Source organism: Prionailurus bengalensis, chromosome D3 (assembly GCF_016509475.1).
Source record: "Prionailurus bengalensis isolate Pbe53 chromosome D3, Fcat_Pben_1.1_paternal_pri, whole genome shotgun sequence".
Taxonomy (NCBI): Eukaryota; Metazoa; Chordata; class Mammalia; order Carnivora; family Felidae; genus Prionailurus; species Prionailurus bengalensis.
In genome coordinates this window covers 47,228,300-47,372,478 of record NC_057356.1, presented here as the reverse complement: position 1 = coordinate 47,372,478, position 144,179 = coordinate 47,228,300, and positions in this window count along the sequence as shown.

Below are 144,179 nucleotides of genomic sequence, written 5' to 3'. Positions count from 1 at the left end.
ACAAAGTCAGATGTTTCTGTCTGCCCATAAAATCATTCTCGAACAGCATCTTGCACGACATCTACACATAGTGTTCTTTCCAAGTGGAACAAGAGGTGGAAAGATGTGCACAGAGGGGAACTGGCTTGTTTGGGGTTCAAAACCACAAGCTTTGTACCCTGTTATCTTACCACCACCACCCCCCCAAATCAAGAAAATCATCATGTCCACTAGCTATTCTGTGTTCCTGCACACGTACCTCATATTGACATTGTCGGTAATTAGAGTTAGCTCAACATGGAAATTGTGTGTATATATCAAGGACTGAGCAGAATAGAATTTACTCTTTAGTACATAGGCACGGTAGGTCACCATCTCCATAAAACTCTGGTTTGCTTTGTGTGTAGATTTTAGAGATTTAATTCTTAATTGTGTTTCTTTACTTTGCCAGTTCCTACTCCTACTGTGAGGACCTTTTGCATGGAGTTTTCATAGACCATTTTTGTTATCGCATATTTACATACTCAGGAGTTGCTTGTTTAATGAGGCAATTGAAATAAATAGTGTAATCATGTGTTTATAAGACTTAATGATAGACCTTCGTATACAGAGACAAAATTATAACACCTAATCTCATTGTAAAAATTCGGCTTAAAATTTCAGGAGAGAAAAGAAAGGAATTTTCTCTCTTGAGTTTTGGTGTTTCCGATGTGCTCAGATTTACTCAGCAAATGGCTGAAAAGAATACAACTGGCTTTGAGGTTCAGTAAAAGGAAATTTCGAACAGCACAAAAGTGCATCAACGTTCGATTTTCAACTTGCTTTAAATTTCTATAGCTGAAAAAATGCCAGAACTTTTCTTGGATTTAAATTCACCACCACTTGAAAATTGTAAGGCGGGGCTATCAAAATCAAACAGTTTGGAGTGAATTTTCCTGTTATCCAAGTGTAATCATTGAGATGGGATAGCTCCTTATCTCCTCCTACTTCACAACTCTTTGGAATTGGGCTTTCTCTCAGGTGTATTAAACATTTCACATGGCCATATCAGCAATACCAGCAACAATAATAATAGGAACTACCCTTTGTGGCGTGCTTACACGTTCTGGCTGGCATTCAGACACAGTTCAGACTGACGTCTAGCGATGCCTGCACAGTGGATGAGGCTGTGTTTTACTGACGTGTGATTCTCAGACAGCCCCAGTGTTTACTTCTCATTACGGAATTGGTATTTAACATTCTCAGCACAGGAATGTCAAGTGAAGTCACATTGCTTCGGCGGCTGATTTCCCTCACCCGGTCCAAGGCCTTTGTCGGAGCTTATTGACTCTGAAGGGAATTCGCCCCGGTGGGGGCTTTTAGGGAGCGGAGGCAAGGGGCAGCAGCAGCCTGTGTGCAGGAAGGTGTGAGGATGTCACTGAAACCATGACCAGAGATGACAGCGTTCTGAGGCCGGTGTCCTGAGCTGGTGTCGGGTTATCTTTTAAACTGTCAATGGCTCCCAGAAATGCACTTGGCTAATTGCAGAACATCCCAATCTTTATGGAGGGTGCAGTATAATCCCCCTCGCTCCTCCTGAAGCAGCCATGTAGTTCGCATGATGGCTCTTCCTTTAAATCATGGTTGCATTATGTCAAATAGAATTTGTCAGCCATCAGCTTACTGAATGCAGTAATTGATCATTATTCCCCAAGAAAGGTTAAAAAAAAAAAGGCAACAATTAAAGAAGCCATGAGAGAATTTATTAAAGCAAGAAGGAGAGGAAATCTCCAAAACACTTTCATCAGGTTAACTGCAAGGAGACAAGGAGAAATATAGAAATGGTACTTTAGGTCCGTCATTGATTTGCTCAGAGGCAAAGCCCTGAAAAAAACAACGGATCAATGCAGGGAGGGATTGGTTCTGCTGGGTGCCCTGTCAATGTCCCTCTTCACATGGCAGCATATTAATTGCAGCAGCATTTGCTCTGAATGAATTTATGTTCATTCATTCATTCATTTGTTAATTCATTATTAAACGCCTTGCTCAATTATGGGGGCTCATATTACCTAACTACCTTTGCATTGGTTCAAGAAGTCCTGCCAATGCTGGGTTGCCTCAGAAGAAAGAAACAGAAAAAAAAAGACGCATTGAATTTTCTTATAGTTTTAGATCGGGGTGTAATATCAATAACTTTAATGGAACCAGAGTTTGTGCCCTGATAGGAACCCTGCTGCTCCTCAAATAAATGGCTTGGCTCCACCTCAGCATTTATCTGCCAGGGCTCGGCTTTATCAGGGCACCAACTCAGATTCCATTAATGTTATCTCTTAATTAGCTATGCGATTAACCTGTGTTACTCCTGCACGATAATGAGTCGAAGACAGAACCAGAGAAGTTCAGCTGCCTTATAATTCCCTCTCCAGAAGCCAAATCATTCTGGAAACCATTCCAGGGGAAAAAAACAAAAACAAAAACAAGTCTAAGTAGTTCTGATTTGTGTTTCTCCCGGATACAGGGGTGAGTTCTGCACTCTTTGGAGGGAAGAACAATTGGGATTTTAGTTAACATTTATGATGCTTGGTACCAGACACTGTTCTAGTGCTTTCTATTGATTATCTCATTTAATCTTTATAGCAGGTCTATAGGGTAGGTCCTTTTACCATCCCCACTTTACAGAGAAGGAAACTGAGATACAGCAAGGTCAAAAACTCCATCCCAAGGTCACATAGGTGGGAGATGACTGAACCCGGGACCAGGTGCAGGCAGCAGACAGGGTGCCTAGATGCCCAGTCATTTCTCCAGGGTCCTGAGTACAGAACCCAGTGGTAAAGGAGTCTTCAGATAAAGGCAAACAGCCCCTGCACCCACTTTGTGGCTGACTGTCCCAGCCGAGCCCTCAGGACATTTTCCTCCCACTGGGCACGTCTGTGGCAGGTGCATACCTCGGCTGTGCAGGGACAAAGAGCCCTCCTTGCTTAGATTTTCTGCCTGTAGAAATTTCTCTCCAGTAGATCTCAGGGGAGCCAGGGCTTGCACTGGTGGACTCGGATGGCCCTGAGCAAAATGTAAAGATGGAAAAATACCTTGGCTTGCCTGCTTCTCCCATCTTTATTCTGTGTCCTTTGTCCCCTCAAAGTCAGATCCCCTCCCCCACTGCCCTCTCCCTCCCCTTTCTGCCTCCTCCCATGCACATAGGCATGGCTCTCTTTTCTGCTGAAATTACCCAAATCATCAGAAATGTGCTGTCTGGACAAGCAAAATTGAAGAGATCATGACCTCATCGATGCTGCCACCAGTAAAGATGACCTGAGTGGCAAGATGCCCCCTCTTCGGCACCCCTCTTTCCCTGTGGTCTCCTCCCCTAGGCGCTCAGTGGGGGGTGGGTGGGCTGGGAGGCGAGGTGGACAGAGTTTTAGGATATAAACCTAATGTTGGTGGAGAGCACCCTGCATGAAGCCCCTAAGATGACATCACCACACTGCCCCCCATCCTGCCCTGGCCTCACCATAGAACCAGGCCACTCTCCTGGAAACAGGACACACTGGACATTGTGGACATTTGCTCTGGCTGGAGAAGAGGTACTGCTGTCTCCACTGCTCCTCCCACACGGCCCCTTCCCTGCATCTCCATGGTCTATGCCCTCCCATCCAGTGGAATACCCTTTTTCCAAAAAAGTTTTAGCTCTTGAATCCCATTATTAAACCATTCACCTGCTTTTCTCACCCCTAGAATGTCCCATCACCATCAGCCCTTCCAGAATCCTAGGGCTTCTTACTATTTGGTGTTGTCCCTATTGAAATCAGACCATGATATTATAGATCAATCAATCACATTACAGTGTGTCCATGAGAAGAAAGCAAACCCCACCCTGGGATGGGTGTCTGCACGTTCCACTTTATGAATCGATGTCAATCCATATGCAGTCCCTTATGATGCCAAAGTCAGAGGTATAAATGATCAATTCTTTTTACAAGTAGGTTTACTTTAAAGCGCATTGTTTATAGGTGATTGCTGTTGTGTTATTTCATATAAAATATAAAAATTAGAACTAACAATCTTTTGGAACCATGTTTAAAAACAATTACCTAAGGGATAGAAAGATCTTTTTGTTGTTGTTTTATTTAGGGAAACACCCACCAGTGTTGCCAGGAGTTTATCTAACCCTTGAATATCCCTCTGTTCCTTTCTCCCACTTTTGTTCCCAGACGGGGAAAACATGAGAACAGTTTCTGTTTTACAGTTTGTAGAGCTTGCAGCCTTCTAGGCAAATCTAGAAAACACAATTTGTCTGGGAATTAAAGTAGGAGGAAAAGATGAATGTGAAAAGAAGGAAGACAGGGAGGAGGAGGACAGCCACCTCCAACCCCACATAGAGAATATCAAACACAAAAAGGCACTTCAGCTCAAATTCTGATTCCATTTCAGCAAGGGGTGTGATAGAGAGGGACCATGGACTCATCTGACCACGTGGTCAGGACAGCCCAAATTCATTCCTATTCAGCTAATGGAGAATTTCGAATAAGGTAAATGTTGCCTGTCTGATATTTATATAGGGCATTAAAATCCACAAATCTCTCTCTCACTCTCTCTCTCTCTCTCTCTCTCGTGTGTGTGTGTGTGTGTGTGTGTGTGTGTGTGTGTGTGTGTTTTCCCAAAGACTCAAAGAACAGTTTATCATCTAAGGCTTGCTTCTTTTCAAAATAATGTTTGCCTAGGTGAATGCATTTTCTCTCCGAGAGCTCAAGTTTGTTTTCAAGGCAACATTAATGACTAATGGTGAGTCATCCAGTTTTGTGGCTTGGTACAGTAGTTTATATTTATATAATAGCTTAAAATTCAACTTTGAGCAATGTCCACAGCAGGGAAGAACAATTAGTAAATTCATTAATTGTGCTTTTGTGTACACTTTTATTCTCAAGGCTAATTATTTGTTTAAATTATTTTGCCTCTATCAAAAGTGTTGCCACATGAAAATATTTCAGCTTAGGTTTCTGGTGTGAAATATAAGGCTTGGGAAGTTCAGACATTCTTCGGAAAGGTAATCAGCTTGCATTTGCTAATGACTGGTACTCAACGTGGAGCCTTTAATTTAAGCACATAAGCAATTAGTTTGGGGAATGTAAGTGTACAAAGAATCATGATTCATGCCGCTGCATATCCTTTCTGTCTGCTGTGGACAATGGACATCTTCCACGTTTGACTTTCACATATAATCAAACTCAGGTGTACCATCAGTTAGAATCACGCAGTCTTATGCAAAGCACTGCTATAAAGGAATACATCAGTTGCCAAGTCAATGCGCCAGCGTACATAATAAAAGTGAGGTTTCACTCTTTTTTCGTGGAGAGGATGAAAATCTCCTTCTCCTCTCTTTTCTAAATTCTCCGTGTGTCTGGGCTGTAGCTGTAAGATGAACCAGCTGCCGCTGGAGCGGACGCTTTCCAGTTCCCAGTTCCAGGTGTGGGGCCGGAAAAGAGATTGATGACTTAGTGTAGGCACAGCCAGTTTCCTCCACCAGGTACAAGGGAGCGACAGCAGAACAGAAACAGCCAGCCCTCCCTTCTCCAGCATCTTCCCAGCCTGGCTCAGTCCTCAGGGAGATGCACAGTCCAGAATGCACAGAAGGAGAAGGATGATAAGGACTCACTCAGCACCTGCTGCGTCTTGGTGGTGGAGTAGGCATTTGACCAACAGATTTAATCATTGCAACCTCCAGAAGAGGTGGGCATCGTGAGTCCCATTTTTCAGAAGAGGAAATGGAGGCCACAATGTAGATTGGAACCCAGGAATGCGTGCCTGAGAACCCAATGGCCTTTCCATGATACCACGTTGTCTTCCTGGCATTTAATACAGTACCTGGCCATAGTGGATACTTCATTCATTCGTTCATTCATTCATTCATTCATTCAATGTTTGTTGAGGGCATACTATGTGCCTGAGGATGTAGCTGTAAACAAGTTAGATAAGGATTCTTGCCTTCAAGGATTTTAACGATAAGCAGACAAATGTATCTCATTCTAGTAATGAATATGTGTTCAGTGAGGTTTGGCCAAATGTAGGCCAGGCCTGTAGCAACGTATTGTAGACTTAACACCATCACATACCCTCATTTATGCACCTGCAGTGCCGGAAGTTTTCATTCCAAGTGAAAGCAAACAAAGAAACAAAAACCAAAAAACTGAGGACCTGGTTATCAAGCCTCCAAAGAGAAGCAAGACGACCATGAACCCCTCCCAAGCACCCCAGTTATATGGGAAGCCAGTTAATACATGGTGGTGGTGGTAGGGTATGGATTCATCCCCTCCTTCATGAGCTGGCAGGGCTCCAGGAGGAAGCTCTATCACTTGGGCAGAATGGGATCTAGAGTGTGCTTCTGTAGTTACTGTGGGAAGACAGAGCTTCCGGTAGCCAAGGAGACCATGGAAGGGATGCAGCCCACCCCAAACATCAGAGAGAACAGAGGTAGATTTCAAGCCGAAAGTATAGAGAAGGAGGACATGCCATAACTCCACATGGGCTGCTTTAGTTGTTAAATGTTTGTGTTCTGAGTCTGGTCACACTCCAAAACCAGCTCCACTAATCACCAGAAGTACAGATGGCAAGGACCCATGAGGTCACCTAACCGAGCCTGACCAGCTGACCATCCGTCTCCAACAGCACTTTCTAGGCCTTTCCCCCCCATCTAGTGTACATATCCCAGAGGACTGTGCTTTGCTCCGTCCTTCAAGAACCAATTCCAGAAGCCGCCCACAATACGTTTTAGACCAAACACGCAGCCAGGGTGGGGAGCTATTTTTAATTTTCCAAAGCACCACACAGAAGCCTGGTGTCAGGAAAAATCGCTGAGGACCCTCTCCTCCTCAGATGGCACCATCCCACCCTGAGGTCTTAGGTTGGTCAAGCATCTTAAGCACATGCATCTGGAGAGCGAGCTCCTTCTAAGCAAAGCTGCTGTCCAAGCAGCCTCACAGAAGGCTTATTTCTCAATCCAGTTTTCCTGATTACCACCCTTCCTGGGATTAGAGTGATCATTTATGTGCACAAAGAGTTAGCCACAGGATGTTTGTCACAGTGTTGTTTATGGTTAGGAAAAATTCACAACTAATCTCAATGTTCAGTAATAGAATATTGGTTAAATAAATCATGAATAAGCCATACAAATGTAGAGAATATTATGAAGCTATTAAAAATAATACACCGTAAGAGTACTAAGGACATACTGTTCATCACACTGTTAAGTGAAAAAGACAGATTACAAACAGTATGTAGAGTGCACTTTCGTTCTCTGTCTACTTTTCTAACACACCTGCATGAAGAACAGAATATTGACATAATTGTTTCTTAGTAAAGAACTGAACAGTACTATTTCCTTCCCAGCTACTTTTCCTACAATGACTTTGTGTTACTTTTGCAATTAGATACAGAAATGTTACTCGAAAGCAGTAAATTGTGCTTCCTTTTGACACGCATACTACATTTCCCACATTCATCATTAATAGAATCCCTGTAACAGGAAGAAAGGGAAAGACAATTTGCCCCTTTCCTCCTAGCTGACTGCTGGGTAGCTTGCTGCTCAGGCAGTTCATGTACTAAACGGACACCCAGAAGCTTGAAAGGGTGAATGTCCTTCCCACTGCAGAGATCATCAGGACTAAGGAGTTTCATGCTCATCTGAGGATACAAGAACACTCGCCCAGGTTTTCCCACTGTAGCATCACATGTTTATCCAGAAAGGATCTTATTTATTGAAGGCCTGTTGGTATCTTCTGCAACATACATCTTCCCTGTAAAGGGGAGACTGAGATCTAGAGGGGTCAAGTGTCTTATCCTTGCATATACAAGAAATGTTGGCCAAGCCAGGGTAGAACCCTGAGATGGACTCTAACTCCCTCAGTCTCCAATGTCCTGTCCCTCCCTTGGGTTGCCCACCAAACTCCTACTCGTACCTCATGGCCTAAGCATCACCTTCCTAGTGAATTCTCCCAAACTCCCTAAGCAGAGTTGGTCTTGCTTCTCTCTGTATCCCTTATACATAATCCAAATGGTGCATTAAAATTTTTTTAATGTTTTATTTATTTTTGAGAGAGAGAGAGAGAGAGAGAGAGAGAGAGAGAGAGAGAGGCAGAGAGGGAGGGAGACACAGAATCCAAAGCAGGTTCCAGGCTCTGAGCTGTCAGCACAGAGCTCAATGCAGGGTCTGAACCCATGAGCCATGAGATCATGACCTGAGCCGAAGTCGGACACTTAAGTGACTGAGCCACCCAGGCGCCCTTCAAATGATGCATTTTTGATATTATATTGCCATTATTTGACCTTGAGACTGGCTCTCTTACTGGACTGGAGGGCAGGGTTTATCTCTTTGCATTCCCAGTGGCTGGCATATTGCAATCATTTAATAATAATCACAAAGATTTAAAGGCATTACAAAGCTATAATCTGCCACTGTTTCTAAGAGTTAGGAGGCAAATGGAGACGTTGCACACTCCTGACCATGAGACAATGTGCTGCTGTCTCCTGGAGTTTCTAGAGAGCCTTGACTGGCCCCTGAGGGGAGGCAAGCCCAGGAATAAACTCTGGGCCCCTCGAGTTCGGGGAATGAGCTCAACACAGCTCATTATTCTCCCCATTCTTCCAATAGAGACAAGGAGAGGAGTCCCCCTGGTGACACTGGACTCTTTGCAGTTACTCAGGAGACTGGAGCAGGGAGCCTATGATATACTTGAACAAGTGACAGCAGCAGGGTGACCCAAGAGCCCAGGGGGTGGTGCCTGGGCAGGGACAATGGCACTGCTCAGCAGTGTGCAGGAGAGTCCTGAGGGCACGGCCGTTGGACTGAGCTTTCGGGGAGCTACCAGTGGGGAGGTGGTGACAGACAATTTAGATGAGGGATGACACTCATCAGGTGCCCCCCGACCCAGGGCTGGGAGCGCCACATCAGCAAGGGTGTCAGCAGTTTATCTGGGATCCACTTATCCCGTGGCAGACCAGCCCCATCTCACCACCTGTCAGGAGCAGGTGGGGCGGATGCTTGAGGAAGAGTGGGATGATGATTTTCTTTAGACAGGAGAGCAGACATACCTCCTTCCTTTTCCCCTCTGGGCCAGTCTCTTGAGTGGAGCCTCCCTCCCTCCCAGTCTCAGCTTGCGCACACCTCCTAGGGGAGATCATCCCTGAGCCCCTGTGACTGGCATGGCTTGTCCTTTAAAAAAAAAAAAAAAGATTTACTTATTTTGAGCGAGCAAACAGAGAGAGAGAGAGAGAGAGAGAGAGAGAGAGAGAGAGAGAGAAAGCACAAGCAGGGAGGGGCAGAGAGAAAGAGAGAGTATCCCAAGTAGGTTCTGCACTGTCAGCACAGAGCCCAATGCAGGGCTCGATCCTGCAGGCTGTGAGATCATGACCTGAGCTGAGATAAAGAGTCAGACACTTAACCGACTAAGCCATCCAGGTGCCCCTGACCTTCTTAAGACCCCTTCATTACCATATGTTCTGTAATGGTCTGTTTATTTGCCTGTTTTTCTTAGATTGTAAACACATATAGGCAGGTACCATATCCATATCTCCAATATCCACCGCAGTTCCTGGTACATAATCAGTGACCAATGAATACCAACAAGTGAACCAGTGGATGGATGGCAAAAGAACTTTGTAAGTTGAAAGCCACCATTATTATCATTATATGTTATTATTTGGAACATTATAGCACAGGGAGCAAGCACATGTTTTTTCTTTTTATTTCTCTCCATTCATATGCATATTACACGTACCCAACCGACCATAGGACCAAGAATTTAAGAATACTTTAATTAAATTAAACTCAAAAAACATTTACTGGGTACCTAATAACTGACAGCCACTTTTTAAAGTACTAGGATATGTCAATGAATGAAACAATGTGCACTCTGATAAAATATGTCAGTCTACTAATTTCTTTGAAAAAACCCACTATACAGCCAGGGCAATTATCTCACACTTTAAGTCACACTTTAAGTATTTAGAGTTAGACTCCTTAAAATTCTGTTTTGATTCAGACATTTGCAGGAGTAGAGTTCATCATGGAATCTTGAAAGGCAAACCAATTGGGAGACAATTTGTCCTTCACTATAGCAAAGACAGTGACTTTCTATAGATGACATTGATTGTCATGGTCCCCAGGAGGCATCTCTTTGCAAAACCACTGGACATACACTCTTGACTTTCAATGTTCTCCTCAGATGTGAGTATAAACAAATGGGTTCTCTTTTTTACCTGTATGTTTAACTTGTACCACATGAGGGTTGAGTTCTTTTTTTTTCCCTAACAATGGAAATACAGCTTCTGTGAACGTCATCTTCAGTTTATAATCCAGCTTTTTTTTTTAAATGTTTATTTATGTTTTGAGAGAGACAGACAGACAGACAGTGTGAGTAGGGGAATGGTAGAGAGAGAGGGAGACACAGAATCTGAAGCAGGCTCCAGGCTCTGAGCTGTAAGTACAGAGCCCAACATGGGGCTCAAACCCACAAACCATGAGATCATGACCTGAACTGAAGTCAGATGCTCAACCGACTGAGCCACCCAGGCGCTCCTGTCATCCAACTTTTAAAGAAAGAGACTGAATTTCATATTTTCCCCTCCCCTGGCTAAGATAAGGACACTCCCTGTCTGTTGGTTGCCTTTCCATCCAGAGGGTCCATCCACTGAGATCACTAAATCCCTTCCAGTGAGTCAGTTAGCTTTGGGTACAAATGAAAATTCCATTCTACTCTTGTTGAATAAAGATATAATCCAATTATTCGTGGTTTACCTGTGTGAAACTAGTCAAAAGGAAGGCAAGGCTGAGGATTATAGATGTTCTGCGATCATTTTTATCACTACCAGGGAAAATGATTGAAAGTACCTGTTCTGCTCTTAGCAGATGAGTAGCACCATCCTACCATGTAGAGTCAAGTCACCCTGAATTTGTTGCTAATGAGTGTCCAGACCTGGGGCAGGCCCATCCACCCTAGAAGAGTCAAAACAAGATGACACAGTGCCTGCTCTCAAAAAGGGAATCACACTTTTTGAGAAAAACCCAAATTAAATAGTTGAACAACTAAGGGATGCTAAAAGATGTGGGGAGGTAACTGTAAGTATTTGGAAAGAAAGGAAGAAGAGATGCCTGGGCTGAGGTAACTCCCAGCAGACCTCACATAGCAGATCGGACTGGAAGACAGACCTTGAAGATGGAGAGGTTTGGACTATAGTGAGCTTTGAAAGGAGGGTGAGCAAGAACATGGTCAGAAGAGATCTCTGATAGGGAGAGTGAGAACATCATTCAGGCTACCATGGATGGATCCTGTGCAAAAGGAATTGGAAATAAGTTCAGAAAAGAGAGTTTAAGTCAAACTGTGGATGCCACTAAATACTGGGCTGAGGAGTTTAGGTTTCATCCACTATGCAACACAAAGTCATTGTCAAGTCATGAATGGAGGAGTGGCTAGAGAAATATTCATTAGGCAGGAGCCTTCACAATGGGCTAGAAAAGAGAGTTGAGCTTTTTAAAACAATCAGTCAGAGAGAAAGAGCTGTTAATATTTGGTTGGAGTCACAGTATTGTGATTTGAAAAAGAAATTGATGCATTAAGAAAATTAAAAATTAGGATTGATTAAGGATATATATGACAGGGTAAAATAAAACATAATTCTAGAAGGGCAAACAATAATCTCCAAAAACACAGTACTTGCAACATTCATAGCATAACCTCAGTAAAATTTACCAAAGAGAAGAAAAAGAAAAAGAAACCCACACAAATCAATAATAAAATATAACAAATTAGGGGAGCCTGGGTGGCTCAGTTGGTTAAGCAACCGACTCCAGCTCAGGTCATGATCTCATGGCTCTGTGTTCAAGCCCCATATCGGGCTCTGTGCTGACAGCTCAGAGCCTGGAGCCTGCTTTATATTCTGTGTCTCCCTCTCTCTCTGCCCCTCTCCCTCTTGCTCTCTCTCTCTCTCTCTCTCTCTCTCCCTCTCAAAACTAAATAAACAATTAAAATTTTTTTTTTAAATAGAACAAATTAGAAAAATGGACAAAGAATATGAACAGGAACATTTCCACAGAAATCTAAAAGTCTATTGAACATATGAAGCCATATTTAGCCACACAAAGGTATGCAAATTAAAAAAAACAAGTTATTATTTTTGCCTGTTGATTTGGGTGAAGATAATGATAACTGTTCATTATAATACCTAGCATCTGAAGGGAATACAGTGTTTATTGGAAGATAAATGGTATATCCTTTCTGGACAGAGCAGTTTGGCAATATCAAAAATCTAACAAATGTATTTATTCACCTTGAGTCCAGCTTTTCTACTTATCATGAGTCATGTCTCATGTATATACATGTTTCAAAGCCTTACTCATAGGTGATATAATTGAAAATAATCTAAAGGTCCAATAAGAAGATGTTGGGTATAAAAAGTATGGAATATTGTATAGACATTAGAATCAGTGAAGAAAAATCTTTAATGCATGGGAAAATGTGCATAACATATTCTTAAATTAAAAAGGCAGATTATAATCAGCTTGCATAATATGTTCCTAACTTTTAAAAATCTGTATTTATAAACAATATGTAGACTTTGGATTCTAATTCAAACAAGCAAACTGTAAAAAGACATTTTTAAAACAGAGAAAACCAAACACAGTCTCAGATGAAATTGAGTATTTGTTGTTAATTTTTTCAGGAATGAAAATGTTTTAGTTATGTTTTTAAAAAGCTTTTGGTGTTGGAGATACATACAGAAGTGTTACAGGGTGAAATTATATGAAATATATGGGATTTGCTTTACAAACTCAAAAATAAAGACAATTAGATTTAAAAAATGACAAAATGCTCATAAGTATTGATTATATAGTTCTATTTTGAAAATTCCCATAATAAAAATTCTAACTAAAAAAGGAAGGAAGAACCATGCCACACTTTAAAAATAATGTATGTGTTGGGTGCCTGGGTGTCTCAGTCAGTTAAATGTCCAACTTAAGCTCAGGTCATGATCTCACAGTTCATGGGTTCGAGCCCCGCGTTGGGCTCTGTGCTGACAGCTTGGAGCCTGAAGCCTGCTTGGGATTCTGTGTCTCCCTCTCTCTCTCTGCTCTTCTCCCACTCATGCTCGGTCTCTTTCTGTCTCTCAAAAATAAATAAACATTAAAAAAATTTTTTTAAATAATGTATGTGTATGCAGATAAAAAGGTAGAAATAATACATGCTAAAAGAATTACAATTTACTGGTTAGATAAATAGCTGATTTTTAAAATACTTGGTTTTTTGATAAATATGTCTTTTGTATTTCTACCATGAATATATAATACTTTTAAAATCAAATAAGGAATTCTAAATTCTCTTTTTTTAAGCCTCATAATTTTGACTTTAAAGAAGTAAAGGAAATGATCACACCAATAGCTGCAATGGAGGAGATGAGAACCAGAGAGGGTTTGGGAAGGAAACACTCAAAAGAGGACTTAAACAAGTGGTGGTGATGGTGGATATCTGAACAGAGTCCTGAACTCAATGAGAAAAGGATGCTGCGATGAAGGAGTTAGGGAAGGCAGGGGCTCTAAGTTTAACCCTTAGAAGTATACAGATATTCTATATAACACCTTTGCAAGTCTACCTTGGGAACAGTGGTTTTGAAAACTGAAGTTGGTTTTTTTCTCTCATTCATTTATTCCACATGGTCCATGGTCCATACTGTTCTAGATGCTGGGAGCACAGTGGTGAAATAGAGACACTTGAATATGTCTTCGTGGACTTACAAATAAGCAGCAGAGAGAGATATTAGACCCCAAACTACACAGTAAATTGTAATAACTATTATAAAGGAGAAGTACAAGGTACTAGGAGAGCCTGTAACAGAAAGATTTGACTTAGTTCTCTGGCGTTTTGGGAAACTTTCCTAAGAAGTTTTGTTCCTGAAGGATAAACAGGAGTTTAGCGAAGAATGGGGCAGGAACATTCAGATCAAGGGACGAGTTCACCCAAAGGTCTTGATGCTGAAAAGAGAAACATGATCATTTGAGGGACAAAGAGAAAGTCAGTGTGTCAGGAGCAGAAAGTGGGGGAGAAAGGGGTATAAGATGAAACTGGAAAGGGACACCATGAAGAACATGCAGAGATTTCTGGGCTATGATGAGGATCGCTACTATGACTATATTTTATTCTAAGTGAATGGGGAGACCAGTAAAGGAGTTCATGTATGGGGATGGTCACTGCAGTGCCAAGCATCTGAAGAAAGGTCGTGCCAAAAGTATTGAGAAGCTTATTGATCAGTCAAGATGGAAGAAGTCGGTGCTTTGGACTGGAGTAGTGGCCATGGAGGCAGAAAGAAGTGGGCAGATTAAAAAATTTTTTAATTTCCTGAGGGAGAAGATGAACTGACAAAGGGGACTGAGAAGCAACCAGAGCAGCAGGAAGATGATCAGGGAAGCAGCATCAAGGAAAGCATGTTCTTCTGGAAGGAAGGAGTGGTCAAGGAGGTTGGTTGCTGGAGTGGTATACATGGGAATTAGCAAAATGCAAGTCACTGGTGACTTTGCAAGGGCAGTTGGGTCAAGAGGTGAGGTGGAGGTGAGATTGGATAGGTCAAGATGGACCTAGATGCTGAGATGATTATTGGAAAGCAAGAAGAAAAAGATGAAAGGGGGGAGTTTTTAAAGATGGAAGAAACTTGAACTTGTATATAGGAATAATCCTGGAAAGAAAATGGGTTGCAAACCAGGAGAAGTGGTGGTATAAGGGTTGTCAGAAGTAAGAGGAGATGGGATTCAGAGCTCAGTGGGAGACTGTCCTAGGCAGGAGGCATACTTCCCTTGACTTGACAGGGGGCAAAGAAGCGAGATGGATGGAATTCAGGAGGGGTTGTAGATCTACTGGCAAGAGCTTAAGGGAATTCCTCTCTTTTTCTATTTTAAGTTTTTTTTTAATGTTTATTTATTTTTGAAAGAAAGACAGACACAGAGAGAGAGAGAGCACGTGCGCATGAGTGGGGGAAGGGCAGAGAGAGAGGGAGGCACAGAATCTGAAGCAGGCTCCAGGCTCTGAGCTGTCAGCACAGAGCCCAACGTGGGGCTTGAAATCATGAATTGTGAAATTATGACCTGAGTCGAAGTCTGACGCTTAACCAACTGAGCCACCCAGGCGCCCCAAGGGAATTCCTTTCTGATTCCTTTATGTTTTCTCAGAAGTGTAGGGATAGTTGTGTTCGGTGTGTGTGGTCTTTGTGGAGTATGCATGTGCACGCATGTGTGCTCTAAAAGCAGAGTGAGAGGAAGGATGGTTGGAAGAGATGGTTTGAAATAATCATGGCCCACAGCAGGGAAGCAAATCAGCTAGAGAAATCTGAGTCAAAGTCAAGTTCAACTGAGTTCCAAATGTGAACGAATGACAAGGCGAGGGGAAGTCCACTTCTAAAGTCATGATAGAACAACAACCAGAGCTGCAGGTGGGCCAATAACATCACTGCTGGAGGCTGGACCAGCCAAATAGAAAGAATGGTGAGGAGGGCCGGGGCTTCTCCAAGGTATAGCATGCATGCTGGTCACTCTGAGTACTCACGTGCAGCAACTCATCTAACCCTAACCACAACCCTATGGGGTGGATACTCTTATTTCTCTGTGATAGCCGTGGAGACACAGGGTTATATACCTTGCCCAAGGTCAGACAGCTTGCAAGTAGAAGCAACAGAGGTCAAACCCCCTTTACTCTGCAGCACTCCAGGAGTCTCCAGGACTGCAAGAGGCCTGGGGGACACCGGATATTCATTTAATAATTGTACTATTAATTAATTTCAAATAAAATCAAGCTTCTTCCCAAACTCCCTATCCCTTTCCTGTTTTTTAAAGTGTATTTATTTATTTTGAGAGAGAGTGTGTTCACATGCATGCACACACAAGCAGAGGAGGGGCAGAGGGAGAGGGAGAGAGAGAATTCCAAGCAATCTCTGTGCTGCTAGTGCAGAGCCTGATCCAGGGCTCGATCCTACGAACCGTGAGATCATGACCTGAGCCGAAATCAGGAGTCGGAGGCTTAACCGACTGAGCCACACAGGTGCACCCCCCAACATTTCCTGTTTTATTTTTCTCCAGAGTACTTACCAATCTCCATCATACTCCTATCATTTGCTTATTTACTTTGCTTAGGATCTGACTTCCTCCAGTTCTTCAACCTTAGCCACTCGTGTCTGGCTTCCCTGCTCCTCTCTCAACATTTTTAATTCGTGGTGCCTATGTCCCTCCTAACAACCAAAGATGGAGCCATAAGCAGATCCAAGACCCATTACTATGAAATTATCTCTGGATGCACATTTTAATGTCATGAGGGTGTTAACTCCTTGCAAAAATGCAGCTATTCTCATGAAGCACTTGCATTTGGATCCCGTCGCTAACACTTACTGTTGGTATGACTGTCAACTATTTCATCTCTGAGCAGAGCTTCCCACCTGTAAAATGGGCGTAGTAATCCCTACTCATAACACTGTTGACAGTGTTAATGTAATTTTATACTGTGTCCCTGGTGCACGGATAGTACTTGATAAATAAATAACATTTTTCCAGCCCTTCCCTTACTCACTGTTTGGCCTGCTGTTACCAGCTCCCCAAATAATGTGACCAGGGACTCCTCGCTCATTTCTTTTTTACTGCCCCAGAACAAAGGGAACATAATCAAGAGTAGAAACATTATTTGATATCTGCTTCAAACGCAGGCTGTGTTTGATGTGTGATGCTGATGTGTGATACTCGATCTATTAGATATTAGTATTAGACTGCCGGCTTTGTGCTGTTTATATTGGTAACATGACCCTGACCAGATTCCCAGCTGTGAGCATTAAAATGTGGGCTTTCAGTCGTTGCTGTTTTTTTTTTTCCTCCTACTGCCAGGATGAGGTTGAATGAACATCCAATGTAACAGCCTTCAGCTGAGTGTGCTGAGCTTATAAAATTCAAAAATCAGGGTCTAGGGAAATTTTTGCACCTCGAGTTGCCTCCCCACCTCCAGACTACCTCAAGGCGCTCCTTGGATTCTGTTTCTTAGGTTGAATTCACCACCCTTACCCTGGACCCGCCCATCTGAAAACTCGCAGACCCTGCTTACTGATGAAGGAAAGAGGCCAGGCAGGAGAAGATTGGAGAGAGGATTTGTAGAGGACAAAGTGGGGCAGGTTAGGGCTCCCAGTAATGACAAGGATAGGAAGAAGAATGAGGAGGAGGCTGACTAGGAAAGGGTGGAATGAGGAGGGGGAAGAGGAGGAGAAAGAGAAAAGGGAGGAAAAAAAGAGGGATAAGCAGACCTAGTATGTACTGAGCATTTGATACATACCCTGAGGTTCTCAACCCACTCATTTCATTTTCTCAACAATCCTACAAAGTAGGTCTTTTCGTACCATAAATATAGGTCTCCGTCCTGCTACTCCTGTCCTTTCCCCCAAACAATTCTGGGCATCAAACAGGTTTTTCCACCCTGCAAAATAAAACGCAACCTCTGCAGCTTGCCATTCAAGGTTCTGCATAAACAGGTCCCCACAGGTGAGGGCACCACGCAGCACCAGCCGAACCCAGATTCCTCTGAGAGTAAAAGCAAGTGCCATTTTCAATTATGCTGGGGAACCAGATGAAAACCCAGACTGCCATGGGCTAACTGGGATGAACGGTCACTCCTTGTGTTCATCCTATGCTGCCCACTTGCTGAGCCACCACGTTCCCTGAAGCCGACCCTGCCGTGTCGTGTAGGTGGAAGACTAACTAGACCCCACCTGCCCCATTCCAACCTGGAAAACTCATTCTTCAACATCTGGTTCAGAAGCAACCGTCTCCGGGAAGGTCATGCCCTGTTTTCAAAGTCAGTTTGCAGAGCAGTTGGCGCCCCCTTGTTGAACCCATGGGTTCAAATCCCAGCTCCACCATCTGCATGCTCCATATGCTCGGGCGACTCACTCAAGTTCTCTATGTCTTGGCTCCCTTTTTTTGTAACGTTGAGATAACAGAACCTTCTTCACGCGGTGGCTTTGACGACTAAGTTCACATGAGCACGGGGTGCCGGTGGAAACGTGCTGCACAGTGATTGGGGACGTCAGATGCCAGCACCCACTCACACACCTGTGCGCACCTGAATCCCACCTGGAAGGCACATATTTTGCCCTTTGAGGACCAGTAGAAATTGTCAAGTGGAACATTAAATGCTAAAGAGTTCGCAGGTCATTTTGTCCAACATAACCCCCAGTTTTTATTATGGTGATTTTGACTTCATCTTAATCAATACAACATGTTAAAATTTCTCAGATCCCTCTAGGACTCAAGTAATTCTATAAGCTATCCCACGTAGGCTTCTTGCTGGCAGGAGTGTGGGATGTGGGTTGGTCTCAGAATGCCTTCTATAAATAAGCAGCATAGGCTTCTATCCATGTGATGCTATTTCAGAGTTCAGTAACATTTATTTTACCTAAGACCTGCCTTATTAAAGTGCTAATACTCCTGAGGTAAGTAACTGATCTTTTCTATCTTCAGTTATTTTTACCTTAGTGTGAATGCATTTCAAATCCTTTTTGAGCAAAGGCATGAGAGAGGATACCGGATATTCCTAAGGGTTGGAAGTAGGAACAGCAAAGGCTAGGAAGGAGCATGGAAAAGCGGGGGTTCCCATGTCAAAGATGAATTCTGTCCACATCCTGCTTGCACTCAGAGCAAAACATCCCTGCAGGGGGCATAATGCTAACCGCCCAGGCTAGGCTGAGTCTTCGCTGGAAGTGACCAGATAACCACCCCAGCCTCCCCGCCCACCCCCCCCAGACATGCATAGACACTCATTTCCAGTCATCTGCCTGTCTCAGGTCCAGGCTAACTGGGACTTTTGCTGCTGTTGTTGTAATTCTCTGGCTGTCATTTTGAGGCTTTCCCCCCACAGATTTTAATTGAATGTTCCAGAGGGGAGAGATTTCCAGCATTTAGTTTTGAACTTTTGCCTCACATTGTGACCAATTAAAATATGACTAACCACAGAACACACTTTTTCTTTTTCTTCAAGCATCACCCCCAACAGAGAGAATGGAGCTTGAACGCCATATTATTATTTTCCATGCTGTTTGACTTAAATCGGAGAAAAGTTTCTTGGTGGTGGTGGTGGTGTTTTTTTTTTTTTTGGTAAAGTTCTTTGAAAACTTTTCAACAACCTCATTTGGTCTTTTTCCCCCGTTCCATGTATATATGGGGAAGAATTCTCTAATGTCTGCTTTCTCTCCAATGCTTATGTCAAACTTCTTTATGAAATATAGAGCCATGATCCCCATTGCATGACTGAAAGCCAAGCCATGGTGGATGGTTTTAAAGATGATACTGATATACAGATAGAGGGTGCAAATCCATCTGACCCCAGCCCGGTCAGCAGCCCACCACGTCTATCCCCCTGTGGCCTCCTTTCCCTTTCCCCACATCTTTGGCACATCCCTCTGGTTCGCAGTCACCTCTCAGTGAAGTGTCTTCTACTGTGCAAAGAAAATAGAGCACGTCGTTGATGAAGAGCCCAGGGCTTCCCCATTCACATCTGAAGTGTATCCATGATAGCCCCCTTTCTTCCCAGAACCCTCATCTTCAGGAATTCCTTCGCCTCCTATGCAGCCAATTCCTTTCCTTCCTACCCACCTTTGGCGCCTTCCGTCTCGTGCATTTTTATTCTCCCTCTCTCCATCTCTCGAACTGAAAATGCATGCATGATTCCTCCCTCACTCTAACAAACCTCCCCGCCAACTCCTCCCCATCCCCCATGACCCCGTCTTTCTCTTCCAACACCAGACTGCTGGACAGAATAGTTCATGTTCTTTGCTACTACCTCCTCAACTTTGTTCACATATTGACCCACTGAAACTCGGATCCCACCATATGCGATTCTATTGACGGTGTGATAAAGATCCATGGGCTCAGACAAGTCAGGAAAGGACTTGGTAATTAGTACACTGCCCTTGGATTCAGGCAAAGACTTTGGTAATAGGGAAAATGTAGTAAATGAACACAAAAAGTGAAGCTTAAAACTCAGCTGCCCTCTTTTGCTGTTTCCTGAGCCAAACCTAGTCTGGAAGTGCCTAGACCCAGAGATGGCACTCAGGAGTGCCCCCTACTGGCAGGTGGGGGTATCAGGGTCCACACCGGTCCTTGACATTGACCCCATGGGAGACAACAAGAGCAGTGGACGAAGACCGGGGACATACTACTGCTTGCTTCTCTGGGCCTCAGATGCTCATGTGATTATTTACATGTGCAAAGAAGAAATGGAGGTCTCTACCCTTCTAGAGCTTCCCCCCATTCTTCCCGGTCCTATCCCCTTCACATGTGTTCTCCAGTCTGGCTCCTCTTTTTAGTCAAGAGGGCAAGACTAACGTTCCTCTGGACAACATCACCCGCACCATTTACTGCTGGCAATTGTCTGCTCTCCTCTGCTGGACAGGGTTCTTGACAAACCAGGACGTTAACCCCTTCCCTAGGTCTGAAGAGAAGCATCTTCTTTGTAAATCAAGAAGGTGGAAGGATACGACATGCTTATTTCTCTCTTTCCCAGCAACTCATGCCCTTTCTCCTTTGCCACATGGGCACATTCCTTAGGAAGTAACCTCAGAGGGCTACAGCTTCCAATTGAGGTCATGGCCTCTGTGCCAAGTGCCAACCAGTGTCTGCCAGTGCCCGTTCTGATGCGTCCTGGTGGGTGAGCTGAGGCCATCAATTTATCTTACGTGGACCATGAAACAGCCAACAGATGGCCAGTCATTAGACACATGGTCACTGCTGACCCAGCCAAGATTTGAACCCATGACCTCCAAGCAAAGGGTGTTCTGTTGCCATAATAATGCCTGAAGGATCTAGGTGCTTTCAAAATCCTTCCTTTTTAGATTAGCACTTTGTAGTTAGTCACTGAGGAAGGAGAAGACACGAAAGAAGAAATGAGTTGAACACCTGCTGTCCTTAAGGGAAAGAGGAAAACTGGGGAGGGGAAAGTTGGTCTTGCACGCCTCAGTGGGTAAAGCTGTTGCTTTTTAAAGCAGGGTGCCATTTGAAAAGTGGCTGCCTCTTACCATCACTCTGCAGTGCTATTTGAAACACCTGCCTTGGCCTTCGCTCTGCTTCGTTGGTTGTCTTCATTTGCTTGCTTAACAACTGGGGGTGTTTATTCCTTCGTAATAAAATCACTTTCTCGAACAGAATCGTGATAATGAAAGTTAATTCTCTTATCCCCCAAACTCTCAAGAGTTTCAGCCCACTGCTTCATTAATTCACTCTACCCAGCTCTGACGTGGAGAACAAATACGATTGTGTCCATTTTACAGATAAGGAAAGTGGGAGGTTCAAAGGCTTAATGCACTTTGTTTTCCACGTGTCAAGAAATAGTTTTTGCCATCGACAAACTCTGGGACCTAGGGAAAGCAATTTGTTCAAAGTGTCAATTTTTTCATCTGCAAATAGGAATGATGAAAAGTTTGTGAAATAAATGAAGTAACACATAGAGTCTAGTGCACAGTACTTGGCTATGCTGGGCACTGCACAACCCAACCAGTATTGTGCAGATCATATAAAATGTGATGTGAGTGATGCCCCCTAGAGTTGTACCATCAACAGCCAGGCCAACCACAGTGTGACACACAACACTTTCTCAATATTAGCCATCAGTGTTAGTCGGGAAGTTTTTCTTCTGGCAACAGCACAGTAGGTGGTTCAGAACAATGCTGTCTCTGGCCATATGAAACACATGGAAAGGAACATCAGTTTAAGGACATCAGGGAGTTACCAAGGCAGTGAGAGATCATGCTGCCAACATCCCAGAGAGGAAGGAAGCCCACTTAAGGTTGCCTTTCCCCTAGAACGGCGGTTCTCAAACTGTGGGCACTGAGGAGCCAGTGGCACGGCGAACTTCTTACAATGACAGATCATCAGTCTTCACCCCAGATCTGCTGAGTCTGAAACTCTGAGGTAAGACTCAGAAATCTTCTGTAACAAGCCCTCTCACTGACCCTGATGTATCATAAGGCCTGAGCCCAGCTGAGAGACCGAGAAGCAGGGCAGGGATTTCGGCAGTCTCAAGGACCTGGGGAGTTAGAACATGATTCTTAAGGTAAAGACCAAACTCCATATTTAACGTGGCTTTCAAGGCTCTGCATAACTGGGGACCCCTACCTACCCCTACCCTCTCTAACTTCATCTAAAATATCACTTTATTTCCTTCTCCTCAACTTGCTCTGGACTCTTAATTCCCTTGTACTTGCCATGTTCCTTCCTGTCACAGGGCCCTTGCATGTGCCCAGAACATTCTCTCTTTCCCCCTTCAGCTAGTTAATACCAATTCATTCCTCTGATTAAGTATTGCTTCCTCAGAGAAGCCTTTGATGATCTCTGCAATTAAATCAAATCCTTCTTATCAGTTTTATGGAAGGTGACCTTCTGTCCCTCTCTTTAGCAGCACTCAGAATAATCTAATTTTATATCTGATTTTTTATTATATGAGTCATGCTTATTTTTGCTGACTACTGTATATTCAGTGCATTTATAGCATAGATTATACTCAATAAATATTCACCAAATAAATTAATAAATAAATGACTGATCAGATAAAATATTGTTATTATTATTCCCAAAATGAGAAGATTGGATTTTCTGACACTCAAATAAGAAACATCCCAGAAGAATTCCATACCGGGGACTCTAAGTCAGCATTTCAGGTTACCAATTAACAATAAACTCTTTCCCCTTCCGATATTTGAAACCAGTTAAGAAGTAGACACAAGAGAGAGACTGATGGATATCAAAATATCAACTTAATTACTAATAAATCTGAACTGGAGAGCTATGTTCAACTAATGGCCACAATTGAGTTTCCTAATATATCCCCTTGGATTTGAACTTGTCCGTTCAAACTGCTGGCATCACCTATGCAGGGGCAGATCAAGACCCGTGAAGCTTACTGCATGGATTAACAGAGGTATTTACATCCAGAGGTCAAGCTGCTCCAGAGACTAAAAAGCCAGGGAGAGGCTGGCTGGAGTATGCCTGGAACCTTCTCCCAAACTTACTTATAAAGTAACTCACTATTTTCATGGAAAGGAATGAGTAAGGGGGAAAGAAGGCCAGGAATGCTGCTTCGGAATAAGCTTTCTCAAGGAAATGTGAAGACAAAATAATGGAGATAAATATTAGGGGGACCTTATTCATAGCTAAAAATTTGGTTGTTATAGAAAGTGAGCCAGAGTATGTTTTTTCCCGTTAGTGGGATGAATGCACTCTTTCTACTATTTCCTTTGTTTTTCCTTCCTCAAATGTCATATTATTTAATTGATTGTTATGACTATGAATTAACACTTTAAATTTTGTCATTGAAAAAAATTCCCTTACAAATACTTACAACTAGATGCATATGCACATGATACTAATTTCCTGCAGATTTCCTTTTATTTATTTTTTTAATTTTTAATTTATTTTAGAGAGAGAGAGAGAATGAGTGGAGGAAAGTGGCAGGGGGAAAAGAGAGAATCTCAAGCAGGTTCCATGCTCAGCACAGAGCCTGATGTGGGGCTCAGTCCCATGACCCTGGGATCATGATCTGAGCCAAAATCAAGAGTTGGACGCTCAACCAACTGAGCCACCCAGACGCCCCCAATTTCCTTTTTTATGAAATATCATGATATCTGTTACTAGTTCAAAGCATTTGATTAAATTTGTGCATTTTTGAATACATTAGGAATGATTTCAGCTGCAAGAAATAGAATATCCAATTAGCAGTGGCTTAAGTATTACGGACATTTGATTATCTCATGTACAGGAAGTGGTGAGGTAGTTGCATGTTGACATACTGATTCAACAAAGACACAAAGCAGCCAGGTTCTTCTTGTCCTTCTGTTTACTATATTCAGTATGCTGACTTTTCCTTCTCAAGCTTGTGGTCTCATGATTGCAAAGTGGTTGATATGGGTCTCATACATCTTAATGGTATTTAAGACAAGAACAAGTGAAAGGTTCAATATCACTGAGCTTGCTCTTCCAACGTTGTGCTTTTTATGGGGATACAAAACACTTCACAAAAATGTCTAGCGTAATCGGCAATACAGTATCATGTAGCCACTCCTGGCTGTAATGAAAGCTGAGCAGTGTGTGTCCTGATTTGCTTATATTTAAGATTAAACCACCACAGCTGGGCACATTACTGTGTGCTCTATTAAAATAGAGATCTCATCAGTAAGGAAGAAGGGAGACATTGGAAGGACAATTAACAATGTCTACCGTAAGTATGTCTGACTCAAACCTATCCCTCAAGTTGTTCCTTACACTATATGAAGCATCATCAATTCTACTGAAGGGCAATAAATAGGTAGAATGGTAGAGTCAAGTCCTGGAGCCATAGGGAATAAACTCATCTTGCATTTGCTCAATCGTCACAAGATTTGAAAATGTCTCAGGGTAATAAGGACGACAGAAGTAGGGAGGAGAGATTGCTGAGGAAGGCAAGCATGGCCAGAGGAATCTACATGGTTGGAGAGAGCCTTTGACAATGGGTTGAACAGGAGGAGCTACAGAGGCAGAGTGGAGAACTCCAGGTAAAGAGTAGGGTGGAGGTAGGACGTACAAGGAGCTGCTTCACAGGGGAACACGAGTGCTCACTGGGGAATAAAGGGGGAAAGAGGGACACCTGGGGCCTGAGAGCAGAGGAGCAGAGTACCCAGCTGAACATACTGGAGATTCTTCATGAGGTAGACAGGAGCCCCACAGTTTCATAAGCAGAGCAATGACATGATGCAAGTAGTATTTTAGAAAGATTAATTTGGTGGTAGGGAACAGAAGGACCAGAGGGATCGGAGGAGGAGAGACTAGTTGGGAAGCTATTGCCATGTCCACGAGGTGATGGGGGCCTCAGTGAGAGCATTATCATTGGCAATAAAAATGTAGCAGAAAGTGTGGGGATACAAGACATTTTAACCTCATTTGAGGATACCCCCGATCAGAGAAAAAAAAAATAGACACAGTAATGAATGAAAAACATAGACCCTCATAAGTGGCAGTAGCCAAACATTTAATTGTCACAGTCCCCATTTCAATTGCTCATCTGGAAAAAAAAAAAGTTAATTTTAAATAATGAAGAAAACCATCAGGGGGTTCCACCAAAAGTAATTTTTTAAATCTCAAATCATCATTCCTCTAGTTAGTTACTCGTGGCCTGGTTTCACAGAAATGGGCTGCAGGCATTACAGGAAATGAAGTTTTATTATAGGAAGAGCCAAGACTTCTCTACTTTCACCACTCAAAGGGCATCTGGGTTCCCCACCCAAGAGGAGGCATTGTGCATGGGGAGGTGGGGAGCAGACAAGCTTGCCTGGGTGGCCTGTGTGGATGTGAGAAAGAATCAAAGCTCACGTGGAAGCTGAGAAAGCATAGCCCTTTCAACCAAAGATTCTAAGGATGGTTAAGGCCAAGGAGGCCCGGCAGAATCACCACTCCCAGAGAGCCGACGGCCTGCGATGGCCTGCAAGCCGCTGTTAGTTGGATACTCTGTTATTTGCAGGCAAAAACATTCCTAATGCGACAGCTTCTGCTCGTCTTCTCCCACTAAATTCACACCACAGCTCCAGGGGCCTGGAGCAGAGGACACTCTCCAGAGATATGTTGGGTAAGTGCATAAATGAATAAGTGACAGGCATCTTCATTATTTCCATTAGGGTAGTGAGTAAACTGTGGCCTCTGGAACCAGACTACTGTCCAAGTTGTCACTCTGCCCCTTAACCACTCAGAGACCCAAGGCTTCTTTTTGCCAGTTTTCTCATCTGTAAAATTATAGTAGCTCATACTTTGTAGATATGTTTCAAGGACTCAGTGAGATCATGACTGTAAAGTGCTTAGCTCAATGCCTGGTACAGGGTTAGCACCCAATAAATGTTATCACTGTGTTTTTTACAGATGAGGAAACAGTCATCCAAAAGCCTAGAGAATTGGCCCAAGGTCTCACAGATAAATGCTGTGCATGCTTATTTTCACAGACATATCTTTTCTGAGCAGTGTGTCAACAAGTCAGCAAATATTTATTAAGTGACCGTGAGGTACAGAGTTCTGAACTAAACATTCAGAATTTATGCTCAAGGATGGGTATAGTTCCTACTTTAGTGGAATTTACTATCTGACAAGGGTGTTTAGTTTTTCATGGTCAGCCCGGCTTCACACAAGGCTGGCCTTACAGATAAAAGAGAAAGAAGCCTCTGTGGTACTATTTGGAGGGTCCTAAGAAGGTCACTGTAACAACATACATCAATTGGCATTGGGGATAAACTCAACACAACAGCTTTGTATTGGCCCAAGTTTTGACTTCTGGAGAGTGGATTCACCAAATCAACTCATCTTTCCCCTTCTTCCTTTGCAATTCCTCTACAGATAAAATAGTTTCCCTGAGGCCTTTAACTGATGCCTGAAATGTCTCCAGCCAGTGCTAGTCCTAGGAGCGAAGCATTGCTTCTTAGCTAGTAATCTTTGAAATTGCAATTATCCCTGGGAAAGAATGGCTGAAGTCCATGACATATATTTTTAATAAACAAATGTGTGTGTGTGTGTGTGTGTGTGTGTGTGTGTGTGTGTGTGTATTTCTCTTATGTCAACTGAATTTCCCTGAAGAGAAGGGCAAAGTTGCCTCTCAGATAGCTAAGATAGCTTGGTCCTTGGGATAGTGTGTTATTCCACACTAACACAGAGTAGAAGGAAGGAACAAGAGGCAGTAGGGATGCCAGATACCCTGTGGGAAGGGCCTGCTCTCTACTCACCTTTCTTCCAATGGAACATGAGCCTCTACCCTCTCTACAAGCCTTCTGCTTTGCTCTACCACTGCTGCCATGCTTTGCCCCACCGCTGCCACCGTGTTTTGCCCGTTGGAGCTACACACCACACAACCAAGTGGCAGTGTAGGAGAAGTCTTCCCAGGAGCCAGCCTGCTTCCTTGCAAATCTGAACACAAGCGCAAGGCCCCCTTCATTCCAAAAGCTCTTCTAAAAATCACTCAGTAGAAGCTGTCAGGGTGATCAAAGCATGCCTACATGGGGACATCATAAAAGTCTCAGAACTTTACAAAATTCTTACAAGCTATGGATCCCAAACCCTTCCTGTTTTCATCTTCTTGAGGGTAAGCTCATCAAATAAACCCTCTCCTCTGACCCTACTTGGCACAAGGCAAACATGTGTTTCCTCTTCCATGATGTCCTTCACTGAAGAAGCCAGTCTAAGATGGGAGACAGGACCCTGCCTTGTGGTCTCAGACGAAATTTGCTCTGAGCATCTGCAGAATGATGACACCTCAACACAAGGCCACCGTACTTCCTGGAGCCTGTGTCCCCTCAGACATTTCCTTGGTGTATACATAGGTAGGAAGGGCCAAATCCTGGCAGTCTGGTGCAGGGCCACACTCACCCCTGATAAGTTAGTTCACATGTACTTTTCCATGATTGGCAATGAGTTTTAAAATATTTCCCCTCCCAGGGGCGCCAGGGTGGTTCGGTTGGTTAAGCAACCAACTCTTGATTTTTGCTCAGGTCATGATCTCATGGTTCGCGAGTTTGAGCCCCACATTAGTCTCTGCGCTCACAGCACAGAGCCTGCTTCAGATCCTCTGTCTCCTCCTCTCTCTCTGCCTCTTCCCCACTCATGCATACTCTCTCTCTCTTTCCCTCAAAAATCAATCAATCATCAATGAATCAATAAATGTATGTTAAAATATTTCCCCTCCCAAAAGAAGTTGTATTTCTGAGCATCATTTTTTAACGTATTTTTTAAAAATTCTCTACTGACGGACTTTCTATAAATGTGGGCTAACTTGAGGGAAAGGTTTGTGCAGGCCAAGAGACCGGCACAATTGGCAATCTGTTTCACTATGCAAAGACCAGCTCTCGTAGGTGCCCCAGAGTGGCATGAAATGCCTGCCAGGCACTGTCTAAGTGGATTGTACCAAAGGGCAACCCACCAAACAGCCTGACTGGAGGAAAAGAGGCACAGTGGAGACATAGGAGAAGCACCTGCTCCCACCTTTGGGGAAGCAATCACCTGGTTGGCCGTGGAGAAGTGATACATGCCAGCCCTTCCTGTCAATGGCTATGCCATGGTCGGGAACATGAGCTTCCACTGAGCCTGTCTCCAGGTTGCCAAAAGCCTGCACCTGACAAGCAACCAGGGGTGAGTCGTTCCGAAAGAAAATGAGAGTGAAAAGGAGAGTCTGCATTTGAGAACAAGTCCTGGCCCAGTTAGTCCTTTGAGAACAAGGACCTGGTAAATGGCTCCTGCCTACAAAAGACAGAAGGAGAGACAAAATTCTGGCCCCACAGGCTCCTTGGTGGGGTCTAAAGGTCTGCCGCCATTCTGATTCTGTAATACCTCTGCCAGCATTGGCTCTGTAGGAAAAAATTGCATTTGAGAAAAATGGGCACAATAAAATCAGAATGTGTGCCTTTAAGGAAGAGTCCCCCAGATAAGTATTGCTAAAGTTCCAAATATATAGCCCATAAAACACAGAGGATATTTGTACCGTGGCTAAGGTTCAACACTGATCATCACTAAATGATCACTGCTAACAAATCAACATGTGACATTAGCCAGAAGAGCTATTGGATGTTAAAAGAGACTCAAAAATCCCAGGAAACAGCCACTTAATGAGCTAACAGTTTAATTTAAAGTGTCACTCACAGGAAATACACAATAGCATTACTAAAGTTGCAACAATGTAGCGATTTACAGTTCATTCACATTTCACATTAGACATCCCCTCCTTCCATCTAATATTGACAATTACCTGTAAAATACACAATAACAACCATTTTTTGAGCATTTCTAGCCTGCCAGCCACTGTGCCATGAGCTTTAAAAGCATTCTGTGATTTAACTATAGCAGTGAACTTGCTTTTTACCAAATACTGTTGTAAGCATTTTATATGTATTAACATCTTATCCCTCACAAAAACCACATGAGGTAAGTACTATTATTATCACATCGTATAGATGAGAAAACTGAGGCACAGCTAGGTTAAACTATTCACCTAGGGTTATATATCTAAGTAAGAGGCTGACCAAGAATTCAAACCCAAACCATCTGTTTCTAAGTTATATTCTCAACTCTTACCTCATAACTGCATCTTCAACATATCTCCCTGAACTACATATTGCAATTACTCTCTTTGTAAAAGTAACAAAGGTGAGGCTTGGAATGATTAAGTTATTTCTCTAATCGTATAGCCAGAAAGTGGCAGAGCCTGGACTTGAATTCTGGCCTTTCTGGCACCAAAGCCTAGGGGCCAGAAGATTACATTACTACTTGTATCCATTGCAGTTCATTGGCTGTGAGTATGTAAACATTCTTCCTACTCAAATATCAGGTCAATATATTTAAATGGTTGTTGGATGCTAGATACTGTGTTTGGCATCAAAGATTAGATGCTCCTTTCTTTCAAGGAGCTTACATTCTATTTGTGGAAGTACTGACACTGAAGAAGTCATTCAAGTACATAGGCTTAAAGAATGGCCTCCTCCCCATGCTCTTTGTCACCCACAAAGACTCTGTGACTGATGGCTGTAGCTATAGGTGTAAAACTCACTGACTGTGTCCCTTTCTCCATCAAAAATATCTCTGAAAACAAATCGATGTTTTTGTGGATGCTAAGTACCAAATTCTCTAATCCGTCCCATGTTGGTTGAAGCTATTGTCAACATTATTTTTAACATGGGCTCCTTTTCTTCTGCCCATAGTGTGCAAAGGTCCTTCTGCATCTCCCCACTCTGGCCTTTTTGCTTAGAGCTTCTCGGGCCCTTGAGTTGTGCTGAGTAAGGCATCACTTCGAGAAGTAACTATGCTCAAAGACCTCAACAATAGTACTGAGGGACATTAACAAGACATCTAAGGAGACTAACTTATTGATAGCGTCAAAGATTGGTAACCTTCCTGAATGGGCCACTTACTGGCCATGCGATCTCTGATTACTCAACTTATGTATCTCAGTCTCTCTTGTATTGTGTCCCTAGCAATAGGATTTTTTACTGGAGTTTTCATGACAAATAAGTTAATACATACAAAGAGCGCTTAGAACTGTGTTTGGCTGGTTGGTGCTGAATAGATGTTAGCTGCTGCTGCTGCTTTCCCTTCCCCTCCTTGTCCTTGTCCTTTTGTCCTTGTCTTTGTCCTTCTTCTTTGTCTTCCTCCTTCTCTTCCTCCTCCCCTTCCCTTTCTCCTTCCTCCTCTTCCTCCTCCTCCCCTCCTTTCCTCCTTTTCTTCTTCCTTCTCTTTTCCTCCTCTACTTTCTTGTTGTTGTGGTTGTTTTATTACTATCAAATTCATTATATGCTAGGAGTTTCCTTTGTCTTAAGAATTGATAATTCACTAGTAGTACTAAGTGCTTGAAGTAGAGAAGGAACATGCTGGTCCTCTTAATTTTATTTTCATCAACTCTTAACATATCCAAGAAACATTTAACTTAAAAATATTTTTATGCTCTACATGGTATAAGTAATCATTGGTATGAATAAGATTTTAGCTATATTCCGCAATGCCTTAGTGGTGTAAGTGTATCTAAAGGGACTTCTGAGGGGCACCTGGGTGGCTCAGTCAGTTAAGCGTCCAACTTCAGCTCAGGTCATGATCTTGTGGTTCATGAGTTTGAGCCCCGTGTCAGGCTCTGGGCTGATGGCTCAGAGCCTGGAGCCTGCTTCGGATTCTGTGTCTCCCTCTCTCTCTGCTCCTCCCCCATTCGCTCTCTGTCTCTGCCTCTCTCAAAAATAAATAAACATTAAAAAAATTTTTTTAAAAGGACTCCTGAACTCTATTTGGTTTGTGAAAGTATAATCTTAAAAACAACAACAAAAACAGAGAAATTCAAACTTGCCAAGGGACAAAAGAATAAAATAAATGGCCTATATTTTATTTAAAATTTTATATTCCCATGAATCTTATAAAGTTAGAAAAAAATGGGCTGAGAAGGTGTCTTGTGGTTGCTGGCATTGTTGAGTACATTGATACATTCTGGAAGTGGCCAGAAAAGTTTAAAGTCACTCAGCAGTATCTATCAATCTCTGTTCAAGAAGTGCTCAAAATTAGCTGCTATACAGTTTTGAAGTAGATATTTGTCCTTCATCCTGTCACTAAAGCCTTTGTCTTTGGTCACCACATCTTTACTGAAAAGCCTGTAGTTCTTATTAACTTACATTAACCTTAGCTATTACTTCATCTCCCTCCCCCCAAACGACCATGACTCCAGGCTGCGTTCTAAACCACAAACCCACTGCTTCACATCATGAAAAATGTTCTCTATTATTACAACCTGTGGTAAGAGAGAGGTTTTAATATCATCTTGATATGATAGCATCTGATAAAGATGCCATTATCATGTATCAATTCTCGAAACAACGAATGTGTGATCGTTGTGGCTCTTTTGTTTTCTAAATTAATTGAATGGCATAAAGGACTACAATATTGAACTCTAAATCAAAAAGAAGTATCTCTAAGAGGTTAGTTATAGCACACTTTCTGGTAACAGGAAGCCTAAAAAGAAATAAGTGACGAACGTCTACGAGGCCAGAATGAACTTCACTGAATGCATTCCCACAAAGGAGCAAAAAAAGGGGGAGGGAGGTAGAAAGAAGAATATATCACTTATCTATAGCTTAGTAACAAATTTTTCCAAGATTAAATCACTTAAAATGATGGGTCCAAGACAAGGGTGTGGCTAGTGACACTGTACTTACATGACCCCAAGTGAGTTTCTCCTTAAGTTTTGTATCCTATGCACCTGGCTCTCTAAAACAACTAAAAATATTTATAAACTCTCATAGTTTCCGTGGGTCAGAAGCTTGGGTGAAAGTCAGCTAAATGTCCCATGAAGTTGCCATCAGGGTGGTCTTCTGAAGGCTTAATTAAGACTGGAGGAGCTGCTTCCAGTGTGGCTCACTCACCCTGCTGACGAGTTGGTGATGGCTCCTGGCAGGAGGCTTCAGTTCTCTCTATATGGGCCTCTCACAAGCTACTTGAGTGTCCTCATAACATGGCGGCTGACTTCCCCCAGACCGAGTGAGATAAGAGGAAGGAAGATGAAAGCCACAATGTCTTTTACCATCTACTCTCAGAAATTACACACCTTCATTTCCACCATATTCGATTGGTCACATAGACCAACCCTAATACAACATAAGAGGAGATTACACAAAGGTCTGAATAACAAATAGTTGGGAGCCATTTTGAAGGCTGGCTACTACAAAGACAGAGGAAAAGGAGAGAAAGGGAAGTAAAAATGCTTAATTGAGAATCTGATTTTCTACAGATGACTTTGACTTGAACTTTTGGATAAGAAATGAGTCGAAATAGCAAATTGTAGAGGAGAACTAAGACTGGCTGTATTATTGGGGAATCCAACATTTTACTCAGCCGCTATGCATATGTGTGAGGAGTGCCAATTGGCGGGAGGGCTGAACATGAAGACTTCATCCCAGACACAGCCTTTCCACTGAGTGTGTCCATCTAGAAAGGAGGCTAATCCATAAAATTCCATCTTTTGCTCACGGTGGGGTGCTGAATGATTTGGCCCATAGAGGGGATATAATAACTGCTGTTAAAGATAGGTCATTCCATTAGCATGGCTTTGTTCACAAGCTGTGGGGCTTCATTTATTCACTCCTGGGTGATCTTTGCATAAGACCAGTCTCTGTGACTGAATGACATATAATTGTTCATCCATGTTCTTTGCTTAAGTTGCCACAAATAAGTATGACAAAGTTTCCTATTCCTCAAAAGATTGATGTGAATATTTCTAAAAAGTAGCCCTTTTTGGGGTGCCTGGGTGGCGCAGTCGGTTAAGCGTCCGACTTCAGCCAGGTCACGATCTCGCCGTCTGTGAGTTCGAGCCCCGCATCAGGCTCTGGGCTGATGGCTCGGAGCCTGGAGCCTGTTTCCGATTCTGTGTCTCCCTCTCTCTCTGCCCCTCCCCCGTTCATGCTCTGTCTCTCTCTGTCCCAAAAATAAATAAACGTTGAAAAAAAAAAAAAGTAGCCCTTTTTGATTTTTCGATTTGACATTGACTTTCTTTCTGTCAGTGTGGAGGGCACAGGCAGGCAGATGGTCCTATTCTCTTTATTTTTAGCGGCCAACGTCTCACTCTCAAACACCAAACTTCCCAGAAACCACATCACACCTTCTGCTGAACCAAAACCCTGAAGTTAACGCATGGGTCTTTCTTTCCATCCAAGAGTGCAATGATTTTTTTTTTAATGCAGAGAATGCTTTACCCTCGAGACTTCATCCCTTAAGACTCACCACGGCCTAACACTCCTGCCCTCCTCCTCTACTGAGTAGTCTCTTGCCCTCCTGATCTACCCTCATACCTAGCACTGTCCCCTGGCTGATGCTCCCTGAAAGCCCTCCATAGGAATGGAGGGCATGTGTCTGTCTTTAATCCTGAGATTGTCCATCAGAATGAAGAGTCAGTGTGCAGATGCCCCTCACTGCTCTTTTGTCCCTGTGTCTTATCATGGCTCTCCAGCAGGGCCCTTGATTTCCACACCTCACTGGGGGTGTCTGGGCTACTTTTTAGCTTGCATCTCTGTTTGCAAAGATACATATCCAATTTCGCACACAATGAAAGAATAACAACAACATGAATTACAAATGTTATGATGCATTATGCTTTGATTAAATAAGAAATGTGATCGGCTGAGCCCAGAAGGATAGAACTAGAATCCCGTCAAGAGAAAAGATGAATGAACAGAGCTACAGTGACATCTGCTGGTCCCTCCCATAGACCTGGGTTAAGTACCACCAGAAATGGGTGGTGAAAGGAAATCATAATGATGATAATCTCATGCTTAAAATAAATCCTTAAAATGTGCTTTTATGTAAAGATGTATTAAGTTCCACTGATTTAATTGGTATGTCACGAATGAGAAAACAAAAGTCTTTGGAGTAAAAGGTGAAGATTATTTACTTTGCAATTGTTCAGAAGAGGAATGGAAAAGACCACTCCTGGCATCATTTCCGAATGCAATCGCCCACACCGCCCATTCCAGCGGACAGACATGGTAATCTGGAAAAGAGGGTAAGTGTTCACAGTGCAAGAGTTCTACTCAAAAAGTGTCGCTGAGTCTTCAAACATTGGCTTCCTCTTCAGATGTTCCAGGAGAAGCCGAGGTTCCAGGACATACAAATCGCCCTGCCTGCCCAGGATGTTCAACGTCTTGTACAGTTTCTCTGTAAAGAAATGTCTACTGCTGCGATGCTAAGTCACATTAGAAAAACATTAAGATGTAATCAGGCCCTCCCTGGGGGCCAGGGCTTCAGTGGGATCAATGTTTTGCCACCCTGTTGGCTTCTGTTCGGGCAAATCTTCAATTATCAATGTTCACTGCCTTCGCTGCCAAAAAATGAAGTGAGATGCTACTCTGGGGTTCAGCATCCTGAGCACAGAATGCCCGAGGCTGCCTCCCTGGAGCCCAAGCAGTCTCAGTGCAGCGTTCCCTTGAGCATTTCTCGGCCAGTGTCTTTTGTAGAAAGGGCAGGGTTTTTGTTGGACCCCCAAAGCAGTGTCACAAAGGGAGCTGTCATCTGGACTCCAGATAATGACCATTCTGTTTTCAATGAAACACAAACCCACATGGATAATTTTTTCCTAAATGCCTTCAGTGTATGGTGTCCACAACAATGGATTATAAAGCTCTCCAAACAGCATCACTTACCAAGAAATTAGTAGAGATTGCGTTTTCCAGAAATTATCAAAATTATTTTAAAATGGTCTGCATGTCTCTTAGCTTTGGGGGCCTGTGTGACAAAAGATGAGCATTGCATTAGGAACAAAGGAACTTTTCGCTTCTGTCTCACGCTTGGGCTGTGGGGCTGCTCTGAGTGGGGAGGCATGGCTGTCATCTTGCTGTGCTGAAAGCATCCTTAGCCCACATCTGAATAAAGGACAAAGAGACCCCCATGCAGGCAGCATGTGGGGATGTGCACATCTAACAATAACCATATATTGTGTGCAAGTACAAGTGTGGACAGTCTGCACTTCTTGGAAGCTAAGCTATCTGGGTTCCTTTTAATGACTCTGAGGGACAATGCATCACCTACAAGTCTAAAGCACATTCGATAAAACATCTTGGAGTCAGTGCCTGTGGAATTCATTTTCCAGAGACAGCCACACTAGGGGATTTGGATTCTAAGTTTTTTTTCTCTTCTCTTTTCTTTTCTTTTCTTTTCTTTTCTTTTCTTTTCTTTTCTTTTCTTTTCTTTTCTTTTCTTTTCTTTTCATGTGTGCATGTGTTTAAACTGCAAAGCTACTTCTCCCCCTCTGTAATCTTTCGGGTCTGGTTGAGTCTGCGTGATTCATCATTGTTTCAGCAGGTTTTCTACAAGGGAAGATTACTAAGTTAATTGATTATTAATTGATTATCATAATAGTCCCATTCTATCTGCAGTGGTTCTGAAAGCAGGGTATGTCCCGGGTAGTTCTCAAAAGCCAGGGACTTGCAGACCCATAGCCAGGCTGGCACCTTCCTTTGGGACCTATTCATCTGGCTCTTCCAGTGCCACATCCATTATTCCCACAACGATGCTAAGGGAGGTGGTACTGGGCAGAATTGAGACGATCTTTCTTATTTTCTTCCCTTTGCAAGATGTTGACCATTTCTTTTTTCTCAGTAGCTCTGTCATGATGCCTGTTTGTGAGAAGAGGAGAAGTTCTTTTCCAGAATCCTTTTCCATTTTCCTCTGGCCACAGACTTCAGGCCCTGGAGGTCAGCAGGCTGTGGTCATGGCCCTATCAACTGAAAGATGGTTCGGCTTGTGACTCAAACTCTGTTGCTGCTAAAGAGCCACGTTGTCATGTTCATCCATTTAGCCCTGTCTTTGGTTACCAAACCCTTTACTGGGTGCCTTCTGTGTTTTGCTCTCTTGCTTAGGCCCTGGGGACACAACAGTGCACAAAGGGTGCCCTCAGGCTAATGGGACAGAAAGACAACGGCCTGGACTGGAATAAGAGGGTGTCTGCCATTTGTGGTGTAACACAGGAGACGGGGATAGCTTCCCAGACGAAGGAACGTTTGAGCTGAATTTTAAAGGGGGTGGAATTGACTGGGTAACGAAGAAAGAGTACATTCCAGGCAGAGGAGCATCACAGAAGAATGAAACCACAGCTGAGTTCAAATAAATAGCTGCTCTCAAGTGGCCAGAGGAAAGGGTACATGTATGTGAGGTCTGGCAGTGGCGAGCAGGGTGTCAGGGAGCAGAGAACCCCGACATGTGGAGCTCATTGGTTCCTCAAAAGCGTAGATATATAGCTTGTTTCATTTTACATTTGTGGAGTGCCTACTGTGTACAGGGGACAGCCCCACAGGGTGTACTGGTGGGACTGAGAGAAAAACCATCGCTGTTCTCAATACCAAGCACCCACTGAGTGCCCACTACACCCATGACTAACTGGTAGGTTCTGTCCTGTGGCTGTTCTATTTAATTCTCACAGCAAACATGCAAAGTAAGTATTGTCCTCTCACTTCTACAAATGAGGAAGCAGGAGCCCTGAGAGGTAAAAATGACTTATCCAAGACCAAATATGTGGTGTGCAGCACAGCTGGGATTAGAACCACAAAGAAGTCAAAAGAAGTTTATGAGTCAAAGTTTCCAGTGACACAACACCACACAGGAGAGGAGAACCAGGGGGAAGAGAATGTAAAACTTTGGAAGTGATATTCCCCCTGGTCAAGCCAACATACCTCTTTGTACCATAAAGGAACTCTGAGCCCAGACTTTACAGAAATCCCCATGTGGACAGCCTCTAGGCAGGAGGACTTCCTAGAGATGGCTCCTCTGTGTCTCCTACTGCCCCTTCTCCACCTCCCCAAGCCTTCCCACCTTTTAACCCCTTCTCTTCTCCTGATGGAGCCCCTGCCTCTGACCTACCAGCCACTGGGCAAGACTAACCTCCTCTTGGGTCCCCTAAATTCCCACAGCCTGTAGCCTAAGTGACAATTCCTACCCATTCTCACTAGAAAGATTCATATTCAGGAAAAGAAAGGGAGAGAGAATTTTGGGATGACTCTCAACATTGGATTAAGCTTTCCTTTACAGAATACTTGTTTTATACCACTGCCTGATTACTTTTTTTTTTCTTCCAAGATTTTATTTAAATTCCTGTCAGTTAACATGTAGTGTAGTATTGGTTTCAGAGTAGAATTTAATGATTCAGCACTAACATATAATACCCAGTGCTCATCCCAACAAATGACCTTCTTAATGCCCATCACCCATTTAGCCCATCCCCCCACCCATATTCCAGAAACCCTTAGTTTGTTCTCTGTAGTTAAGAGTCTCTTATGGTTTGCCTCCCTCTATGTTTTTATCTTATTTTATTTTTCCTTCCCTGCCCCTGATTACTTTTCAAAATACTAAAATCCTTAAGTAAACAATTGCCCTGTTAAGGTTAGTGTCCTGCCAGTAGCCCCCAACAGGCTTATAAATTCTACTTCTATCTCCACCACCTCACTTTTCAACCTTCTCTTGACACCAGAAGGTCCAATAACCAATCCCCTAATTCTTGGGTCATGGCCTCCTCTACAAGGGGAGAAGTGTACTTTCACTAACACAGAAAGCAGAGTAAAGGAAAAGATAAGGACTTCTTAAAACAACTCAAAGTGGCAAAGTCTACTTAGAAATAGAATGTTTTATAAAGTAGAGATATCCAAGAAATAGAATGTTTCAACAAAAGTTTAAATGTAATGAACACATGAAAAAAGTCCAAGGAAAAGAAGGCTGTGGAAACAGTTATGAAAGGGTCAAGGTAATATTCAGGGAGTATGGCTGGATGTTACTAGAACACTACAGGCCTTATTTATTAACGCCTGGATTCCCCCGGTTAAATCTCCCTGTGCCTGATCTTTGCACTCTGAACCCAACTAGACAAGGTCAGACCTTAACGCTTTGTCTGGTGCTCCATTGTTTCAGATAGTGTGTTGTGTGTTTTCTCAGAGCATCTTTGGTCTTGGAGTTCTCCAGTATTCATATAACACTGTGTTTCTGAATCTGTAATACTTCACATCACAGAGGGAACTAGAAAAGGAAGATGCTGAAGGGGACATGAAGGGAGAACAAGACAGGAGACTTTGTCAGGAGTTTTAAACTTTCCTATTGAGTTAGAAGAAGCCCCTGGGAGTAGATGCTTTAGATGTTTGGTCCTTCTGGGCTCACTGTTGCCGTAGAGAAGAAAGGGCATGATGATTTAAAAGTGGTCGGGACACACGAGGGACTCAGAGAGACGACTGGAGGAAGGTGTCTGTCTCACAATTGCTCTTTTATGTGGGCATTAAGGCTGTGACCGATATTGTCATCATTTACAGGATATATTTCCTTCAGAGAAGCATGAGAAATCTTGGCTTTTGACTGTACAAAGAGAAAACTTTCCAGCTTTTACCTAAAATCCTTTATCCCATGATTCACAGCATTAAGAAAGGACTTAGGCACTCAGGGGAAGGGATTTTGAATTCATGCTGCACTCCTGGTTTGCCCTGTAAATTTTGGCAGGTTTCCTTACAGCACTGGTTTTACAATATTAACCATTTGCAGCCAGAGCCCAACTGATACAGAAAGTCATAAGTACTGAGGTGGTAAGCACGTCTGTGGCATTGTTCTGTTAAGTCATCCAAATGTTAGACAAGACATTTTAATGTAGGAATCCCAACATTTAACACATGACACTTTTTTTGACTTCTCTGAAGCACAAGACCCTGAAGTCACTGGAGGTATTGACAGTGACAAGGAGGAAATGAGATGAATAAATAATCCCCTGTGACTAATTAACTGTCCTAGGAGACTGTGTTGAAGTTTTCTGTTAGGTCCCCTCCCCTACCATGAATGCCAGAGTCAGTGGGAAGGGGAGTGTGTGATGGGTTTCCAACTCTGTGAACATCAATGGAGCCAGCCTCAGAGTCTGCCCAGCTTAGCACTTATGATGGTGTTTGGCACATATCAGGTACCCCTTATGGGCTGAAGCGTATCCCCCCCAATTTTATATATTGAAATCCTAACCTCCCGTACTTCAGAATGTGACTGTTTCTGGAGATCGGGCCTCTGGAGAGATAATTAAGTTGAAATGAGGTCATTACGGTGGGCCCTAATCCAATCTGAATGTTGTCCTTGTAAGAAGAGGAAATTAGGACACAGACACACACACACACACAGAGGGAATACCATGTGAAGACAGTGGGAGAAGATGGCTACAAGCAAAGCAGGAAAGCCTCAGAAGAAACCATCCTGCCAATAGCTTGATCTTGGACTTTTAGCCTCCAGAACTGTAGGGAAATAAATTTCTGCTGTTTAAGCCATCTAGTCTGTGATAGTTTGTGATGGCAGTCCCAGAAAACTAATATTGTACCCATAATTGTGTGCTAAATGGAAAAAAAATCAATCTATAAATGACTCGTAGGAAGCCTGAAATCTGTAGACATTGTGGTGAATAATTGACACTATAAAGTATGGCTAAGGGTCTAGCATTAACTCTTCTGCTCATGACTCATATCCTCAGGCAAGTTTGCAAAACTCTTTGAGCACCACATCACTTTTTTGTGAAATAAGGATAATGATACTTAATTATATCCTCTATATTTATGGAAGGAATCCTCCAATATGTACGGGGCACATAAAGATGAATGACATCGGTATGACCAAAAGCATGGTGCCAAGAAGGGCAAGACAGGCTCAAAGAACAGTAAGTAGTTAGGTGTGATTGGCGAGCATCACCAAGAATGGCAGAACGTGAGACAGGAAACGTAGCTTGGTATCAATTTATAAATGGTCAGGCTGCCTAGGTTTTATTCTATTAGACATTGGAGATCACAGAAGGTTTTTAAGCAAGAGAGGACATAAACGGATCTGTCTTTTGAAAAGTATACCTTGAAAGCAGTGTGGTGAGTAGATGTGATGGGAAACATTTGGTAACAGATGACAAGTATGTATGCTATTATAATAGTTCATGTACTTGATAAACCCCAGGGTGTTGGAAGGATTGAATTGGATAATCTATACGAACCCACTTGTTAAATAATAATACTAATAGTTGTGATTATTTTTGAGAGGGAGACGATTTAAGGCCAGACTTTGTCAATACATGTCAATGCTAATGAAATTCTCAGAGTGGTTGTGAGAAATTAGTTAATGTTATAACAAGTATGTGATACCAGGTAATTTTCTTAGTTGCAGATCCCTTCACTTAACATCAAAATAACCACTCACTTAGATATAACAGCCAACCAGTTTGAAGAAAGAAGTAGAGAGTTTCATCAAAGCGCCTTTTCGATTCATTTCTACCCAATTTCAATCATCACCATAACTTACAGTTATTTTTGGTGGCAATAAGAGCAAGTATGCTGGTGCATTTAGCAGGATAACCCAAGGGTTTAAATTCCACAGGTATTGGGGTTGGAAATCCATAGATTATGAAATATAAATAGCATTAAGTTGTAGAAATTGGATAATATACTTTGCTTACCAACACGCTCCCCTCTTTGTCCGTATGCTCTACCCCAACTGCATAGCAGAATTCCATGCTACCTCTTCTGTGCTCCCAAAGCCCTTCATCTGGTACTGCATGAATCACACTGCACAAAGGAATATGCATAAGCCTCTGTTTCCATTGCTATATCACAAGCTCCCTGTCTTCTTCATCGTGGGCTCCCCAGAGCCTAGCACAAGGCCTGCCTGGCCATAGTATAGGCTCAATATTCAGTCATGAATTGCTTTAAGGATACTCCCAGGATGGTGTGTGTGTGTGTGTGTGTGTGTGTGTGTGTGTGTGTGTATGTGTGTGAGTGTATTTCTGTTATAAACTCAGAGTGATAAAGTGACGTGGGTTCTGCTTGATGGCCTGTTCCGCAAAGTAGATCTCTTCTTAATGTAAAAACTGCAGTGAATGTGCTGACATATGCCAGTTCAAGTACACATGCAAAGACTATGTCTCGGTAGTCAGCTTTGGTGAACTCAGCTCTCTTTGAATGCCAGTGTTTGATTCATAAGTGCTTATCCCGCTCTATTGCCTGAGTGCAGATAATGTTTATTTGTTTGACTTACACAGGACTAGTGTGTATACATCTCCCATGCAGAATCTCATTTTACCAAGGCAGAAAGTGGTTTAATGCACATCTTGTATTTTTGACACCTAAATAATCCAGTTATCATCTTGACATGGAAATTGGAATGTCTTCATTCTAGTGGCCTGATACACTCAAGTTAAAATACATACACCAACTCTTTCAAAACATGATGTGTTCTACAAATATCAAAAATTCTTCACTGTGTTTCAAACAGTGCAGTCAAAACAGTCCATTATACAGGGATTGGGAAATAAACATCTTTTTTTTTCCTCTTTGCTTTTCTTCAGTTGACTAAGGAAGTACCAATTAAAAGACTAGGTACTCTGATGACTAATGTTATTGTGGACAGCACACATACTCAGTACACAGACTTGCTATCATTTACTACCTTGTTTTTATTGGGTATTAATAAAACCTCAGCATACTTTAAAAAGTGTTTTCTTATTCTTCCACTTGCTTAAATCATACTTAATGTTGAGAGATTTTAAAAAGCATCCTATTTCAATTACAACTGAGTTTTTGAGAACTTATCATTGGCAAGACGTCATACTAGGTACTTAAAACATACCATCTCCCAGCCCTACAAGGTAAATATTATTTTTTCTCTTCTGTTTACAGATGCAGAAATCGAAGCTGAGCCACTTTCTGTCATCAGTGGAGTGGAGATAAGAGACTGTAACTTTCTGATCTGTGTCTGGCTTGAGGCACCGTACTATATTGTCCCAGCCTTTTGAGGTAGCACACAATCCTCTCTGTCTTTCAGCTTCAATCTGAAGTTCGTCTTCTCACTGAAAGTCTGCAATTCTCCCTGGCATGAATTGGGAACTCCATATATGTCAATGAATGACTAATATAGTGCTAATCACTAACTGTAGGTCCACAGGGGAAGATTCAGAAATAGCAGAGATAAGAATATTTTTGCACCTGTCTAACAATAGCATCAACAATGGTAATAAAGATAATAACATTTAGTTCACTGGTGGAGAAAATATTATCAACTAATCTCCACACATGCGATCAAATTAAGGCAATTGGTGGGCTTAAGGTAGCAGTTGTAATATACTCACATGGTAGCATGCTAAGGCCCAACAAATATCATGAGACTTCTCAAGCAATATCAAGGGATCATGACAAAACCTTGGATAAATCATTCCAAAGCTATTACAGTGAGACTCACTCTGCCATATGGAAAAAGTGGTTAGGGAACAATTAACTTCCACAATGTATATTGCCCCTGGAAACAAAACTGGGTTAAGCCAAGATGACAAGGCTGACCGCAACCTCTATAAATCAGTCAGTAACAACAGGCATAGTTTGAAACCATAAAAAATACAAAAAATAAAAAAAGAAAGAAAGAAAGAAAATGCAAGCCATGAAATCATTTATAAAAGGCTCAACAACAAATTCTAAAGTAGGCACTCCACGCACCTCTTTTCTACTTAATTTGTCATTTATAGCACAAGTGAAGCAAATGTTTGATGAGTGTGGGGGTTCTGGTGTAGTGAACCAAGATAGGGTAATTGTCACTAAAATTATTGCAAGTCGTTTAATAAAAGAAGCCTTGTTTATGAAGTGCAGAAGATGTAAAGCAAGTGAACATAAGTGGAGACACAAGGAGGCTGCTAAGACGATAAATCATTGACCAGCCTTAAAAGGCAAGTACATAGTGGAATTAACACAGAGTTCAGTTAAGACCATAAACCAAGTAACTGTGATATTTAAAACACAACATACACTGAGAGAGAACCAAAGTCAAAACCCAACAATTCCTGCCCAAAACACCAACAGTTTGCTACATGTTCAAACCCATAAGGTAAATGGGCAGAAGCAGATAAAGGGGCAAATGGCCAGAAGAGGAAGGCATGTGTGTTTTGAAGAGTAGCCCACGTATCTCCACAGCTGAGGATTTAATAAAACCAGGTTTATGTTACCCTTTAGGGACAATTCAGAAAATGGTGCCATTGGATTTCCATTCTAACCATAAATTAACTTAAGGATTTACACATGAATATGAAGATTCAGTCAATATAATGATTACACACAATCTTTCTAAGAATTTTATAGCATTATTTTTAAGAAAATGTCTTGCTTATTTAAGTACCTTCCTATTTTTTAGGTAAATTTATTTTTACAGTAATTGCAGTTTTTATTCTTATTGCAGAGGAGGAAATGGAAGCTCCAGAGAAGTAAACTAATGTGTCTAAGATAACACAGGGTGTCTGTGGTAGAACCGAGATTAGAACACAGGATTTTTGACTTCTAGAGCTCTTTCTTCTCATGTAATCAGCCCTCTAAGTTTAAAAGTGATATGAAATATAAAATATCTGTTGATTTTAAGAAAAACATGTATCCAAGTTGGGAGATACATTTAAATCCCATTAAACTAACTGAAAAATTCATGAGCGATACATGGATAATTTGTTTCTTATTAAAACATTAAACTTGTAGAGAATATTTAGCTGTTCAAATGTCAAGTAACAGGATAGCTATAGTAAGTTAATTAGGTACCAATTCATTGCTAAAGATATTTAATTGACATTTAATAAGCATATTAAATACCAATTAACCAACTATATTTAGTGCTAACTATATTTAGTCAAAGCTGTTTTGTTAATTGCTTGCTCAGTGCCTTAGTATCTATGGTCAATAGATTATAACCCAATTAAATATATACATTAATGTGTTTTCATATATGTCTCCCCAGTGGGAAGTGTAGCCCGGGTGCTCATGTGTGGGTTTAGCCATCATCACCCATCTCAGTGAAGAAAACATCCAGCAAGCTGTTCCAGCTCATGAAAGACCCTCTACAGAGAAAAAAGTCAGACAGTACATGATGACAAAGATACGGTATACTCTGTCACTGTCAGACTCAGAGATATGAAGGAATTAACAGGTTCTGGTGACAGGGGACACCGGGCTCTGTGGGCCAGAGCTCGCAGCCCCTTTGAGACCTCTGCAGAGGGACTTTCTTGATTCTGGAGCCACCGCCATGTTTGGCTAGCATTCTTTTGGACTACTTGCTGAATAATGTTGTCAGTCACATGCTATAGGACTCTTATTGTGTATGCTGGTCACAACACATTCCTGCAGACATGATGCTTGCAGCACAACAGAGAAGAGACACGTGAAAAGAGACCAGGGACCAGAGCACATTAACCTTGGCCTCTCTTCCCTGACCCCATGAAAGCATTTAATGTGTAAGTAGGTCCTGACATTGGGAACCCTTCCCAAGGTTTGATATGCAGAAGTGCTGAACAGTGGTGTGAATCCATTACTCAGGAGGTTGAAGGGCAAGGCTGATGGTCACTCAGACTACTCCTGCAGGCAAGATGCACCCAAATAAGTCTAGTCTCTACATGGAGAGGTCATGTAATAAACATTTCCTAAATGAAGGTGAATGAATATTGTAGAAGTCAATACAATCTTGAAGCTGAGGGTGGGGGGGCTTTCCATTATCATTATTTTTATTAATACTAATATTATAATTCCATATTATTGTCAGAATAAGCAATGGGGTGCCTTGGTGGCTCAGTCGGTTAAGCATCCGATTTCGGCTAGGGTCATGATCTCATGGTTTGTGAGTTTGAGCCCCATGTTGGGCTCTGTGCTGATGGCTCAGAGCCTGAAGTCTGCTTCAGATTCTGTGTCTCCCCCTCTCTCTGCCCCCTCCCATGTTTATGCTCTGTTTCTCTCTGTCTCTCAATAATAATTAAATGTTAATTTTTTTTTTTATAAAAAAGAATAGTCAAGTCATTGTAGCCAATGAGATCACTGAGACTGAGCAGGGCCAAAGTCCAGGGGCATTAACATTGACTTGTGAGGTCTACATGATCACGTTTGCAAGGCAATCCAGAAAAGTCAGCTTCTTGGACAGTGAAATGAGCAATTAGTTTTGGGAGTTCCCAATTTATGGGAACATTTAACTTTTCCAAGGTCAGTCAGGAATCCAAAGTCCAGAAAAAGCTGGGTCAGGAACTGATGACGTTACAGCTATGGGACACAGGAGTCAGTGGACAGGAATAATCAAAATTATTCCAGGAGCACCTTTCTTAGTATCTCGGATAGATGAAAACCCTGTAGTTTTTGACTGAGATTGTATTAAAATACTGCTGTCCCCTCTCTGTAGGCACAACCAAAAGAAATTCCCTAAAATAACTGTAATTCAAACATGTTAACGCTGGAAGAATAAAAATACATGCAGCAAGGGTGCATTTCTAGGTGACAGAATATAGTAAGACATGGAAAACAGCAAGAGTAATAATTTGAGTACAAACAATTCCACATATATTAAGTGAAATTATAAAATGAAAAACGTGGCTATGCACAAAGATCATGAATGTATTAATTGGATACCAAGTTGAGAGGGTGCCTAGTCACGGTGCCCTTGGGTAACTTGCTCTGTCATTTTCTGCCCACTCGAACAATGTTCCTGAGTACTTCTCATCAGAGGCCCATCCATGATCATCTGTTTGTGGCAAGGGTGGTCTCTCTCCTTCATTAACTACTTTGGGCTCTGATGAGAATCTTCCCATCATCTTGAGATTTGGCAGTGTATTAATATGTAACACTGTTTAAACTGTCCCAGGGTGGGTCAAGTAATGCAATTTACCTCATTTGGCTTCTGCATCGAATTTTCCATTGGAAAGACTTGTGCACTTTGCATGTTTTCAGTTAATGAAGGATTGCAATGTGCCTGTGAGCTTTGTTTGAGGATGCCATGAAATGGGGGAGAAAATTAGTATCCAGAGGGAGATAATTGTTGCCCTGAATAAGTTTGATCAATGAAGGAAAGGAATAAAGAGATTGCATGTGAAATTTAAATTCTTCAATATGAGGTGCTCTTGGGTAAGCAAAACACTCAAGCTAAGGTTAGTAATGAATTAGTTAACACAACAGAAGAGAGTCTGACTCTACAGACTGAGCCAGCATTTCAATTTTCAGCTCAGTTGGCAGTGGAAGTGAGGCTGACGAGGGGGCTTGGCGTAAATCATAAATTCCAGGATATTGTACTAGAGCCTTCTAGGGGTTGGGTAAGCCACCGTTGACATATAGATTTGAAGTTCAGAATATAGTGGTGTTTAAAGAAAAAAGGAAACATAAAGGCAGAGCTAAGCTGGAGGGTAAGAATAATGCAGGAATTTCAAGATAATGAATTAAATGAAGGGTCTTCTGAATGAAGAGAAATGGACAAAATAGGATTCCATATTTTGTTTTAGAAGTAGGTGATTAGAAGCCCCCTGAGTGAAGTATTAAACTCAATATGTCTTATAAATAGTGGGTTGATGATCAGTTTGAGCTTATTAGGTAGATCAGAACAAAAGGACATAAATGCAAATCAAGAGGAATGTATGTAAAAGAAATGTAAAGAGATATTTTATGGAGAAAGTGATAACATTTCAGATGAATTTGGTAACTACATGCATCTCAGGGAATTAAAAAGAGTATAGTTGCTTATACATGTAAAAGAAACTCCTTGAATCTCAATGGATCTATGTTTTAGGAAAGAAAAGTGTGAATTCATTTAAGTGGCGGAATCTCAAGCTAAGTTTGTTGCCTCCAGAGATACACTCATGACATACACATGTCAGGGGTGAGGAGCAGTGGAGAAACACCTTGTATTTCATGGCCCAGTGTGGTCTGTGATCCCACAACACTGCCTGGGGAGCTTGGGTCCCACTCTGAGTCTATGGAACTGGAACTGACCTGTATTTTCCAAAATCCCCAGGTGACTCATATACATGAATGTTTGAAAAGCACAGGTCTGCTTTGCATTTCCCTGATGATTAGTGATACTGAGCTTCTTTACATGTGCCTATTGGCCATCTGTATGTCATCTTTGGAGAAATGTCTATTCAAGGCCTCTGCCCATTTTTAATTGGATTATTTAGTTTTGGTGTTGCATTGTCTAAGTTCTTCATATGTTTTGCATATTAACCCCAATGAGATATCACTTTACACTTGTCAAAATGGCTAAAATAAAAAACACAAGAAATAACAAGTTTTGGTGAGGATGTGGGGGAAAAAAAAAGAAACTCTTGTACACCGTTGGTGGAAATGTAAATTGATTCAGTCACCGTGGAAAACAGTATGGAGGTTACTCAAAAAATTAAAAATAGAATTACCATTTGATGCAGTAATTTCACTACTGGGTATTTAGCCAAAGGATATGAAAACAGCAATTCAAAAAGATATATGCACCCCTATGTTTGTTGCAGCATTATTTATAATAGCCAAGATGCTGAACCAGCCCAAGTATTCATCCATAGATGAATAGATAAATAAGAGTGGTACGCATACACACACACACACACACACACACACACACACACACACACGGAATATTACTCAGCCATAAAAAGAATAAAATCTTGCCATTTGCAACAATGTAGATGGATTTATAGAGTATAAGACTAAGTGAAATAAGTCAGTCAGGGAAAGACAAAGACCATATGATTTCACTCACATGTGGAATTTAAGAAACAAAACAAATGAACCAAAAAAAAAAAAATTAAAAAGAGAGACAAACCAAGATACAGATTCTTAACTATACAGAACAAACAGATGGTTACCAGAGGGGATGTGGGCGGAGGAATGGGTGAATTAGGCGAAGGGGACTAAGAGTACACTTCTCATGATGAGCGCTGACCAATGTATAGAATTATTCAATAATTCTATAGAATCACTATATTAGACACCTGAAATTAATATGACACTGCATGTTAATTATACTTCAATTAAAAAAAAGTGAAAGAAAAGAAAGGCATAGGTCTCAAGCTGCCAACCACAGTTCTACCTTTGGTTAAGGTGGGATTTAAACCAACTTGGATCTGAACCCCAGCTCTCCCACTTGCTAGGCAATCTTGCTTAAGTTATTTCACTCCTGTGTTTCAATCTCCTCCTATGTAAAATGGAAACGATGACAATAGTAGCTACCTACTTCAAAGACTTTTATTAGCATGAAATGAAATTAGTGTTGCCATTCAGAGCCCAGACTCTGAAACCACATAGTCTGGCTCAAATACTGGTTCTGTCACTCACTAGCTACACAGCTTTGGGACAACTCATTTATCTTCACTGGGCCCTGGTTTTCTCACATGCAAAGAGAAGGTAATAATCATAACCATATTACAGGATTCTTGTGGGAATCCAATGATGTAACAGATGTAAACCTTAAAATATTCCTGATGCCTAAATGCACTATGGAAGTGTGGCCTACTATTATTGTTACAGATGCAGTGCCAGGCAGACAATAGGTTTCCAATAAATGTTAGCTATTCTCAGTAGCATTGCTTGCACACAAAAAATGATGCTATTATAGAAGTTCTTGGATTAAGGAAGATGGAGAGCAACAAATTCAAGATTTAAGCAATTATAAATTTGGGGTAATTTTTGCCTTTAACTTCCGACAGAATAATGTGATTTTTGGCAAAATGCACCTTGAAGCTACAGTAGCCTCACTTGCCTATACAAGCAAGTAGGACCACAGCCCAGTTAATTCACATACCATGGTTTTAAAAAAGCACCTTTCCCAAGCAAAACAAAGGGGTTTCCTCCCAAAAGATCCTAACCCCATTGGTCTGGATTAAAGTTTGTTTTGTTTCGTTTTGTTTTGTTTTGTTTTGTTGTCTGTGTGAATGGAATTTTCCTCATTCAAACTACATTTCTTTAAGCCTACATCTGTCTGTGTAGACACTAAGCAAACAATCAAAACCGTGGGTGAGGAGGGCAGCAGTGGTACTAACTCAGTTTTCTCTTTCTTTCCCCCGTTAGCCTCTCCTGACCTCCCTCCAGGAATCTCAGTTCACACCCGTTCCCTCTAGCTAGTTTCTCGAAACCTCTTCTTGGAAGTCTGGCTGCCCCCTCCCTCCCCGTGACCTGGTTTCTGGCTCTGGGTCTCCCCGTGACCTCAGCTCAACCCCTTTCACTTCGCACAGCATCATTTCTGAGCCCTGGGGTCACCCAGGACGAGTGCTTCCAAGTCCACTGCCTTTTTACCAGCCAGTGCAGCCCTGAAATAATTTGCCTGGAAACCAGTTCTTGGAGAGAGAAGCCTGGTCAGACAAATGAAAGATTGTATTGTATTTCGTTCTTGCAAGCCAGTGCCCGCGGCAACATCTGTTTGTAGCAACAAGATTGGGAAGTTGTTTTCTGCTTCTTTGTTGCCCATTCTGGTTCTTTCCCTGGCGTATTGTCTTCCCCTGAGGGGTCACCTTGCAAGAGTTTTCTCAGCGGTCTGGTCTTTGGCGCTAAGAAACTCGTAACTAATTACCATGACTTCAATTCGTAACCTGACCAGCTGTGTTGAAGAAAGGAAACCTTGATCCCTCAGTGCTGCAAGATCTATAATTCATCCTCCATAAAAAAGTCAATATTGGAGCAAAAATGACATTTAAAAATCATAAAATAAGTAGTCTGGTATTTACCTAAGATGTTCTTCTTCTTTTGTTTTATATACCATGTACTGTGCATGGTTTGTTTTCTTTTGGGCGCTGCGCGTGCCTGTGTGACAGAGAGATGGCTCTCCTGTTTCCAATGACTTCTGGGTAAGGGAGAAAACAAGACCACTGAGAAAAGATAATGGGGACAGAACAGGAGGACTCTCCGCAGACACTCTCCTTGCAGTTTTGATCTGATGAAATAGGTTAACTTTAAGGACTGAGCTATGCAATTTAGCAATTCTCCTGATTCTAAAATCGCACTGTAAATTTTTATAGCTTTATAGATTAAAGAAAGATTAAAACCACAAAGCACACGTTAATTACCAACGGCTCACCAGTGGCAAATATATTTGTATCCCTCATCGGGGTGGTGTGAACATTCAGCGCAACTCAACAGTGGCCCTATCAGAGGACAGCCACCAGCCTGGTTCCGGGAAGCAGGATCGGCCGCCCCTCCAAGCCAGACAAACTCAGCTTTGGAGCCCCAGGTGGTGTCAACGTGACTCCTCGAGGCCTCTGCCAGAAACTGGATTGATTCCACCCACTATTCAGAATGGAGAAAATATTTTTAAAGTCATGACCTACCTGCTAGGCTCAGGCAGCTTATAAACAAAGAAGGCTGGATACTTCCTTCAGTCCTAATGGCTGGGCTGGGCCTACCAGGCATTGTCTAGAAGGCCCCATTAGCCTTCTATGAAAAAATGTTTATCAATGAGCTGGAAAAGGAAATGGTCGGAATGTAGAGACATAGGTCAGTGACTCTAAACTATTTTTTTTAGGAGAACCCAGATGGATCTCACTGGTGGGTTATTGCACATGTCAGACAATTCAGTAGAATGTACTTTTCTTCCACAAGAATTTATTGAGAATTATGCTAAGCAAGACCAAATTTAACAGTGCTAAAAGCAAAATAGGATGAGTAGAGAAAACAATACATTAATTCATGTACTCTTGAAACTTTCTGGTGATTTACTAGGAATAGATTTACAAGGGTGTACATTCCTATGTGTAAGTCTTTACAGTGTGTGTGTGTGTGTGTGTGTGTGTGTGTGTGTGTCCCACAGCTAAGAAAAAGTATAGTAGCAAAACTCCAGGTCATATCGCCATGATGGGTTTTTTAATAGTATGACATGAAAGTAACCAAACAATAATTCTCAGTGTGTTCACTCATTTGAGAGAGTAACTAAATGTAGAGCACAATAAAATATTAATGCTTTTTATTCTATCATATTAACTTGGAACAATCATTGGAAGATAGGTGATATATGTGCAACCTTATAGAACTTAAAAATTAACCTGAAATATTGGCCTCCTAGAGTAATTGTGAGATACAGCTGATAGCATTTATGAAATACTTAGCACAATGCCTCTCTCAACAAAGTTAAAACTCCCCACACAGCTCACCCAGAAAACACTCTTCAAGTGTGGGATTCTGAGGGAGAAAAAACTATTAGAATAAGCACTGTTTTTTTCTGTGCTCATTTGAAGACAAACTGTAGCCATCACTGGAGATTAAAAATGTAATGAAGGAAAACAACATTCTATTTATGAATCTTTTATTTATTGTTTGCACTTATTATTTTTGAAGCACAAACTCTAGATCAAGTTCGTCAGACTCCATTGTTCTCCAAAACCTAATAATAGTTAAATTTATTGTGTGCTTAGGAAATGTCCAGAAATGGCCTGAGCCCTATGTATGCATTATGTTAATTAATCCTCATATAACCTTCTGAGGAAGGATCTATTCCCATCCTCATTTCACAGATGCTAAAACCAAGGGTAAGTTACACCCCAGGGTTACATAGCTAGTCAATGGCAGAGCCCAGATTCTAATACCAACTTTAGACTGTGAGTCTTAACCACTAAGCCCACTGCTTATAGAAACATAGTTTGAGAAACACTGCCCAAAAGTGAATTAACTCTAAGAAGGAAAGTAAATTTTTTTTCAGGTAACGTTCATCGTGAAATTTCCTGTTTGTCAAAATTTCAGGTGATCCGTCATTAGCTAATGTTGATTGAACCAGCCTCTTTTCCTCTTGCATATCTTATCTCATTGTGGCCTCATAGCAATCCTCTGAAGGAATGAATACCTGCATTTTGCCAGTGAGAAACTTACCCAAATCATTTATCCAATGTTGCATAGGCAGGAAATGGTAGTGCCACAACTTGCTTCTTGGCCAATCTGAAGCTAATGTCATCTGTAACTCCGCCAAGAGCAGCTGCAGGAGGAGAATATCACTGAATCAGTGATCCTGCGGATGGTCAACAGTTGCATTTGGCAAAGTTTGGTGATATATGTGAAAGTGATACCTCCTTACCTTCCAGTAATGAACAGAACTTTGCAGGAGCTAATAGAAATAGAACTGAGCAGAGTAAAAGAAGTCCAAATGACAAAGACCATGCTGAAAAAAACCAAGACTCAGAGCAATTGCAGTGAAGGGCACCGAGGGTGCTCTGGAGTTAGCACACGAAGCCAACACGGATCCACAATGTGTGAATTAGCATAGGTTACACAAACAGAAGAACAAAAGCCAAACCAAAACCAGAAGACCAAAAATCAAAAACCAAAACCAGAAGAGAGATATCTCTAAACTTCAGTCGAGTGATCTTCAGACCAGCAGCTTCTGTATCAGCTGAGAACCTACTAGAAAATCAGAAACTCAGGCCCTACCCACCTACTGAATCAGAACCCTTGGTGGGCGGGTGCCCATCAGCCTATGTGTCAACAACCCTAAAGGTGCAAGCTTCAGCTGAGAACCACAGCCTTAGCCATTGTTAGTGTGTTTGTAAGGTGACCAAGGTAGTGAACATTGGGATTGCTTTGTACATATAGCTGTATGTTACATATGACCGATGGGTGCAAATGCACATGTGTGTCTACATTCCTCTTCATGGCCCTTTAAACGGTTGACAAATCAAATACATCGTGTTCCATGATGTGAGTCCCACCATTCTCCAGTACTACAACTTTACCTCAAATTGGTTTTGTTCATTGATCAAAGATTACTGCTCTTCTTAGTGTGGTCTTGTCCATGCTTCCAGGATCCAATAGCCAATTCCTTTGAGCTTTAAGGGCAGACACAGTCAGTTTTCAGGAAGTCCCAGGTTCCTGTACTCTCCCTCAAGGACTCCAGAACCCATGGTCCCCAACCCTACTGCTCCTTAGACTCTTTGAGTGTTCTTTAAAATGTATAGGCTTTACCAAAGAACAATTAAATTAAATTTTCTGGAATGACTGAGCAGGCACTGAACTAGCCACAGGGAGTCCAAATGGAAGGGGTTTCTGTTCTTATGAAACTTAAAGTCTTGAGGAAGACAGACATTGATAAAATAAATACAAATTGTTATAAAGTACTACAAAAGGTAAGGCCAGGGACATTGATATTTTTTAAAAGCTTTCCAGGCAATTCTAATGTCAGCCAAGGTTGAAAATCACTGCCCTCATCCACATCTGTATAAATAAATCTTCCTCCAATTATCTTTTCTTGCATGTTCCATCCCCTTTCTGATGCATGCACCTCTTTACTTCTCCATCTCTGTTCCCCTGGGGGACAGAGTAGGACAGAAGTGGTTGGCTAACTCCTCATTTAATCCTAGGTCGATGTCTCCAAAAAGGGATGGAAGATAGACTATCAAGTATTTCCAAATGAAAAATGTGCACCTATGCACTGAGACAAGATCTGTGGGACAGCAAAACCAGCTCTTGCTTCAACACCCAGGCTGGATTTGATGTCATTTTGTTTAGAAAGAATGCTGAGTGTGTATTCATGGGGCTACCAAATACCACTCCCGGATTGGTTTATTTTTACTCTTTCGTTTTGACTGATCCATGTGTACATGGCTATGAAGTTTCTTCTGAGCACCACTTTGCAATATCTATTAGACTCTGAACTGCAATGTTTTAATTATCAATGTTTTCTTACTGGAGTCTTCATTTCCTCATTGAACCTAAAGCCATTAAAGAGCAAGTTTTGAAATTTCTAATAGAAGGTGTTTTGTTTTGTTTTGTTTTTAATTTTGTGTTTAAGCTTTGGCTCTATTTTGCTGCCCCTTTATCCAGTTGAGAAACCCTTAATATCTATTTTACTATGTTTCTATCTTTTTCTCCTTTATTTCCTGTTATTTCCACTTTATGAATACTATGTGGTTCAGTGGACAGCTATCATGACTGTGATATCTTCATTGTGCATTACTGAATAATTTAGTATTATAACTAAATCCCTTCTTTGACTCAGTTAATGCCTTTGGCTTGCGTTCTACCTTGGCTGATGTTCATGTCTCAATGCTTGCTTTCTTATTGTTTTCATTTACCCATCAGTTTATTTTCAACCTTTTTGAGTCACTTTATTTTAGGGTTGGCTCTTGTCCAGAGTTAGGCTTCCCTTTTTAAGTGAAGCTGGAAATATTTTCTTTTAGTGGGAGAGTTAAGCTCATTTATATTGATTGATGTTAGCAATCTCAACTCTGTCATATGATTTTATGGTATGTTTTCAGTTTTTCAGTGTTTCATTATTTGAGTTTTTGTCTTTGGAGACTCTAATTTTGTGAATTTTGGATTGCCTTTTGTCTCCCATATATCTTTTTCTTCTTTATTCCCTTTAAACTCCCATTTCATTTCCATTTATTTTGTTAGCTTCTCTCCCTGCTACTTTCTAGGTTCCTTACTACATGTTCAGTGGTGTCCACTGTTATGCTCCCTCCAATTTTGCCTTCATTACTGTGACGTTTGTTTTTTCTTCCACACTTTTCCAGGTAACTCATGCTTCATCTCCTTGCCTTATCCCTAATTTCCTACACTTTTATTTGGGGGGGCCTTCCTTTATAAAGACAATTATTTAATTTTTTAAAAATTCATGGCAAAAAGTTTAGTCATAATTTTTATGCACTCTACAATAACAGATTTTGGATAGGTCTTCTTTTGATTGCTACTCATTTCTTCTGTTTTATTTTAGTATCTTTATGTCAATGTTGCACTAATTTATTTTTATTGCTCATTGTTGAATGAATTAGATCACCTTGGACCAACTCCATCCAAAAGTTTCCTGGAGATGAGAGAGAAGTCAGGGTAGTCTTCCAGTTGTCAGGTTTTATAACCCAGAGATTTTTCTTCTCTACCACAACAGAGACAGGGATTTCCTGCCAATATGGCATGTCTGTTTGAGTCTTTGTATGGTCCTGCCACCTCTGATTCTCTGAACCAAACCAGAGCTAGGGAGAAGAAACGCATTTAGGAACCTCTTGCCATGGAGGAATATTTTCTTTCTGGTGCTTTCTGAGACCTGATATCACTCTCTCTAATCCCTGTGTTTCTTCTCTTTGCTTTCTTCCTCATGACTTCTGCTACATCTGAGCTTCTTTAAATTGCATTCACGTATTTTTGAGTCCAGAGACTATATTTAATCTTTAAGTTTCACCCAAAAAGGGGGAGAAGGGACAAGAAAATTATTGAATTAATTTTCTTTCTCTGTGTTGCTATAGGAGGTGATTTCCATGAAGGAATGGGAAAGTGTTGATTTATTCAGCCATGGCCACATCAGGAGTTCCTAGAGCTATTGAATCAATGGGTCAATTCAGTTAAGCAGGCAATTCGTGTCAACAAGAAATTGTTTATTTGTTGACAAAACTGACTGGTTATTTAGTATCATGTAGATAAGGGCAACCTAACTACTCAGAGCCTTCTTTTCTCTGTTCTCTTGCCAGGCAATCTCATCCACTCCTGTTGTTGTAACTACCGTCTTTATGTCAATGTTCCCAAATATCTATTCTTCCCCATTTCTATATAGCATTCCATCAACATGACATCTCCTTTTGATATCTAAGACATCTCAAACCAACCTGTCCCAAAGTCAGCTCTTTTTCTCCAGCCCCCAAATCTGTTCCTCTCTAAATCTTAACCAATATCACTGAAAGACTTCCCTATACAACCAAGCACTCAAGGCAGAAATCCAAGACTTATTATGACACCACCCTATCACATGCCACACATTTAATCTAACACTGAAGACCCTCATGGTTAACTCCAAAGTATGTCTTGAATCGATCCATGTCTTCCCATCTCTACCACTTCCCCAGTAAGCTAAGACTCCTCCAATAACCTTCTAACTGGTCTCCCTGACTCCATACCCTACTCCTTTCAGCCCATTCTCCAGATTGTAAATATTAACTTCCTTGTTTAAATTCCATCTATAACTTTCATTTGTTTTTACAATAAAATATACATTCCAAACATTGTCTACAAAGTCCCCTTGACCATCTCTCCAACCTCACCTCATATCCACTGTTCCCACTGGCTGACTGATTCATTCTCTCCAGCAGACCTGGCCTTCATTAAGTTCCAACACAGAAATAAGCTCATGCTTCTTCAATTCTTTCGCATGCAGTTTCCTAACCTTGTGCATTATCCCCACAATCTCGCTTTTTTGCTTCCCTAGCCCCTACTCAATTTTCAAGTTGCAAGTTCAAATCACTTCCACCGTGAGTTCCTGGCTTGCATCCTAAATAGGGTCACTCACACGAGTTATTTTCTCTCTTAGCACCCTGTTCTTTCCTTTAACATTTATCACTATTGTAAGTACACATCCTCATGTGATTGTTTTATTAATACTTGCTTCCTTAGAACTGTAGGCTTCATGTTCATCTGGACTGCCAGGGTATAGCTCAGTGCCTGTACATTCTAGATTTTCAACACATATTTTTGGATAAAAGAAACTGCTCAATCCTGTGTTTGAGATTGTTAGTGAAGAGTGGCATATTTTAAAGGAATTTTTGCAAGTCTTGTTCTGTTTAAAAGAGTTGTTTTAGGGGCACCCGGGTGGCTCAGTCTGTTAGGCATCTGACTCTTGATTTCAGCCAGGTCATGATTGATCTCACGGTTTGTGCGGTTTGTGCATTCGGGGACTCTGTGCTGACAGTGTGGATCCTGCTTGGGATTCTCTGTCTCCCCCTTTCTCTGCCCCTTCCCCTTTCTCTCAAAAATAAATAAACTTAAAAAAAAAAATAAAAGGGCTGTCATAAAAGCAAACTATTTCAGGAGCTATAGGCTTAAAGTCTATCTTTGGTTTTGAGTGCTCTGGAAAAGTGAGTGCTGGTGGGATGGGGGAGAACCACAGGCCCAGGGGTCACTGACACATGCACCTGCTGGAGCAGGGAAGGGCCTGCTGAGGAATCTTAGGGCCAGCATCTCCATTAATGGCAGAGCTGCTACTTTGGGAGGCCAAGACCAGACCCTCCCATTGAGGAGAGCAGTGCTGGAGCAGAAAGGCATGGAAAAAAGAGGCATTCTCATCAGCCAGCCCTGGTGCAGAGGCTGACTGTGGTCTGTGGACAAGAAGGGCAGATGCCAAGGGGCACTGACCAAGAGAGCAGGAATATCGATAGATCCACTAAAGAGGCTGCCCTCCTGCCCAAGACTCAAGGAAACCCAGGAGGTCCACAGGGGCTCCTCCAGTGCCACAGAATACTGGAGACCCTTGATACTGTTCAGAAGATGTAGGAAAGGAGCACAAAATAATCCCAAGACCCTCCTTCTCAGGGGCTAACACATTAAGTGGAACTTCTGAAGGCGTGTCAGGAACTGGAGAGGGTGTCGGTTCTGGTCGTCAGATACTGGGCTGTTTTGATATGTTAAATTTCAAGTGTAGGCAGGATATTGAAATAACAGTGGCCGGGAAGCAAGAGAAGAAATGGGACTAGAAGGAGAATGGCAAGTCAGAGCAAGAACAGTAAGCGAGGGAAATGCCATGAGACAGCTTGGAGGCTAAAACCGTGAGGGTGAGTGGGCCTTCCTCATGCTACCTCTCCATGAAGACATCTTTGAAACACTGTGTGGGCTGATTGTGTTTCCTTCAAATCAGGAAAAAGACAGAAAGTAAAGCTGCTTCAGGAAAGAACTAACTAACCTGTGCTCTCCCCAGGAAAAACAGGAAAAGGAAATTCTCCAAAGGAACATTTCCAAATGAATAGGCAGGATTGAATTTCCTCACTGGTTCTCAGTTTTGAACTTTTTAAGTGCTCAGCCCCAAGCAAGCATCAAGGTGGCTTTTCTCTTTATTAAACAGAGAAATAAGAAAACATAATATTTATAAAAACGCTGCTTGGATTACCAAGCTTTTCTTTTTTACTTTACAGTAAATCATATTGTGGTATTTTTAAATCTCCTGGTTTACTCTCCTTTTTGCGATCTTACAAAAATCCAGCTCTATTTCTGGCATTGCATTCAACTAAATTTCACTGTTTGAGAGTTATAAAACTGTGTGCTAGTATTTTCAACCAGAAACCAGGGAAATTTACTGGCAACAGAGACTGAGTGTTCACGTAAGGCCAAGTTTAGTACATTAAGAGTGATGCTCAGATTTCATTCATTTGTACCAAAGATATTTATTGAGCATGTACCATGTGCTGGGCACTTCCCTAAGACCTAGGGCCACAACAATGAACAAATTAGACTAGGCTCCCGCTCCCCTACAGCTTAGACTCACAGGGAAGGCACATTAAGCAAGGAAATAAACAACCAAAGCAGATTCTTTGAGTAACAATAAATGCTATAAAGGAAATGAAAGGGGTGATATGATAGTGATGGTACTGGGCGGAGTCACTGCATTCACAGTCACTGTATTCACAGGGCAGTGAAGAGAGCCCTTGGGAGGAGGAGGCATGGGGATGAGAACTGATGTATACAAAGGAGCCAGCCCTTCTAGGAGTCAGAGAAAACCTTTTTGAGCAGACCAGGCAGCAAGTACAAAGGCCTGAGGCAAAAATAAGCTTCCTCACCTGAAGAACAGAAAGGAAGCTTTGTGGGGAGGAAGGTGTTTCAGGTCAGAGTCCAGATGGGCCCTCAGGTCATAGCCAAGAGTTAGGATTTCAGAAAGGTTCCCTTGTTGCTTGGCCACCTCAAATGGGTCACTCTGAATCCTGGGCAGGTCTGATGTGCTCCTGCGTGTGGATTAGCCCAGGTCGGCCACTTTGTCCTCAGCGTTCACTAGGGACCTCCTCCTGGGGCAAACATGAGGATGAAGGAAGCCACCCCAGACTCACCATCATGGAGGAAGGAAGTGGGTCATGTGGCCTCTCTGAGCTTTTCCTAAGGAACTAAACCCTTCCCAAGCAGCCAGTGATGGCAGGCAGTCCCCCGCAGGTCCCTCTAACCTTTTCCCATTCAACTCTGTCCCCTCCTGATGCCCCCACTGCTGTGGTGCCCTGCACAGGCTCTACACTGGAGGACTGATGGCCCGGGACCTTCTGCCAGGTTTCCCCGCCCACAGTCCGCTCCAAGGGAGTTCCCCGAGAACGGTCACTGCCCTGCCCTGGCTACTCTTTCCATTCATGAATTCATCCAACAGGCATTCACTGAGCTGCTACTAAAGTCAGGGCCCTGTGCTGAGTGTTCCGCTGCACCGCCCTCCCTGAAAAAAATAAAGCAAAGGCCACAGCGCTTCCACATTTATCTCCATCCTGCCGTCGCCCACTGCCAGGGCCTCCTCACCTCACTCTCACTTGAATCCCCATGTGCTTGGCCCCAGGTTCTTCTTCTTGCAGTTGTCTTACATGCCCTCACAGAATAATAACAGCACTCTTATTTTGGGACAGACTGTGGCCGTGTGATTAAGTGCATGGGCTTTAGGGCCAGGCCAATCCGGTTTCCAGCCCCTCTTCTGTGCTTACTGCTGTGTGACAATGAACGAGAACCTTCACTTCACTGTATGTCAAGTTCTTCGTTTAGAACACATGGAAATTATGATTTCCACCTTCAGCAACTGCCAGGAGGCAGAAATGATATACGATGAACGATATGAAGGGCCCATCCCAGATCACTTCCAGTTCTTTGTAAATATGTTCTGGCTTTCCTTTACATCTGTGTCCATCTTCTGCTCATTGTTATACATGCAGTGCTTAGAAAAATGTTCTGCTCGGAGGAGTCAATCCTGAAAGCATCATGCCAACCAGGCAGAGAACACTCTGCACAGAAAAGGGAAAGTGAGGGAGGCAGTAAGGGGGAACACTAGATAGTTAAAACCCACAGGGGGCGCACTCTGCACCGGGCACTCTTCTATATGTTACAGCCTTCAATAAACTTAATCCTCAAAACCACCAGGGGAAGTAGGTATTCTTATTAAGCCCATTTTTTGCAGAATAGGAAACTAAGGTGCAAAGAATTTAAGGAATTTGAGCAAGGCCCTACAGTCAGTAACTGATAGAACTGAGATTTGAACCCCAGCACTCTGGCCCCGAGATCATTTTCTTCAACACTGTGCTCATCAAGAGCCAAAGCCCTAAGAAAGAACAAGATGCAAAGATGAAGAAGTTATAGGGTGACTTCTTCAGGGATCAACAGGAAGGTTGAAGGTCACCTCAAAATGTTGCTGGACACAGGGACTTCGAGAAGGAGACATAAAAGTTCATTAACCAGAGTCAGAATGGATAGACAGGAAAAGGTGAGAGGAGGAAGACCGGAGCCTGGGGTAAGCTAATGCAGAGGGGTTAAAAGGAAGGAGCAGAGCTTTTACAAATACATCAGAGGGAAAAAAAAAAAAAAGAAAAACAGAAATATCAAGGAGAAAGTGGTTCCATTAATAAATAAGGAAGGCAAAATAAATCAATGAAGATCTTTCAGTGGCTGAATTCCTCAACTTGCTTTTTGAAATTGGATTTTAAGGAGAAAAGTATAGAGGGAGAAGCCAGAGGAGCCTAGCAAGACATTGATATGAGCTATCAGATGAAGCAGATGCAAATATGAAGGAGGCACTGTTGACCCGAATCAGGGAATATGCAAGAGAAGCAGCCAGGTTAAATACGAATAAAGGATATCAAGTGCAGAAGGTAGGGATTGTCTACATTTTTGTGGCCCAGTCTCCTATGTCAACTAGTGTTGCCTCACTCCGCTAGCTTTCCACCCGAGTCTCCATGGATACCCACTTCCCATTTATTTATTCATTTATTACATAGTTATTGACTGAGAATGATTAAACTCCCTCCTTTGCCCTTGAGGAGCTTGTGATCTTGTGGGAAAAGCTGACGTGTAAAGAAATCATAAATATGCAATGTGAGAAGCCCTACAATGGAGAAACATACAGGGGGCATGGGAATCACGAAGAGGAGAACAATGAACTCCGCTTGGAGCGGTCAGGAAAAGCTTCACTAAAGAGAGGGTCTTTGAGCTGAGAATTAAAAATAGAGAAACATGCCAGGGTGCTGTGGCAGAGAGGGTAGTATATGCTGAGCGGGCTTGTTTAGGGAGCTGCAGGCAGCCAGGTATGCATGGACACAGCAGGCAGATGGGAGGGGGTGGACGATGTGACCAGAAATGCTGGTGGAGTCCATGGAATAAAAAGCCTTAAGTGCCCTGTGAAGGATTTTGAACCCATTTGGTCTCTATGGAGAGCAATGGACAGGTTTTTAATGGGACTGTGGCTTGATCAGATTTCGTTTTGGAAAAATAACTTTAATAGCAGTAGGAGGAATTGGGTAAAACTTAAAGGCACTATTACAAGAGTTCAGGGAAGATTTGAAGAGGGCCTGGCATGACCACAGGGACACAGAGAAAAGCAATGATTTTGAGACATATTTGGAAGATCGTTTCAAAGGCAATAGCGAGGCACATTAAGACAAAGGCTGGAAATAACCCATCGAGTTTGGCAATTAGGAGGTCATTGGTAACCTTAGCTGGAGAGGTTGCTGGGCATTGGGAGGGGTGGGGAGGCAAAAGCCAGACTGAGTGTTTGGAGAATGAAATAGGAAATTAAAATATGAAGGCAGAACTCTAACTGTGGGGTGAGGACGAGAGAGCTGGGGCCACAGGGAGATTCATAGGAGAGGCTCCACCACGGTCCAAGGCTCTAGTTATAGGTGGAGGAGTAAGAAGAAGCTGAAGGAAAAGTCTATGAAGACATGAGTCTCCACTGGGCTAAAATCAAGGTGTCAGCAGGGCCAGGTTCCTTTCTGTAAAGCTCTAGGAGAAAATCCTTTCCCTCCTTTTTTCTACATTCCTTGGCTAGTGGCCCCTTCCTCATCAAAGCCAGCAGCCTCACATTTCCCTGAGTCCTTCTTCCATATCATGTCTCTTTCTGAGGAAAAAATCTCTGTTCTTCGGGCCCCTTGTGAGGACACTGGCCCACCCAGACAATCCAGGATAATCTCCCCATCTCAAGATTCTTAACTCCATTACATCTGCAGAGTCCTCTTTTGCCATGTAAAGTGACTATACACCTGTTCTGGGGATAAGGACTGCACAAACAACTTCCCGGGGGCCATTGTTCTGACTGCCACATACCGAGATAAAGACTCTGCCTGCAGCCTCCGACTGTCTGCAGACCCAGATGCCTGCTGGACCATCAGTGGTGTAAAGTAAATTGGAAATTCACTTGTGGTTCCAAATGAAATGAAGGTACATGTTGTTTTGATGTCTCTGCCTGAGGCAGAGGGCCTCTGGGTCAGGAGAGAAGGATACATAGAGTCAGCCCTGGTGCACACCTTGGAGTGCATCTTGGACCGGCTGGAAGAAGTGGGCGTGATATACAAAACTGACCACAGTCTATATGATGCCAAAGGTGAACACAGACTTGCCCTTCACATTGTCTGATCTTCCTCCCCAACAAGTACCTTCTGCTACCCAAAGACACAAGCTCCCCAGAGAATGTGCTTCTGTTGCAAAGTTGGCTTTTCCTCTCCACCTTACTACCTGGCTCTCACCCTAGTCTCATCCAAATTTGTCCTTGGGAGCTGCTATTCGGAAAGGATCTGCTGCTTAAATATATATCAAAGTAAATGATTATCAGGGTTAATCAGTTCTTTTTCTCAGGTGTGTTCACATTTTAATAGGGAATCATATCATAACCCAAAGGAAAGTATTGCCAATGGTAAGCTTCAGATAGTCATGCACAAGCTACAGAGGATGAAAGCACCTCCAGGCACATCGCAAATCAAGCCATATGGGGGGCCACTTACTCAAATGATGACCAACATTAGGACCAGCTTCCAATGAATAAAAGGCACTCCATTTCTCTGCCTGACTTTAATGACATCTTGAACCTGCAGATTCCAGCTGCTCCCCCCTCCCCCTCCAGCAGGTACTGTCTTGCTGTTGAGCTTCACACCAGGACATTCTCATTTCCTAGTTTAGGAAAACATTCTGGCCAACTTCCTGTCAAATCTCACCAGAGACACCTACAGCAAAGGAACAAGCTCAGTCATTGGTATCATTTTAAACCAGACCTGACAACCTACCTGAAAGCATGGAGAAGAAGGAGGAAGAAGAAGGTATTGGCAGCTGAGGCATTGGAAAAGCCTAATAGCTACTCTTCATATTTAACTTTTATGATTCTGCAATCCTTGAAACATTAATAATCTATTAGATGATATCTGAGTTACCCACCCCCCACCCACCCAGCTCTAGAAATCTCGATGCTTAAAAGGGATCTTTCAGGGAATTGGCAAGCAAATTTTTGTTCTTCCATTGCATAGACGAGTTTCCTCTCATTGATTGGAACCTTTTAACTGGGCATCAAGCATTCTCATTCTCCAGCATTACATTGGACTTGCTGACAGCCAAGAAGTATTCTGATGGTCAGCATGCTCATTCAAATTCACCCTTTATTTCCTCCATTATTGGTCTTACTAGCAAGAAGTTTCAAGAATCCAGATCACCTCTTTGCAACGCAAAAACAAACATCTCTATCCTTATCCTGTGGAATCAGGTTGGTCCATGGGCTTTTTACTAAAATGTGCCATCAAGGAGCCTTGGTGCTCTGAACCATCTTTATGATGATTCTTTGGGGACCTTCTGGGAACAAATGAGGTAACAGTAAGTGGTAGAGAGTGAAATGACTAGCCTCATCTATGTTGTTTCCAGTACTCAAGTATAGCCCTGGTTGAAATAGGTGGCTGCCTGTGGAAGAGAACTTCCATAATTCAGTGAGTCCATTCTCAATTCACAGTCAGCTAGCCCACACACATAGCAGGGCACAATCAGGTAATGACTGAGGTTCTCATCTCTAAAGCAAAATGAAAACAAAATGTTCTAACCAAGGGAAAACAGAAAGAAGAAATAGTGGACTGAAATAAAGAACTAGAAAGACATATACCAAGATGAATGGAACAGTGATCCAGCGATTCCACTCTTAAGACATACTCAAGAAAACTGGAAACGTGTCCACACAAAAACTTGCAAAGAGATGTTTATTATACATAAAAGCCAAATAAGAGAAACAACCAGATGTCCATCCATTGATGAAGGAGTAAACAAAATATGTACATTTGTACAATGGAACATTATCCAGCCATAAAATAAAATGGAATATGGATACAGGCTACAACATAGTTGAACCTTGAAAACACCCTAAATAGGGGCGCCTGGGTGGCTCAGTCGGTTGAGTGTCCGACTTCAGCTCACATCATGATCTCATGGCTTGTGGGTTTGAGCCCCACATTGAGCTCTATGCTGACAGCTCAGAGCCTGGAACCTGCTTCGGATTCTGTGTCTCGATCTCTCTCTGCCCCTCCCTGCCTGAACTCTCTGTCTCTCTTTCTCTCTCTCTCTTTCTCTTTCTCTCTCTCTCTCAAAATTAAATAAACATTTAAAAAAATTGAAAACACCCTAAGTGAAAGAAGCAAGACACAAAAGACCATATACTGTATGATTCCACCAGTATGAAATATCCAAAATAAGCAAATCCACCAAGACAGAGAGTAGATCAGCAGTTGCCAGGGGCAGGGAAGAGGTGGAATGTCTAGTGACTGCTGATGGGTATAGGGTTTCTTTTGGGGGTGATGAAAATATTTCAGAGTTATGTCATCCATGGTGATGATTACACGACTATGTGAATACACAAAAAGCCACTGAATTGTGCATTTTAAACGGGTGAATGTTATGGTATATGAATTATACGTCAAGAAAAAATGAAAAGTGTGAAAGCTATTTCAGCACAAGTGGGACACACAAAAAGAAAGACATCAGAAATGAAGAATGACCAGAAACAGGGAATAGGTTGTGCATGGATCATTCATTCATTCAACAAAATTTTATAAGCACTTACTATGCTGGACATTGTTCCCATCAGAGCTGACTCAGAGTGAATGAGACAGATGTGTTTCCTGCACTATTGCAATGTACCATGTGGTATGGGAGATAGACTCAATACAACAATAATACAGATAAGTACAAGATTACAGTAGATGAGTGGATTCATTGATGATAGATGATAGGTAGATAGAGATGGAGATGATAGAAAGAAAAATAAACATATTACACATATTTTTTAAATGTGGAATCCCATTATATTATAATGCAACATTACCTAATAAATTCTTTTTAGTCAGACTCCTGAGATAGTACAAATGAGCCATTGATAATGTCTTAATATCTGAAGACATTTTGAGTATTCTCATTCCTTCAGTCAAAACCATTTCTCCTTGAGACTTCTGTAGAGCTATCATTCTTATCACTTATGGGACACTTATGGGACAGCCAGAGTGGACAGTCATCTCATATTCTGTGAGCATTGGCACAAGCAGTGTGCAACTCCCAAGATGATGCCAGAGACCAAAGGGACCTGCGGCCTTGAGACTTACTTCAAAGATGGAGAAACCCAGACCCTGAGAAGAGAAGTGGATTGCCCAAGGTCTGGCAACTGGGAGTGGTAGAGTTGAGACTTGAACTCATACCATAATTAGTTGCTCACTAAACAGCAGTTTTACACACTCTTAACCATTTTATGGATATGTGAAGTTGGACTGTTATCCCTCTTTCACTAGATAGGCTCCTTTATGGAGTAAATGCTTGAGGTCCCTGGTTTGAGCCACTTTTGTGAATTCTTCCAGACATGGGTGGAGGAGAGGGAGGACCGCCTGGGCCCTCAGAGCCCAGACACTTCCTGAGCTGTCTACATAGACAGAACCCTGGCCTGTCCCTCAGCCCAGTTCTCGGTCACCTCAAACAAAACAAGGCCTCCAGGTGTTTCAAGTCTGGACCTGAGGGGCTGGAGCCTTTTACTCTATGACTACCCAACATACTTCATAAGGCCAAATGCCAATGCCCAACACTGAATAAATCACCTTTTTTATGAGTCCCAAGGACCTTTGCCTTTAATCACTGGCTAAAAATCCCACTGCTGCTTCTCACAGAGTCTATGGCGTTCCTCCCATCTCTTTTGTCTCCTCTTTTTCCCCTTTTGCTTCCACATCAATCATACATGATCCTCTATTCCTTTTTCCTCACTTAATTTCCTTCCATCCTCCTCCCCCTCTTTCTTGCATACTTTCCTCATCTCATAGGACATATTACGAACCACACTAAGTTAATACTTTACATATTTGGGACACATTAGGCCTCTGAGTATAAATAATTTTTTAATGTTACATAAATAAGTGTGCCCCACTTGATCAAATTTTGTAAGGAGTCCTACTTGGACTCAGCCCTCCAAAGGAACTGAGCCTATCTTTGAGATCTTAAGTACTTTCTCTAGTGAATGTTCTCATTTCTCTTCTTTCTTTGTGTATTTTTCTAATATCCTTAAGCATACTTTCTGAGAAAAACACGTGGAAGAATAAAGATAGGAAGTAACAATGATACTTAGTGTGTACATTATGCTTCATGTTTGCAAATTTTTACAAATATCTTACTTAATCTCACAATAACTCTATACACAATGAAGGTATAATTGGATACCTATATGGACAATTCCATTCAGTGGATGAAGAAAATGAGGGTTAAATAAAGCAAATCAATTTCCCTGTGGATGTACAACAGGAAAAAGACAGAGAGACACTCAAGCCTCTGGACCTCAAGGGCAGGGCTCCCATGACTTCTAAAACCCCATTGGGAAAAAGAGAGAGAAGCAGAGAGAGAGAGATGTAGAGGAATATAAGGTAAGAGAGGGGGCCAAAATCAAGGAAAAAATGGGGGTGAGGGAGAGGTCAAAGAATAAAGAACTATCATTCTGGGGAGTACTACAAAATCTTCAGCCCAAGTGTAGACAGGAAGATCCCAAGATCTGATATGTAGGAAGCAGAAAGTTATTCTTTAGGTAAGTGTTCCCCTGGAGGTCGTGCTAGGGAGTGTAAGAGTACTTAGTCCACACCAAATCTCAGAGGTATTATAGCAGTTACTCAGGCCCACACACAGGGTTGAGGGGAGCAAAGAGATGGGGGAACCCAGTCACAGTTCTCTGGACACTAGTTCTGCAAAGCTGGCTGCAGGGACTAATTCCAGTGAGCAAAATGGATGCTTTATTGAGCTGGGAATTATTGCACTAGGAATTATTCTGGTTGTGGGGTCGGGGGGCATATGGAGATGAACACAGCCTCTCTCTGCCCTCAACAAGCTTGCAGTCATGGAGTTAATTTTACTGGCGCCAATTGTAGATACAAATATCTTCCTAAGAAGGGGAGGGTCCCTTTGCTATACAATTCCCTCTTCACTGACTGGGCCTTTCCCCATTTGAAACACCAGTGCGGCAAGGTGCTCTATGTAAAATACAGTCTGTGGGCAAGTTTGACTGGGAAATGTACTGTTAGTTTGAGAAAATGATAAGAGGAAAGTAATCTTCCTCACCTGGCTGGAGGATCTGAGATGCATATTTTAATCCTGACTCTTCTGTTGATTAGCTGTGTGAGCTTAGACTTCATAGAGTCAACTTAATACTTTCATTTCCAAAGAGCTCTGTTAGGAGGCTCACTTGTCTGGGACAGGATTCCCCAAACTTTCAGGGTGCATCAGTATTATCTAGGGAGCTTTAAAAAAAAATGAATATTTCTAATACCGATGCAGCCAGTCATACTGGATCCAAGGATCTTTGTTGTTCATGAGCATGACCAAAGATTCTCATGAGTTGGTCCACAGACACACAACCATAAAACTTTCCCTAAGTTCTCCCACCTCTCCAGAGGCCATTTTCCTCTGTAATCACTCAGCTTTACTAGCCTGTACTACATAGAAAGAAGGACTTTCTTAGGCTGTTTTTCATGCTTCCAGAGCATATCTCTCCAGCTTTCTGTGAGTCACCCCAGCCAAAAGCCCTCTCTCATTTCTCTGAACCCCCACACAATGTGTCTGTGCTTCTTCTAAGACACATGTACTTGGGACTTACCAGTGTTCATACTCATGCCTCATCATCTATGGTGAGCTAGAGACATCCTGAATTATGTAGAAGAGAGAAGGGAGCTCACATTTCTGGAGCCTCTTGAGTGGATGCTGTGGTGCTCCGCCAAAATCCCACCTTCAGGCAGATGGCTCACACATCCCCCCAGCTGCTGGGGGTATTGCCTGCCAACAGCTTGCAGCTGTGTCCCTCCCCAGGACTTGCCCTCAGCAGATGGAAGCTGCCTCGCCCACGTTTTACACCTCCTCCCTGGAGACAGGAAGTCAGTGCAAGGCAACAAAGGACAAAGGCCTGGCACCCTTGACTCAGGATGTCTCTGAAGGGCCATCCAGCTCTGGAGCTTCCCACGGGATGGGATGGGCCCTTTGTTGCAGGTCAGCTCCTCCCTCAAGCAACCCTGCCTCCCTAGCAGGACTTCCTCTGAGAGCACTCCCCAGCACACCTCTGCATGCCAACAGCCGAATCCTAGCGTCTGTTTCCTGGAGAATCGGGTCTATTATACACCTTCTACATTCCAGGCACCAAGCTAGATACTTGGTATACATAGACTCATGTAATCCTCACCAAATTCAAAAGGGCAACCTACTCCATGAGTATGGTTGAAGCTCCTAAGACTCAGAAAGGGTGGCTAATTTACCAAACACCCCATGGATGGTAAGTGCAGTGACACAATTCAAATCCAGGCCTATCTGATGCCAAAGTTCTTCCCATCACACTATGAAAGCAGAATCTATTCCACTTATCCTTCTTTTTTTTTATTGGGATGTAATTGACATATAACATTATATTAGTTTCAGGTGTACAACATAACAGTTCAATATTTATATACGCCACAAAGTGCTCAGTACGGTAAGTCTAGTTAGCATTCACATAGTCACATATTTTTTTCTGGTGATGAGATCTTTTAAGATTTACTCTCTTGGAAGCTTTCAAATATACACTACAGTATTTTTTTTTATTTTTATTTTAGAGAGAGAGAGAGAGAGTGCGCAAGGAAGGGAGAGGGGCAGAGGGTGGGGAGAGAGAGAGAACCTTAAGCAGTCTCCATGCTCATCATGGAGCTCGACACAGGGCTCTATGCCACTACCCTAGGATCATGACCTGGGCTGAAATCAGGAGTCAGACACTCAACTGACTGAGACACCCAGGTACCCCTATACTATAGTATTATTAATTTTAGTCACCCACTGTACATTACATCCTTCCCAGGACTTATTCTATAAATGGAAGTTTGTACCATTTGAATATGATTCCTGTCTTTGCCCCTTCAACATCTATTATGGTAACAAATAAATATTTGCCAAGGAAATAGTTAAAATGCAGATTTTGAAATTCTGAAGGATAGAGACCATTACTTATGTATGTGTGAAATCTCCCTCGTAGCTTAGTGCTATGCTGGGAACCTGGCTCAGCCAATGCTGCCAAATGCACTGATGGCATCTATGGCTCAGAGAAGCATGGTAGAGAGTCTTAGAATGGTATTTTAGGTGTTTTTTTTTTTTTTTGATGTTTATTTAATTTTTTTTGAGAGAGAAAGAGACAGAGAATGAGCAGGGGAGGGGCAGAAAAAGAGAGAGACACAGCATCTGAATCAGGCTCCAGGCTCTGAGCTGTCATCACAGAGTTCTCTGCAGGACTCAAACCCAGGAACTGTGAGATCATGACCTGAGCCGAAGTCAGATGCTTAACTGACTGCACCACCCAGGTGCCCTGGTATTTTAGTCTTCATTGAAATAATAACTGGCCTACAATCTAGTTTCCTTTTATATTTGCCTAATTTTAAGTTGAGGGTTTGTGCAAATATATATGAAGGCTCTTCTTTAGATACAAATCCCCATGACCCTTCTCCAAATTTTAGGGCCAGAGGGCACTTGTTGAGGTGTGGACAGCTTGCCAAGATGCTCCACTGTTCTCATACATACCCTGCTACACAGCTGTAAGACCTCAATTTTGCTACTAAACACAAGAGAGTACACACAGAGCTTAAGCACATCTCACAATGTGGTACTATGGCCATATCTACTCCTGATTACCATCCTTGTAGATCAGTTAACTCACCCTGCTAATTCTCACAGTTGAAGAACCTATGCCAAACCTTGATTCTGGTTTCTACCTAAAGTTTTATTAGATCATGATGAGATTTGCATGGGGTACACATGTGGGGTGTCTTGAATGATAAAATGAGGTTGGGAGAACATCTTCAGTGAAGCTCTTGTCTGTGTCCACCTCTACCCAGGATACTGTTAGACCTGGGGAAGTCTGACCTATACACTTGGGAGATATTAAGTGGGTCTCTAACATGGATATGTGCAGTCACTTTGCCAGCTAATGAGGCAACCAAGAAACTGAGGAATATCTGATAACCCCCAAGGCAGGGACTCATGTCACGCTGACCCCAGAAGGAGCAGTGGTATGGGACTCACTGATATGTTTATTCAAAACAATTTCCCACTAATATGGATTCTGCACAACCTGAATGGAAAAAAAGAGTTTCTACGGAATCTCAGGTTTTTTTCATCTATCTACAAAATGAACCACACTCCTGTCTTAATGAAACTGCTACTCAATTACTATGATTTTATTAACAAGACAAGTGTAGCTATTTAGTGTGTAACAATGCAAGAGTTATAATTCCAAGGGGATTGTCAGATGCTAATTCTAAATTCAGAATGCAACACAAAAGTTTTATTAGCCTCTTCCCTGCAAAGAATACTTCTAGTCTGTGCTGGAAAAATATTTGGATTTGGTGCCTGGGTGATTAGTCTTAAACCTTGCTGTAGTCATCAGCACAATATTACCCCTAAAGAAATTATCAATTGAAAATACTGAAAACTAAACCTTAATCTTGGTTTTTGTCCACATGAAGCAAGTAGACCCAAGATCGGTACATTATGTGCCCAAGATGTTCCTCCTTCTCCACTCTGGTTATAGTATATTAAGATGTTGGATGGGACTTCTATTGTCTCAGAATCTGTGCTAAATTACCAAAGACCCATTTTAGTCCCCCAAACACAGGTTAAGCCTGAGCAAAGGAGAGGGGAGAAGTTTTTAACTAGATGTGAAATTAAAATTTTCAACATAACTGAACTGGACTATTTAATAACTGAAAGGGAATCTTAACTATCCAAATGGGACTTTTCCAAAATATGAAAGTGACTTTGAGGACACAGGATCTCTCAGAGAACCTACAAGAAACAATGAAAGGGATATTTGCCCAAAGAGATCAGGAGGTGAGGGTTGAGAAAAAAAAACAAGCTATTTCCTGTGTGTACCATGTTGAATTTAGTGCATTTAAAGTACAAGTTACAGAAATAAGCCATATCCAATTCAATATTACAGAAATTTCCTGAATAAGAACTAGATGTTGAACAGAGTGCTAGGAATACAGAGAGGAAATAAAAGAGAAATCTTATTGCCTCTTGAAAGTTATAAGTAAAAGTGGAAACATTTGGAAATATCTTTAAGTATAAATCATAGACTCCAAATAAAAATCTCAAAGAAGAGGGGCCATCTGCTGTCCATATCCCTCAGGACCTTTGGTCTGCCCCCCTTTACCCCAGGGCCAGCAGGACCTCACTTGTGCTGGTTGCCCATGTAGGGGGCCATGGCAGCCTGAGGGACCCGGACCCTGTCCCTATCCAAAGCTTCCACTGGCTGGAGCCAGAGAGTTGGGGTTTCCAGCTCATGAGTGTGTGGATTAATTTGTAGTCATCTTTTCTCTTCATTTCAGTTTGTTTGGAATCTAAATGAAACTATTTTATGAAAAGCAAAAAGAAAAAAAATTTCTTTTGACAAAGTTTTCTCGTATTTCTGGCTGAAAGAGGCAGTCTGAGAAGTATAGATGCTGGAAAACATTGGAATTTTTGTGGGATTCAGTGATTTATAAGACAGTACTAAACATCTTAATCTGCCTGGTTCCTGAAAATCTAGGATGAAACACAAGATAGAAAGAAATAACTGTCATAATACAATGACAAAGTAATATGGGTTCCCAGAAAAGGATCTCAGAAACTTTCCAGGAGGGAGAGGCATTTGATCTTGACCTTGAAGGATTTTAGCAAATAGAAAAGAGTCCATAGAACAATGAGAAAACTAAGTTTTAAATGGGTTCATTTGTCTTCATAATGACCCTGTTGAACAAGATCCTTATTGTTCACCAGCAGACAGTCCAAGGGATCTATTGACATGTGAAAATTTAGTAAATCTCTCGAATGCATGGAAAATATCAGTTAAAACCAAAGTTATTGCTGGTATGTTTGATTCAGTTTCCCCATTAGACGTTCCCTGTGTCTGGGAATTCAGCTTGTTTGCTCCCTGTCACAGAATATTCTGGAATAGCTATAGCCAAGGATCAGAGGACCTGGATGTAGGCTCTTCATAGATCTTGGAAAATTGGTTTCACATCCTATTTCAAGCCACCACCGAGTCACGTTGCAGTCACTTCTCTATTCTCTACTCTAATCCCCTACTTAAATTCTTGTCATTCTTTCCTGAATTCTCGTGTCTTTTTTGGACACCTTTCTTCTGAAATCTGTGAAACTTATCTGTGCTTGTGATGGGTGCCACAAAGGATTTGACTGAGAAATCTAATAAGATTGTAAACTCCTGGAGACAGAGGCCTTTCCTATTTAACTCCAATGCAGAGTTCCTAGTGCGTTGCTGGAACATGTGTTTAACAAAGGTTTTCAAATTAATTAAGATTAAACTCCACTGCTGAATGGAAATGATTAATCGTGGTAACTAATAAGAGACCATACAGGATGTATTTCGGCAAAAGAGCTTTGTACATGCTGAATAATTGTTAGAATGATAGTAAGTCAGTAAAGAATGTTTTAGGGTCTGCAAAGTTGTTTTGGCTATCCCACAAGGTCAGAGCACCTCATAAAAATGATTGATGCTTTCTGCCTTCCGCTAAGCTGACAGCCCTCATCTCACACTGCAGTTTATGGTTCCTGACCCTGCATTCCGCAGCCGACCTGGAAGGGTCCCGTTTCTGCTAGCCAGCTCCGATAAGCCACCTGAAATCTTCCCTTGGAGGCAGCAGGCAGCAGGCAGAAGGGGTCCACTTGAGCCAGCTGGCCCTCCCCTGCGCCTTCCCCAAACTTCCCCAGATTCGATCATGATGTGTGTGACGGACAACAGCGCTAATCTCTTCAGGAACACCCCAGAACACAGAGCTCATCTGTGCTTCTAGGCTGGATTTTGCAGAAAATGGGAGATGGCACCCAACCCCCTCTGGCGTGCCAAGAGTGTGGCTGGTCTATGTGATACCCAGGCAGCTGGCACACACTGGCACCCTCTGGGGCCACCGCAGAAGCTGTGAATCGTGCTGTGTCTCCCCCCAGAGTATCTGGAGGAGTGGAATCTGCATTACAATGTGTGCTCTGATGCTGTGGGGAAGGATGTTACACTTTGTACAGGATGCCACCAGGCACGGAAGCCAGCATCTCTAAGATTTGTGGTTCAACATCCACCCCTCGGTCGATAGTCCAGAAACCTGCCACCAGTGAGGAGTACCAACCGCCGGACAGTATGTGAGAGCTGTGAGGTGGTCAGACTTTTCCCTGACGCCACAGAAGACCCCAAATGTGCCCAAGGAGTCGCATACCCCGTTTGTAAAATGGAAGACACCTTGCTAATTGACAGGCCTGTGATGGTGTGGCACTTTAAATTACCTTGGCATTAATTGCCTGGACAGGTTGTTCACTCAAATTGCCCTGGCTCGCTAATAACCTGAGCGGGCTGGTGTTTTAAATGACCATGGCACTAATGGCCCAGGCTGGCTGCTATTTCACATCGTCCTGGCACTAATGGCCTGGAAAGGGGGCTTGCTTTGCAGATTAACGAGTGTCCTCCAAATGGGAAAGGATTATGGATAAAGAAAGAAAAACAAGCATTTGCAAGGGAAATAAGAAAGAAGTTTTCACTTCTCTTTTTAAGCATTTAGGCACTCTGTGAACGGGTCTGGGGTGCAATGCCTCCTCTGAACGAGTATTACATGCCGCCTCCCATTTTACTTGCCATGCCAACCACACACCACCGTTACTTTTAAATTTGAAAATTAAATTTAGGGCCGCCTGTGCGGCTCAGTCGGTTGAGTGTCTGACTCTTGATTTCGGCTCACATCACGATCTCACAGTTCATGAGTTCAAGCCCCACGTCAGGCTCTGCACTGAGCATGGAGCCTCCTTAAGATTCTCTCTCTGTCTCTCTCTGTCTCTCTGTCTCTTTCTGTCCTTCTCCCCAACTCATGCTCACTCTCTTTCTCTCTAAAACAAAATAGAATAAATTTAAATTAAATTTTAGAAATTTATCTACAGCTCACCAAAGAAGAAATAGCACCTTCTCTGCCCTAGCCAGTTTTTCCACTTCAATTTCTGTTCATTCCTAATCCTCCCTCCCACTCATTCCCAAATCATTTATTCACCAATTATTGATGGATTAACTGATCAGCTTCCATGTGCAAGGCCCCTTTTGAGTCCTTGGGGATAGAGGTATGGAGCATAGACTCCACTTCTAGGACCTCCCATTTAAGTCAAGAAAACAGAAAGCCATTTACAAATCATTGCATTGCAATGTGATTAACACTGCAACAGTGGCGGCTTGGGGTGCTAAGGGAGCATGGAGACTCCAAGAGTCTGCAGCTGAGATGAGCTGGAGAAGCTTTACACACAGGTGAGTCTGAAGAAGACAATAGGAGGTGCTCCTCAAGACAAGAAGTGGGGGAAGGGATGGCATTGAGAGAGAGGCTACGCACAAAGGCAGAATTCATGAAAAAGCACAGCTGCAAGCCCATAGGTCAAGGGCAAGGTGGTGGCAGGCAAGGCTGGAAAGGTAGGCTGGAGCTAGACTGTAGAAGCCTTGGAAAGAAGGGAGGGATTTGAGAAATATTCCCAAGATGGAGTCTCCTGGATCTGAGGAGTGGCTATATGTGGGCTTTGAGGAGGAGGAGGGGTGGAAGAGGGCTTCTGGCTTCTGGTACAGATCACTGGGCACATGATGCTGCCCTTCACAGAGATGGGTTTGTGGGAAGGAACCAGGCTGGGGTGCAGGAGAAGGGATATTAGAATGGGTTCTTTCTCAAAGATGCCGGTTCTCTGCTCTACTCTGTCAGTTGCATTTCACCCAATCCACTGCTTAAAGACGTGAGAAGTAAACACAATATTGAAGGTGTTGGGAGAGATGGTCATTTCATGGGGCCTCTCTTTGGGTGTCATCTAGAGGACCAGCCTCCCCATGCAGTGTGAGTGGGTCTTAATACAAATCAGTGAGGAAGGTCTGGTACCCACAGTTAACAAGAGTAAGACAGCAAACCTAACAGCAATCCCCTCCCTCCTCCTTTGTGTTTCATTCTAGCTCATTTTCATGGCAATTCGAACTTGCAGTGGCTCTCAGGGGATGGTTTAGTGATAGGATTTTTTTTTTCTTTCTCTTTTCCCTACAATCAGGGGAGTAATAGAAAGAGGAGTGGTTTTAAAAAGGACAGGGTATCTGTACAAGATTAACTGTTATTGAAAGTCTAAATGCTGCCAATGTATTTTGACAAGTGAAACAGAAGTTTAGAAATTCTTTTACACATTTGCAAGATTGACTCAATAAATGGAGAGAGTGATTGGACAAAAACAAATGGCTCTTACAGAGTCGACTGAATTAAATTGAATAAATCTGAACTGAGGACCTATGATTTGCAAAGCCCTATGCTAGGCACTGGGGGTGTCCAAAAATGAACAAAGTGTGGCCTCTGCTGTCAAGGAATTTAATGTCCCAGGCTGGGTTACAAGCACTACACATTGTATTTAAAGCTGCTTCTAATGTGAGAAAGAGCCCTTCACAATGACCAGCCTCTCCAAAGCATGACACAAGACACAAACGTTTCCCTTTGTAGAAAACACGGCTTCTTTTGGAAGAAAAGTTGTTCTTTCATCCAGCCATCAATAGACGTGGCGTTTGCTAAGTACAGGGTGCCTTGCTGGGCACCAAGGGGGGTTTAAGATGGTCAGCCATGGGTCCTGACCTCCAAGGTTTTACCTGTGAACATCTAAAGCTCCTTAATGTCAGAGGAAAGATACAGCTACTTCAATATTTTTGTTAAAATAAACTCTCCTAGGATGACTTTTAATCCAAATAGTGATTCTTAACAACAATTTATGTAGTTTGGGACCTAGAAGGGAGCCTAGAAGTCTCCCCTTATCTCCCACCCACTTATTAAGAGCATATCGAGAGAGACTGGATGGTCTGCCCAACAACACATAGGTGGTTGGTAGTGGATCCAGAACTGGGACCTCATCTAGCCCTTGTTCTGTGTAGCCTGTCTCTTGTATCAACACATGCAAGAAAACAGAAGCAAAATTTAAAGACAGAGAGAGACCCAGAAACACCCTAAGTAATGAGAAAATCTTGGCATCTCTAGGTAGGCCTTCCTTTAGGAAAAGAGATTTGTAACCCTGTCACAATGGACATGTCTTCACCAAGTTCCTTAATCACATTCATCAATATGTAAAAAGAAAATCTTCCAGCAAGAATAAGAAACATGAGATGCTATAAAGTTGCACTGGTGTCAAAACCAAGGATTAGTTAGGCAAATAATTACAACTGTCAGAGGCAGATTTTCTTCTCCCAGCACAATATGGAGATGTAGAGTGGGGTGTTTTTCTTTATAAAATCTGTAAGGCACCAGCCTGCCTCTGGGTCTTCATTTTACCACTTTTCACTTTCCCAGCCCTGACCGTCTTTCCAGACCATGCTCACTTCCATCTCTTCCAGGAAGCCTTCCCTGACCCCTTCTGGACCAAACCAGTGAGTTTAGAAGATGATGAGATTAGATCAAGAAGAAGATTATGGGGGTGCCTGGGTGGCTCAGTCAATTGGGCATCCAACTTCAGCTCAGGTCATGATCTCACGGTTTGTGAGTTTGAGCCTTGTGTCGGGCTCTGTGCTGACAGCTCAGAACCTGGAGCCTGCTTCAGATTCAGTGTCTCCCTCTCTCTCTGCCCCTCCCCCTCCCCCCACTCATACTCTGTCTCTCTCCCTCTCAAAAATAAATAAACACAAAAAATTTTCTTTAGTAAATAAAAAAGGAGATTATGATAATGGAGCAAGTTTTCTACCTTAAAAAATTCTCTCAGATTTCTTTGAGTCCTTACAACAGCCCTGAGGTTGTTGGAATGGTTTTTTGTTTTTTTATCCCATTTTACAGATGAAGACATTAAGACTCAGTGGTAGAGATGGAGTCAGTCTCAAACCCAGGCTTTCTACCTCCAACTCCAGTGTTCTTTCCCTTGTATTGCACTGCCGTCTCCTTCACTGAATTTCTGAGTTTAAGGATGTGCTCTTCATTTTCTTTTTGTTTTTTTCATTTGTTTTGCATTGTAGTAAAATACATATAACATAAAATTTACCATCTTAACCATTTTTAAGTGTACAGTTTAATGGTATTAAATATAGTCATAGTGCTGTGCAACTCTCACCATCATCCATCTCTAGAATTCTTTTCATCTTATAGAACTGAAACTCTGTACCCATCAATAACTTCCATTCTCTCTCCCCCAGCCCCTGGCAACAACCATTCTACTTTCTGTCTCTGTAATTTTGACTACTCTTAAGTACTTCAAAGAAGTGGAATCATAACAGCATTTGTCTTTTGGTGACTGGCCTGTTTCATTTAGCACAATGTCCTCGAGGTTCATCCATGTTGTAGCTTATTTAAAATTTCCTTCCTTTTTAAGGCTGAATAATATTCCAATGTTTGTATGTACCACATTTTGTCTCTCCATTCACTCATCAATGGACTTTTGGGTTGCATTCATCTTTTAGCTCTTATGACTAATGCTGCTATGAACATGGCTGTACAAATATCTCTTCAAGACCCTGCTTTCAATTCTTTTGAGTATACACCCAGAAAAGAAATTGCTGGATTATATGGTAATTCTATTTTTAGTTTTCTGAGGAACCTCCATACTGTTTTCCACAGGGACTACACTTTTGTACATTCCCCAACAACAGCACATGAGGGATCTAATATATCTACATCCTCACTAACCTGTGTTATTTTTGTTTTTTTAAGAGTAGCCCTCCAGAAGGATGTGAGGTGTCAGCTCACAGTTTTACCTTGCATTTCCCTAATGATGAGTGATGTTGAGCATCTTTTCATGTGTTTTCATGTTTTACATCTGTTTATTCTTTGTTTTTACCACAAAGAAGTGTTGAATTTTGTCAAATTCTTTTTCTGCATCAGTTGAGATGATCTTTTTTTCCCCTTTGTTCTATTAATGTGGCATATGATATTGATTGATTTTTGTATGTTAAATCATCCTTATATTCCAGGAATAAATTCCACTTGGTCATAGTTTATAATCTTTTTAATATTCAGCTGAATTCAGTTTGCTAGGATTTTGTTGAGGATTTTTGCATGAATGTTCATAAGGGATACTAGTCTGTAATTTCCTTTTCCTGCAGTATCTTTGTCTGGCTTTGGTATTGGGGTAATGCTGGCCTCATAGAATGAGTTAGGAAATGTTCCCATCTCTTCAGTTTTTGGAAAATATTGAGAATAATTGGTATTAGTTTTCCTTTAAATGTTTAGTAGAATTCACCAGTGAAGTCATCAAGTCCAGGGCTTTTATTTGTTCTGAGATTTTTGATTCCTGATTCAATCTTCTTAGTAGTTATAGGTATTCATATTTTCTATTTCCTCATGATTCTATCTTGGTAGGTTTTTTGTTTCTAGGAATTTGTGCATTTCCTGTAGGTTATCCACTTTGTTAGCATAAGGTTGTTTATAGTACTCTCATATCTTTTTTATTTCTACAGAATCCATAGAAATACCCCACTTTCATTTCTGATTTCAGTAATTTGTTTCTTCTCTCTCTCTCTTTTTATCTTAGTCCATCTGGCTAAATAGTTGTCAATATTACTGATCTTTTCTTTTTTTTTATTTAAAAAAAATTTTTTTTAACGTTTTATTTATTTTTGAGACAGAGAGAGACAGAGCATGAACGGGGGAGGGGCAGAGAGAGAGGGAGACACAGAATCGGAAGCAGGCTCCAAGCTCTGAGCCATCAGCCCAGAGCCCGACGTGGGGCTCGAACTCACGGATGGCGAGATCGTGACCTGAGCTGAAGTCGGACGCTTAACCGACTGAGCCACCCAGGCGCCCCATTATTAATCTTTTCAAAGAACCAACTTTTGGTTTCATTGATTTTCTCTATTGATTTTTCCATCTTCTATTTAATTTACCTCTTCTCTAATGTTTATCTTTTCCTTTCTTCTGCTAGTTTTGGGTTTAACTTGTTCTTCTCTTTCTAGTTCCTTAAGTTGTAAAATTAGGTTGTTGATTTGAGATGCTTTTAATGTAAGAACTTGTAGCTATAATATAAAAGCACTTATATGTTTTTAATGTACGCACTTATAGCTATAAATTTCCCTCTTAACACTGCTTTTGTTGCATCTCATAAGTTGTGGTATTTTTATTTTCATTTTCATTCTTCTGTAAGTATTGTCAAACTTTACTTGTGTTTTCTTCTTTGATCCATTGGTTTTTTTAAGAGCTCATTGTCTAATTTCTATAATTTTGTGAATTTTCCAGTTTAATTCTGTTATTGATTTCTAGATTATCTCATTGTGGTTGGAGAAGCTGCTTTGTATGATATCTGCCTTTTTAAGTCTATTGAGACTTAATTTGTGATCTAACATATGGTCTATTTTGGAAAATGTCCCATGTGCATTTGAGAAAAATGTGTATGCTGTTGTTAGAATGTTCTGTAGATGACTCTACTTGGCTTATTATAAGCCCCCTATTTCCTTACTTATCATGTATCTGGTTTTTCTACCCTTTATTCAGAGTGGGGTATTGAAGTCTTCAACTATTACTGTAGGACTGCCTGTTTCTCCCTGCAGTACCATCAGTTTTTGCTTCATATATTTTGATGGTCTGTAGTTAGGCATGCAAATATTTATAATTGTTATATCTTCTTGCTATATTGAAATTTTTATTAATATATAATTTCCTTTTTTGTCTCTTGTAACTTTTTTAGTCTGTTTTATTTGAATGCATTTTAATCTGTTTTATCATTATTCTCATGCATCTTCTCTTCAAAACTAAATATAATCCATGAAATACAAATCTTTGTATCACCAACATCTGTTCATTGAATGAATAAGTGAGCGAAATACAAATGCAAATAGCTGTATACTCAGAAGGCAACTATACATGCAAAGAAGGAAAAAGCAATAGTAGCAAAACGTAAGAGTCAGCAAATAGTTCAAAGATCTTGAAATTTAGGACTTGCAATCCTATTTGAATATATCATTATGTCTTTTGTGTAAGCTATTTAACCACATTTTAAAATAATCCGTTCTTCAGGATACACAAAAAGCATACTCAATTGAATTTTCCATATATGAACCTTTGAAACATCTTCCTCTAAGTGGAAAGGAATGCTTTTGAAACAAACTGTTTCAGAAATTACATAGGCCAGATGGAAGCCATTGAGATGTCAGGCCATCCTTGTCTATTGTCTTCCCCCGTTGGTTTCGGTTTATTAGTGAAATAGTCGTGTAACTTTAAAATGGAAAAAAAAAAACCACCTTTATAATACTTCTTAGTAATGGGCTCAGCTAGCCCCGAAGTGACTTCTGGAACATCAAATTAGTTTTTGTGATAAATATTGCCATGAAACCAGTAATTAGTTTCTAATGATCCTGCATTTTTCATCGGCTGTAAAGCCATAAACAGATGAAGATTTTGGCTCCTTGGCAAACTCTTTTTGACACAGATACCTGGGAAAAGGAGAAAAAAAAAAAAAAGATCTTTTGTGGTGCCCCAGGCCACAGAAATCTGGCAAGGAGCTCATGTGCTTCCCCTCCGGGATGAACAGTAATTTATCCACCAATATTTTTAACTCCCTCCCAAATTGTGACTGTAAGCATTGCAGGTCAAGCTAATGAGTGAGTTTTTTTCTGACTCCGTCCTAAGGAAACAGAAAAAGACTGTCAAGTCTCTAAGATGCTTCCTTGACCTGAAAACAGGAAGAAAGCTAATAGCAGTAAATAGTAAGCCCTATGAAAGCAAGGGAAGCAAGTCCTATTCCTTACTTGGATTTTATTTGATAAATTGTCCTGCAAAATATCTCATAAGGATTTATTTTTTATCTCATTCAACAGATTTTTGGAGGACATTCTATATGCTAAACACTGGCCCCATCACTAGTATGCAAACCTGAGTTACATACTGTCCTGCCCCTTGCAAAGCTTAAATTCAGTTGTTGGGTTATGAGGTAGGAGAGAGGGGTAAATAAAGCATTCATTACAATATGTCCTGTGTCACCATAGAAATTTCTTCAAGTACGGAAGTAGAAGGAGAGCTACAATCTCTGCTTTGGATGTTAGGGAGACTATAAAGAGAAAGTAGATTTACCACTGAAAACATCTTAATAGATGAGTAGGAATATTTAGGCAAAGGAAATTAAGTTGAGCAAAAGTAAGACTGAAGGACACATTGCTAAGGGAACAAGAATTCTGGTGGCCAGAGCAGGGGATGTCCATAAAAGTGGCAGCAAGTAAGTTGTGAAATGAGATTCTGTAGTGTCCATTCAGCAAAAAGGCTGGCCAGTAGGTATTGCCACATAAATATTAATGGGAACTCCATAAACAGTCTGATAAATAGTCATTGAGGACAGAGCCAACACTTACTTTGCTTTTATAAAGTAGAATATTCCAAATTCTTACTAAGAAATCTCTTTTTAGCTTTATGTCCTTCCTAGCATAAGACTTGGCAATGAAGGGGAAACTGTGGGGGAAAAGCACTAAATACAAATCAAGGGATTCTAAATATATTTTTCCTTGTAAGCCATTCTGGTTTTGTTTAAAGACTTTTTTAATGTGGTTTTTTTGTTTTTTTTTTTGAGAGAGAGAGAGAGAGCATACACTTACGCACATGTGCACAAGTAGAAGGAATGGCCAGAAAAAGAGGGAGAGAGAGAATCCAGAGCAGGCTCCCTGCTATCAGCACAGATCAGCATGCAGTGAAATCATGAACTGAGCCGAAACGACGTCGGGGGCTCAACTGACCGAGCCACCCAGGCAGCCCCCATTCTACTTTTTGACATGTCATTTAACCTCTCTGAATTTCAATTTCTTCATCTGTAATATGAATTAAAACAAGAGTTCTTATTCTAGGTCCCCTGATGAGCTTCAGAGGGTTTGTGGATACTCTGAAATGGTGTACAAAATCTTGGCTATACATACACAATAGGTGCACATCTTCCTGGGGAAAAGCATGCAGTTTTTATCAGTTTTTCAAAGTCTCAATGGCTAGAACAAAGCAAAGCAAACAAAAAGCACTAAATTAAATTATTTTTAATGTCAGCTCAAAAATTCTCTCATTCTCTGAACCAATGGTCCATATGAACTTAGTTGTAGGCAGCCATATCATCAACTTTTATAAAACTAGTAGACTGTCATTTGTAAAAATACTGCCACAGCATATGAGTGTCTATCAATCACTTGTGAGGTAATGGGTTCCTCAACCAAATAACTTGCTGAAGACCACACAAAGATAGGATGATCTTGTAATCTATCATTGATACCAGGACACTTTTGAGAGGGTAAGGAGACACTATCTGACGGGATTCCAGAGCAGTATGCTTCAATGAAAGATGTTCTAGGCAAACCCAACTGTGTGGTCTTCCTCTGCAAGGAGCACACATAGGCAACCAACTAAATATTAATTCAACTCAAAATCTGAGTTAGTTCTAGGGCTTCAGATGACTTCCTTCATATTGATGAGGTTTACATTGGCTGTAGTGCTCCCTGAGATTGATAGGTTGTGAGAACTTATTCTATTTTTGGAGCAGCCAAAAATTGAGGCCTTTCAACAGAAGGACATGAAGGTGGCAGAGAAGAGCTGGAGGGACATCCTGTGGAGAATGTGAGTGGGCCTCCAGGTTCCATCCCATGGGTGACAGCACTTTCCCCTGATCACCTCCAGGGTTCAGTATTTATCTGCAAGTTCTATGAATCAGATTTGCTAGTGGATCCAGAAGTGAATGGCCTCAAGTGCAAAAAATATAAAGTTATGATTCACAGAAGAAACTCAAAGGGACAAAAGATAATATAAGAAAAATTACCCTCACTTGTAATCAGGAAAATGCACATTAAAGCAATGAGGTGGGGAGCACCTGGGTGGCTCAGTCCGTTGAGTGTAGACTACATTTCTGCTCTAGTCATGATCTCAGGGTCGTGGGATCAAGACCCGTGTCAGGCTCCACACTAAATGTGGAACCTGCTTGAGATTCTCTCTCCGTCCTTCTGCTTCTCTCCTCCTCTCTCTCTCAAAAATTTTTTTAAAAAACACATTTTTTTAAAAAAGGCAATGAGGTGATACAACTTTTTGCTAATAAGTAAACAAAAAATAATATTAGTAATAGCCAACACTGGAAAGAGGAGTGTAATGTCTTAAATCTATATGCCTCTATATTTTTTAACTGATTGTATTCCTGTATTTTATGAATTTAAAGAAACTAAGTTAAGAAATAAATACAACAAAACAAAAATTAAGAATAGAGTAAAGCAGGGGCGCCTGGGTGGCGCAGTCGGTTAAGCGTCCGACTTCAGCCAGGTCATGGTCTCGCGGTCCGTGAGTTCGAGCCCCGCGTCAGGCTCTGGGCTGATGGCTTGGAGCCTGGAGCCTGTTTCCGATTCTGTGTCTCCCTCTCTCTCTGCCCCTCCCCCGTTCATGCTCTGTCTCTGTCCCAAAAATAAATAAACGTTAAAAAAAAAAAATTAAAAAAAAAAAAAAAAAGAATAGAGTAAAGCAAAAAAGAAAATAAAGGAAGTGATAGAGAGAACAGAAAGAAGGGGCCACAGCAATGGGGTAGTCTTTGGCAAATGTGAGCAGAGAGAAATTGCCAGTGACGCAGTAGCCATAGAATCTTTATGAACATGAACATACACAATCCAATTCTAAATGTTTTCATGTCTCTGATACAAAACCTCTCCTTCGGTAGGAGACTCACAAAGGTTTTGTGCAGTTGTTCTTAGAGCAGTGGGAACAGAGGAAAGGAGAAACCCTAGATTGGAGATGCCAGCAGGTGGGAGTCAAGGAAGGGCAAAAGCTCAGAACCAGACTGACTATGAGAACCCCAGGCTCCTAGGGATTTACAGGCATCTTGAGGAATGCTCTGCAATGGCCACAGAACACAGGAGAGGAATTTGTGGCAATTTTAGCTAAATCTCAAAAACCCAAATGAACTCAACTAGTATCTTAGTGACAAGTAGTTATATTAGAAATTCAGGATGCCCCGTTCCACACTGTATCTTTCAGATGATTTTTTTCATTTCTGCTTTAATCTACTATGTATTGAAGTTCTGTTTTAATGCTCAGTGGGTGATCTTCTTTCCACCAAGTCCTTGGGCTACACCTCCCAATTGTCCTTATGTACCAATCATAGGCAGGGAGTGCAAACATTTGCCATAACTAATAGCTCTTATATCTGCTTCCTGTAGGGCCAAAATCTTTGGCAAATTAATAAGGTCACTTAAGGTACATATCTCACTGGTACCTTCAGTTATTATTTGGATCTTTAAATTCTGCAAATGGAAACAATACCTGGTGTTAATATAGCGTCTCATAGAAAAGAGTTTGCCGTGCACTACAACATAGTAGTTTGGTGCCTTTCTAGGTTGATATGTGACAAGATTATATTGCAAGTGCAATACAGGGTACTAGAAATATAAAGAGAACACACCATTGTGCACCTGCCTGAAAACTGGCAATGATCCATAGTTCGAGAAATAACATCCAACTCAATCAGGATGTTACAGCACAGTAGATGCTCCAAGTGCCCAGGAATACAGCCCAGAGGTGGCCAAACTTACGTAGGCTGTGCTGGTTGGTGCTCCTTGTGTTGGATCCTTTCCACTAGCTCCCATTGGCTCCATTCCATTCTCCCCACTTTTCTGTACCCCTATAGACTGACCCTTAAAAACTGTATCACCTGGGCTCACATAACCTCTGGTTGCTGGTCACGTTTCTATAGGAGGCACATTCGGGATACTGGTTAGAAAGAGAGGGAGGGACAGAGAGGGGTCTGGGCATTTCTTGTCTGTTCCCTCTTTCCTTTGGCAGTACAACCTTGGCTGGGGCTATATCTCTTTTTGCTGTGACTTCTCTCCAGGGCTCACACTCTCCACAGGGTCCCAGTGACACCATATCTCTTCTGGTCTCATCACACCTAGGGGTGGTAAAAGCTTCCAGCCATCTCTAGTCTCTGATGTCTCAGCCCCTGGTTTGTTCTCTCTACCTGCTCATATCAGTCAGTGGTGTCCTCATGAAACCTATTCAGTTAACCATCTGAGTAGAAATCCTGACAGACTTTGATTGATCCATACTGAAACAAAGATCTATTTCTCACCTGTGCTTTCTGTCCATCATGGGTTAGCAGTCAGCTGTGTTCAGGGTCTAAGGTTGATGGACACTCTGACCCCCGTACCCTTTATTCTCACAGTCTATTGGCCACTAAAAGTCACGTTTCTAGCTCTACCTGATTGCGGGTGGCTGGAAAATGTAGAGGACTACATGGGTATTTGGTGAACAATAAATGTCCCCCTACCCCAGGGCCAAAACAAGGTGTGGCCATTCTCACTCTGCAGGGGTGGGGTGGGGGGTATGGAGCAGTAGCTATTTAAAGGATCTCTTCAGGGATCTGGAGAAACACGGTTCAGAAATCTGCAATATTCTAACAATGTTCATGAGCACATGTTTCCGTGTGTTATAAGAGATATAACTCCAGCTGTGATGTGTCAATAACCAGTAATGATAGCTTCTACAAAACCATTTTCCAGACCTGTGGGTTCTGTGGATTTTGAATTTTTGAAGATGATACTAGGCGCTTGCTTAATATTGCTGGGAAGCTTTCCGTCTCAAAAATAAACATCCCTTACTTCATAATTTTGCTTGGGAATAGTCCTGATTATATTCTTCCAGTTATTATTCTCACCAGCCACTACAACTCTTTGGGGGGTGATAATCCTGGGTACAGACAGGTATAGTAGGCCTGAGATGACTTTATGTAATGGAGAAACTATCCCTATAGACTCGTATCATCTCTCTACCCCCAAGGAACCACCTAAAGGAAAAGAATTGAGTTTACTCTGTTTTCCACAAAAAGAGAGATTTTAGTACAGCTTAGCAGTTACAATTATGGAATCTCAAATATTCATGCAGTTATTCAGTAAATATTTATTGAGCTCCTAGTAGATGTCAAATGTCAAGCAAAACTTGAGATATTGAAAATACAGCACCAAACAAGCAGGCATAGTCCTCCCCAACTTGCTTTCCTGGGAAAGACACAGGCGTTAAATAATGAATCACACAATAACTTTTTTTGTGCCACAGATGTGACAAAACCTACAAGAAGAATTGTAAAAATGGGATGAGCAAGTTAAGGGGATCTTCCCAAGACCAGGAGTTTAGAAAGAGGTGGCGACTGGGGTGCTTGGTGACTTCTAGCCTGGAATGACCCTGTTGTTCAGACAGTCTAGAAAGGAGAGGAAGAGATAAGAGTTGGAGTGTCTCATCTCTCCAGAGGAAGGAGAGGGAGGGGATAAAGTGGTCTTATCTCTCCCACAGAGCTAGAGTAGAAAACACACACCTTCTGGGTCTAAAGCCTTAGCCTATAGTTAACTACTAGAGTTTCCCAAACTGGAAAAAAATAATAATAATTCTAGCAATTTCATGGCCAAGGTCTAACCAATAGATCTCCCAACCAATGTGGGAAGGGGTCCTGCTTGAACTGAGCACTTGGGCAGGCCCAGCATGTCAGACTGGCCAGTAGGGCAGCACACTGGAAATCGGTTTACCTGAGAGACCAGGTCCCTAGTGTTCTGAAAAGCCCTTAAGGGAAGAGGGGCTCAGACAGGTAAGTTCTTCTCCCCCCTCCTCCCCCCGATAGTAAATCTTTGATTGTTGTAAGAGAGAGGTGAGTACTTAGTGGAAAGAAGAATCAGAAATAAAAAGTGAAGTTTTTATTTTCTATCAAAACCTTTCATCAGGGCCCCTGTAGACCGGAGTATGGCAAAGCATCATAGAAAAAGAGAGAGAGGCAGCATGCCCTTCTAAAGCAGGGAGAGGACACAGCACAGCCGGGGCATTGCGATGGCCTGTGGTGGCCGTGCCCAGCAGCCATGGCAGAGCCCACAGCACCGGGGCCCCGTCAGGGCAACTCACCTGCTGCTCAAGTCATTGACAAGGCAGGTCCATGCGCCTTGGCAGGCAGCAGAAATCTCAGCAGCCGATATCAACGAAGGGGGCCAGAGCAGATGAGAAAAAAAATTGATGGACACCACCTGGTAGCTGACAGTAGTTATTCATGAGCACATGAGCGAAACCCCCTGAGAACTCCCAGGAATAATTTGAAGGGACTTTGTGAGGCACTGGATAACCTGCAATAGTAAGTGAAGTGAATGCCAGCAAAACACAGGTAATTAGTAGAGAAGAAAGCGGATGACAATTTCTTTTGGTAACTTCACAAAGCACCTCTGGGTGAGCATTGTGGAGTGATAGGGTTTCAGCTATCCAGACACCTATTGCAAAGACAAATTGGCAAGCCAAAATTTTCAAATCATTTTTTGGAGAGTGACAGGGGAAATTTTCTCCTGTACAAGGCAGAAAAAGGCCAAATGACAGAAAAACCAGTCAAGAATCTAAAAAGAGGGAGGGAGAGACCATAGAATGAACCATAAAAAAAAAAAAAAAAAAAAAAGCCAGATGCCAGAATTTAAGGAAAGGAGAAACATCAACAAATAAAGACAATGAACTTTCGGAGACCCATTTTAACCAGCTCTTGGGTTTAGCGGGAAGACTGAAAATGGGAAGAAAGGCTGAAAGACAAAGGAATTGGGAGGAGCTGGACGCTCTTCAAGCAGACAGACCTGCAGGCATGGGGACAGGCCAGACCAAGGTGTGAGGGGACCGGAAGACAGCAAGATGCCAAGTTGGCTGAACACAGATCCCTGCAGAGACATCAGAGGCAAAGGGGGCCAGATTGCTACAGAAGAGCTTAAAGAAATAGGAGGATTATATGGAGACGAGAGAGAGAGAGAGAGAGAGAGAGAGAGAGAGAGAGAGAGAGAGATTTTAAAGAAAACTTCCCAGAAAAAAGCTTTCCCTGGAAAAGCTCAGTTGAGACCTTTCAAACATGGACTGACCCTGAGGCCACATGAGATGGGGATCCCAGCCCCCTTCCCACCAGTCCCCAGCTCCATGGAGGTGGAGTGAGGCTTGCTGCTCTGGAGACCAGAATCCTGCCCACCCCCGCCCCACCCCCAGTCATGGTCACAGGACAAGCATCAGCTGCCGCCTTGGGCACAAGCTGCTCCCTACCCTTCTGAGGCGAAGAGCTCCTAACTGCAAGCAACAGAAATCCACTGTGGCCCAGTTAAACACAAAGTTACACAGGTCAGTTCACACAAACCCTAAAACACCCAGAGAATCAGATTTGGGGGATGGTGGCCAAAATCCTGCCACAGAACCCTTTCGAGAGGTGCTCTGCTACTGTCACCAGGTCCAGACACTGGGACCGGTCCCACCAAGACTCCAGGCTGCTGGCCACGAGCACCCTGGGACCAGAGAGAGGGTCTTCAAGTCCCCCTAACTCCAGAGTGGGCAGCATCCATGTCTTAGCCACAGGGGAGCCTGGGCAAGCAAGTGTTTGGCACTTGCCACTTCAGGGGGCAGCTCTGCCTCCCAGGAAGCTCTGGAAGGGGGTGGCTCTCCAAACAGAGGACGGTCCGGTCCTTCAGACATGGAGGGGCTGAGTGAGGAGGGCTCTAAGGCTGGGCCTGCTGATGAGCAGCCTCACTGTGATGGCAAAGATCGTGCCCATCTTGTCCTTTACCATGCCCCGGCTCTGCACACCTAGTCCCCACCCCTCCACCCCTGGTAATCAGCACTTGTGCCTCCCTTCACTGCTCGGTTTAGAGGGAGGCCTTACTAGCAGCTGAGCAGTGCTGCCCACAGTCGCCGGGAGGATGCAGGAGAGGGTGAGGGAGGGCGAGGGAGGGCAGGGGGTGGGGAAAGAAGCTGTCTCTCCTCTGTGCCCAGGAGGGCCTGTGGCTTCTGCCCTCCCTAGCTTGAAGGGGAGGAAACAGGCTCTGCGAACATTCCCCAAAGTACAACTGTCCATCTGTTACACTTGGATGTAATGGGGGTGTTCTCTTTTTTTTTTCTTTAATCATTTTGCTACATTTTAGTGGTAGCTTCCATGCTGTTTAAGCAGGTAATCATCTATTCCTTAAAAACCCTGGCACGATTTATCAGAGAGGCTGCTTGGCTTTCTAATGAGTGATCATAATAGCTGTGCTTGCTGATGGCTCCTTTTTCGTTTTCAGATTTATCAAGGTCTGATTTAATTGCCGTAAACAAGGAAAAACAAGATCAAATTAACAGATGAAATCATAGGGTTTGGAGCTGATACATATTAATGAGCTCTTACTTTTGTGATCTGGCTAATAATGACCCCACACCTTGATAAAATTAGCCAAAAGGAAAACAAACATATCAGGGCACTGCAGTGCTTGGATGCTTGTAGGCTGGGAAGCCACCAGATAGAGAGAAGCTTCCTTGGTGAGCCAGAGGGGGTGGGGGAGCAGGGTCTACAGGACAAAGGGCCTCCTCTGCCCCATGCCTGAGCCCATATCCTGTTTCATCTGGATGGTGCCCGCCCTTCCTGTGAGCAGCCCACCACTGCCCACTCCCCAGGCCGCTCAAACACCCAAGCAAGCCCCCTTGGGAGTGCCCCAATCTGAGAAATCAGACACAATATAAGCCACTCCTCGGTGGAATTCTCTTCAGTCCTTTTAACAGGCTTGAAGTATTTTACATCCATAGGAAAACCACCTTTGAATTAGTGGTTTTGTTCTCTGAATTGTGCTTTGTGTTTGCTCTAATCAAATTCCCTCTCACCCAGATAAGCATTAAATGTGGATCACATCAGAGGCAAACACTTGCAACTCCCAGCCTGCTCCTCTCGGAGAGGAGAACTTGCCTTTGTTATGGAAATGTTTCTCCAGAGTGAGCCGAGTCTGGGAAGCAGGCACCAGCCAAACACACCCTTTCCGCCTCTGTTTTTCAGCACCTTCCAGCCCAAGACTTTAGCCTGGAGTCCTATTTGGGACCAGAGTTCTATTTCTACAGAAACACACACAGTCAGATGTTTTGACAAGCACCTGGGTGGTAGAATTGTGAAGTGGTTAAGGATGCCAGTTTGGAATCTGAGAATTAGAGCCCACCCCCCTGTCCCACCCCTCCAGCTGGTGATTTCAGACAAGTCAGTTAACCTCACTAAGGCTCGCTTTCCGCATCTGTACAATGGAGGTAACAAATATATTTACCTTCAAGAGTTGTTGAGAATGGAAGGAGGTAACATCTATAAAGCACACAGTATGGTTCTTAACAGATAATACACCCTTAAAAGTTATTTCACTGCATGTGTTTTTCCCCCATTTTATCATTAAATCTCTAAATAAGCATTCTTGACATAGATTTCCATGTTCCTGGTGATGATGTAGAACAGTGGTTGGCAAGGGGGGGGGGGGGTGGGAATCCTCAGACTAGTAGCATTAGCATCTTATTTAGAGAACGTGCTAGAAAAACAAATTCTCAAGTCCTACTCTAGGGGTTGGGCCCAGAAACATGCATTTCCATAACACTGTGGGTCATTTGGGCACATACATACTCCAGTTTGAGAGCCATTGGTGTGAGGAGAGTATGGTATAGGGAACTTCTCTTAGGGTAAATGTTACCCTATGAAGTTCACCTACCCAAAGCTCTCCTTTTTAATTTGTTGGCTGTTGCTATTTTTATTTATTGGGTTGGTATTTACACAAGTGACTTCAGCTGGCTTATGGTGAAAGTGATAGCAAGCATGAAAATGAAATGAGCCATATTCAGCGTCCCTTCTCTGAGCTTTTCCAAAACCAAGTTTCAGAGACAAGTTTTAAAACTGTGTGTTCCATTTTGGTACCAAAGAAAAGAATCACTGAATCACAACTTCAACAGAAGAGGCGAAGTCTCTGGATAAATCAAAAAGACAGGAAGCTATCTTCTCTTGGCTATGTTGGGGTTTAAGAGAAAAAGCCATGGAAAATTTAAAACTTTATTCCAAATGTTCCACAACACTAAAGATAAACAATGGGGGCAAGTGCAATTTTTTTTTAATGATAAAACTACACTCTAAGGTTATAGACCTTTTGTGGGGTTTATGTGCACAAAAGATAGGTATTTATAAATTTTTTTTAACATTTATTTATTTTTGAGAGAGAGAGAGAGACAGAGCGTGAGCAGGGGAGGGGCAGAGAGAGAGGGAAACACAGAATCCGAGGCAGGCTCCAGGCTCTGAGCGGTGAGCACAGAGCCGGACATGGGGCTCAAACTCACAAACCGCAAGATCATGCCCCTAGCTGAGTCGGACGCTCAACCGACTGAGCCACCCAGGCGTCCCAAGATAGGCATTTATAAATGGATCACATTTACCAATAAGGCTCAAAATACAAAAGTTCATGCTGTCTATACGTAACTGTACTATTTTAGGTGCAAGAAGATTTATAAGCTACAATCTTGAGAACTAGCATTTTGCCTTAAGCTGTGATTTTGATCCCAACATGCTCTAATTTTAAGTCTTTTGCTTTAGATATTGTGTTATTATTACTGTTAAGATAATACGTGAATCTTTATCTTAATAATTAAGCAAAATTAACGCTTTCTTTTCTTCTCAGAAAGTGCTGTGGAGCCCGAGGCAGCCAATGCCACTCTGGAGCTATCTGCAGATTTTACATCTTGAATTACTTGTACCCAACACTTGTAGCAAAAGCTCCTTTCAGGGAAGTTTGGCAACAATTACATTCCCTCACCAGGGTCTGACATCTGTCAATTCTATTACATTGTATGAGCTGTGACTGCTTTATGCAGGCAAATTGTGGCTAGCAGAGTAGGCCGCATTACTGCATAGTCCCATCTCTTGGATTTAGAATCCTTTAAGATTAGAATTTCTCTGGCTTGCAGAACAATGTGCATAAAAACTAGGTAATAATTCCATAAAAGGCATTCTTCCTTCCATCTATATAGTCATTGAAAGCATTTCTTTTTCCTGATGGCTTCAGTCTGTAGCAGGATTATTATTTTAACTTAATTTCTCTACGTATTTTGGAATTTCTTTTAACTGCAATTTTTAATGTTATAACTATATGCCAATACAATACAACTATGTACCCAACAGCAATATCCTGAATACATAAATTAGTTCATGGCTAGGCTTTTATTAACTGGGAAATCCTGTTGGTTTGGCTTCAGAGTTATTAAAATAACAACAACATCAACAAGAGTCAGTGATGGCATAGCCATGGTTCGCTCCTGTCCCAAGGACACAGGGAAATAAGAATTAAGCTGAAGAAGACCCATAGATAGGTATTTAGGCCCATGTAGTCCTCAACTAGGGACTCAGTTAGTGAGGAGCAGTAGAAAGAAAGAAAGGGTGAACAGTGATGAGTCATTAACGATAAACACAAGAATACCAGGCAAGGCTACAGATTGTGTCCTTCTACAGGGCTGATTTAAGAGGTGGGAAAACAGGTCAATTATCTCACAACCTTCCCCTTCTACCCCAAGTTAGCTTTTTTCTTCCCTTTGTTAGACATAAGAGCAGAAAATGCTTCAGCTAAGTACGGGGATGGCAGAATCAGGGAGACACAGATCCAAATCTTGGTTTGCTCTGTCAGTTATTGGCTGTGCCCTGTTGGGCAAGTGATTCGACTTCTCCAGGCTTCCCATTTGCCATCAGTCCAGGTGAGATAGCAATAACACCTACTACAGGTGAGCATTTAGTAAGTGTCACCTTGACATAGAGTAGGTGCTCAATTAATACCATGTTTCTTCCGTGGGCCCTACTCTCAGTTATGAATGAAGTCGGCAGTGCTAGAAGAAATGCAAAGCAGAGATTTGCTGATTGTTTCTTTATTTTTCTCCATAACCTTGTTATGTGCTTTTCTGGTTATTTTTTCTCTTCTTTTCTTTACTGCATCATGTTGGCTGTGGTAGGCAGCATAATGGCCCTCCAAAGATTTCCATGTCCTTATCCCGAGAAGCTGTGAATATGTTACCTTACATGGTGAAAAACCTTTGCAGATATGATTAAGGTGAAGATTTGGAGATGGAGAAATTATCCTGGATTATCTGGGCAGGCCCCCATGAAATCACAAGCATCCTTATAAGAGGGGCACAGGAGGGTCAGTCAGGAGAGATGTGACAGCAGAAGCAGAGAGATTTGGAGATGCTATGCAACCAGCTTTAAAAATAGAGGAAGAGGGGCACCTGGATAGCTCAGTCAGTTGAGTGTCTGACTTCAGCTCAGGTCATGATCTCGTGGTCAGTGAGTTCGAGCCCCACATGAGGTTAAATGAGAGAGGCTTTGGATTCTATCTCCTTTGGATTCTTTGGACTTGGATTCTGTCTCCTTTGGATTCTGTCTCCTTCTCTCTCTCTCTCTGCCCCTCCCCTGCTCATACTCTGTTCTCCCTGTCTCTCAAAAATGAATAAATGCTAAAAAAAAAAAAAAAAAAAAAAAAAAAAAAAATTTAAATGGAGGAAGAGACCACCAACCAAAGATGTGGGCAGCCTCTGGAAACAAGAAGAGCCAAGGAATGGATTCTCCCCTAGAGTCTCCAAAGGGAAGGCAGCCTTATCAACACTTCAGTCAAATGAAACCCATATTGGACTTTTGGCCTAAAGAACTGTAAGGTAATAGACTTGTATTGTTTTGAGCCACCAAGTCGGTGGTAACTTGTTATAGCAGCAATAGGAAACTAATACAATGCGTACAGTTGTCTAATTCTACATTGCAGTAAAGAGCTACAAAGAAAAACAACCCACTTCCCAGCATAACTGACAGACTGATTTGTTAATTCTAGCAAATCAGCAGAATCAGTAGACTGTTCCATTTTGGCCTTCAAAGAAGATGTAGCAAAAGTAAATTTTTATTTAAAAGTGAGCATAATTCACTTGGGAGAGTAATCATGTATCAGAGGGGAGAATTAATTGCCTGGGATTCATTTTAAATATGGGGGTGGAAGGTTCAGTTGATCTTAGATCTTGGTTTTTATATAATTTTCAATGAATAGACAGTGGTGTACATGGAGAAATTTACTAGAACATGGTCAACCCCTCTCTGTCATTCAGCCCCCACACAGTATTCTGGAACAGGCTGAAAAACTTCAAGAGAGCAAGCAAGCTGAGGAAAATCATCTGGATTTCAGGCTACAAATCCATCCCCAAGAGTGGCATCACAATGCAACTGCCTCGTTGCCCTATGTTGTGGCTCATTCTTGCTCTCAAGACCTTTTTGCCTCATTTTGAACCCATCTTTACTCTTCTGCCTGGCTCAGAGTCACCTGACCTCCATATGTTTTCATTATTTACTCACACTTTTCATTTTCAGTTTTGTTTTTGCAGGAGGAAAGCTTTGTCAGAGACAGAATCTAGGATCCTCTGAGTAGGTCTAAAATACCAAATCGAAAGATTAAAAACTGAGCCCTGAGCAACAGATTTAATCCCTAATAACCAACCAGATTCAGTTCTCACAAAAGAAGGAAAATATTGACCCATAAACCACAGGGTTAGGGATCAATTTTCTCCATCAGAATCAACCACAAACTACCAATTTGTAGCCCATAAACATAAACTGTATAGATTACAAATGATACCACCAATCAGGGTGCCCAGTGCCTGGTGGGCCCTCAGTCAAAGTGTGTTGGTCTTTTTGTAAAATCCTCTGCAAAGTCAGCCAGTGATTTACAACTGGGACAAAATGGGCTCACGTCCACTAGCAAACCTCAAAGAAGGGAGTGATTTTACACTCCTTTACTTAACAAATGTGTAGTAAGTGTCTATTGTGTGTTGTGCAGGGACACTCTGGAGGACAAGTCACATCTGGAGACTCTGCCTCTGGAAAGTCTGCTCCTCTCTTCATCCTCATTCCTCAAATTCCAAGATAAGCAACCTTCCTCAGAGTTCACTCCCTTGGCAAATCTTGTCTTGCGTGTGACAGCTCTTCCCAGTCGTTCACAATCATGTTCCAAGTCCTGGGAAACCCTACTTCCTCTCAGAGAGGAGAGAGAAGAAAAGAGTCCCAATCACTAAAGGGAGTGAGAGGAGGCTGGGCCTTTTCTCCTGCCCATGGAAGGCCATCTCCCCCAACACCGCTTCTGCGGGTTTTTGCTGCCTCCCCCACACCCAGCCCGCCACAGGAGTCCAAGGACAGATCCAGTCAGCCGTCTGTGTGGATTCGCCCAGGTCTGGAAGGCGTTCTGGGCACGGGGAAGACAGCCTGGTTCAGAAATGTCTTGCAGACTAGAGCTATTAGGGCTTTCACATCAAGAATGGAGTGGGGGGAGGGAAATTAAAAAAAAATAGGTTGGGGAAGGTGGGGCCTGGATGGGATTTGTTCAAGAGCAGCTTTAAAACATTCTGCTTTTTTTGAAACAACTTACTTTGTAATCATTGCCTTGGCGTCTGGCCCTCTCTCATTTAACCTCATCTGCCTGACTTTAAATTCATGGAACAGATTTTCACTGCCTTGGACTCCAAGCAGTTGGCTGGTAGAGTGTTCTTGGATGTTACCAAAAAAAGGCATTTGATACCATTAATCATATTGCCATATGTAATAAATTGGCCGCCTATGGTACATCGCCTAAAATTGTCACATGGTTCCAATCAGAGCTCTGCCAACGGAAAGTGGTTACTGGAAATTCTGACTCTCCCTTTCAAGCACGCCTGCTCCGTGTTCCACAGGCCCCTCCTGCTTGCACCGCACGTTAATGACCTGCTGGCTCCTCGTGTGCACAAAGGCCAGTCCTTAGGAGGACGCACATGTCTGGGGGCGCTGCTCTACGTGGGCAATAACCTGCGTGGTGTCAAAGTCACATCATCACAGTCCATCTTTGACAGCCAAGTGACTCGAAGGTTAATCTGACACATCACTTAATTTGTGGTTTCGCATCTGCCTCTGCCCTGATTCTTTGTAAACCTTCTTCCCGGGCCCCACCCCGAACTCTATGCATATATTGAATTTCGGGGAGCAGTGTCCCCCAGTGAGAATGTTGCTGTCCTCCTCTTGGCCCACGGGAGGGGTGCCTGCCACACTGCAGTGGGGAGGCTCTAAATCCGCTTGCAAACAATTGATTCCAGGATGCGGCAAGAGGAGGTGGACAGAGACCAGAAGTGTTGAAAGTATCCTGCCCTGCAGCCACTGCTCCGGCTTTAATGAGTTACATTTGCGCCTTAGGTTTTCCTTTCTTTGTTTCTGCTTCTCTTTTCTCTCCAGCATGATCCGGCCCATCCACAGAAAATAATAAGGAAGTAAACATTCCCCCCCAGATCAGATTATTGTTCTGTTTGGTTTTGAAACTTTGAAAGGCCGTTATGAAATGTTTTGGAATTCAACCCCATTTTTTTTTTTTTTTTTTTTTGGGAAATGGAAAACATTGTGTGCATGTTTTAAATACAATTTTTGTGAGTACGTATGACACCCCTCTGTAGGTGTTTGCCTGTGTGGAAGCAGATGTGCACACGTGCCCCTTCTCTGTGCACATCTGTATGTGCATATTCCAGCTGGGGCCAGGTACTGAAATCCTGAAATACACTTTTTGTCTCATTTCCAGCAGCTCTAAAACAGGAAGTACAGGAAATCTTAGTCACCACCACCCCCAGCCCCCAACTCCTGAAAAAAAATGTCTGTGCTCATGAAATTTTCAGCCTGATCTTTGCAGACCCCAGAGGCTCAGGCAGTTTGGGTAAGGTTCATATAAACATCCCTGTCACCATCTGAAACCCATAAATAAGGCCATTGCCGGGAGTTGGGGGGTGAACCAAGTTTCCTCCTTTTTTCACACCACATCTACATCTTTTATCTTCAGTAAGACATTGTTCGGCAGAGTAGGAGAGCATCTGGGAGAAGCTGAGCAAAAAGTTAATAGATGGCCTGAAACATAAGAGCTCCAAGTGAAAGAGCCAGTACTGTGCTCCGATTCACAGAAACTCAACCAACAGTTCCAAAGTCCCCGTGAGAAAGGGAAGGTCTGGCATCCCTGCTGCTTCGACGAAGTGCCAGCAACATCAAGACCAAGGCCCTGTTGATCTTGGTCTTTTCCAGTATTAGGTGGTAGGTGCACATGTAACAAGTCTGACCTTGGCTTCAGAGGAAAACAAACAATAAAAGTGAACTAAATAGCAAGTTCTGAAAAGAGTTAGTGGTTACTTACATAGCCCCTGAATTGGCTATGCTCTGGGGACACATGAAAATGCAGGAATATACCCAACTATGCAAAGGATCCCTCCCCCCACCCAAAAACTATACTGAAAAGTTCAAGTCTAAATACTCGTCACTTCTATATTCACGGCCTTTGTTACAGAATTCTGGTTTGAGGATGCAAAATGACTGGCTTTCTTTATGAATTGGTTGGGTTTTGGACTGACGAGCAGATTCCTCTTGCCCTTGCTGCACTTACACTGAATTAATCAGATTTGGCGCTTAATGGTGTCACACTTTACAAGAACTCGTAGCTGTTGCAAACACTCTTCCCTTCTCCTCAAGTAATCAATATTTATCAAGCATGTTGTGAAACCAGGGGTGGGGGATAGAGAAGAAATCTTCTGTGCCCTGGAAGATGGTTGATATAGTTTAGTTCAAACACACTCATGTGGAGTTGCATACGGTAATCACATGTGCTTAGTGTGTTTTTACTTTTCATAAACCTCATTTGAATTTATATCTTGTTGTTAAGTTTACAATATTGCAGGAGCTATGGGCTTTCTCTGACCTACTTTAAGAGCACCTCTCTTGTTGCTGTTGGTATCCATGGCCAGTGAGCTACAACCATTGCTGATGGGAACGTTCATGTTGAATACTTGATAGGAGAGAACAGGAGTGTGCACTGTCAAAAAGGCAACAAAAATATATATACAAAAAGCAGTAAGATGAGAAAGTAGTCAAGGAAATCTACATGAGGAGGACCCTCACTGACACTGGTGTCATATGTGGCTGGTGCTTAACTTTTTCCTCCAACTGTTTGGTGAAGGGGCTGCCAGGAAGCCAAAGAGAATGACACAGCCTTTCTGCCAATTCAAGCTTAAGTTAAGCAAACAAGTTAAGTGGGTCATATTAAGTGGCCTATAGCCGAAGCGGGGTGTGCCAACTATTTATTACTGGGCCGGAGCAAAAACTGAAAACTAAGGAAGGCTTTGGCAAGCCTTTAGTGCCAAAGGGCCATATCATGATGTAAAAAGAAACCTTACTCCAAGAAAAATTTCAGGAGGACCTAGATGGAGTATCCTAATAAAGCAAGGAACAGCAAATGTTTTCTATGAATGGAAGGATAGCAAATATTTCAGGCTTTGCAGCCACATATGGTCTCTGTCACATAGTTGTGTGTGTGTGTGTGTGTGTGTGTGTGTGTGTGTGTGTTTTAGAGTCCCTTAAAAATACACAAACCATCCTCAGTTTGAGAGACTTCCAAACACAAGACACACCCCGAATATGGCTGGTAAGCCAGATTTGTCTACCACATAGTATTTCGCCAACCCTGTAAACTTCCATTTAACAAACATTTGTTGTGTACCAATGAAGTGTTTGACATTTTGTCCGGAGTAGAACTATCTAGATAAATGATCTGGCCCGGATGTCAAGAAGACTTTAATTATATGCTTTAGCAATTCAGCAAGGAGTGGACTAAGCTGTAGCTAAAATTGTCTGAGATACCAACTGGTGCCTTCATAGAATTAGCTTCTCATCTTCATCATGGCTTACTCATCTTGGTAGCTCCATCACCGAGCGCATGGAAGCATCTCCAAAACTGTACGCTAAAAGTACACCAAATTTTTACCTAAGACTTTGTTCTCTTTAAAAGCTTGCTACATAAACTGTAACTGTATAATAACTGCTATATTAACTGTAATGCTTGGCAATATTGTTAAAGGAAGTTTTGTTTTGCTTTGTTTTTTATTGAAGAGTTTACTAAGCATTTTCTTTTCTAAACTGTATCTTCCTTTACTAACTCTTTACTACCCACATCTTATGTCACTAGAATAAGCAAATAAACATGCATTTACATATGCCACACACCTATGCCGATATAGGTAAGATTCAAAGCTTTCCTGTATTGCAAATTTAATATTTTTGTACCAGTTCCAAGCTTTCCATTCACTATTTAGAAGTCTATGAGAAACAAAATTCATTATGTAATTTTTTTATTCAACTGCAAGTGCAAGAATAGTCTGTCTCCTTACAAAATAGACTCATCATTCACAGACGTAGATGTGGACTTGTTATGCCAAGATGAGACAGATGTGGTTCTATTCACTCGGGGACAGGTGCTTCATTTATTCCTTCTCTGATGTTCCTCTTTTCTTTATATAGATTCATGTTTCTGACCTATATCATTTTCCTTCTGCTAAAGAACTTCTTTTAACATTTCTTTCAGGGCAGATCTACTGGTGATAAATTCCTTCCATTTTTGTTTATCTGAGAAGGTCTTTATTTCTCCTTTACTTTTGAAGGATACTTGCTGGATGCAGAGTTCTAGATTGAGAGTCTGTTTCTTTTAACACCTTAAATGTATTCCATACTTTTTTTTGCATGGCTTTGGATGAGAAGTCCACTGTATTGTTATCCTTCTTCCTGTATACATAAGATGCTTTTTTCCTCTCACTTCTTTCAAGATTTTCTTTGTCTTTGATTTCCTAACATTTGAATGATATGCTTAGGTGTCAATTTTCTGAAAATGCTGATGTTCTTCTCTGAACTGCCTGGGTCTGTGGTTTGCTGTCTACCATTAATTTTGGAAAGTTCTCAGCCACTACTTTTTCTGCTGCAAATATTTTTTCTGCTCTGTTCTCTTATTCTTCTCCTTGGTACTTTATACCTTCTCAACTTGTCTCAGTTCATGGACAGTCCATTTGGGGCTTCCCCCTCCCCTTCCTTTTTCTGTTTGCATTCCATTATCTTCCTGCTCAGAGATTCTTCCCTAGGCTGTGTTGAGTCTCCTGATGAACTCACTGAAGGCATTCTTTATTTCACTTATGGTATTTTTTATTTATAACATTTCCTTTTGATTCTGTCTCAACATGTCCATCTCTTTGCTTATATTACCCATCTTTTCTTGTATATTGTTTACTTTTTCTGTTAGTGCCCTTAACATAGTAATCACAGCTATTTAAATTCCCCGTCTGGGGGCACCTGGGTAGCTCAGTCAGTTAAGCATCCAATTCTTCGTTTCAACTCCAGTCATGAATTTGTGGTTTGTGGGATCAAGCCCTGCATCAGGCCCACGCTGACAGCAGAGTCTGCTTGGGATTCTCTCTCTCCCTCCCTCCTTCCCTCCCTCTCTCTCTCTCTCTCTCTCTCTCTTTGTCCCTCCCCAACTCATGCTTTCCCTCTCAAAATAAATAAACTTAAAATAAAATAAAATAGAATAGAATAGAATAAAATAAAATAAAATAAAATAAAATAAAATAAAATAAAATAAAATAAAAAATTCCCTGTCTGATAATTTTAACATCTGTGTCCCATCTAAGTCTGGTTCTCATGACTGCCCGGTCTCTTCAGGCTGTGTTATCACTTGCTTTTTGGCATGCCCTGTAAATTTTTGTTGAAAGTAGAACATGTCAGATAGGAACTGAAGTTGATAAGGCTTCTTGTGTGAAGATCTATATTAATCTGGCTGGGAGTTGGACTGTGCTTAGTGTTTTCCGTAGCCGTAAGTACCAGATATTCAAATTCTTCTAATGTCCTTGTTTTGATCTCTCTTCCAGGGAAACCTAGGGTTTTCCTAGGTATCCCTCCTCAGAGCATCTGTGTCTTCCAGCTTTTCCAGCTGCAGGCCACTGTTACTATACTGGAGTCCAGTTGGTGTGGTGGCAAGAAGGGGGAAGAGGAAGCATTCTAAAATCTTACAACCAAGTGTAAATGTTTGTGTTTGTGTCTTGGGGCTGTGACCCTCACCAGTGACTTTCCAGTGGTAAAGCTTGTTTTTTCCACCTGATCTTTTCTCTCTCCCCTGGATCTATTGTCTTGAAGCTCTGACATCTGTTGACTCTATTCCTCACCCCACCCCCTTAGGAGAAACGGAAGTCTACAGGGTGCCAGAGTGAAAGGAATACCCTTCCTCAAATGGGATAAAGTGCTGGGATAAAGTCTTTCCCTCCAAAGTAGTAGACCTTTGTCATGGGAAAATCTCTTCGTGCATGTCACAATGATTATTTTTCCTCTTCCCATGCCAAAGCCATGAGGGAATCTTCCACAGATCTTCACCATGAAACCTGGTGTGGTCCTTGGAGGTAAAGTTCACAAAAGTGTGGGGTCCCCCAAGACTAAAGTGCCCAGGAATTTCTCACTCTCAGGCTAGTCTACACTCAGCCTCCAACAACTCATCAAGATTGCTATTTGAGTGTTCTTGATAGTTCACGGCTCCAGCAACTTCAGGGGCAAGGCAACAGATCTCAGTTCTATCTCCCCAGAGTTGTGCATCTCTCCAGCTCTCAAGGGGGGAGGTTTTCTTGCAACCTTAACTCTCCGATGAGCACAAGAAATGTCATTGGTTTTCAGTGTGGTCCAGCTTTTTTCTTGTTGTGGAGATGGGAGTGGAAAATTCCAGGCTCTCTACATGTCAGATATTAAACCAGAAATAACAACATGTTTTAATGAAGAGATGTATGAATGAATAATAAAAGTAAAAAATACATTCTCAAATCAGTCTCAGAGTTTGACTTTTCTACCACAGCTGAAGACCAGGACTGAAGTCAGTGCTAGCAAACTGCAGGAAACAATCTAAGAAGCAAGCTTAGGGTCAAAATAGCATAGAGAAATAACAAACTTTTTATATGTTTTGTATACCTATATCTCCATATAAGAGGATTCAGTGACATGATGCCATTCATGTGTGATTTCAACTCCTATATCTACTTAGTTGGTAATGTTTATATACCCAGAAAACACGTCATCCTCATCACCAAGCAATTATGAAGCACCTACTATGGTTCAGAATTATTGGATATTCACAAAGGATATGATTGGTGAGCTCAGGGACTAGAACACCAGCTGGAGATGAAGAACATATGAATAAAGAGAGTAAATAACAGAAGTTTGTATAAAAATAATGAAATTTCAGGGCATCTGGGTGGCTCAGTAGGTTGGGCGTCTGACTTCAGCTCAGGTCATGATCTCACAGTCCTTGAGTTCAAGCCCTGCATCAGGCTCTGTGCTGACAGCTCAGAACCTGGACCCTGCTTCAGATTCTGTGTCTCCATCTCTCTCTGCCCCTCCCCTGCTCATGCTCTGTCTCTCTCTGTCTCAAAAATAAATAAAAACATTAAAAAAATTTTTTTTAAATAATGAAATTTCATATATTGCTAGAGGATGTACATTGATTCAACTGTATGTATAACATTTTAAATACTTATATGGATAATTTATTGAAGTATGGATTTATAGTTAAATATTAACTAAAAATAAATAACTCAAAGCAGTATGTGTTAAGTGCCAAATGAGTGGCAGAGGAAATTGCCGCAGAAGATGGAAGAAGCTATGTGCATGCAGCAGTTGGCTGGGTACTGGTCATCACCCCTCATTTGCAGGCCCCAAAACATATCTTCGTAACATGAACTGGCACTACTTAATCTCAGTTTCAGCTGAGCACCTCCCCATCAAATATATGTCATATTATAAAATGAGGTTTGAGACCACCAACCATTGTGTGATCCTTTGCCGATTGTTATCTTCAGCTAAAAGAAATTGAAGAGGCCAAGAAATCCCAAACTTCCTTGTCTTTCCACCAAAAGGAAGGTATAGAGGGTATCTGGCTTTTACCTCAATCCCTGAAAAAGGAGCTTTAATAAGACCTCCAGCAGCTTAATATGTTTGTGCAAAGAGTTCAAGGACCCACCAGGGTGATGTCTAACTGATGCCTGGAAAGTCTGAAGTCCAGAGATTTGCAGGTGTGTGCTCTACTAACATGAGATCATCACAGACTTCCTGCAAAGCTGTAGTGATATCAATCAGGGGGTAACCATGGGATTCCTAGGGCTTAAGGAAAGAATCATAAGCAACTTAGATGAGATGTGTTCCCCACATCAGAGAAACTGGGGATAATTCTTAAGAACACCTACACGAATGTACTATGAGAGAAAGGGCCAACTTGAAACACTCACAATTCCAGAGATTGCTTCTGCCCCCTCATAACAGCACAAGTCCTACCTCAGAGCCCTTGCATCTGGTGTTCCATCCATCTGATGCCCTCCACCAGGTGTCTGTTAGCTAGTGTCCTCGTCTTTTTTTTTGGGGGGGGGGGTCTTTAACCAAAAGGCATCCCTCAGTGAGGCCTTATCTGGCTACACTGCCTAAAAGTGCTGACATTTTATGTCCCTGCTTTCTTTTTTCCCTTAGCTCTCTCTAAATGTTGCACTTACATGTTTTGTTTTATTGCTTTTCTCATCCACTAGCTTGTAGGCTCCACAAATACAAGAATTTTTGTCTATTTGATTTACTACTATATCCCCAGGTCCTAGCATAATGCCTAACACACATAAGCATTCAATAATATTTACTTAATGAATGAATTAACAAGTGAATAGAGGAGTGAACAAATTGACAAGGTCTATGAGAGACAAAAGGAAATGACTTTCTGGTTATTCTCTGTGAGACTTCTTTATTCAACATGCTAACTACGCTTGTTTCTGATAACCTTGTGGTGCTTACAATGGTATATTACACAGGAATCAAAAAGTGTAGGTGATTCAAAATGTCATGAAGACTTCTTGTGGGGGCTGGAATTCAATCTAGGTCTTAAAAGAACTGATAGGAACTGAGAGACACCAAAAAGGCCTTTGAACAAAAGTGAAGAACCAAGAATGTCCATGAAGTACTCACTGAAATATGAATAGATTCATTTGCCTAAAGCAGAAGATTTTTTTAAGTTTATTTATTTAATTTGAGAGAGATAAAGAGAGAGAATGTGTGAGTGAGGGGCAGAGAGAGAATCCCAAGCAGGCTCCATGCTAACCAGACAGAGCCCAACATGGGACTAGAACTGACAAACTATGAGATTATGACCTGAGCTGAAGTCAAGAGTCAGATGCTTAATGGACTGAGCCAGCCAGTTGTCCCTAAATCAGAGGATTTTGTAGAGAAAATAAGCCTTTGGAAGGAAACAGAGGGTATATAGTCACTAATGACAGTAGGCCTTAATGCTATCCTAAACCTATGTGTGGCACCAGCCTTTGCATATAGCCGTGAGTTGGTTTCACGTTAACAGAAGAGTTAAGAGATAAATGGGTCAAGGCTGAGGGTCAGACTTTAAGGACCAGAAACACTGAGACTCTTGTAGAAGCCCAGCCAGTGTGTGCTTATCTGGTAACCAATGAAGGCATCTATGAGGTCTGTCATGAGATCGGGTGAGGCATTGGAATAAATACACTCTATGGCCCCTGCATCTCCAGTATTTTATGACTCTGTGGTTTTGTTCTCAGGCAGCATCTTTCAGGGCTTGGAGAAAGGTGTTGCCCATTGAAGACCCTGCTGAATTCTAGCAGCCTTTGAGACTCCCAGTCTCTGACTGGTCAAGGCTGGGGAAGCCAGTCATTGCGCTGTTCATAGAAGAAGGTAAGAGACCTTACCTTCTTTCTGCCTTGGGCAGGCTTGCCTCTATGACCTATCTGTTTGCATCTGCTCCTGTGATTTTTATTTAGATGTGAACTTCACTCTTGACTAATAAGTTCTTCCACACCCTGACTCAAGACAATTTTCTCGACTCTAAACTTTTCTGTAGTCTTTGATCAAGATCATCATTATCATTACATTCTGCCCATATTAAGGTGGGTCACTTAGCTCGGCTTTGCATTTTCTTCTCGATCCTTCCTTGACTCATGCATAAATGGACTTTTAGTCTTCATTTTTATGGATTGCTGCTTATAGTTAAGCTTACCATCATTTCTGATGAGTCCAAGCTTGTGTGAGGCCTTTCACTTTTTAAGTAAGACTCATTGTCCTGACTTAAAATCCTTTTGGCCAAAATTTAAACTGACCAGACCCCCTTTATTATCTTTTCAACAATTCTCCTTTATAGGCCTTGTCACAATTTAGAGATGTTTATTATAATATATATGCATTTATATATATATGTTTATTTAACAGCTGTGTGTCCCCTGACTACTCTATAAGTAACATGAAGTCAGAAGAATATCTATTTTATTCACCACTATGTGCCCAGCACCTAGAGCAGTGTCTGGACCCTCAAATATTCAATTAAAAAAATATATGTTATTGAGTATATTCCCTAAAGGATGAATGCCCCTTTTGCCTCCTTTTTCTGAACAGCTTGTTTATTTTATGACCCTCTTCCTACTTCTGCCAGCCTGTTCCTGGTCCACGATAAAGCTCTTATTTGCACACCCACTTTTTAAAATTTGGCTACAACACAAAAGGTAAAGAATTACAGCACAAATCATAAAGAAATACTTTGTGGGGCGCCTGGGTGGCTCAGTCGGTTGGGCGTCCGACTTTGGCTCAGGTCATGATCTCGTGGTCCGTGAGTTTGAGCCCTGCGTTGGGCTCTGTGCTAACAGCTCAGAGCCTGGAGCCTGTTTCAGATTCTGTGTCTCCCTCTCTCTTTGACCTTCCCCCATTCATGCTCTGTCTCTCTCTGTCTCAAAAATGAATAAACGTTAAAAAAAATTTTTTAAAAAAAGAAATAGTTTGTAACAGAAAAGAGAAAATTAAAAAGGGAATCATTTTAACCACCATAGTTCCTCCCCATCTTCCCAAATATAGTCCATCAAGAGAAGGGCCGGTTCCTTGAATAGTGTCCTGGAGCTCACTGAATTTGGACTGGAGGAGCTGGAAAGAAGAGGAAAGCCTTCCAAATCTAGGTCCTCTTAGAAAAAAGGCACAGCCCTTGACAGTTTTTCCCACTGGGACCTTCAGACCACCAAAAGAGAGGGCTCTTCTCTCTTCCTGGAGTTGTTATGAATTTAATAATAGTCTCAGGGACCTGAGTGGTCATAATTCACCTTGAATCACATGTCGCTAGCACACGGTTTGTGTGGAAATTCGTTTCTCCTGTGGACATATGAATTACTTCAGTTACATGAAATTGGCAATCTGTCCATAATCTCTTTAAATCCCTTTCCTGCTTTATCAGAAATGGGTAAGAACTGTAGAACACCTTCTTCCTGACTGAACAGTTTTGTGTTCCTCTAACTAGCAGTATTTCTTGGCCACCGGGCACCAACATCCCATAAACTTGGGCCCATGGGTCCCCAAACTAAGACCAGGTCTCCTGGGTTAACTACTTCTTACACCTTGAGAACGTCCAAATGTGACTGGTATGGGGACTATGTTCATATCTTCTTGGTATGCCATTTGAGAGCAAGATGCATACCTGCGGCTCTTTTATATAAAGTTCTACATTTTTAAGTGCCATTGGATTCCTTCTCATGTCTTTATTACATGTTTACTGCAACTTTGATAAATTCCTTACACAAATTCTAAGGAGGATTTCTCCCTCAGACTGGTGTATTGCAGTGATGATTCTGATGTCTGTGCCTCCCCATCAGAGTTATTGATTTAACTGGTGCATAGTAAAGTCCAGGTATCAGAATGCTTAAAAAGTATCCAGGTGAGGGGCGCCTGGGTGACTCAGTCGGGTAAGGTCTGACTTCGACTCAGGTCACGATCTCACAGTTCATAAGTTTGAGCACTGCATTGGGCTCTCTGCTGTCAGTGTGGAGCTCACTTGGAATCCTCTGTCTCCCCCTCTCTCCGCCCCTCCCTAACTCACACGCTCTCTTTCTCTCTCAAAAAGAAATAAACATTAAAACAAAAAAAAGTAGGCAGGTGAGGATCACCTCCAGGTGATCCTAACAGGGCTGGGAACCACTGATCTAGAGAGGAACATCTCAAAATTTAACATATATGAGACTGACCTGGAAATCTTATGAACCTGCAGCCTCAGTAAGTCTTGGGTAAGGCCCAAGATTCTGCATTTCTAACAAGCTCCCAAGTGATGCCAGTATTCCTAATCCATAGACCACACTTCAAGTAACCTGATTCATTGAATAACACATAACTATTTAAATATGAACTTTTGTTACTCTATGAAGTAAAATTAGATGAAAGTAAAAATTCAGGTCCTCAGTCACACTAGCCACATTTCAAGTGCTCAGGAACCACATGTGGCTAATGGCTCCTGTGTTGAACAGGGCAGAGTAAAAAAAAATTCTGTCCTAGAAAGTTCTGCCGGACAGTGCCAGTCTAGACCCATCATTTTCTTGTATTTCAGTTTGCAAGAAATTACATTTGCCAAGCCTACGGCTAATGTGTTTCTGCAGCACCCAAGGGCTTTAATAACACATGTATTTTGTATGCATTTTTGCTTTGGACTTTGCCAGGCAAACTTCTTCCCGGAAGATAGTGGGAGGTCCTACAGAAACCTTTGATTTCAAGACCAGCTTTTGGCTGCCGTAGTTGATTTATAGTATTACTATTTTTGTTGTTTCTTCTGTTTTAGTTAAGGCAAATTTTATTAAAGGTTTGAGTGAGTTAATTTACCCTCTCTGGTTATTTTTAAACTCCTTTTTAGTAAGGTTTTTTTTTTGTTTTGTTTTGTTTTGTTTTTTTTTTTTGCGCCACTTTCTATTACCGACTTATTTTACCAGCATTGCCTGAAAACTAACATTGTCATGGTATTTGTTTATTGTCCCTGCACTCAGGTCTAGCCACCTGCTCACCCTTCCCTAAATCCATTCAACTCTAGCAGAGTAGAGTACTCATAGTCCGGTGCCGTTCAGATGCTATGGGAGTTACAGAAGAAATAGCAATGGTGCTTCCCCCTCGCCGAGTTTATAATTGAATAGAGGGCCTATGATGAGACAAGTAAAACTCAAAATCTCATTAAGCTTCTCACAGTGGCTAGCAAGTGGTAACACATTAAAACATTAAAACAGATGAGTTTCTCATATTAGCCAGCTATCACTGAACAAAGGGTAGCATCCAATAAAACGGTACACGGGAGAGGTGGGATTAATGGAGGGAGGGGAGGCCACGGTAGGGTCAGGGGAGGGCTGAGCTATGAGAGGGCTGCACGCTGAGTAGGGTGCAGCCCTGCTGGGGAAGGGACTCGGGGAAGGCGGCTGCCTCAGGAGGAGAGGACACAGTGAAGATGGAGGCATGAAAGAAACAATGAGGTAAAACGGGAGGTCAGTGGAAGTGATTGACAGACTTCAGCAGTCACACAATTCTATAGAAAGCCATAAGCCTATGTTTACTGCACCTTCACCAGGACAATCGTGCCCTCAGACGGAGAGGTTGTAAGTGTGAGGAATGAGCCAAGGATGCAGATGGGCCACGGAAGGAACGGGCTTTGTCCTGATGCTTCCTGAGCAAATCTGCCTGAACAAGTAATGCAAAAGAGAGCTTAGGTCTCTACAACACAAGGCCGATAGGACTGGGCCAGAGGGACTGGAGAGTCAGTTCTATTCCCAGCGTGACCCAGGGATCTGAGGGTGCTCTTGGTGCCTGGGCCTCACCCTGTGCCTGCTTCCTACAGAGCAGCTCCATTTTTGTCTGTTCACATATAGACTTCTGTAGACCACTGATCAAGACATTGTATTTGTTAGAATACTCTCAGCCATTGCCGCAGAGCTTCTCTTTGACTCTTAAACACTTACATTCATCTTAGAAACTAAAATGTGTGAGAGAGGGGAAGGCGAAGGGAGGGAGTTATGGGGGTGGAGAGAGAGCACACACACTATGGCCCACCTGGGGCAGAAGAGGAAGAGACTGGACGTCTCCACTAAACCAAGCCACAGAGAGCCCTTTCCCAGAACTCATCCCTGTTAATGAGACAGGGTCATGAAGATCACCCACCCTGCTTTGTACAGGAAGCTTATGAAGAAAGTTGGTGGATCAAAACTTGTGTATCCACATTAGCTATCATTCTGGAAAATCGTACACATACTTGAATGACAAATGACACTGGCTTTGTTCAGCCACTTTGGTTCTTTAAAATTCTTCTTTAGTGCCCGATGAGCTTCTAGGCATACCTGTCCTAAACCTCTGGGAACCAGTGTCTGAGCATTCGGTGCTTTGCGGCACACACCTCTGGAGTGAATGCCCTGTTGTGGAAAAGAGGTGAGACGTGTTGATTTGAAAGGCAGGCAGGAGCCAATTCGTGAGGCTTCAGCTCATGTACCCTGGGTCATCACCTTTGGGAAAGACTAGCCCTCCTGACATATGCCCTTGGCCAGAAGGTCAACACAGAAAACTCTTCACTCTGAAAACAGAGCCCTCCGGCTGAAAGAAATAACCCAACCATGATTTAGAGAGAAGCCTATTTCTCTTTTCAAATTTTCCAACTTGACATGTTGCTGTAGTGCACTTCACATCTGATTACATTAGTCACATCACATTATACCGTATCAGATGTGACATGATGCAAAGGGACTGTGAACTGTGTATAAAGATGTACCAGCAGCCAATAACTTCAACCCATTCCTGATGCAGGAGCTGAGCTGCCTACCTTCCTGGTAGCCCTTTGTTAATTCAGAGAAAGCATCTGATTCTCTTGTCAAGACGGGGTCCCATAAGTCCTTACCTGAGTCATCTGTGGGAATAGACATGATTCTAGATCTCTTACTTAAATCAGGGCCATTCTTGCTATCCTAGGACCAAATCTAGAATTTTGCCTCTCCGCAAACTCCCAACAATAATGCCTTTCATGTGTCTTATGCTTTATAATTTGCAAGGACTTTCAAAGTCATCATCATTTCATTAACATTCTACATCCTTAGAAGCCAAGACTCAGCAGACTCTTCCACATTTGACTAGGTGATTCCGAATGTTCAACAGCATCTTCCTCTGACCAGAATCTCAAGGGCACGGGGTGGGACAGGACATAGCCCACTATCTGAGTCTTCCTCTTTGTGGCACAGAAAAAATCAGCTCACCTTTTCCCTGTATGGCCTGTGTCTTCATGATGGACTGCTTGAATTTAGTGTTTAAATTGACTCAATTTTACTTTAATCTAAATAGTGATATAAAGGAAACTGCTGGAGACATATTACAACACTGGCACACTAACTTCAAGATTAAAATTAAAATATTATCCTGGTTTCCCCACAGGGAAGAGCAAAGAAAATGACATATAAGTCTGACCAGCCACAGTTTGGTGAGAACTAATGTAATTTCTTTTTCTTTTTCTTTTTTTTTTTTTTAATTTTTTAACCTTTATTGATTTTTGAGATAGAGAGAGCATGAATGGGGGAGGTTCAGAGAGAGAGGGAGACACAGAATCTGAAACAGGCTCCAGGCTCTGAGCTGTCAGCACAGAGCCCGATGTGGGGCTCGAACTCACGGACTGTGAGATCATGACCTGAGCCAAAGTCGGACGCTCAACCGACTGAGCCACCCAGGCGCCCCGAGAACTAATGTAATTTAAAGGTTGAACTTGACTCTTACTACAGGGTGTCTTTCTTTCGTCATTTTCAAAGAAATCAAAAAAAAACCTCTCCTTCTCAGGAAGGATAGTTTTGGCTGCAAGTATCAGAATCTGTAATAAATTGCCTTTAAAAAAAATAAGGAAATGTATCAAAAGAAGAAGTTCCAGAAGTGGAATAGCTCCAGAATCAATTGATTCGGTTGGTGAATCTTGTTATGAAGAACCCAACATTTTGGCTCTGGCTTCAGCTTCAGGCCAGGGAAAGGTTGTTGCTGGAGTTCCAGACTTGACATCCCAATACAATGACTTCCAGAGGAACAATCAGGCTCTGTCTTCTTTTGTTAGAAGAGAGGAAACTCTTCAAAGAACCCCTATCCTTACCCTAAAAGACATCCCCTTGAATGCATGGGCCATGATCATGCCACATATACCTGTTTTTAAGTCAGCTTTTGCCAAGAGGAATAGAATCACTAATAACTGGACAAGGAAAGCAACCACAACCATCATGTTGCAACTGCCATAGAAGCAAATACTGGGAAACACCATGTAGATGGCAGAAAGGGGAAATGGCAGTGGAATGAGGCAACTGGGGAAATGCCCTTGGCGAAATTCTGCCTGGGTTTATACTCCTTTTGTGGTGGGATGGGCAAGAGCCACGGGCCCACCATGTAATTATCACATACCACCAACCACGATGGGCTCTCCCTACCACGCTGCCCTAGCCTACCTTCACATCTGGAAGAGAGCCAGCATTCAACTTCCAAGAACAGCATACAGTCTCCTCCTCAGGGCAGGTCATCACCGATTGTTATTGGTAAAATATGGATGTATTCTGCCTTTTATACATCAGATATGTATGTATATTTGAAAGCAGCAGCTGTGACCCTCCCAAGATGATTCTTCTCCAAGCAAAATATCTCCAGTTTCTGAAAACATCCCTGCTATGTCAGAGGTTGAACTTCTTGACTCCACTAACTACTACCCAGGCCTATACTTTGAATTTTACTGGCTAACTGCACTCAGTTGCTAGTCATTGGCACTTTGGTGTGTGTTAAATGTTTCCTAAAGTTTCTGAGAGAGAACCAGGAGACAATGGAGAGAGAAGATACAACTAGAGTAGGCTGACATTTTTAAAAGCCTGCAAAGAAGAGTGAGGCATTAAAGACACATCTTGCCAATGATGCCATCCTCCCTAAGATGCAAGATATTTTGGTGTTGTGTTGCAGCTCAAGGGAGTGCAGGGCAGCCTGGGCAAAATGGGATGAACTGAGATAGGTAGTTTCTGGGAATATGGACTTTGCCAGCAAATACTAGAAAGAAGTCCTGACTAGTAGGTAGAACGAATTCATTCATCCATCCACCAAATATTTATTGAATGCCTACTATGATCTAGGCACTCCACTAGATGTTGGATATGCAGTTCAGAAAGTGCTCAACAATAAACATCTGTTTGTCAGGCTATTAGCTGGAATGAAGCAGGGGGTGGGAAAGGTGGACAATTCAAAGGAGCAGAGGGTGTCCCAACATCCATTTGAAGGACGACATGAAGAATAGAAGCAGGAAATATCCAGTCCTACAGGAGTTAAGTTATAGGGAAAGCTATATGCCTCTTGACTCCAAGTAGAGGACTGATGATGAAAGTCTTCAGTTCTAAAGGAACAAAGCAGATTGAGAGCCACAAGGAGCAAGACAAGGACCCAGCTGCCATGATTAGGACACAAAGTGGAGACTGGACCTTGTGCACGTGAGAGAAGCACCTTTATGTAAACTGGAGTTCAAGGTCACAACTGAGTGATGATTGACCTATGCTGATCCCAAAAGTCAGACCACAAAACCCTCCCAGGCTGAGATCAGGATTGGTCCTGGATCCCAGAGCCTGGAGTGCATCTGAACCCATATGTAAGGGTCACATAGTTCCAGAGGGCAGTATTTCCTAGTCACAGACCACCACGCTCCCTCTCAGCTACTCCTCTTCCTTGACATGCCAATCCTCATTTCTTCAATTTGGGAGCTGTTGTGGCCCATTAGATCAAGCAGAATGGTGCAATTTGCTTCCTCGGGGCGGCTTCTCAGTATTACCAAGTTACGCTTGAATGAGACATTGTGCTTCTCAGCATTACAGGAACTACTAACCAAGAAGAGAGAGAATTGCTGTAATCTAAAATTTAAGATGCACACATAACGCATAAATTGACTTCAAACCACTTAAATCTAAGCAGAACTAGGATGGTTGTATAATTTAGCTGGACCTACCTCTGAAAGGTATAAGGCAATATTCGTCCCAAGTATAAGATGTTTGCTAACAAAATACTTTCTTCTTTTATCACCCTCTTTTCTCCCTTGTAAACGTGTCAACAGTTGCAAACTTCAGGCAATTGGTAATTTTCCAGCCCCACAACATTCGAGAGTGTTACATAAATGCTTAATACTCCTCAATTTTAATTAACAGCCTCGGCTGATTTGATTATTAGATTCTTGGAACTTCTCCTTCAAATACCAGCTCTTCATTTTTAAGATAGAAGGATATGGTTCTCCTCTAACCGGAGCAAATTGCTCCACGGTATACAAATAAATTCTCTGCTTCCCAGAACCGATGGCAAATTCACAAAGCTCCATAAAACTCATGCATGAATTGCTGCCGCAGCTGCATAATTAAAAGAAAACTAATATATTGACTAGTTCTGCTCAGAATAGCATTCATAAGTCACTGCTGCTTGAGAAAAAGCTTGTTGCTCAAAGGATCATGGCCAATATCAGTTTTATGATGAAAGAGAAAGCATGGCTGTGGCTTGCCTTGTCCAATCCTCTCCCAGATATCCCAAATGCTCCACTGGCTGGTTTTTTTATGGAAGTCTTGAACCATCATGACAACCATAAGGAAATAGTTATCCGATGTACAGATTTACCACCACAGTTATTGCTTTATCCTCGCTTCACAGGCCCTCTGCCTCCCAAACCCAATCCATAGAAGGCTTATTTTTAGCAGTGACTAAAGGGCTCCATGCTCTAATTTATGCACACATATAAAATCAATAATTACTTAGTCGACCTTTTCATTCGTCTACATTTGGCCTGGCGTAATGGAAGCTGCCCACACAGTTCCCATCGAGAATGATAAATAGGAGACAGTAGTGTGTCTCTATCTTCTCTCTAAGGGTTAGACGAGACCAGAGGCAGCTCAGACCTCAGCTGGTCCTTGAACTGAGCCACGCCAACTTTTACATGAGGCAGATTTCATCCTGATGAGCCTCCTGCTACCTTCCAAAGAGTCACCTTAACTTCGATTGTGATCCACTCTGGCTAGGTGCAGGACTCATGCCTTATGTTTGCCTGCCTCATTAACAAGAGCAGTTCTTGCAATGAACACCAAGGGATAAAGAGCACAATTCCCAAAATGGGCACAAGGCAAAAGGCTGTTTGGACAAAAAGTCAGCGACAGCCCCCCCCCCCAACCCCCGGGCAAGGCGTGGAATAAAATGTCCTTAAGTCCGGATAGACGACTAGAAACATTTTCCCATGTCTAACTCCTTCCAACCCCCCCTTGCAATGTTGGAGGTCTTCCCACCATCATCCAACACCTCTATCAGGCTGATTTCCTACTAAATGATTTGTAATTATACCCCCACTTTGTTTTTAAAGACTGGAATTATGGCTTATAGAGTGGCCCTTTTCTTTTTCCTGAACTTGCTCAGAAGAAGAAAGTAACTTTCTGGGTATTAGCATGACTTTTGGCAGGGATATCATAGCTTTTTTTTTTCTTTAGTCTTAGGATTAAACTCCTAGATCCTAGATTGCATTTCCCTGTTAGCAGAGCAGAGTGGAGACACCCATGCCTGTATCTTGAACTCTATGCCATTGTCCTCACTGAGTGAAGTCCTCGGGCATCTTTGTCAAACAGCTTGAGCAGACAACACAAAGAGCCCCCCCGCCATCATAAACTGTACTCCAGTGAGACCTAGAACTTGCATTGGCACTTTTAGTCTGTTCTCTGTGTCTACAAGTCGATGACCTCTTCTAGATCCACTGAAGGAACTAGGTTATATATAGGAGCTGATGAATTGGTGAAGTGCCTAATAATTATAGTAATAACAATATTACTATCTTAACTACCTTTTATTGAACATTTATTATGCACTTATTATTTGCTAGGCACTTTAAGTTCTTTATATGTATTAACTCCTTGAATCCTTATCACAACCTGGGGTGCAGGAACTATTAGTGTTTCTATTTTGCTGATGAAACTGACATACACAGAAGACAAGTGACCTTGCCCAAGGACACAGAGATAGTAAGTGGTAGAACTGGGCTTAAAACCTAAGCAGTCTTTTTCCAGGGTCCAAATTCATCTGTGTAGCTCTCACTCTTTTAGAATTCTGCATACATTATCTGATTTAGCCTCATAACAGACTCTGCTCTCCCATGCCTGTTTTCCATCTGATGCACTATAGTGCCCCTATATTTTCTGCCTGGTAATACGGGACTTCTTAAGAAGGTTTGAACTAAGGTTCAGCCAAGAGGGCCTACTAAGTACCAGACATTCTCTGTCCCCACTCCCTGTGTTTATCAACCACTTTTTAGGAAAGTTCAATATTCCTCAGCACGAATGTGTGGCATGTAAAAAGCACAGAGCACATCCAGCAAATGCCGACACAAGGGAGCGGTGGAGAAAAGATCACACGGCCTAGAAGCCAGGAGGGGAGGGAAAAGAAGGCAGAGAAGAGGCTTTGGAACACAAAAGCCCCAGACTCTCAGGGGCTTGATGGCCAGCTGCTCACATCTTTGCATAAAACATGGGCACAGAGCTGTCAGGGGACACAGTAAGTATGGCTCCCAGGGGCAGCCAGCAAATTGGAGAATGTGCCTTGGTGAAGAGAGGAGTTCAGGAAAAAGGGTAAAAAGAGGCTTTCCTCTTGCATGAGCCTAAGAAATGTATATTGCACAGAGCTAAGGGGAGAATCAGAACAATTCAAGTGCTAAGGCACTGCCTATGTTGCTTTAAATTCTCCTGGCAACATCTAACATCCTCACCAACGCAGAGGGGAATCTAGCCACCTGTCAACCCCAAGACGCACTACCGACTGTTCAGAGAGATATTCTAGACAGGAAGGAGCCTGCCACAATAATTACAGCACATCGTGATGGCCTTAAACAGTACCACACTCAGTGCATTATGTAAGGCCTTTTGTCAGCCCCTCTGAAAGCCATCAGCTAACTGGGCATGCTTTATTGGCCAAAGAAACTGATGTTTGGCTTTGGGTGATTTGTGGAATCTGAATTCTCATTATTCTAAAAGTATTACAGTCCACAATTGAAAACCTCCAAGGAAGGCATGCCAGGTGCCAGAAATGACAGAGAAATCTAGGGACACTAAGATTGTTTAATTACACACACAGGATTTTTAATGGATTCATTCCACTTGAGGACTGTGCAAGTATTTTAAATTTTTAAATTAAAAATAAAACCTTAAATACTTTTATTCAGTGACTGAAGCAAGCTTAAGAACTTGACAATTATTTACAGTATAATTAAAATAGAACCAATGAGTAAAAAACAAACACAAAAACAAAAACAAAAAAACCTCTGTAAGCTTATGAACTGGACATTCCAAATCAGATGACTTCTCTCTCTCCTCTCTCTCTCCTCTCTCTCTCCTCTCTCTCTCTCTCTCTCTCTCTCTCTCTCTCTCTCCCCCCCCCCCCCCCCATCTCCTCTCTCTCTCTCTCTCTCCCTCAAGACTGACTGGAGAAGATGCGACATCAGTCCTACTCCTCAGGAAAACAAGGCTGAAAGAAAGATGTCCTGTTCTGGCTTTCTTCACTCTTATGCAGAGAGAGGACAAGATATTACAACCAGCACGACTGGAGAGTTTGAGAAGTTGATTTATGGGGGTACATTAAAAGAATTAAATATGTATAACCTGGTTAAATGATGACTGGCAGGGGATATAGTGTGTATCTACTAAATTTTGGAGGTGTGAACACTAAGAATATAAGGAACTGTTTACTCTAATTCAGGAAGACAAGTTATTAAAAGTAAGGAAGTCAAAGGATTAAAAACAGTCTGAATATGGAGAAATCCTTCATGATAGGGAGACCTAGAGAGTTCATGATTCATCTCCCAGGGGGCAGTGGTGGAGATATATCATCTGAGACCCTGAAATGAGGCTTGTCAGAATGCTCTCAAGTCAGAACCATCAGGGTCTGAGGTGACCACAGGACATGTGCATCCGTGGGTCCAAACCCTGAATGCACATCAGAATAAAGACAGATGTTTTCTAGCATCACCTTGGAGATTCTGAGTCAGCAATTGTGCTAGAGTATTGGAATCTGTATATTTAAAGAGCTCCTTAGGATTTCAGCAAAGCGGAAGTAATGAGTATCACACTTACCTACCCACCATAACCAACTATAAAACTAGACAAAATTTGCAAGCATTTCAAGATATACACAGAATAAGAAAAACAAAAAGGTTAGCTCCATGTTCATCTCTGTTTTCTGCCTTGCAACACTTTTTAATTAGGAAAGGAAAATGGAACCCAATCATAGGTCTTATTGGGAAGAGTATCATGACCATTAAGTGACATAATCCATGAAAAGCACTTAACATAGTGACTAACATACACTAAAATTTCATACTATCTTTATTTTTAGAATTCATCTCCAAAATAATGGTTTTTCCCAAAAAGAACATTACCATCTTGCAGACTTCAGAAAAAAGCTCTTATTAAAGACACAGAAATAATATTTGAAGTTTTATAACTATAAAAATACATTTATATTGCCACTTATTTAGGGTATCTTTTATTTCTAAAAAAATTTTTAAGTGTTTGTTTATTTTTGAGAGAGAGGGGTGAGGGAGAAGCAGAAAGGGAGGGAGACAGAAAATCCCAAGTAGGACCTACAACATCAGTGCAGACCCCGACATGGAGCTCGAATTCACAAACCGTGAGATCACGACTTGAGCCGAAATCAAGAGCTGGATGCATAACTGACTGAGCCACCCAGGAACCCCAAGTATCTTTTATTTCTAAGTTCAGTTAGAGTTTGAAGTTGCAAAGACAGCTGGAATTTGTGGGGCAGACACCAGAGAGGAGACACCTGCCCAGAGAAGGACCCCTTACATATAGAGATTCCCTTACATATTTGGTCAAACATTAACATGCACACTGACAGGATTAGATTTTGTGACACCTAGCAGAGAACAGCAACTGGCGAGTTGTGGACAGAATGGACATTTTGAAAGTGCACAGGAGTGGGACATGTTGAAGTTCTGACCACCCAGAGTGGAAAGAACTCTCTGAAAATCTCAGGCATTTAGTTAAGACTTCAAAAGACCACACCTAAGTAGCAAGATTACTCTAGACACCCCTAACAGGTCCTAAAGCCAAGCCTCAACAGAATCAAGATGTCTAGGGGTACAAAACTCAGCTTTCTTTATTGAAAGGCAAAAAATATATTTTCAACAAAATAATATTCACAATGTCTAACACAATAAAAAATTATTAGACATCAAAAAAGCAGGAAAATGTGATTCAAACCAGAGAGAAGAACAACCAATACAAACAGACCCAGAGAGACTACATATTGGAATCAACAGAGGATTACTTTAACACAACTATTGTAAATATATATAGTAATTTAATGGAAAAGATGGACATATGAGTAAACAGATGAGGATTCTCAGGATATAAATGGGAACTATTTTAAAAGAACCAAATGGAGATTCTTGAATTAGCATAATATCTGATGGGGCACCTGGATGGCTCAGTTGGTTAAGTGTCCAACTTCGGCTCAGGTCGCAATCTCATGGTTTGTGAGTTTGAGCCCCCATTGGCTCCCTGCTTGGGATTCTCTGTCTCCCTCTATCTCTGTTCCTCCACCTCCTCTCTCAAAAATAAATAAATAAACATTTAAAAAAATAGAATTAGCAAATATCTGAAATTTAAAACTTCAGTTGGTGAGCTTGAGAATGCATTAGAAACAAAAAGAGCTGCTCACCATACTTAAGACAAGCAAATAGAAACTATCCAAACTGTAATACCAAAAGAAACCAACAGGAAAAAAATAAACAGAATCTCAGTGATGTGATACACAATGTCAAATAGGCTACTATATGTGTAATTAGAATGCCAGAATAAAAGGATAGATTGGAGCATATTGGGGAGAGATTGGGCCAGAAAATCATATTAAAAGAGATAATAACCAAATATATTCTAAATTTGATGTCAACCCACAGATGCAAGAAGTCTTAATAGACTCTGAGCAGGATAAATATAAAGAAAACCCTATGTAAGCAAAACTTAGTAATATTACTAAATACCAAACATAATGAGAAAAATCCTAAAAGTAGTCCAGAGAATAAAAGACATGTTACATTCAGGGCAACAATGATAAAAATTAAAGGTGCTTTCTCACTAAATAACACAAGGCAGAAGAATAAGTGGTGACATTTTTAAAATGCTAAAAGGAAAATAGCTATCAACTTAGAATTCTATATCCAGCTAAAAGCACCCTTCAAAAATGAAAGAAAAAGACACTTTTAGATAAACATAAACTGACAGAATTCATCAAGAAAAGATACACACTACCAAAAAGGTTAGAGAAATTCTTCAGACTAAAGGGAAATGATACCAGAACTCAGTCTTACATGAAAAAATGAAAAGTGATAGGAACAATAAACATACGGGTAAACAAAGGACTTTTTCCTGATTTTTATTTCTTTAGTATATCGTTGGGTTTTTTAAAATATTAACAATGTACTTTAGAATTTGTAACATGCATAAGAGAAAGTATATGCTAATAGGGACAAATGGAAGTATACCATTGTAAAGTTCTTACATGTGAAATGGTAAAATAGGAATTCAAGGTCAGCTCTGACAGATACATAGGAACACATATTATAATTCAGAATTAGCCACTTAAAAATAAAAAGATAGAGCTAATAAACCAATAGTGGAGATAAAATGTAATTTGAGAAAATTATTAATCCAAAAGAATGTGGAAAAGGAGAGAAAAATAGCAAAGAACTCATGAGACAAATAGAAAACAAATAGCAGGATGGTAAATTTAAACCTAACCACATTTTGGGGGCACCTGGGTGACTCAGTTGGTTAAGTGTCCCACTTCAGCCCGGGTCATGATCTCATGGTTCATGAGTTCGGGCCCCGCATTGGGCTCTGTGCTGACAGCTCAGAGCCTGGAGCCTGCTTCAGATCTGTGTCTCCCTCTTTCTCTGCCCCTCCCCTGCTTGCACTCTCTCTCTCAAAAATAAATAAACATTAGAAAAAAAAAAAAACCTAACCACATTTTTGATACAATCACATTATATCAAAACGGATTAAACACTGCCATCAAAAGGTGGATATTATCAGACCAGATGGAAAGAAAGACCCAAACACATTAAAAAGAGACGACTTTTTTAAAATATGAAGACACATATTAGGTAAACGTAAAAAAAAAAAAAAAATAGGAAGCATATGTTATGCAAACACTAATCATAAGAAGGCTGGAATGTCCATACAGTTATCAAAGTATACCCCAAGACAAAAGAGAGATAAAGAAGAACATTTTATAATAAAGGATAAGTTCCTCACACACACTCACAGCTTAAATGTGAATGCACCCAATAACAGCTCCAAAATACTTGACACAAAAACTGTCAGAAATAAGAAATAGACAAATCCACAATTATTGCTGGAGATGATAGCGCTCAGTCATTGATCCAAAAAAAGGAGACAAGAAATCAGGAAGGATAGAGATATGAATAACACTATAAAACCTTCCCAGGTGAATCTAATGACGCCTGTTCCTGGACTTATGTTCAATAACCACTGATTTACTTCATCTCTTTAACTTTTAGCAGAATCATAGTAAATCCATTCCAATCAGATAACTTGCTAGTTTATTTTTTCAATTAGGAGGATAAATCCAGAACCTCTTCAAAGTATTACCTCTGGTATCTAACCAGGAAATTCTTTCTTTTTTATAACCTGAAGCCACATGATGCTGTTTAAATCCATTCTCTTCCCTGTGGTTTAATAATAGACTTTTTGAAATGAAGAGATTTTAAAGATCACATAACTCAAATGCTCCAATTTACAGAAGATACTTCACTGATTCTTTGTGGCCCAGCCTCATTGCTACATCCTTGTGTAAAGATAAGTGTCTTGGAAAGGATAAGTAACCAAGCCAGGATCAAGTTACTAAGTGTTAGAGTGTGGACTCTAACCTACACAGTCGAATTCTAAAGCCCATGATCTTCATGGGATACTTGGTAAATGCTTACTGAATTAGGGTAATAACTAAAGAAAATCTAGATACTGTAAGTTCCACTGATGCGTCTGCTTCAATATAGATTATTATGAATGGAGCCAACAGCCAAACCCAGATCTTTTGAACCCTAACACTTTGCACTCTACCACATTGTTTGAGAGTAGGGAAATTAAAATAAGGCAATTTGTTTTTAAATATTGTTGATTTTGATCTAATCCTTAGTTTTTCAACCTAATCCTAAAGTTGTGATTGCTTTGAATCAGATAAATTCACTTTGAAGCACAAGACAATGTGTGGCATCCCAATTTTCCATTTTAACCTCATTGTACCTAAAATCTAACCAGTGTCTTGAAATGACCAAGGGAAGTATCCTTGCTAAACAATAATGCTCACTGTGGTTTTTCAATGGCAAGCAAATACAATTTATGGTTGAATAGTCTGAACTGTTTTTAAATATGGCAGTTTTATTGTTCTCCCATGACTGCCTTCACCTTGTCAAATCTCCATTTCCAACCCCCAATATCCCAGCAAAACCCACTTTCCAGGCATTTTCAGTTTTTAAGTACTCATCCCATTGTGTTTCAACATTGTAATCTCTTCTCCAATTTAATATTAAACTTTTCCACTTACTTAAGGGCAGCTAGGCTTCAGCCCAACAAGAAAATTACATAATCCTCTCAATTCTCTTCTTCCCCAATCTTAGAGTTGGAGTCAGGGGCAAAGTCTTTCTCTGGGACAATTCAAAATCTTCACGTGGCTTGGAGGTAGAGAAAGTAAGCATGCCATCCTCATCCTTCTTCTGGGAAGGGAAGAGAAAATCTTTTTGCCACAAATACTGCCCTCCAGTTGACAAACTCATTGCCCTCACTCATCCATCCAGTGATTTTTTTTTTCTTTTCTATTTTTTTTGTTTTTTATTGTTTACTTATTTTTGAAAGAGAGAGGGTGAGGGGAAGAGGAGCAGAGAGTGGGGGAGGGGGGAGGGGCAAAGGATCCAAAGGTGGCTCTATGCTGACGGCAGGGACACTCATGCAGGACTTGAATTCACAAACTGTGAGATCATGACCTGAGCTGAAGTCAGATGCTCAACCAACGGAGCCACCCAGGTGCTCCACACCCAGCAATTTACTTATACAGATTTGTAGGGTGGGGTGATTGTGAAGGTAGCAGAGAATGCATGGCTGCCTTTTAAGAGGGACATAATTGTTGAATCCTGCTACAGTCTGAATTGCACGCCCCCCAAAATTGATATGTTTAAGTTCTAATCTCCAGTACCTCAGAATGTGACTATATTTGGAGATAGGGTCTTTGAAGAGGTAATTAAGGTTAAATGAGATCATCAGGCTGGGATCTAATCCAATGTTACTTCTGAAGCAGAGGAGATTAGGACACAGATATGTACAAAGGGTAGACCATGTGAGGACACAGCAAGAAGACAGCGATCTACAAGCCAAGTAGAGAGACCTCAGAAGAAACCAACCCTGTCAACAACTTGATCTCAAACTTCTAGCCTTCAGACCAAGAAAACATATTTCTATTGTTTAAGCCACCCAGTCGGTGGTATTATGTTATGACAGCCTTAGCAAACTAATTCAGAACGTTTAGAAGATGGGGATAATTAGTGCTGATTTGTCTTCAGGTTTACATTCTAGTTCTGAGGCCACAAGGTAAGTCTCACTCAATAATCAACGTAAGAAATAAAAGTTAGCACATGTCAATATTGGAGAAATATAGGAAGAAAGATGCAGCCAATAGCACAAAAGGAATGGGCCAAAAGAGAAATGATAAACTAAAAGAAAGACTGGGCTGAGTTTTAGAATAATACACTAGTGAGACAATGGCAACATGATTGTAAACAAATTGCATTCACATAATGAAACCAATGCACAAGTTGAGACCACTGAGTACCTTGGCTGTGTCAAAATAGGAAAGTCAAGGTAATTCCAGGGCTGATAAATAGGGACAACAATAGAAAGTCAAATGTGTTAAACCACACAGAGCATCAGAATCACAGAAGGCAGGACAAGCAGAGAACAGAGAACACACAAGTGTCACCTAATGAAACAGGAATTCTGATAATATCAAATCAATGACATTTTCTGGATCATGATCTGGTCCTAGTCAAAACAGGAGCAACGATTAAAGACAAATCCATGTGGAAGGATTTGAGGGGCCACCTCCTGAATCTGAAGATGGTCTGATCAAAAGGGTCTTCCCTATAAATCTGTCTTGAACTGAAAACTTGGCTCCAAAGGGTTATACGTGAATAAGAGAATTTTGACTGAGTTTAAGAAATTATGTAACTTGGCAGTGATTATGTTAGAGTTAGGTGAGCACGAACCTTAAAGTCAGATACACCTAAATTCCAATTCTGGCTCTATTCCTTACTTGCAGTGTGCCGTAGGCAAGTCACTTAGTCTTTGGGAACCTCAGTGTTCTCATCTATAAGGTGGGGATACCTTACATACATAACTGTGACTCCAATGCAATAGCATATGTATGCCTTCTTAAACAGGGGTTAATTGCCATGTATTATTACTCAGTTAATATTAGCTCCCTGTTCGACCTCTGTTATCAAGGCAGCAAAAACAGGGCTTTTAAAGGCTCAGACAACAGATAGCTAGATTTTGAGGCAAAAGGAGGGTTCCTGCCAGAGAAATGGAGAACTGGCAGGAGAAGGTGATTGGGGGTCATGGAGAAGGACACCAAAATAGATGTTACCAGTGTTGTCGGTTTCATGATCTTATTTAGGAAAAGTACACTTCGAGGAAGAATGTTTCTTCTCCAGTCATTGTGTGAGTACTGCCATCAGGTTGGGGGCCCTAAATCATGATCCAAGGATGGACCTGAGAAGATTAAACTATTTCTGCTCACCAGGCTGGCTAGACAGGCATCCCTTCGCACTCACTATGCCATGGGCAGAGCACTTCCAAATCTACACCTTGCTCTAAAGCATATGGTCCTCCCAGATAAAGAAAAGCGGTCCTCCAGTCAATCCTAGAGAATGGCTGCCCTTGTCAGCTAAAAACCCCTCCAAGTCCATTTGTCTTGACCTTGATCAAAGTTTCCCTGCTGTGGATTGGGATATGGTGGTACAGTGTTTGATAGAAAGAATTTACTCTACAGAGAAAAATTCTAAGAGAGCCACCCAGAGGACACTGATTATAAAGTACTCATGTGACACAGCCAGCAATCCGCGCATCCAGATGTCAAAAGCTGGTTAATTAAGATTAAGACATATTTGCTTTAGCAAGTCCAGTCAGTCCAATTGCAGTATGGTTTTTTTCCCATTGTTCATTTCCACAGAAATTTCTTTGTCTCTGTAGAACAGCCATAAGTGGCAGAAATAACCAGAATTTCTCAACAGCCTTTCTCAAGCAATAGTGAAGATTAGCTCATTTATTTGAAAAAGGAAGGGGAAATTTTTAGGAAGGCATTTGATGGTCTAGCCTTCAAGCTACTGTTTTTAAACAGAAAGCATATGCCACCACTTCAAATGGTGAAAAAGGAAAGCTAACTGTTTGAATTGACCAAAGACGCAATGGCGAAGAAAGCTAGCTCAGGGCTGTGTCTCATTCACACTCCACCAGCTCACTTGGATAATAGGCTCCATCTTGACTTAGAAGGACAAGTTTCCCCACCGAGTCAGTCATAAATGCTGCTGCTGACATTTCCATTTCTCTATTTGCTTGACTATAGTGCTAAGACCCAGAAAACAGGGCTTGTACAATTTGCAAATTAAGATGATTTTTCGGCAGCCATAAACTTCAAGCTGAAGAGGCTATTCAAAAAGCTGTGGTAAAGGAGGCAGTAACTGTTTTATCTTTTTCCATAAAACTCTAATGTGTTGGAGGGAAAATAAAGAAACCCCAGGTATAAACACTGCTATTGTAAGTTCAGTACACAACCTTTGTGATCTATCTACAACAAAGTTGAAGCTGTTGAATACGGTAATGATAAAATTCTAAACAGAACTCATGAGAGGAACCAAAATGATCTGGAAAAAAAAAAAAGAGTTTTTTAATGGGATTTATTAGCAAGACCATCCTTGGGAATTATAGTGACATACATAGAAGAGTTTTGCAAAGGCAAATTACACTATGTTGGGCATTATTCTACCTCAATTTAAAGGTAAAAGGCAAAAAACCAAAGGTCATCAGCCCAAGAGTATATTAATTTATATCTAATGTAGGGTTTTTTCCACACATGAAGAAGTCCAAAGGGGAAAAAATTATAGCTCCCACAAGAAACTTTAGGCAATAATCTTACATAATTTACAACATAAAAGGACATCTCTGTGTCCAGGAATTGTGGCTCATCAGCATTGTAAAAATGGATCCGTGCAACTCATTTGATGCAAAAGTCGTATTAAAATCTTCAGGCAGCCGGCTGCCCCGCACAGCCCATTCCTCCCATTGCCCGCCACACTCACAACAGGTAATATTTATGGACACTCTAGCAGAAAGACAAATAACGTGACCTTTGGGGAAAAGAGGGCAAACTAAAAGGATAAGTCCAATTCTTCAGAACCCAAAGAAGCATCGCTCAGATGCCCCGATGAGGCCCGTGCCAGCTGGATTCTCTATCTAGCCCAGCACAGGCTCAGGGAAGCCCTGAACGATTTCATTATCTCCTGTCTTCCAAAGGGAGAAGGAGCCTGCTTTCCTATTTCATGATAATTGGATGAAGAAATGTGGGTGGGAGCACAATTCATTTCAGAGTTTGATGAATTATTTACCAATTAAAGAGACGAGCAGAGAAAGGGGAGGGCTACATAACTTTGATATGAATGTTCCTTTTATTATATTATTTATACACATGAAATTGTTGCTTTTATTAACTAAGAGGTTAATCACTTGAATGGGATGCTTTGCATCCTTTACAATCCCGTACACAGGCAAATTGGCTAATTTTATGTTAGGAAAATAACCTGGCAATTTTTCTAGTACTTATCTGTGTGGTGCAGTTTAATAACATTTTATAGTATGAAAAATGAGTAAACCAGCTGGGCTGCTGGTGTTACAAAGCCACTCTGTCTTAGTGGTGAGGAAAAGCGAAGAGTTCTTGCGATTCTGGTAGAGAATGAACCGCAAGGAAATGACCCTTTGCTGCCTATCAGGTGTCAACAGGACAGTGTATGTTACATGGAACCAAAGCACAAACTGTAGGATCATAAGATGTGGTCAGAGACTCAGTCCCTGCCGCTCACTATCCATGTACTTTGGGCAAGTCACATGCTTTCTGAGTCTTCTCTTCATTTGTGAAATATGGGTAATCCACTTATTAATCTAAATATATTTCAAGAGCATCCTACGTACCCTCATTACACAGGGCACTGGGATCGTAGTGATGAACAAGACTGACAAGATTCTTGTCTTCTTGAAGCTTTTATTCTAGTGGGGAGAATAATACCCATCTAAAAAGCAAACTCAACATTTGCAAATTTTGATAAGTACCGTTAAAGATATAGGGGCGCCTGGGTGGCGCAGACGGTTAAGCGTCCGACTTCAGCCAGGTCACGATCTCGCGGTCCGTGAGTTCGAGCCCCGCGTCAGGCTCTGGGCTGATGGCTCAGAGCCTGGAGCCTGTTTCCGATTCTGTGTCTCCCTCTCTCTCTGCCCCTCCCCCGTTCATGCTCTGTCTCTCTCTGTCCCAAAAAAAATAAAATAAAACGTTGAAAAAAAAAATTAAAAAAAAAAAAAAGATATACATAAGGACGGTATAGTAAAAGCAACATAATGGGACAAATGGTAGGTACACTTACGGGGAACAGAGCATAATGTATAAATTTGTCAAATCACTAAGTTGTACACCTGAAACTAATATAACGTTGTGTGTCAATTTTACTCAAAATTTTAATTAAAAAAATGAAATATACAGGAATAATTGGAAAGTAACACAGACCTATTCTTGACAGGAGATTCTGAGAACTCTCTAGAGAGTGATAGTTAAGCTAAGACCTAAGCAATAAGGTAGAATACACAATTTATAGAGCAAACAGAACAGTATTCTGGGCAAAAGGAATTAAGGGTAGTGACATGATCTTGTTACTTTTTTGAAAGATCTGTCTCCTTTGTGCAGGATCAATTGAAAGGACACAAGTGATACAGCGTAGGGAATATAGTCAGTGGTACTGTAATAGTGTTGTATGATGACAGATGGTAGCGACACTTGTGGTGAGCATAGCATAAAGTCTAATCACTATGTGTACGCCTAAAACTAATGTAACATTGTATGTCAACTATACTTCAATTTAAACACACACACACACACACACACACACACACACACACACGAGAGAGAGAGGGAGAGAGAGAGAGAGAGAGAGATGGAGAGACTATGTATGGGGCCACTGCAGTAATTTAGTTGCTAGATGTCAGTGGCTTTGACTAGAATGTTGGCCATATATATGAAGACAAGAGGACAGAGACAAAGCTATGTTCTGGAGAATCATCTGGTCCTGGTGATGAGAAGATTATGTCCTAACACCTTTCACATAAAATAAAGGGAGAAGCTTATGATGACAGTGCCTTTAGTAGCTGAGAATATGCCAGTGCTAAATGCTGACACAAGACTGGAAATGTCCAGATTTGGCAAACATTTACAAGTTCAGTTTGCACATAATTTTGAGGCATCTTTTGAGATACCTAAGTGGATATGTCAGGTAGGATCATTAGATATGTATGTGTAAGCTCAGGAAAGACCATGAGCTGGGAATATAAATTTGAGAATCTTTAAATTAGCAATGGTTTGTGAAAGCTGGTAATAGTATCTCCCTTACATATTCTACAGGGCTTTTTTTTATTATCTTTCAAGCTGCTTATCTCAGTTAAGCTAAGCTAAGTTATGCTACAGTAACAAATACTTGAAAATATCAGTGGTTAATGACAAGAAAGGTTGATTTCTTGCTCATGCTACATGCCTACAGCAGGTAGTCTGGGGCTTGACTCTGTATCTTTGTTATCATCACTAAGACACAGGCTGGCAGAGTCACCAGATCTAGAGGATTGTTGGTCATGGTAACAGAGGGAATATTGAACCCTGAATGCCTCACACTGACATTAATGTTCTAGCAAAGAAGTAACACATTACTTGTGCTTTCTGCTCCTTTGGCCAGAACTCATCACATGACCCCATCAATCACAAAGGACCCAGAAAATACAATCCTATCCTGTATCTGGAATGGGGAGAGGGGAACATTTGGTAAATAGCACCAATAACCACCCACTTTAGGAAATTCTACCCACTTTGGGATGGAAAGTGCCAATGGGAGCTGATGGTTCTCAGCTCTTCTAACTCGTGAGTCCCTCTTTGTGTTTTCTGAAGCACTTTGCGTGTGTGCTATAAAATAATACATAAGGAAATAACATATGGAAAGTAATTGGTAAGTCTTAGGGGAAAAAAAAGCATTTTTAAAGGTAAGTTCAAGACCCTACACTGAAACGTGATGGGGGAACTGTTGACACACAACACAAATCATTAAGTATTTAGTAACCATTGGTTATATGGGCCTTGGCTTGACAGCCTCATTTTGGAGACAGCTGTACTTGCTTGTATTGATTGAGGTGGTGTGCACTAACAAAAGCCGAAACCTTCAGATTTAATGAAGGCAAAAAGCCATCCATGAGCAGAAAGCAGCTATCGAGCTGATTACAGTAGACAAACCCAAAGTTTGATTAATTCCATGGAGAATTGACCCCAAGAAGAAACTCACTATAGTTTATATGAGTCAACTCAATCAGGATCAGGGAAATCTGGTAAATTTCCATTGGCTGGTAGATGGAGTAAGTCCAATAGGCAGGCAGTTAGACCGCAGATAATTACTAGGTCAGATTAGCTTGAGCATCTCCCTGGTAGCAAGGTAAAGGTTCAAGGATGCCTACTCACTCTCTCAGGTCATTTGGATATTCTTGACACCTTCTCCTAAGTCCTGCTCTCACAGAATCTATTCTGTTCTGAGCCAGATGCTATGTAAAAGCTAAAGCTCAAAGGCCACTGTCCTTGCTCTGAGAACTTTACAAGTTTAACATTGCAGATCACATTCTCTGTTCAATTACATGTATTTAATTAGTTTGCTTATTGACTTTTTGTAAATGATCTAAGTTTTAACTCAAGTATGCAGGGAGCATAGAGGCATGTAAATTGTAGGTCCTAGAAAAGTGAGGGGGCTAAAAGAGCAGGTGGGTGACACCGTTCTAGGGGCAAAGTGCACTAGAGAAGTATGGGCCGTTGACTACTCAGCACATAGACCCTGACTCTAGGGAACGCTGGTGTGTAGCAAAAAGACAAAGGTTATATGTGGAGGTAGGAGTGAGGGAAAGCAAGAGGCTCTGCCTCACTGTAGTGGAAGTGGCATGAGAAAGGGAAGGCTGGAGAGGTAGGATAGGGCTGAAAATAGAAGACTTTGATTGCTACCATACAGCCTTGAGACCCCCTTCTTTGAGCAAAAGGAAGTCATCAAAGATATTTCTGGCTGAAGGGTGACTTGTTGTTGTTTTGTTTTGTTTTTTTTTAAGAATTCAGGGAAAGGATTGAGTTGGGTGGCAGAAGAGAACAAGATCTTCCTTGGACTGAAAGGAACACCAGCCATGGAAAGGACATCAGCTACAACGCTATTGGAATGACCCACATAATCATCCTTTCAAACTGGTTTCTAGCTATGGTCCCCCAAATCACCAGCAACAGATGACCTCCACCGATACAGCATATTTTTCATTTTCTCCAGAGATAAAGTTTCTTTTTCGGAGCACTAAGAAATTGAAATGGTCTTAATGAGTCACTTCCTCCAAACTTCTCTCCTCTGTCATAGACACCGCTTTGTAGAACCAAAAGGCTAGACAACAATCTTAGACTTTTGTTATTGTTACCTGATTATGACCAAGAAGAGCACCTATTTCTTGGATTTATGCATCAAGCCTCCATAAAAAAATGGGCACTGTACACAGAGCATACAAAGCAAATCCCTGAATCATTGCCTATAGATGCTCAGAGGTAACTGGAGGGACAATAAACAAACTATGCCACCAAAGATAATGAGCAGGACGGTGCAATGTGGGCTGCCTGGTCCCTTTCTCTGTCTAAGGCACAGAACTTCATGAAGTAAGGTGGCCACACCGGGAGAAAATCATGTCCACACTGAGTCCAGGAGAAAGAAAAGAGGAAAAACTACAAAATATTCCTGAGCCCATAGAGAAATTGGTCTTTAAGGAAAAAAGGAAACTGCTAAGTTTGAAAGGCTAAACGAGGAGAAGTAAGCTCTAACATGGACACAGAGGTCTGGTGGGGAAAACAGATGAAGTTGAGTTGTGGCATCAAGTAGAAGCTTTCTGGGTTACAAGAAACAAAGAAAAGACATATTTCATAAACCTGTGCCTTCTGCCAAGTGCTCCACCTGTCTTATCTCATGTAATCCTCTTCAGGAAGGTCCATGAAAAGGTCCTATTATCATCCCCCTTTTGCAGATGAAGAAACTGATGCTTGTCCACGGACACACAGCTAATGAACAGTTAGTTAGGAATTTCAAGTCAGCTGAGCCCTAAAGCCTGTGAACTTCAACACCACCCTTATACGGTCCCCATGGTATTTAGTCTCTAAAGTCGCAGGATTAGATGCAGTGATCCATCTCTCCTACAAAGTAACTACCTCTAAACCACATTCCATGTACTTGAATATCTACAACATAGCCTGTAAGTACTTTATTTTGAAATGTCCAACAAAACTTCCTTCTCTTCTACCACTCAACCCACTCCTCTTCCTGCTTCCTTTAACTCAGAAAGGTGGAATTTTTCTCCCAGTTACTAAATTATCCTTGATTAGGGTGATATCTCCCCAATACACAACCAGCCGCTAAATCTTTTTTGGCCTCCTTTTGAGACATTTCATATGACTCTGAAGTCATTTCCTCACTGGCCTTTCTGTCCTCATTCTCCCCCCTCCTGCCACCCACTGTCCAGCTGTCTCATTCTGCCAATGGGGCTAGTTTTCTTCAACACCAATGCTAGGAATCCTCAGTGATAAGTCAGGAAAGCTCACAGACTCCAGAAGCAGATGGTCAGGGTTCAAATCCTCTTTTCTTCACTTACCAGCTATGTGACTTGGGCAGTAACTGAAATTCTCTCAGTTTCAGTTTCTAAATCTATTAAATTAGGATAATAATAGTACCAATCTCATAAGGGAAAATTAAATGAGACACAGAGTAAGGACCCCGTGAAATGTTACCAAGATCATTTAAGTTAATAACTTAACTTAAGTTATCAGGGAAGGTGTCTCTTCCCTGATCAAAATCCTCTGTTCACTCCACATTGCTTACAAAATAAAGTCTGGGGAACTTCTCAGTGTGGGGAACTTCCAATTCCACCAGAAAATTGTCTTAACCTACCCTTCTGGACTTCTTTCCTTTTACCCAAGATCTCTCCTCCAGCTCACTCTATAAGCATGGAGTCCACTGACAACTCACCAGCCCCCCATTTTGCCCATTCCCCCTTCCACACTTTTGCTCAAAGTGTCCCTTGTGCCTGAACAGCCTTCACTCATAGTGACTTACCATTCATCCTTCCCTCAGGCTTAAACATCAACTTCTCTGTGAGGTGTTCACACATCCCCTTTTTCCAGATATCCCCAGCCATCTCTCCTGGGGCTCCATCCTACCTGGGCTTATATGTCCAGATTGCAGGTGGCCTTAATGGCCCTTTCTCTCCACTGATGATGTCACATATTTTGTACTGTACTTTTTTTAGAGGAAGCACATATTCAGCTCCTGTCCATCCTCCACTCTTATCTGGGTACATCTTACTCTATGCCCAGGAGCACACCCACAACTACAGTTTCATCAATGAACAGGAGCACTGAGAATGACTCTCAAAATCCTCCTTCATGTGAACCATGTCCGATACCTGATCAACATTGACCCACGCTTCAGAGGATTGGCACAGCCAGGGTGAGCAGAGAGAGAGTGGCAATGAACACCACAGCCCTAATCAAAAGTAGGTTACTTTATAGGGTTTGATTAACCCTCCTTCACAGGGTAAATTCTTTTTATTTAAGTTTTTAAATATGTATGTATGTATGTATGTATGTATGTATTTATTTTGAGAGAGAGCATGCACCCTTGAGCAGGGGAGGGGAGAGAGAGAGGGAGAGAGAGAATCCCAAGCAGCCTCCATGCTGTCAGTGCAGAGCCCAACATGGGGCTCGATCTCAACACCATGAGATCATGACATGAGCTGAAATCAAGAGTCGGGTTGAACTACCCAGGTGCCTCCATATAGCAAGTTCTTAAGAAGAGAGATTAACATATAGCAGTGGTTCTCAAACATGTCTATATATTGAAATCCATTAGGGAGCTGTATTCGTTTCTTGGAGCTTCCAGAACAAAGACCTAAAAACTCTGCAGCTTCAAACAAACAGAAGCTTATTGTCTCATGGTTCTGGAAGCTAGAAGTCTGAAATTAAGGTATTGGCAAGGCCATACTTGTCTGAAACCGGTGGGGGAATCCTCGCTTGGCTCTTCCAGCTTCTGATGGTTTGCTGGCAATCTTTGATGCTCTTTGACTTGTAGCTACATGACTTCAATCTCATGGCATTCTCTCTATGTGTCTCTGTCTTCACTGAGCCATCTTCTTAGAAGGACATTAGTCATACTGGATTAAATCACACCTTAACTCCAGTATAACTTCACTTTAACTTAAGTGATTACATTCTGACATGACTCTATTTCCAAATAAGATCACATCTGAGGCACCAGGGGTTAGGGCCCCAATATATCTGTTTCAGAAGACACAGTTCAACTAATAAAGAGAAATAAAAGAATTTTTTTAAATACTTTCAGGGAAGCCTGGGTGGCTCACTCGGTTGAGCGTCCCACTTCGGCTCAGGTCATGATCTCATGGTTCATGAGTTCGAGCCCCACGTTGGGCTCTGTGCTGACAACTCAGAGCCTGGAGCCCGCTTTGGATTCTGTGTCTCCCCCTCTCTGCCCCTCCCCTGCTCATGCTCTGCCTCTCTCTGCCTCTCAATTATAAATAAGAAAAAAGTTAAAAAATATATTTTTAAATACTTTCAGTAATGTCCCATCCCAGAGTCTGTAATCTAAGTGATCTGGGATGTAGCTTGGGCTTCTGAATTTTTAAAAAGTCCTGAAGCAATTCTAATGTGCAACTAAGTCTAAAATCCAAGTGTCAGGGGTTAAGATCAAGGGGCTTTGGAGTCAGGCTACCTGGGGTGATTTGTGCCTACACCACTTACAAGCTGAGTGGCCTTCAGAAATTTGCATAACCTCTCTGTGCTTCAGTTTCCCCAACTTAAAGTGGGGATGATAATAATTGCACCTGCTCCATAGGGAGATTGTAAGGATTAAATAAGGTTATAAAAGAAAGCATTTAAAACTATGCCTCAAACCTTATTATCCTCATTATAATTATAGTTCTAACACATTTGCATCCTAAGTTTTAAAGCCTTAATTGTAATATTCAATAAAGAGTATTTAGTCTCTATTTTAGAAATGAAACGAATGGAGCACATAGATATCCAATAGTTTGCTCAAAAGTCAGTGGGGAAATCGAGAAAGAAATTTACATCTCCTATGTACAGATCATAGCTCAGCACTTCAGGAAACCAGTGGCTTTTAATCTTGGTCTCAGGGGCCACTGTGATGGGGTGGGGGACTATGAGGGAATAGAGCGGTACAGTTCACTTTTATCTTCTTCACATGTTAATTCCCCACAGGGTTTTGCTTGAAAAGAATGGGGAGTGAGGGTTTCCATGGTTTAAAAAAAATTGGAAAGCACTGTGCCAGATTATATTACCATAAACCTCCTAACTGGCAGAATTTACCCTAGCTTCCGCTTCCTCCCTTTTCCTCGAGGAGCAGAAAAGCCCAAGAGAGTTTTAGGTGGTCAAAGACACTACAAGAAGGGAGTGAGGGTAAGTCTCCATGCCCGGTAAGAGGAGATATGCAAAGAGGGCTCACTGTAACATTTTATAATGTCTGCTCTCTGCTGGTTACTAAAATTTGTGTGAGGGAGGCAGAGAATTAAGACCTCCCAAGGCCCCAATCAGAGTCGTCTCCACTGAGAAATGCAGGGTGAAATGGACGGAGCACTCTCTTACCCTTATGCTTCTAATCACCGGGAAGCTCAGGAAATTGGAAACGCCCCAGAAACAACATGACATATCAAATACCAGAGCCTGGGCAATCCATCACCATCTTCATCACCGTGGTCATTACCATTCACTTCTACTCCGTGGACAGCCCGTAAATCAGTTTGTGGAGCTCTTTGGGATCGCTGAGTGAAAGGCACTGAATAAATGTCAGCTGGGATCATTAGAGATACCTTTCACTTTAGACAGACAAATGTTAGTGAGTCCATGTTCAAGGAAGCACCGATAGGGACCCTGGATATTTCCAGGGGCCCCAAGATGCTAATAATGATTCACATAGTCAGAAAATTAAGACAGAAAAGGAGAGGGTTTTCTCATCTCACAATATTAAAAATACTCTACAAACGTAAAAACTCATTCACCATACTTGGCTTGTGCAGGGACATATTTCTGACCCCATGTGCTTTCTCCACAATCTGAAAACAGGCAGAGAACCAAATAGTTTTTGATACTCCAAATCCATCAGGGGAAACCTTTGGAACCCCCATTGAAGACACAAGCACCAAGCCAAAGATGTTTACAGGAAGGGTATGTTCCATTCTCCTTCCCTGAGCCCTCTTGTGTCTTTTCCCTGAACCTTCTCTTCACAGGCAATGACTCTCTATAGGGTGCCCATTCTTTAAAAACAGGCTAGATCTCCTGCACCAACTCTGGAAACTAAAGTTGGGTCTAGAGGTTATGACTGCTCTCAAGAAAAATTTTGCCAATACTTCCCAGCATGGACACATCGTGTCTTCCAGACCTTAATCAATCCATCTCTCTTGCTCAAAAAGTGAAAGCTTCATCTCCTGGCATACTCCTTTGTGTGTTTTGCATCTGTCTTGGTTTCCACTGAACTGAGTACCAGGTCCAGATTCCCATGCACATGAAGGAGGGGAGTAAGCCTTTTTAGTAGGTTTTCTATTGTTCATTGTTTGCCAAATACTGAAAGCATGCTCAGTACAGTATTGGATGGATCCTCAAGGTCCCCTGAGGCAGAAAGTCCAAAATAAAGAGACAGAAGTAAGTGACTCATACAGAAAACTGCTCTGCTGGGAAGAAAAGCCAAGTTGTTCATGGTCTGTACATGAGCCAGGTGGGTGGGAGTATGTTTATGTTAGAACTTCCAAAGACCAACTTCCAATGAGGCCCTCTGGGGACATAAGGCTCTAGTCAACTCTGTCTTCAGGGAAAAACTTCTTCCTGCAAAATAGGAGGCAAGGCCACAGGAGGATTCTGGAATTTCCCGTTTAACAACTACATGGATTATATTTGTCACTGGAACACAAACACCTTTTTTCAGAGCTATATTTATTTAATGCTTAGAAATGGGGTGGAATTAACAAGCCCAGAATGGAGAAGTCCAGAATTCAGGGAAAAACATATGAGCATATTGGGTTCATTTCTGCTCTTCAGGGTTCCTCTTCAGCAGGAACTGGGCTTTGAGCCTTGCAATCCATTCTGTCTTCTAAACTGCATTCTGAGAGTTCCTATACAGCTGCCACATATTGCTGACTGGAACCCAAGCATCAGTGATACAGGTGTTTATCCACTGGAAACTGGGCTGGGAAAGCCTAGTGAATTACCAAAAAATATAGGTAATTCCATGACATTACTATTTGCTCTTGACATGAACATACTGCATGCCACTTAGTAAGACAGAGGATGGGGTCCTTCTTTTCTTATTTTTCTTCACCTTCACTCACATTATCTATTTGCTGTTAATAATCCAGAACATGTTGGAGTGTGGGCAGGAAAGAAAGTATAAGAAAGCCATTCCCTTACTTGAACCAGTACTGCCCTAAGATGGTGTCTTAGTCATCTTAGGTTCCTATAACATGACTGTAGACTGAGTGGATTAAACAAAAGAAGTGTATTTCTCATAGTTCTGGAGGCTAGGAAGTATAACATCAAGGTACCAGCAAATCCAGCGTCTGATGAGAACTTTATACCTGGTTTGCAAATGGCCATCTACACATGGCAGAGAGGTGAGAACAGGGCAAGTTCTCATGTCTCTTCTTATAAGGGCAAAAACTGCATCCAGGAGAGTTCCATCCTCATGTCCAATTACCTCTCAAACTGCCCATCTCCAAACACCATCACTTGGGTGGGGCAGGGGGGGCGGGTAAGATTCCAACATATGAATTTGGGGAGGACATAAACATTCAGTCCATAGCAGAAGGTTCTTATTCTTTGGGCCAAGCAGATGACTGAGCCAATTCATGGTCTCTCGTGGGCATTTCTGTGAATTTACTTGAACCTCCTTACTAGGATTCATCTGGTTGCAACTCCTATGATCCTATGTTTTTTCTTCTATTATCCATTTCCATCCTCTCTACCATTCCTCATTTTCCTGCAGTCTGCTCTATGCAGACCCTTTGCTCTGGAAGTCCCGTTGTGTCTTCTAAGTGTACCTCAGTCTTGAAAGACCAAAATGTTGATAGAAGGAAAATACAGAGAGATGAGCACTACTTCAGTTGCTACTTGTGCCCCTCCAGGCATTTGCCAGTTTTCTTTATGGAACATAGGTGCTGAGCAAAGCACAGCAGTAAGAGTTTATAATGGTCTTACTGACAAGGGAGTTGAAAATTCGGGTACAGGGCTACCAAGGCTGCTAGAACTTGAGAAGTCATGATCTGAGAGAAATCTAACTGTGGAAACATAAAGTGGATATTATATGAGCAATTTTTCCTTGAGGTATTTTTTAACTCCTAAACTGCACATGTGTGAGGCAAATTGCCAAGAAAACCAAGCAGAAAGCAGCTGCTAAGAAGCTAAAAATCTAAGCAGACATTTCAGTAATCTCCTGGTTCTAGGAAGACAAATATTGATGTTCATAGCCTGCCAAGAAAGAGAATCTCTAACAATCATACCAGACTTATCCTTGAGATCCTTGAAGAGGTAGGCTCTAGAAATAAAGACAAAGCTGAAATAGAACAGATCTCACCAGCCCTCACATTGAGTCTGAAACCCAAGTCCAGGGGATCGAGATGATCTCCCTGTGATCTATCTGCCTGTCAGAAGAAAATTAAATCCTCTCTAAAAAAAGATGTCATCTATACTATCTACAATTTTTCATTCATAATGCTTGGCATTAGATCAAATTTACCAAGTAAGCCACAACACAGGATCATATGACCAAAAACCAAGAGCTAAAAAAAATTTTTTAATATAAATAAATTTTTAAAAACAGGCTTTAGGAACCAGTTAAAAGGAAATGTTTGAATTATTGAACATGGAGTTTTAAATAATTATAAATAACAATCAATATAAGAAAAAAAAGATGGAAGCTTTCATCAGAGTTCCATGAAGTATTTTTTTTAATCAATTAGAAAATACAGAGCCTGGTATTATAATAGTGAAATCAAAATTTTAATAAATGGGTTTAATAACAGATTAAACATAGAAGCAGAGAGGATAAATTAGCTAGAAGATAAATCAGAAGAAAATATTAGAATTATATTTTCTTAGAGAAACAAAGAGAATTTAAAACACAGAAAGAGACAGGGCACCTAGGTGGCTCAGTCGGTTAAGTGTCCAACTTCAGCTCAGGTCGTGATCTCATGGTTCGTGAGTTCGAGCCCCACGTCAGACTCTGTGTTGACAGCTCAGAGCCTGGAACCTGTTTAAGATGCTGTGTGTGTGTCTCTCCCTGTACCTTCCCCACTCTCTGTCTGTCTCTCTCTCAAAAATAAATAAACATTAAAAAACACGTAAAAAAAAACACACACAGAAAAGGGGCTTAAGAGACACATGGAACGGGTGCCCGGGTTGGTTAAGCATCTGACTCTTGATTTATGCTCAGGTCGTGATCTCATGAATTCAAGCCCCACAGTGGGCTCTGTGCTGACAGTGCAGAGGCTGCTTGGGAATCTCTCTCTCCCTCTCTCTCTGTCTCTCCCACACTTACATGCTCTCTCTCTCTCAAAATAAATAAATTTTTAAAAAGAGAGAGAGAGAGAGAGATGGGACATGATGAAAAGGACTTTCATCAGTTTGCTGGAGTCTGAAAAGGAAAGGAGAGAGATAATAGAACAGAAGAGAGATACTCTGAGAAGTTTCCAAAACAAGAAAAAATAGTAACATGTTGAAGAAACACTACAAATTTCAAGCAGGATAAATACAGATAAAACCACATCTATGAAGCTGCTTAAAACCAAAGATAAAAAAAAGAGTATCTGATAAACATAGAAAATAGATAACATGACTTTTAGGGGAGCAATAACAGAATTGTGATGGTCTTTCAACACAAACTATGAAGCGAAAAGACAACAAAATAATTGTTTTAAAGCGCTAAAAGAAAATTTTTGCCAACCTAGAATTGCATACACAAGAAAAATAGCTTTCAAAAACTAAAGGCTAAATAGTGGCATTTTCAAACAAACACTTAATGACACTGTAACCAGCAGGGGCAAACTTATAAAAAATAAAAATTAAAATTAAGAGCAAAGGCAAAAAGAGAATGATCCAGATGGAAACATCTTTGCTGCAGGAAGGAACAAGAGAACCAGAAAAGCTAAGTATTCAGTAATTCCAAATGAATATTGTCTCTTTGTAACAACAGTAATAATGTCTTTTGTAATTTAACATATATACAGTCAAAATTCATAACAATAGCACAAAAGTGAGTAATGGATAAATGGAGTTAAGGTATTATAAGACCTGTCCAGAAAGTTAAACATACTGATTTAAGTTCAACATTCATGAGTCTAGAATGAATATTAGAATTACTAATAACTAAATGTAAATAAATAAGAAAAAGAATGTATAACTTCATGTGAATGGTGGAAATGAAATAATTTTGGTGGGGAAATGAAATACTTTTCAAAGTTTATATAATTGAAGCAAAAGAAGGCTATAAGTGGAAAAAACAGGTTAAAAAAACAGAAAGCAAATAAAAAGGTTATACATTTAAATCCAGACATATCTGTAAATACACTGAATAGAAAGAGAACAAATACTCTAATTAGAGACAAATGTGATTGTACTGGATAAAGCAAATAAAATGTACACAAATGTAAGAGACAGATGCATACCTTAAAAGTAGAAAGTAAAGGGTTGGAAAATATATGCTATATATTTTACAACATAGCCAAAATATGTCTTTTGTAGCTATAATAATATCAGACAAAATAAACTTTAAGGCAATAAGTATTGCTAGAGATAAAGAGAGCTATTCCATAATAATAAAAGTGTCAATCTAAAGAATATATAATAATTATAAAAGTCTATGCAGCAATTTATATGGCCTTAAAATACTTAAAGCAAAAGTTGACTGAACTAAATGGAGAATAGATAAATCCATATACTTGTACATTTATAACTTTCCTAGCAATTAATAGAATAAGCAGATGAAGAATATTAGTAAATATAGGTGATTAGAAGAGCATAATTAATAAATGTAACCTATTCCATATAACAAACCACTGCATCCAATAACTTCAGAAGGCACATCCTTTTTTTTAAAATTTTTTTTAATTTTTATTTATTTTTGAAGGAGAGATAAAGAGAGAACGTGAGCAGAGGAGGGGCAGAGAGAGAGGGAGACAGAATCCGAAGCAGGCTCCAGGCTCTGAGCTGACAGCACAGAGCCTGAGATGGGGCTCGAACCCACAAACAGTGAGATCATGACCTGAGCCAAAGTCAGATGCTTAATTGACTGAGCCACCCAGGTGCCCGTAACCCCAATGAATTTAAACTAGAAATCAAGAAATGCTTGAAAATTAAAGACTTCTAAATAATACATGGATAAATTAAATATATATTTAAACATATATTTGTATATATAATACACATATATTACCAAAAAAATTAGAAAATACTTTTAATTCAATGATAAAAACATGACCTATCACATGCCTGGGTGGTTCAGTCAGTTAAGTGTCTGACTCTTGATTTTGGCTCAGGTCATGATCTCACAGTTTGTGAGACTGAGCCATGAGTTGGGCTCTGCACTGAGAGCATGAAGCCTGCTTGGGATTCTCTCTCTCCCTGTCTCTCTGCCCCTCCCCTACTTGCACACATGCATGCACAAACTCTTTCTCTCTCTCTCTCTCTCTCTCAAAATAAGTAAACATTTTTTTAAAAAATATAACAGATCAAAACTTGCTTGATAAAAGGAAAGGAGTGCTCACACAAAATGTGTAGCCTAAAATGCATAAACTAGAAAGGGAAAAAAATCTGCAACACAAGCATCTATATCAAGAAGTTAGTGAAAGAACTGCAAATTAAGCCAAAGAAAAGCAGAAGATACATGGGGGGAAAGATAAAGATGAATGCAGAAAACACTGAAATAGAAAACAAACATACATTAGAGAAAAACATCAAGGCAACAAAATAAATCTTCAAAAATATTAATAAAATTAATAAATGCTTAGCAAGACTAACAAAGAAAAAGGAAAATAAACACACATTACCAATATTAAGAACAATAAATGGGCTATCACTATAAATCCTATAGATAAGGCAATTTAGTAAGAGGCTATTATAAACAAAGTTGTGACTGCAAATTTGAAATTTAGATGAAATGGACAAATTCCATGAAAAACTTACCAAAACTGACATAAGAATTAGAAAATCTAAATAGTCCTATATTTGCCTACAAAATCGAATCTAATTGTGCCAGTGACCTCTCAGCTCCAACACTGCCCTCATTATTTTGTGATACTGGAATATTTCTCCTCTGCAGGCTGGCAAGATGTTAACTTTTGTCAGTAGAGGGTGCCAGATGTTTGAAATGGGGACCACACTTTCCTCCTGGTTTCAGTGTGCTCTTCCCTGTTGGTTCCGAAGTGCACATGACCAGCAACAGGCAGACAGCTGGAGGCATGTAACCGCTTGCTAGCCCTGGCCTACAGTTCCCTGCCCGTCAGCCTTCAGCCAGCCAGCATCCCAGTAGAAGGTTCCGTCTTCAACTTTTCTATGTGCCAGCTTTGGTCAGCTAGCACTCCAGCTAGAAACTTTCAGTCTGCCATTCCTGACCCATGAGTCTGTGCCCTGCAGCCTCAGCCCATTAGCTGCGGACCCACTCTCCCCCAGAGAGACCCAGAAAATTTCTCCAGTATCAGTAGGCTACAGCCATGCCCCCCTCCTTCCACAATATTTGAATCCCAAACTGAGACGGGACATCCCACTTCCAAGTTTGTTCCTGCCTTGGATATTCTGCTTTAGCCCTAGAGTAACTCCAGAGTTCTGTTTATTCCATCAAAATAGCTAAAACACTGTAAATAGTTAATAATTCTTATATTAAACTCTCGTTGTTGAAATTATTGTGTGGTATCTGTCTCCTGTCCAGACCTTGACTAACACACAGTCAAAACAAACAAACAAACAAACAAACAAACAAACCCTTCCCAAAATAATGTCAGGGCCAGATGGTCTAACTGGTGACTTCTTCCAAAAATTGACACAAACTCTTATAGAGAATAAAACAACTAACATCTAACACAAACTCTTATAGAGAATAAAAATAAAGAATGCTTCCCAAGACATTACATGAAGCCATTATAATATTACTGCAATTTAACAAGCACTATACAAGAAAGAAAAATTCAAGGCAATATCTCTCATAAACATAGACACAAAACACCTAAATATAAACTTGGAAAATATAATCTACCAATATTTAAAAAGGATAATGCATTATGGAAAATATAATCTACCAATAGTCAAAAAGGATGATGCATCATGACCGAGTTGGATTTATTCACAAAATTTACAATTGGTTTAACATTTTAAAAGCAATCAGCAGAATTTATATTATAAAAATAAAGGATAAAAAGTTCACATTCATTTCAACAAATTCGGCAGTTTAACACCAATTCAAGACATTAAAGAGTACGATTAGAATTATTAAGTGAATTTAGCAAGGTTGTTGTAAATATGTTCTGATATTCTAGTAACAAAATTACATTATTAAAATACCACTTAAATTAGCATAGAAAATCAAATATTGGAACAAATTTGATAAAATATATACAAAGTTATACACACTATAAAATGTTACCAAAGAGATTCAAGAAGAATAAATAAATGGAAGAATGTACATGTTCATGACTTAGAAAACACTATTGTAAAAACATGGATTTTCATCCCAAAATTTATATTTAATTATATTTGATACTTGACTTATAGCTTCAATGCAATTACAATAAAAATTCCAGCAATTTTTATGGAAATTAAATTTATATAGGGTGCAAAAGATTCAGAGTAATAAAGACAATTTTGAAGAACAATGTTGAAGGACTTAGCGGATATCAAGTTTTATTTGAAAACTGCAGTGATTAAAACAGAGTAGTATTGGTGCAAAGATTGACAAAGAGATGAAAGGGACAGAACAGAAAGTCCAGAAACACATCCACATTTACACAGTCACATGATTAATGACAAAGGCCCTCTCCAATTCAGTGGGGAAGGGATTGTCTTTTCAATAAATGGTGCTGGGGTAATTGAATATCCACATGGGAATAAAATGAATCTTGATCCATGCCTCAAACCAACACAAAAATTAATTCCAGATGGATTATAGACCTAAAACTGCAAATGGAAAAGCAACAAAGCTTTTAGAAAATAACACAAGAGAATAACTTCCCAACCTGGGGGTAAACAAAGTTTCCTTAAACTGGACACGAAGAGAAATACTAACCATGCAGGAGATAATTGCTGCATTAGACTTTAGAAACATGAAAGCATTTGCTTATTAAAAGTACCATCAATAAAGTACAAATAGGAGTATTCATTTATAATACTTATATTGGGGTGCCTGGGTGGCTCAGTCAGTTTAAGCGACTGACTCTTGGTTTCAGCTCAGGTCATGATTTCAAGTTTGTGGATTCAAGCCCACACTGGGCTCTGTGCTGTCGGCCCAGAGTCTGCTTGGGATTCTCTCTCATTCCTTCTCACTGCCCAATTCTCTCTCAATCCCTCTCTCTCTGTCTCTGCCCCTCCCCCACTTGCTCTTTCTTTCAAAATAAATTAAATAAATAAACGTAAAAAAAAATCACAATGTAGGGCACTGGGTGGCTCAGTTGGTTAAGTGCCCAACTTTGGCTCAGGTCATTCTCTCACAGTTTATGAGTTCAAGCCCGGGTCAGGGCTCTCTGCTGTCAGCATGGAGCTAGCTTGATCCTCTGTCTCCCTCTCTCTCTGCCCCTCCCCCACTTACACTCACTGTCTCTGAAATAAATAAACATTTAAAAATCACAATGAGATACCATAACATTGCCACCAGAATGACAAAAAATTAAAAAATTAAAAAATAAACTGAAACAAACTGACAATACCCTGGATTGGCAAGGATGTGGATAGAGGAAGTGAAAGTCCCATTCACTATTGAGAGCAGTAGAGATTGGTACACCCAATTTGGAAAACCAGCAGTATCTACTAAGAATAAGAATAAGCATATTCTAGAACCTGGCAATTTCACTCCTAAGTAACCCAACAGAAATGTGTGCATATACACCAAGTCTTATAACAATATGTTCTAGCACTATTTCTTATAGCCTCAAACTGGAAGCTACACAAATTCTTTACTAAAACAGGAGAACAGATACAAAAATCAGAACATATTATTAAAATTTAATAATATTCAGCAAAGCATAAAACAAATTGTGACAAGTAATAACTAATACGAATCTCGCATACGTCAAAATACATGAGAATCTTTTGTATTCTCAGAGTTGGCCATAGATTCCAGGTGAAATATCCAGGTATGGAAAAGAGAATTTAGTATCTTAATTTGAGATTTGCATCACCTATGGATTGTTGGTTTAGTAATTCCCTGGAAACACATTTTAACAACTGTGACATATTTATCAACATTACCAAAAATTCAACTTAAACAAATACTCAGTAATGTTGCCTAACCTCTAATCAATTAAAAAAAAAAAAAAGCAGATGGGTATTCTCTTTGCAGATTTTTAATTTAATTTAATTTAATTTAATTTAATTTAATTTAATGTTTTTTGTTTCCTTTCTTTCTGTTCATTAGATATGGACTTGTAGTTTTTTTGTTTTTTGGGGTTTTTTTGTAAATGCACACCACATAGCAATATAGGAAGCTGCATATGAAGGCCAGCTAGCCCCCAGACAATTCACCACAGAGTAGAATTCAACAATGTCCAGGATTTCATGGTCAGAAAAGTTACTAATGCCTAGAGAGTGGATAAATGGCTCAGGGGCATGATCACATTAATCAAGCTTGCAGAGTCCAGATAGAAGGATGGAGAAATAGGTAGATCAGATAAGATATTCATATACAATATAAAAGCACACTAACCCAACTCATGGAGAGATTTCTTTATCACATAAGAGAAACATAACATAATGTCAGTTTATAAATCAGATGTTTATTGTGAGCTTCCTGGTTCTTCTCAAGTTGTAATCAAAATAAATGGGAAACCAAGTGGTCAGAATACAAATGGATGCAAATGGAAAGAGAATGAGAGGAATTAGGTGATTTTTTTAAAGAAGTTTCTCTTAGACTATGTGGTTTGCAGCACCATCCTCCCAAATACGTATACACTGGGCAAGGAAACCCCACTTTGGGGGAACCGCTTCACCAAAACATCCTCTTCTCTGTGTCAGGCCATGGGTAACACTTGCTTCTGTGATGCTCTTTTTAAGTGTATCCATGATTGTCCCAATACTCCTTC